The sequence below is a fragment of the Gobio gobio genome (genome assembly GCF_949357685.1).
Source record: "Gobio gobio genome assembly, chromosome: 7".
Taxonomy (NCBI): domain Eukaryota; kingdom Metazoa; phylum Chordata; class Actinopteri; order Cypriniformes; family Gobionidae; genus Gobio; species Gobio gobio.
Genome location: NC_137103.1, coordinates 14,790,360 through 14,934,538, shown reverse-complemented (window position 1 = coordinate 14,934,538; position 144,179 = coordinate 14,790,360). Strand labels below are relative to the sequence as shown.

Sequence of the window (144,179 nt, the reverse complement as noted above, 5' to 3'; positions counted from 1 at the left end):
ACAGCACACTATATATATATATATATATATATATTTTTTTTTTTTTTTTTTTACCATTGATGGTAATTAAAATCACTGGTTTGCCTGGTAACACAGTAAAGTTTGTGCCTCCACAGGAGCAGTCTGGCACCTTCACAGTTGGCAATATCCATCTTCCCCTTTAATGATGCATGTGGTCGGAGGAATGGCTTAAAAAAAAACACGAATCACGCATTCCCTGTTGTGGAGTGGCTGTTTTTTGTGATGCAATACATCACAGTCCCCACAGAACCACTCCTCAGGAAGACACTCTCTGCACCTAAGGAGAAAATAAAACAATATTATAATATAATACATTATTACAGGTTAATAACTCATATAAAGTACTGTACACTCTATTTAAGCTATTTCACTTTTACTAGGTTTGATTTTATTGTATAGGATTGCATAGTGGCTCAGTGTTTAGCACTGTCACCTCACAGCAAGAAGGTCCTAGATTTACTTTTCTCATTAATGTGTTTTTCATCTGGGTATCTAAGTCTTCTCCCATCCCAAAAGACATGCATCTTAGCCTATAAAGCAGGGCACTCAGCAAACCTACCCTGGGTAATTGAAGTTTGGTATTAATGAAAACCAACCTAATAACAGCAGGCACGTTGCAAAGGCAACACAGGGGATGACCAACAGCCTCTTTTGAAATAAGGCATTTTAGGTGGTATGGTCTTGCTTCTTTCCAGCGCTCAGAGGCTTTCTGCTGCCGAAAAGACCATGATGATGCATAGCTACTTTGAGGCTGAGCAGCAGAAGAACATGACGCCAAAATATCAGAGAGCCTCTCCATATTTTTTTCTGTAAAGAAAATCCAAAAATAAAGCGGTAAGGGATCATTTACTGTAGATAAGGAACAATTAAAAGTCAACTGATCAGTATTAGAATGAACATTTTTTTATACTGTACATGCATAAATTCATCACTGTGAATTACCAAATTCCTCTTGAGGATTTAGTTTTGTTGAGGTTGCAGCAAGTGGAACCTCCACACTGGATGACAGGGAGCAATCAACCGTGGGGTGTGTGGCTGTAAAACAGTAATAGAAGAATAAGAACAAGTTAGGCTATCACACTCTATTCTTGTTCTTCTTTTCAAACTATATACTAAACAATTTATGAAATCAGACATATGTTTGTTAAGTACTTGGTAGTGTCTTCTACAATAATGTCACTGAAAGGTGTATCTACTTTTTAATGTCTTTTTAGATATTTGAATATTTTAAACTCTCAATAAACAATTACATTGTTCTAATTTGAGTTGGTCCAACATTGTCATAGTAAATTCCTACAAATGTCAAATAATCCAGATATAACCTGTAGCGGAGGCTTGGCGTCGCCCTCGGCTTACCACGTCCTACAGAGTCCCTTTTAGAGGTGTGTGGAGGGTCTCGTACACGTTTCCTCTCATCAGCTGCTCTCTGTGTATTGGAGTGAATATTTCTTGTACGACTGATGTTGATAAAAGTATGGTAACCAAAAGGCAGGTAACTTGTGAAAGGAAAACACAACATAGTGTGTTAGTAAGGTGTTGAACAGCTTAAATGAGCCTTGGAATAGATTCTCCAAGTCTCTGTAACTCAGAGGAATGGAACTGCATATACTATTATTATTATTATATTCCCTTATTAACACGTCACAGAGCATGGCAGGATGCATCATGCAATATACCTGTATTAAATCTTCTGCACTCATCATTCTTACATATTCCTCATCATGTTTTACTTTAATTTGTTATGTTTGTTATAAAATGATTGAGGTGTACAAAAACTCTAACCTTGGCTTCAGCTAGAATGTGTTCATGTTTCAGCTCCAGGGCCATGCGTCTCCCCTCTTGGTAGTGGGGATCCTTTGAATCAAGTTTATGCTTGGTGGCCATTGCAATGCAGTCAGATACACACAGACAGACAGATACAGACAGACAGACAGAGTGAGATACAGACAGACACAGTCAGATACAAACAGACAGGCTGACAAAAGATGGGTAAGACAGACAAGTAGACAAAGACAGACAGGGAGGAAAGAAAGAGCAATAGATAAAGACCGTGAGATAGATAAAGATTGAAGAGATGGACAGAAATATAGATAGTGAGAACAAAGAGGATGTAAGATATAGAAAATAATGAAGAGATGGCTCTTAAAAGTGCCTTTGGGTTTTAAAAAGCAGGTTCAGATATGTTCGACAGGTGATATGTTTGACAGGATCTGCAGGGAGAACAAAAGAAAATGTTAATTATGTAGTGTTATGTTGATATAAGATTTAAAAAGTGTACCCTAATAGTGAGTGATTCCCATTTTCTTATAAATGCTTAGGATAAATAAATACAGACCACGTTCTTATTTCCTGTGCTACTGTTAAAAGTCACGTAACATTTTTTTTAATTAATTTTTATTAATATATATAGGCCTACATATATATCTAGAACCTATATCTAGGCCTAGAACATGTTTTTTTTTATAAACTCGTAATTGTATTAATTTTGGACGTGTAAATAATGCTCATGAATTCATCTTGCTTATTAGACTGTTGTAAGCGACTTACCGTGGTGGAATCGCGCTGGGCAATGGTTTCTGCGATGGTCGCACACAGTGACGTGTTGCACAAAATTGCGCCAAAATATCAATCATAATTAAAAAGTACAGTCTTAATATTTTATATCCGTGCTCAATTTTAAAGGGGTCAGCATAAATGTCCAAGTGAAGGAAACACGAGTATGTAGCCATTACATTTAAACACATATCACTTCCCAGAATGCATCCATCTCTTTGCCAAAGGATATGTCCATATAAAGTAATATAAACATTTCTGCAGTAGGCTATATAATTCATTTTTTACAACTTCATAATCAGCATTGAGATGAAAGTTATATAAAAGTAGGCTATTCTTTTTGTCTTCTCTTTTTTTGGCGCAAAAAAAAAAGCAAAGTAGGCTCACTATTGCAAATTGAAATACCATCGACAATTATAAAATATCCCACAATAAATTAAGGCATGTTTTAAGCCTACAGCAGATGTGCAGTCCTGCAATTATGTCGTTTTAATGTATTCCGAAATTATATTGAAAAGAGAGGAAAAATCGTGATATTACCGAATGAGAAAAGGGTTTCAGCTAGCTACCCTCAACGTCGGCTTATGGACGTGAGGGGGAAATTACCACAATATGTGATCGAAAATTATCAAATATAATGATGAATGTTTTAAGCATATAGAAAATATACCGTCCTGAAATTATGTAATTATAATGTATACAATTAAATAAAAAAGAGAGGAAAAAGAGTTAGTGTTAGAAAAATAATCAAAGTTCAAAATTCAAAGATGAGGGATTTGCACTCAAATCTATCGGACGACCCTCTCCGTTGTCAAGTGACGAATAGGGGTGAGACCGTGTTGCAAAGAAAGACGTGGTGCAGGCACGAAAAATACGTCCCTTTGAAATACATTGAAAGTCGTGCTGAGTGACACGAAAAAAAAAGAAGGATATCTGTGCCCTTGGACACGAATAAATAGATTAATGTTGAGTATAGCCTACCGAATATAAAGCAATAAAAACGAGGATTAAAATCTCTTGATTAAATGTTGAGTAATGTAGCTCTTAAAGTTTGCAAAATGAACAACAATTGAGAAAAAAACAATAATGTGCTCTCGAAAGAAAAACGTGGTGCAGGCACGAAAAATACGTCCCATTGAAATACATTAGATTGAAAGTCGTGCTGAGTGACACGAAAAAAATTGGGAAATTCGTGTCAATGAACACGAATAAATAGATTAAATCTATCGAGGGGTGAATAAATTAAAATTAATAAACGAGCCCAAAACAAAACGAAAAAGCCCATTATATGATTTTACTAATGAAGGAACGGGTGATGACGTTCATGATGTATAATGATCATAAGCACCATCTCTCAGTGTTTATGAACACATATCATTTAAGTTTATTAAGAGTTAAATGTATCTGCGATGTCATGTGACGATTCGGACTTAAATATTACGGTTAGGAATAATGTATGGTAATAAAACAAAATCATACATCGAAATAAAATAGGCCTAAACTTTATGAATAAAATAAAACTTCAAAGCTTGACTTCAATGGACGGCAAACAAGTATGTAGTTTGCCCCGCTATTTTAAATACATACATTTCTAAATTTTAGGTAAATTAAACAGAGTCCCAATCAAAGAAATAGGCTACATTTAAATCAAATGTCTATATTTTGAATTGAAGGGGTGTCATTTGCAACTGTGAATTCATTAATTGTACTCAGTTTTCTTATGATGAACAATTAAGGCTTTGAAAATGATAAATTCCAGGAATTATAAAACAAGTACAAAACCGAGAGCGTAACTGCACTCACGCACGCGACGTTATTTGTGTTTTTCGCGTGCGTGCATATGAGCGTGCTCATATGAGTTGCTATAGCGACGCGTCCTGTGAATATGAACTTTAAATATAAACAGTGGAATCCGTCGCTGTTTGTTGGTTGAGCGGAGGCGAGACACCGACACGGTTGCAGATTGTTTCCTGTGCAAATCTCGAGATTTTGAGGCTGTTTGAAAGAGTTTTGAGGAGGCTTTTATTCTAGAAGGAGATCGGAAGATATTTTCTTTCCATCGACTTTTATTTTTTGAAAGAGTTCATATTATTTCTGATTACAATTTTATTTTATTGTAATTTTCGACGGAGTTTGGAGTTTTATTTCGTTTTTTTATTTGATTTGATTATTTTTGGGGGGGAGGGGTATTTCTGAAGAAGGTTGTATTATATTCTCTTTTTTTGTATTGTATTTTGTATTGTTTCTATTACAGGTTGGAGGACGATGTCGATGGCTCTCATGGGTGAAAGAAGAAGTGAGTGTTTATTTTTGTTTCTGTATTTGTTGATTGGTATGGGTTATGGTATGATCGAAGAGTCGAGAAGCCCAAGAGGCGAAACTCTGTTGTGTTATGGGTAACAGTCTGTAGATGGCGCTGCTGAGGCGCGGCCGCCATTATTGACTGAAAGCTGCTGAAATCGTTAGCGCGCCAGTCACAACTGTGAAGATGAATATAAGTTTTGTCAAAACGCAAGCAGTGTTCTGCAATAAATTGCAAAAATTATACACAAATGCACACACAATAGATGGTGGTGTCTGATTAATTACTGAGATCTTATGACACCACTTCCATTTTAGTCCTGTTTATAGTTCATGTGTGCACTTGCTAGATTGCACATCTTTTTTGTACCTTTCCGCCTGTAATAGGACATTCACAGATTGATTTTGTTTTTGTTCTTGCCATTGAAACGTTCACTGTGTGCACTTTCACTGAAGATGTTGAAAAACAAGTTGTTAATATTTTTGGGATATTCTATGTAAAAGAAATTTCTTTAGAAATGTTCATTTATTATTTTATGAATTAATTTATTTTTCCAAATCATATATATGGTGATGTTCACTATTATCAAAATCAACATTTGAATAAATATCTTATTACTGTGTGTCTGCCTATATATTATTTCATGAATTTCTGTTATTCATAAAACAAGGAAAATGCATAATAGAACATAAATATTGATAGATTAAAGGTTTGCAGTAATTTTATAATTGTATCTTTGCAAACCGTAAGTGGTAGGCTAATGAAGCCGAATCGGTGGGGCATACCCTTACGAAAAAGTACTACAGGAATCTTATAGTATTTTGGGACAAAATATTATAGTAATCTTATAGGAATACTGTAGTAATTTGGGACATACTATAGAAGTACGATAAGACTACTATAGCAGCTTTAAAATATTATAGAGGTATTACAGAACATCACAGAAGTATGTTATGTTCTGTAATGCCTCTAATATCCTAGAGCCGCTATAGTATTTCTATAGTAGTCTTATAGTACTATAGTAATATTTTGTCCCAAAATACTATTTTCCTAAGGATAATTAGGCCATTCATAACCAGCACATAGACGTAACATTTTCTGTCATTTAACGTCGGTCATCCTCATTAATGTATTTGAAATTGTTTTCATATTTAGATATGACGGCCAGAAAAAATTAAGTTATGTTAAGTTTTTATGTTAAGTTGGTTCAGTGCCATTGACTTCCATTATTTTTCGGCGTTTTCCTTCAGTTTTCAGTCCGTCATGGGGCAACGGTTGCTATGGAGCGTTCTATTGAGTTTCGCCTCTTGGGCTTCTGTACTCTTTGGTGTGATGTTGTACAATAATTGACTAAATTAATGTGAAGAAACTTGTGCGAGGTAACCACATGTGATCCCTAAATTTCCCGGGCTAAGTGATCACATGTATTTGATTCCTTGCATATGAAATAAACTTGAGTTACTCTAAGAACAATTTGTAATTGATTATTATTAAAATATGACTAATTATTTGATGTGAAATATTCCAGCTCCAGGCCGCTGCAGATCCAGCAGAGCTGCTTCCAGTCAGTCGGCTGGTCAGGAGGTTTGGATCCTCAGTTCGGATGACCACGAGGATCCGCTGCTACACCCGATACTGAGCCAGGAACTAGTAGGATATTTTGCCCCCCTGCCTTCTGATTTGGCTGTGTCTGTGTCCACAGGTCCGGCTGACAGGAAGAGGAAGTGGCAGAGCGGGAGCCGGGAGGAACCAGACGATGGAAGTCCATCCACTTCATTTAAAACACCTGCGAAACGTTCTCGCAAAGGTCAGAATAGACTTATATTAAAAAGTTATGGCTCAATTATTAAATGATTTGTCATTAAAAAATATTCCTCAGCTGTTTGATGTAAGGACTGCATTAAAGTTATGTCTTTGTACAGCTTTAGAGACTGCAACATGTTTTCTCTTAAGACGTTTCTTTGATCGTATGTTTTGCAGAAGCATATGCGAAGGGCCGTTTGCTGGGAAAGGGCGGATTCGGCGCCGTGTATGCTGGGATCCGCAGGTCTGACGGACTGCCAGTAAGACATTTTCTTCCCTCCTTTGTTCAGACAGCCTTTATAAATGTTGATATCAGTAAATTCAGGTGTGATTTACTGTGGCTTATCGTCTACAGGTGGCCATCAAGTACGTCTCTAAGGACAGGGCCCTAAAGATGCTGAAAGATGTAAGTTCCAGCGTGAATCTGTTGTTCTGTTTCCTCCGTTTCGCTCAGCGCTGGATATAATGGAGCATTTGTCCCTGCAGGAAGGTCAGGGTCTGCTGCCTCTGGAGGTGGCATTGATGGCCCGGGTCAATTCGGCTCCCGCCTGCCCCAACGTCCTGCAGCTCGTGGAGTGGTTTGAGCGGGACACCCGCTACAGCCTGATCCTGGAACGGCCAGTTCCCTGCCAAGATCTGCAGAGTTTCTGCGAGGAGAACGGCTGTCTGGATGAGAGCTTGGCCAAGAAAGTGCTGGTGCAGCTGATCTCCGCTCTGAAGCACTGCGAGAGCCGCGGAGTCCTGCACCGGGACGTCAAGCCAGAGAACCTGCTCATCTCCACAGCTTCACACCACATCAAGCTGCTGGACTTCGGTTGTGGAGCGCTGATGAAGGACTCGGCCTACACGTCTTTTGCAGGTGGGTTTGCGTTACAGGAGGAAACGCTCTGTGGATGTTTGTGAACTTTTGGTGAGAGAATTAGTTTGGACCGGAGTTTATTCAGTGGATGTTTCTGGTCTTCTTGTGTCTCTCAGGTACTCTCGAATACGCCCCTCCTGAGTGGTTTAATCAGCGCCGCTATCATGCAGGACCGGCTACTGTTTGGTCTGTGGGGGTGACGCTCTATAACATCCTGTGCTTCCCCTTCATAGCCGCAGACAGGATCTCCTTTAGAAGCAGACTGATCTTCCCTAGAGAGCTGTCTACAGGCAAGAGATAGCAAACATTCAGAGGTAGAAACCCAGGATGAGTTTGTTGGTTTGTGTTTCTGAAGACTGTGTTGTGTGTAACAGAGTGCCATCAGTTGATCAGCTGGTGTCTCAGGGACGCGGCGGCAGACCGTCCCACTTTAGACGACATTGAGGTCCATCCCTGGTTGCAGTGAACAGGTGACCAGTGACATTACACTTATCTGAATCACAGCATTCATGGCTTGGATTGTATTGTTAGGATAGTGTAGATAAACGGTTTTGATTATGTGTTTAGGGTGAGCAGGAGTGACACCGGAACTGCAGAGAGCTTCCTGATCACCTACAGAAGTGGACCATCAACTACAGTTTACATCCTCTGCTCCCACTGATCTACACAAATATAGACACACTGTATTTGTCATAAATATAGATCAGTGTCTGCTGCGCTCTGTGAAGCTGTGTAGACGCTGGAGGAGCTGAACACGCAGCGCCAGCTGAAACCAGAGCCCAATGGGCCAGAGATCTGCTATTCCAGAGTAGCAAAACACGTAGTTTGTACCTCAATAGACCAAAAGGGAAAAAACACTGGGACAGAGCGCAGGGCTGCATTTCCCGATAACGTTGTCTCTTAGCGCGCTACGAAGACTCTAAAGGTATAACTTAACTAAAGGTATCCCATTTCTAGGCGTGCCCCGAACTATATCTTAGGAGGTTGCTTAAGGTTTACCTTCTTAAGTGCGGCGTCAGCAGGTGCTGAATTAGTTTATCAATGACTCAAAAATAGATGAATCACTCTATGCAGGGGCTGTTTAACTGCGTTATGTGAGACAGCGGTGTTCTTTATAATAGAAGCACTTCAGAAATTGTTGAAATTGCATTTATCAGGACTCGTGAGATCTTATAAATATAATCCAAATTGCAAACTAAATTCAAAACCGTGGATAATTTATATAATTTTGAAATGATTGTGCGAACCTGCAACCTCTTATGCCCAAAGGTATCATGCATCAACCCACTAACGGGCAGTATGCCATTTATATTATCATAATATATTTTACCATAGTCTTCATTTACTCCACAAGCAGAGTTGATTGCCCGCATAACATTATTGGTGTAAATCACTAATTTCGGTTATTGGATGACCTACTCAATAAAGGCGCCACACGCGAAACATAATCAACAGCTATAGCGGAAAAAAAAGAAAGAAAGAGAAGAGTGGCGGCAGCTGAATTTCGGGGCTGCTCCGTTGAGTTTGTCTTGAAAAAGTCCGACCAACAAGATCTAAAAGCTGCTGAATTTGCTGTCGTGGCAGGCAAAATTAATTTTGAATTGCAGCTTTGGACAGGGTAGCCAGGGGACTAAAGTTTTCACGGATTAAATAGTGCACATAGAAATGGCTCCGCGGACGGCGCCGTCTTTGATTTAGCACAAATATTCGCTGTATCGCTGCCATAGTTTGACCAAACTCCCCTCCACAATCATTCCCTTTAAATAGACTCCATAATGGTTTGCCAGCTGATGAACCTTTGGATAATATAATTAAAAAGCTTACAACCATTAGTGTAATGACAATTTTAATCCTTGCATAAAAAAAAACAATTCAATTAACCCTAATTGAACGCTGGGTGTACAGTATATTACAACTTCAGAATTATATTCATATGGACTGACATGTAAAGAAGCTTTTTGCACAGTGGTGGCCACCAGTGGAATGAACTGTCAATAATGATAAGGTATAGCTAAGAGTGATTCAGACCAACCTTACGAAAGTAGGACTTACAGAAGGTATTCTTAACTAAGATCGTTTCAGGAAACACGTATTAACGTTAAGGTGCACCTTAAGGTATAACTTAAGAACGACGAGAAATCCAGCCCAGAACAGTCTGAGGCAGTGTTAACTTGCATAATGTGCTTGTTTTTCTCTTTTTGAAACTAGGACAGTAAAAATACAAACAGTCCAGTAGGCGGAGACAGACACACAGAAGCATCTATAAACTAAATACATTTATTATGCTCAGAACAATAACTAACATATTGTACGATGAGGTAGAGGGTGTGTGTGAAAGTCATTGAACTGAAGAGTGTAAACTAGCATAATGAGGTTTATTTATCATTACAAGGACAAGGAACAGAAATAAAATTAAGAAATAGAAAATACAAGAAATTAAACCCAGAGCTTAAATTAAATTAAACCCTTCCTGGAAAACAAGAGACCCAGGATCAACGAATTAATATTTTTATTTATATATCTATTGTATTTTTTAAATTATTTATAAAAATCATGACAGGGATTAAAACAATGTGTAAATAAAAGCCTAACACATATAGTGAGTGTGTCTATAGTCAGTGCTGAACATTAAATGCAAAACGGTTCAAATATAAACACTTTCTAAAACTTGCCCACCGTAACACAGAAAAACAAAAGCACGGACTAAACACACACACATTTACTGATCTAAAAATAGTCATTCTATTAATCTTATTTTTATATTACCATTACAACAATCCCTTTACATTAACTGCTCTCATAAATATACAAATTTTGTATTTTATACCTTACAGTCAATAAAAGGCATATTTAATGTAGCAGAATGTGTCACGTGTGTTTGGTTTTGTTTCCTGTTCATGTTTCATGTCTTTTATTCTGAAGTTGATCACAGTCATGGTTCCTGTTAGTCATGTGATCCTCTTGCCCTCATGTGATCTTATCATGTGCCTCTCTAGTCTCTTGTGTCATATTAGGCTTGTTTGAGATGAGCGAAATCTGCGCAGAACCGATCACCGGTGATCAGCGCGAGATGCATTCCGGTTAGAAAAGTGTCCGAGGGCGGTCCGCCTTGCTCTGATGTCATGCCGACGTATGTCAAAAAACTCTCGCGAGCGAAAGGCGGATGTGTCGGATTTTGCAGTCGAGCGCAGCTGCTCTCCACAGACTGCGCGGAGCAAAAGCATGATGGGAAACGACTTGCTGACGAAACAGCTTAATGCTTATTGGTTTAAACAACCGTGATGTATGGTTCTTTTTCAAAATGTTTGATTTTAAAACTCTGATATCATGTTTTTATGTGTGAATATTCCCAAACTCTCTAACAAAGGCGATCTCTCTGTGGGTTATGTGATTGTTGTCATATTTATAAATATATATATATATATATATATATATATATATATATATATATATATATATATATATATATATATATATATATATATATATATATACAAACATGTATGTAGGCCTAATTAAAGTAAAAATGATTGATAAACACGTCTTTCGAATGGAAATAAATAACAAAAACTTTGGGTGTCTTGTTCATGATATTTATTTTCATATAAAAGTAACAGAACTTAAATTACATCCAGTTTATCAGCAACAAAGCGCACGAGTGTGAATCCCGCGATATCCGCCTTTGATCTCGCAGGTGTCGGATCCACTACGAGAAGAGAGAACTGTCCGGCTTGCCTGCACTTTTTTCACTCCTCCCCTCACTGCAGCCGCCTAGTCTCGGCTGAATTTCAGGCGAGGCGAGGCGCATCTCAAACAAGCCTGTTGTCATTAGGCTTGTTCGACTTCACCCAGCGATGCGCAGACCGATCGGCGGCTGACTTGAAGCAGTGCATGCCGGTTAGAAATTTTGTCCGACTTGAGGCAGCGCCGACGCCACGTGACAGTGACGTATGTCAACAAAGTGCCGCGAGAGCGATTCGAGAGCAGCCGGTGCAGTTTCTCCAAAGCAGCTTTTTTTTTTTTTTTTTTTTTTTTTTTTTTATTGAACAGATATAAGAACAAATAGTCACAATTCAAAAAAGAATTTAACAACAATAACAAAAATTATGAATATTAGACAGGTTGTAAAAAGTAACAAAACAAAACAAAAAAAACACAAAACAGATATTGAGCCAGGGGTGACATACAATTTAAAATAAATTAGGATTTATTTAAATTTTTTTTTCATTTATAAAAAGGCATAAATATTATATTTTGTACATAGCATAGAGGACTTCAAAGCTTTGACATTGCTGGAAGAAGAGATGGTATCTAAATAACATTTCAGATCTTTACAAAAAATAGTAAAAAAAGGTTTAACAGACAAAAATTTGCACTTGTGTATAAAAAACTTGGCTAGAAAAATAAATAGATTAATCAAAAAATAATAGTCTTTAAGATTCATGTCAGAGTTATAAAATCCAAATAGGACATCCTTAAACTCCAAAGAAAAATTGTCTAAGAGAGAAACACGTACAAACAAACAAAATTTCTTCCAAAAAGTAGCTACATGAATACAATCCCAAAAGAGGTGAGGGACAGACTCATCTTCCACTCCACAAAAGGAGCAAAGGGGATCCATCTCAGGAAACATTTTTTTGATATAAAGATTGACAGGATAAAATCGATGTAACAACTTAAAGGATACCTCTTTAACCTTATTAGTGATTAAATATTTATTGGGTAAAGACCACACTTTCTTCCAAAGAATATCATTGAAGCAATTACTCCAATAAGATATTATGGAAGGGACGGTAATAATATCGCTCTGAAAAAGTTGTCTAATTTTTTTATTCCTGAGAGAGGGACTAGACAAAAAGCAAATCTTCCCTATCACTGTCTCACAAGGATGTGCCCACAATGTAAAATAAGGTAAAGAATCAACACAATTTTTTAACAGAGCAATCGCTCCACTGGGGATGGCATCCATCACTATGGCAAAATCTCGAGGGGTAACAGGAATACAATATTTAGTTAAGAATTCAGAATAAGAAAATAGATGACCATTAGAGTTTACAAGTTGAGAAACCAAAACAATATTATTATTAAACCAATCAGAAAAAAAAAGTGTTTTATTTTTATATCGGATGTCATGGTTATTCCAAATAAAATACCTGTGGGGACTAAAATTATGTTTGTAAATTAAGTGCCAAGCCAAAAGAACCTGCTTATGGAAATTTGAGAGTTTGATGGGCAATTTAGAGATATTATAATTACATACTAAGAGAAATGGGAGACCGCCAACTTTGGAGAAAATATACTTGGGAATTATGTTCCATATGGATTCAGAATCATTCAAAAATTGCCTCAGCCAATTGATCTTAAAAGTATTGTTTAAAGAAGAAAAGTCAAGAAAATTAAGGCCACCATGTTCAAAGCGATTGATGACAACAGATTTTTTAATGTAATGTCTCTTGTGTTTCCATAAAAAGTCAAAGAGCATCCTATCCACTTCTACACATATGGACTTGTTCACATGTAAAGAAAGAGCAGGATAGGTTAATCTAGAGATACCTTCCGCCTTGGCAAGAAGAGCCCTACCTCGTAACGACAGGTCTCTCTGGAGCCAGGAATTTAGTTTTTTCTTTGCTTTAGTGATTACTGGATCAAAGTTTAATTTAGCTCTCGCATTAATATCTTTACAAATGATGACACCCAAATAGTTAACTTGGGACTTAACGGGAATATTATGCAGAAAAGGAGCAGAGCAAGACTTTAAAGGTAAGAGTTCACATTTATTTAAATTCAAGGATAGACCAGAAGCTTTAGAGAACCTTCCAATAAGATCAAGAGCGACAGAGATTTGCAAGTCGTTTTTTAAAAAGAGAGTGGTATCGTCAGCTAATTGGGTTATAAGAATATGTTTATCCGTTATATTAATTCCTTGTAATTGACTATTCAGCAAGAAAGAAGTAAGGAGTTGAGAAGCAATCAAGAACAAATAAGGCGATACTGGGCAACCCTGGCGAACTCCTCTAAAAACATTAAACCTTGGAGAAGTGCCAGATTTAAGATTAATTGAGCAGTTGCCGTTTTTGTATAAAGTTCGGACAGTTTTGCAGAAGAAATCGCCAAAACCAAATCTATAAAGGGATTGAAAAATAAATTCATGTTCAAGGGAATCAAAAGCTTTATAGAAATCTAAAAAAAGAATAAAACTTTCATCACTGATCAGTTCGTCATAATCTAACAAATCTAAAACAAGGCGTATATTGTTAGCAATATGCCTCTTAGGGATGAAGCCTGACTGAGTTTCATCTATTATTGTGTTTAATACACGTTTAAGTCTTTTGGCCACTAACAAAGCTAATATCTTATAATCACAGTTCAACAAACAGATTGGACGCCAGTTGTCAATCATAAGAATATCTTTCTTTGGTTTGGGTATTAAAGTAATCAATCCCTGTGATAAAGTAGGTGGAAGTGTTTCAAGAGCAATACTCTCCAAATAAGTTTTAAATAAGAAGGGCGCTAACTCTAGAGCAAAATCTTTGTAGAACTCGGCTGTCAGTCCGTCTGTGCCCGGGGACTTATTGTTTTTGAGAGATTCGATAGCCTCAATTATTTCGTCAATAGATATATCACTATCGCAGGTGATCTTATCTTCATCAGATAAAGTTTTAACATCTCTCAAAGACTGGAAAAAAGACAAAGCAGAGTCCTTGCAATATTTAGACATGTAAAGATTAGAAAAAAAGTTTGCACAAAATGTGCTGATTTCCTTAGGCTCAGAAATAAGATTACCATTGATTTTTAAAGAGTTAACAGATAAATTTCTAGAATTGTTTTTTTCCATCCTGAAGAAATATGCAGTACTCTGTTCTCCTTGCTCTAGCCATCTTCTTCTGGAGCGAATAAAGGAGCCCTCTGCCTTATATTTATACATAGAGTCTAACTGATTTTGTAGATCTGTAAATTCTACTAACTCAGCTTCTGACAACCCATCCTGCATTTTCCCAGAGAGTGTCATTATTTTGGAAATTACAGTCTCCTCTTTGCGTCTTTTAAATTTAGTTAAACAACTGCCGAAATTCCTAGCACATTTACTAATTTTGTGTTTAAGAAGCTCCCAATTTAGGCCGTATTTATTTTCCTTTTGTGCTTTTCTCCAGTAATATTCAATTAGAAGTAAAATGTTTTTTCTCAATAGGTCATGCTTCAGTAAAGAAGAGTTAAGCTTCCAATATGAGGCTCTAGGTCTTAAAGAAGAAAGAACTAAAGATAGAGGGGATTGGATAAGAATTGCTTTATGATCAGTCATAGGGGAAGGTAGAATCCTGACATCAACTTTAAAATCTTTGACAGATTGTGAAACAAGCCAATAGTCTATACGAGACTGTCTAGAACAACTTTTGTTACTCCAAGTATAGCATTTAATATTCGGAAATTTCTCCCTCCATATATCAATAATATCAAATGTATCCATTAATATGTTTAATTTCGAATTAGTAGAAGCAGATTGTTTAGGTGGCAGTCTATCTAGATTATTATTGGGCACAATATTAAAGTCCCCACCAATAAAAATTAAGGCATTTGGGTATGCATTAAGCCACAGCAGAATTTTCTCTTCTATTGCTTCAAGCAGCAAGTCATTCTCATGCGAACCATTATAACCATAGATATTTATTAATATTACCACAGTATTGTTTATATCGATGACCAAAAGCAGGAAGTGTCCACTCGGATCGCTAAAATTATGCAAAACGTCTCCAGCAAAAAGATTTTTCAAAGTCAGAACTCCAGCTGAACGCTCCGAACCGTGAGACATCCAGACATCATTGTTCCACTGATTTCTCCAAAAAGCAGCATCACTGGCAACGGAGTGAGACTCTTGAAAAAAACAAAAATCAGTCTTGAACGATTTGGCATACAGGAACAAAGCCTTCCGTTTAGTAATGTCTCTTAGACCCCTGGCATTTAGTGAAATAACAGAAATAGACATACAGAATGAACTCTTAACGATGAACAGCAAATAACACTCGAGTTTACTGAGGTAGAAAACACAGCAGCAGCTGACGACAAGGCCAAGTCAAATGAGTTTACAGCCATCAGTAGTGTCCTGCTCCATAACAAAAAGGTAGATCTCAAAAAAACCCTCTTAGAATGAAGTAAGCAGTTTGAACAAGCTTACGTAGGGTTATCATCAATCATCATCAAAGCTTTTATTCAGGACACACATGGTCCAAAAAACACATACATGAAATATACCAATACAAACACAAAAACAAACAAACAATACATATCACATATTTGCATATAAACTAAAACGCCAGTGGTTCCACAATCTGGAGAAAAATCTGACTGAACTTAGTGTTGGGTTCGTCAGTGTTAAAATTATACTGTTTGCAGAGTCAGTTAGCCTACACATACATCTGTACATGATATTCCGCAACACTGCAGAGCAGGTGGGTACACCAGCACTAACAAACATCTGACTCGCACTGCTCCAACGTGGCACCTTAAGCAGCAGCCGCATTCCATCATTATATGCTACATTCAGTTTCTGCATGCTGCTCTTTTTGTAACAGCGCCACAAATGGGCAGTATACATAGGGGTACAAAATGTTCTAAAAAGTGTAGTCTTCACAGATCCTGAGCACATACTAAATTTGCGGATCAACATATTAGCTTGTGCATACAACATACGACACTGTCTAAAAATGTCCCTATTAATTTCGGTTAATTTCGGAGCCATCGATAAAAGCACGGTGGCCCACAAAATGCGCTCTCTTCCCCTCCTTGCGGGCCTTTTCAACAGCAGGCCACAGCTGCATCCTTCTATCCCGGTCAAAAGCAGTGAGATCCTCCGTAAACCGAAGACCGTTCGCACGTAGGAACTCTGACGACTTCGCCGCTCTCCACACACCATCTCTCGTAACACGTGAGGAAAACTGGATAATGATCGCGCGCGGCCTTGGAGTATTCAGAAGTTTCTTCCCAATGCGGTGGACGGTGTCTATCTTGTCAGTTAGAGTTTTGCCCTCCTCTGGAAAAATGGCCATACAGATGCGGATAGATTCGGCTCTAATATTTTCATTTTCTTTTTCAGGAACTCCATGCAAACGCAGGTTCCATCGGCGAGAATATCTTTCCAAGTCTGCTATTCTATTTTCGCAATGCACCATCTTCTTTTCCTCAGAATTAAGTCTGGCTTCGACGTGGCCGACCTTCCCCTTTATATCATTCAACTCGGCGCAAACAAAGTCCACAGTTTTTTTAAGCCCTTCAATTTTAAGAGCGTTGTCCCCCACCATTTTTTCCAGGGCATCCGAGCGATTATTGATAAGTTGAGAGAGAGTAGAAATCACGCTGTCGTCTTCTGCTTTGCCCTTCTTTAAGGGGGGCTTACCTGGGCTCTCAGGAAGGGGTGTAGATAAGAGGATCTCACCGGGAGACGCATAACTATGGCAGCTCACATTGTCAGATACACGTGTTGCACGCGACATCTCTTTTTCTTTTCTTTTGTCTGAAGCAGATTTCATCTTTAAAGTATCGAGGGGCACTGTGATGTAATTATAGAAGTTAAAACACGTCACAGGATCATAAGTAATGTTGTTTGGCTGTTAAAGTAGATTTGTCAGCGGAGCACGAAAAATGCAAACTCAGCAGGACGCCATCTTGGCTCCCCCCTCCAAAGCAGCTGCTCGAGGCTGCACGGGCTCTGATGACGACACAGCCGTTCCACGATTGGCCAGATTCACCGCATGACAGCGATCACGTGTGTTTCGTGTTTATTCTAAAACCTTCAGTTCCACTAATGCTCACAAATCTGTTTTTTATAACAGTAAAACCTACTTTCATGTAGGCGCAGTGTAATATTGTCATGTTTATCAAAATAAAACTGATAAAAAACGTAGACCCCACTTCATTGATAGTGTTGGCTTATATGTTGAACTTTATTCTTGTACAAACACACGCTGTATTAAGCAGTGCATAAAGTATAACATGACAATAATGTCTCTGAAACATCTGTGTATTGCCAAATATTGCATTTATTTCACTTCAGCTGATAAAGTATGCAAACACAGCGCGAGCGTCACTGCGGGAAGCAGAAAGTGTCCGACTTCACGTCTGTGTTTGCAGCTCCTCCCCGCCTGCACGCGGCTACTCTCGCCGGTCAGTTGCATCCAGCCACAGCCGATGTCGAACACACCTATTGGTTCATTGTCTTGATTGTTCACAGGTGTGTCTTGTTTAGTCATTAGTCCTTGTGTATTTAATGGGTCACTTCAGTGATGTAGCATTAAGCTTTGTATGTGTGTGTCTATATGTGCGTAGTGTTTCTTTGCGAAGTGACATCGACTGACCTGACATGAATAATACAGCGTTTTTAATAGTTTTCGCAGATCTGTGTGAACAAGGATTGTTTTGACAACGTTGTTGTCTGTACGCGGAAAGTGCATAGGAAAAACGCTTCCATTTTAACATTGTTGTCGTGTACACAGGTCAAACCGAAACCTCATGCTACAACATATTTGTTTTTTATTTCTTATTTCTGTTAAAATACATAGAGAGAGCATTTGATTGGGCAGAAAAGCTGAATTGAAATGCTTATCTTTCAAATGTGAATTTTGTCATTGTTTTGGAGCAGACTATATAGATAAAAATAGGACTAACATTTACTAAAAGCCAAAAAACTTTTAAACAAAAAACATTTTATTTCATGGGGACTTTAAATTTTCCAATGAGCCTTAGCTCTCCCTGCGGCCGCTTGGGTCTCAACAGGTCCCGGTTTGAAAACCCCTGCCTTTATGGATTCTCTGCAATCCTAATGTCCTGTAAAATGTCTCCATTGCTGTGAGTTGTGCTTGTGTTCTATGGATAAACAGACTCTTATGTGTGTTTCTTACACGGCTTTCTGGAATACTTGGTTCTGATTGGTCACTCACAACATTCAGCAGTCAGATATTTCTGAATAATAACCATTGTCCATAACACAGAATAACTTACTGCTTGTCCTGGAAATCCATGTTTCCTACATAGCTGTGCTCATGCTCTGTCTCTCTGGAGTAAAATAATTAAATAACTTCAACTCAAATCAACATTTTCTGTATTTATTTTTGGGGCAAAGAGCCGTGTAATAAGCAGGATAATATCAGGTTGTGTTTTATGCTGCTATACATTTTTTGTTCCTCAGGAGTTGCTGTTATTGTTCCAGCTCTCACAATTTTCTTTTCACCCAGGCAAATGGCCTTCTCTTCTTCTCTGTCCTCACCAACTGTTCCTTTTATTCAACTAACAATGATGATGATGATTAGTGTTACTCTAACGTTTAGTATTTTGTGATTTTTGAAGCTTTAAATCACTGTACGCTGCTGGCAAACAAACATACCTGAAAACTGATTCTTTGCCTAAATCTTCCTTTTCTTCTAAGAGTGTGAATAGGGGCTTTCGCACCGGGTAGGAACTCAGTTATAGGAACTAGCCATCAGGTGGTTCTAGGAACATTTTCCTGGTTGCATTCGCGCCGCCAGGAGGAACTCTGAAGTGACGCAAGCCGTTCTTGTTGTTGTGACTTTTATTTTGATGGCGTTGAGAACGCCAGAGCCTGAGCACACAGATCTTGCTTCCTCAGTCTTCATTGGTTTACGATCTGTTTAACAGTCCTGTCTAATACATTATTACATTTAACTATTATACAAAGAAAGTATTAGCGTTTGCCGTGTGGTTGATGTCCAATGTCGCCAGCTGAGCAGAAATACCTAATCATGTTTCGCTTGGTCCGCTCAAATTGCGTTGGATTTTCTCTTTAGCGTAAAGGTTGAGCATCTTCCATCTATCACTGTTTTCCATGTTAGTAGACTTAGTTTGTGGAGTAATAGGCTATAATCTGTGTTTCCACAGCTTTTTAAAAATGGCGGGTAGTTCCTATAGAGTGGTGCAGGTATGACGTCACTTTGTAGGCCAGCTGGCAGTTAGCATCACACTGGTTCCCTCGTGAAAAACCCAATAGGATTTTCCCATAGGCTTTTGGATTATCGCAAAAAGGTCCCAGACAGCCTCTGTAGTCCCATTTAGCTATATGTTAGCAACCGCCTTTTACAAGACACGTAACAGCTTCAAAAAACCCTGAGTGGAGTAATACTGATGTATTTGATGTCATAGAATAAAACATGAAAGTGTCTTGAGCTCATGTTCACCACAGTCCTTATTTCAGTCATTTTACCAAAATCCCATTAAAAAAAAACACTGACTTCGGGACGAGGGAACTGGAAGTGCTAAAATGCTAACCCGTTTCCACGTTTTGGCCTACAAAGTGAAGTCATACCTGCACCACTCTATTGTGTTGGGTTAGACTCTACTCTGAAGCAGGAGCTAATTTAGTTCCCCCAAAAGGTGTTCCTAGACCTAAAATCATTCCTAGTACTTCTGCCAATAGTTCTGTAGGAACACACCTACCTGCTCACCGGCTCACGCTACACCTCAGTCTCTGACCTGGTGACCGATGTCCTGCAGGCCGAGGAGGAGGAGAGGCAGACGCGGGAGCCCAGACCAGGTGTGGAGCACCCTCTGTTTCCAAACTCATCCCTCCATCAAAACAGAACAAACATATGTTTCATAACGTAAAAACGTTAACATGGTGTTTAAATTATGCAGTAGAAGAAATGATTTAAAGGCATAGTTCATCCCAAAATGAAAATTCAGTGATTATTTACTATTTACCCTGGTTTTGTTCTAATGCCACATGCCTTTCTTTCTTTTTTGGGCCACAAAAGGAGAAATAAAAAATGTTCTGCTTGTGCTTGTCCATATAAGGGCAGTGAACAGGGAATGTTCTCAGAACGTTCTGGCAAGTTCTCCAGTGATGTTAATAGAACATTGAGAACATCCTCAAAAATGTTATTTATACATCCTTCATGAAACACTTTTTTTCTGAAACATTCTAGGGCCAGATTTACTAACAGCTTGCGCCAGCGCAAACCCACTTTCAGGATTTACTAAAGACATGCAGTGAAAAATTAGTGTTGAAAAAGCGTGGACAGTTGCGACTGACCTTATTGCATATGCTTTTGTAGGAGTTTCCCTTTCAGACACAAAATTTAGTGGAGGAGAGTATTTCAATGAATCACGCAAAGTTAAATTTACTAAGGTTTGCGCTCGTCAATCAGCTTGTGATCTACATGTTTGCGCCATTAGGCCTATTTACCGCCCCAAAAAAGCACGTTTTAAACCCTCATCATCAAAATACTTAAAGGATTAGTTCACTTTTAAATAAACTTTTGCTGATAATTTACTCACCCCCATGACATCCAAGATGTCCATGTCTTTCTTTCTGCAGTCGAAAAGAAATTAAGGTTTTGGATGAAAACAGTCCAGGGTTTTTCTCCATATAATGGACTTCAATGGGCTACAAACGGTTCAAGGTCCAAATGACAGTTTCAGTGCAGCTTCAAAGGGCTTTAAACGATACCAGACGATGAATAAGGGTCTTATCTAGCGAAACGATCAGTTTCTGCGAGAAACCGAGCAGTATTTATGCTATTATTTTACCTCTTATCATTCCTGCAAAATTTCCCAAAAACGCCTAAAAAACCATACCCAAAGTAAATTGCATGCTGTTCTTGAAACATTTGGAGTATATGCATATTTTTGGTCTCTTTTAAAAGGTGACAATCTAAGGTTTGTTCCTAAACAGTCAGAATCACTGCAAGTCATACTGGTATTGAGTAATTGAACTTTTAAAACACTGAAAAAAGAAAATATGTAATTCCGCTAAAAAAAAGTTGTAAAAAGATGCCTGCATATGACTATAGCTGGGAGCTATTAGCTGGAAAACACAATGGGATCACAGCATGAAGCCTTACCAAGTCCAACTTCTTATTTGATAACTATACCTTTAGAAAATAAGTGTTTTGCACATGCTTATCTAAGTTCATGTCTAGGCGCTTTCCAAAAAAAGCCACTTGGAGACTCCAAATGACCCTTTGTAACCATTGACACATACAATGCTGCTATTCTTGAATGCTTTTATGTACAGACATACTTTTGGGATCTAATGAAAGGTTACACTTAGAGCTGTTCTATTCCTTATCCAGATTTAAAATAATTTTGTGAATAATTGCTGAGACATGAACAGTATAGTGTTTTTTATAGTGTATATAGTGTTTTTGCAATTCATGAAACTAAACTTTGTGCAAATAAAGACAAAACAAGTGTTATAGTATTTATAAAGCTCTTTAATATTACAACTCACACTCATATATAATAAGAATATCTAATCAAACCATTAGCACACTTTACATGTCTCTCTTTCCTCCTCTTCTGCCTCTCTGGGAGTGTGGCATCTCTGCAGGCGTGCTCCCCTCCCTGTCCAAAATGCTCTCACGGTCTCAAAGATGATAATCTGTGACATAAAAAAACAAAGAATAAATAAATACATTTAAAAAACACTAACACGCAGTCGCAGACATGCACGCACGCAAGAACACAAACAAACAAACACACGCACGCACGCACGAACACAAACAAACAAACACACACGCACGCCTGCTGTATCCAAACAAAAACGGCAGAGGTTAGCCGAGAAGAACACACCAAACGCAGTACAATACAATAAAACATGCAGTTATAATATAATAAAACACTAACACGCAGACATGCAAGCACACAAACAAACACAAACACACACACACACACACGCACACACTCCACACGCCTGCTGTATCCAAACAAACACGGCGAGAAGAACACATCAAACGCAGTACAATACAATAAAACATGCAGTTATAATATAATAAAACACTACCTTGTTGTTTTGGAAGTCCACCTCGAACAATGCATCCTCTTCTGACGAGTCAATATAATTTTACGGCGGATCGCAAACAAATACGTGCATTACCGCCACCTATATCAGAAATGTATGGGGCGCCGTTTGTAAAGCGACTCACGCTGAAAATAACAGCAACATTTTGACACATTTAGCTTCAAACAATGTTTAAAAAACTGGTATGAATTTTTGGCGGTCACTTTTTTAGCACATTTACAACAATATTTATCAACTTAGAGATATTTTAAATAGTTAAATCTAAATGTTAAATCTAAATCTAAATGTTAAATCTAAATCTAAATGTTAAATCTAAATGTTAAATCTAAATCTAAATGCTAAATCTAAATGTTAAATCTAAATCTAAATGTTGAATCTAAATCTAAATGCTAAATCTAAATGTTAAATCTAAACGTTAAATCTAAATGTTAAATCTAAATGCTAAATCTAAATGTTAAATCTAAACGTTAAATCTAAATGTTACATCTAAATCTAAATGTAAAATCTAAATGTTAAATCTAAATGTTAAATCTAAATACAAAATCTAAATCTAAATCTAAATGTTAAATCTAAATGTTAAATCTAAATATAAATGTTGAATCTAAATGTTTCGGGTGAAACTAAATATTTAACTAATATGCAAATTCAGAATGCAGATAACCGGTTTTAACATTTAGATTTAACATTTAGATTTTACATTTAGATTTAGATGTAACATTTAGATTTAACGTTTAGATTTAACATTTAGATTTAGATTTAACATTTAGATTTAGATTTAACATTTAGATTTAGATTTAGATTTAGATTTAACATTTAGATTTAACATTTAGATTTAGATTTAACATTTAGATATAACATTTAGATTTAGATTTAACATTTAGATTTAGATTTAACATTTAGATTTAGATTTAGATTTAGATTTAACATTTAGATTTAACATTTAGATTTAGATTTAACATTTAGATATAACATTTAGATTTAGATTTAACATTTAGATTTAACAATTAACATTTAGATTTAACTATTTAAAATATCTCTAAGTTGACAAATATTGTTGTAAATGTGCTAAAAAAGTGACCGCCAAAAATTCATACCAGTTTTTTAAACATTGTTTGAAGCTAAATGTGTCAAAATGTTGCTGTTATTTTCAGCGTGAGCCGCTTTACAAACGGCGCCCCATAGAAATGGACCATTGACACTTCCTATATTTCTCTACCCAACATAAATTCCCTTTATTTACCCGCATAGAGACATCATCGAATTTCATCCGGCGCTGCGTGTTCAGCTCCTCCGTCCACTCTCAGCCCCCAATGACAGGAAAAAAAAACAACACAAAAAAAACCCTATTTTAAATACGCTTATTTAACCCAGTACTTCCCAAATAATCTACCAATAAATGTATTATACTCCTATCTGATTTTAATACATTTTGAATAGTCAACTTAACTCCTATATTATTTAATTCCTCCTTCAACTCTTTCCTTTCAACCTTATATCTCCTACAGTGCATTATTACATGTTCAACTGTTTCACTAACTTCACATACCTCACATAAACCCGTTGGATGCTTACTTATTAGGTACAATGTACTATTCAATCTTGTATGCCCCAATCTTAGTCTTGTAATCATATTCTCTTCATTCCTACTCCTACCTGATATTCTTCCCTTACCCACTGTTGACTGTATTTGATGCATATGTCTACCTTTTAGTTCATTGTCCAAATACTGCTGCCATAATTTCAGAATATTCTTTTTAATAATTGATTTAATTTCTGACCTACTAAATAAAATCTGTATATCTACTATTTCTCGTTCTATTGCCTTTTTTGCTAATGCATCCGCCTCCTCATTACCTCTCAAGCAATGTGAGCTGGAACCCACAAAAACTGTACCTCTAAATTAGCTTTTTTATTGAATATAATCCTAGAACTATCTCTATTACCATATCCTGTCTTGTTTCTGACTTCATCTCCTTCAAATTTATTAGAGCTGAACTACAATCTGAACATATTACTGCCTTGGATATTTTAACTTCCCTAATCCACCTTATTGCCATAATTATTGCAAACATCTCTCCAGTATACACCGATAAACAATCTGATATTCTTTTATTCTTATACACTTTAACCTTTGGAATAATGAATGCAGAACCCACATGACCAGTTATTGAATCTTCTGAAGCATCTGTAAAAATGTGCATATATTCCCCATATCTTGACCCAATATACTCCCTTACATTATATACTTCTGTTTCATATGAACCTTCCTTTTGCCTTTTTTCTAATAAACTTAAATCTACTTCTGGTTGGGGCATGATCCATAATGGTACTCGAGATAAAGGAATTATTGGAGCATATCCAACCTCCTCCAATCTCATATCTCTAACCAATTTCCTCACACTCCATCCAAAACTATTACACTCTCTCTTCTCATATTCCCAACTAGGACTCATTACTTTCCTTGTTGGGTGTTCCTCACTCTGACCTTTTAAATTTGCCCAATAAGATGCCATTAATTGCTGTCTTCTTATCTGCAAAGGCATTTCACCCATCTCTACCTGAAGAGCCGAAACTGGAGAAGTTGGATATGCTCCGCAGCAAATTCTTAATGCTTGAGACTGAATTCTCTCTAATTTAATTAAGTGAGATTTATTTGCAGAACCATATACAATACAACCATAATCAATTATAGATCTTATCATAGATATATATAGTTTTTAAAGCCAATCTATCTGCTCCCCATTCCTGACCTGAAATACATCTCATTACATTCACTACACGCTTACATCTTCCCACCATTTTTTCAATATGCTCTCTCCAAGTTAATCTACTGTCAAACCAAACTCCTAGAAATCTTACTATACTTACACGCTCTATTCTTTTTTGTATAATTTTAACTTAACATCCACATTCCTCCTCATTTTAGTAAAAAGTATTATTTTTGTCTTTTCCACTGAAAACTTAAAACCATTTTCCCCTGACCACTTTTCAACTTCATTTATCGCACTTTGCAATTTCTTTATGTTATAATCTATATTCTTTCCTCTAAACCAGATAGCCCCATCATCAGCAAACAATGATTTCCCCATACTTCTATCAATCCTTGAGAAAACATCGTTAATCATGATAATAAATAAAAGTGGACTTATTACACTGCCCTGAGGTGTACCATTATCAATTGCTCCACTTAAAGATATAGCTCTACCCACCTTTACTCGAATACTTCTTCCAATTAAAAACTCTTTTATCCAATTATACATTCTTCCTTTTATACTCATTTTCTGTAACTTTATTAATAACCCCTCTTTCCACAACATATCATAAGCCTTTTCTATATCAAAGAAAACAGCAAAGACACTTTCCTTATTTATAAATGCCTTTCTTATTTCATCTTCTAAAGATACTATTGGATCCATAGTCCCTCTACCACACCTAAACGCACTTTGATAAGAGAAAAACCACTTCATTTTTTCCAAATGATAATTCAATCTATCAGCTATCATTCTCTCCATTACCTTACATAAATGAGAAGTTAAAGCTATTGGACGATAATTTATAGGATTACTTAGATCTTTCCCAGGCTTTTTAATAGGTATAATTAATGCTTCCTTCCAACTTTGAGGAATTATACCTTCTATCCATATTCTATTATAAAATGTTAAAATCACTTCCATTGATGTTTCACTAAAATGCTTCATACAGTAACTAATCCCATCCACTTCATGGAGTAGATTGTTTCATTCTTCTTACTGCATTCTTTAACTCACTCATAGAAAATGGTACATCTAACAAATTATCTTCAGCCTCTTTTTTCTTCTTTATATCAGGATATTCCTTCATCACACCCTCCCTCATTTCCTTACTCTGTTCATTCAAATTTTCTGAACTATTTACTTTTATAAATGCCTTTAAAGCCGCACTAGGTAACTTTTGCTCTCGGGCTCCCCCTACAGTTGTGAAACAGTATTGTCCTCTACTACTGTCGTAAAAGGTCACTCTACATCAGGGGATGCATCGCACGTGCATTTGTTGACATGACAACTATGATAGCCCTGAACTCTGCAGGAGTTCACATGCAGGTGTTCTGCTTGCGTCGTGTGTGAATGTCTTCATCCCAGGTACAGTGGCATATGTTTCAGCATGTCATATGAATACAATTTCATGGGTTTTATTTTTTTCAAACGCCAAATGATCGCGATGCTCACGTTTACAAGCCAGCGTCATTATAGTAGCCTAGTCTATTGGTTCCCGTTTTACAGAATCTATATGATACTTCAATTCAATGTTTGAGTGGTAGGTAATAACCATACATCGTCAATATTATAATATCAAGCTAGCATAGATGAATCTGCAAATTCGAAAAATCGATTTGCATTAAAGCTTGAGGAAAGACAAATAAACCAATATCACAGACATGTTAGGTATCCTAAAATATGATTTTGTATGTATTACGTATTTACTTGCAAGAATGTAGCCCCTCCTCCTTCAGCTCATGCCAACGAGCAAACGCTGGCCCAATGTTGATCCTTGTCCTGCCTTTAATCCGATCACTTTCTCGTTTTCTCTTTTTGCTTTCCTCAGACAAAACCTTTGCTTTCTTATTTTTCTGTGCTGCTTCGGCCATGACTATAACATTCGGCAAACAAATGATTTGCGAGCGATTTTTTCGCACGTCCGAATTGAAGGAAGTGGGGATGGTGGTGGAAGTGACGTATATGCCGTAAAGCAGTCTAATTTTGTAGTTCTTTTTGTTCTCGGGTTACTACCCGAAACCCGAAGTTTAAAAGTACGATTAAAAACGATACAGACCCCGTCAGGCTATGGCAGACGTGTCATTCAACCTATTGTAAGTCGATGTATCATCACAAGAGTTTTGAAAATATATTATGAAGGTTGAAAAGTTACCTAGTGCTGCTTTAAAAACATTTCCACTTTATCTCCATCCTCCACAGCTATTTCTCCCTCCATACTTAAAACTGGATACTGACAGCATAGACTCTATGGGACTGACAGGAAGAACGAAAGACTCAAACCCGAACTCGAGACTCGAAAGATGAACTAATCATTCTGTTCCCGGACCTGTGTCACATGGCCCGGCCCGGCCCAGCCCCAGCCAGATCAGAGTCAGACACAGACGAGTCGACAACTAACGTCTCGAGGAGTTTGAAGACACGAGAGGCGGAGAACAAACGTGATAAATATGCAAAAGTTGCAAAAGAAAGAATGTCTCGGATCAGGAGGTGAGGTGAACTAACAGAGTTAGACGGCAATAGCCTGACCCAACAACTAATCAATTAATTAAACCTTTCTGTTTCTTATCATTTGGCTTTGGTTGCAGTACTCTATAGTTTATTTTTATTTAGTTTTACAAATGTAATCAACATTTTCATAAGTACTAGATGGGTTGGACTATTTAACATGTCATTTTAATTATATTTTTCTGAAATGAACGAAATGACTCGAAAAAAGATTAGTTCATTTTGCTGAACGAGAATCAAAGATCCGAGTCAGTAAAATGATCCGAACTTCCCACTACTACAGTCGCTGAGGGAAGAGTGAAAAGCCACTCAATCTTTGTTCTTCCATTGTAAATGCTCTCCTATGTGAGGAAAAAAAGGTAACTTGTGTTATACAGTATTTTTGAGAAGGAAGTGGTTTAAAATATACACTTTTATAATATATATAAATTATAAAATGTATAAGAATTATAATAATATTATATAATAAAATTATAAAATTGAGTACGACCAATTCTAAGTCATATTGCCTCTATAAAAATGAATATTGATGTGTATAAAATGTCTATGGAGTATTCAGGTGTCAACGAAAGATAAATTGAAGACATGAGACAAGAAACAGGGTAAAAAGAAATCTATTGTGACACTAAAGTGATGGAAAGAGAGAACAGAATGTGAAACAAAGCTTTAAAAGTGATTGTATGTACTTATAATAAATACATTAACAGAGGAGCTGTGAAAAGAGCAGATGCGACTCTCCCGTCCTTTTCATTTCATCCTGTTTTTTACAGTAATCTGTCTGACGCAGGGCTGTTTGAAGAAATTTGGGGGCCCCAAGCAAAATGGACATGGAGGCCCCCCCAATACCCCCCCACTCCTCTCGCACGCACGGAAAAGCCTACAGGAACCACAGCATAGCCATACAGTTTAAGTTCACCCACACTTTATATAAATAAAAAGGTTTACAGTGCAAATACTGTTGTTGCATATACTGTGCATAAAATTTGAAAACATTTGCAAAAAACACCACTATATCATTAAAACATTTTTGTAAACCTTTAAGAAACCATTTTTTAAACATCTATAAACATTACATAGATAGACGGACCAGCTATTCTTAACACTTTGGGAATACTTAAGGGTTACTAGTTGGTTTGTAAACTGTCTATAAACATTATCTGGATGGTTATTATAAAGTTGCAACAGATGACTATAATACCTTGTTAAATAGTTAATAAACAGTATCAGTAAAACGTGGGTTGTCCTGATACTGTACTTCAAAATGTAACAGTGTAAAAATTGCCACAGAATAAAGTAATTGTTCAAGATCCATTGGTAACTTATAAAAATAATGTCATATTTGCAAACTGTCACTACCGTATATCCCGACACTAGCACATTAAGATAAGCTATGAAAAAAATCATGTTCCTCTGCCTCTTTCTGGTTAAATAATGTTTATAATAATAGTTAATATAGCATGCTATATTAACTATTCCAGGTTATGTATGCATAGCATAAATAATAGTTAGTATAGCATGCTATGCCACTTTCATCAAAACCTATTACAAAGCTATAGCAATGTCATGTCATTAAATACGATAAACAGTGATTCTGGAACAGATCTGCATCTTCCTTATCCCGTTAAAAAACATATTACAGTATGTAACCATATTCCGTCCGTTCGAAAAAAAAGTTGCACTAACTGTTCGTTACAAGCAGCATTTGCCGTCAGGCAGGTAAGTTAGCTAACATAAACATATTTTTGCTAGCCTACCTGCTGCAAACTTACACTATTTTTGTACAAGACAAGTAGAGTTATTTTATCCAGTGTAATTTATCACTTACCACCATCTTGTTTTTTCTTATCCTCCTCTTCCTTTCTCTTTTTTCTTTTCTGGCTTCCTGAAGCATAAAATTCCGCTTCATGATGACTGCCGAGGAGGTTTTGTATTTTGCCGGCAGCAGAGATCGCGTAGTTGGCTGGCTGCTGTCAGCGAATACTGAGAGGGGCCCCTTAAGGGGGATCCCGATAACAGTGTCATTGCACTTTTGTTCTGCATTGACTATCAAAGGGGGGCTCACACAGTTTGTCGTTCCATTTTATTCTTAACCTGTCGTTGTCTTGGGGGCCCAGGCCAGCTCGGGGCCCCAAGCAATTGCTTGGTTGGCCTGGTCTGACGGGTCTCCGGAGGCGCCGGGGCCTGCAACATTTGCTCAGGGTTGGAGCTAAACTCTGCAGGACAGCGGGATGAAAATAATCTGTTATTTAAACTGTGATTAAATTGTGACTGTAATTGGATATAGAAAGTGATCAAAGAACGTTCCCTTTTCAATCATGGAGCTGTCAATCACACAGGCCGAGTTTATCAGTGACTAAGTTCTGGACCGTCCCCAAAACTCCCATTATAATCAACAAATCTTTTTTTGCACTGTTGGTTATAGAGTGCCGAAGTTATGACGTCACTTTGTAGGCCAACCCGGAAGTTAGCGGCGCATGGGTTCCCTCGATCGAAAAGCCATGCATTTTCCCCATAGACTTTTGGAAAAACGCAAAAAATAAGATCTTTGTTCAACAAAGAGTTATGACCCTTACACGTTTTGTCTATCAAGATAATCTTTACAAATTAATCCAAAATGTATAAATTTTGAAGCCTAAATAAAGCCGTCATAAAATGCTAACGGTAGGCTATAAACGGACTACAGCACACCATGGTCGCGGATCAACGTCATCATCAAGCTTCCTCAAACTTTATTTAAAAGCACGCTCGCTCATTATGATCTGCACTGTGTATGAACACTTATCCACTTTTTCATGAGAAATATTGCCCATTCGTTTTTTCCAAAAATGTTAGAAACTAATTTTGTTTATGCGTGCCTCTCTGAGATTTATCTTTTGTTAATGTTTTTTCAGACAATATGATTATCACTGTGATAACATTAAATGACATGAAACACAACCCAGTCTCTTTTTGTTAGATGCAAGTTTATGTATGATCAATAATACAAAAGATATAATAAGCTATACATGAAATAAAGCAAACAATTCAGTCAAATATTCAAAGTCAGTGCTAGTCGGCTAACTTACAACGGTAACGTACAGTTATAGCCTAAAAATAAACAAGTAATGAAACTTCACTTTGCCTCAGCCTAAACGATTTGCCTGGGAACAAATTATAGATCCATGAGAGCAAATATGGGCCGTTAAATCTCCACAAGACGAATTATAGCTGGAGACGGCACAGAGACATCAGAGCCAGCGGCAGACGTCAGAAGGACTAGCTGAGGAAAGTCTACTCTCGCCGGCTAAACAAGCGCGGAGCGCCGCTGACTCACTGGAGCTCACAACTCCGAAAACACCAGATAAAATTTTAAAATAGGCACTCTTCTTATTAATAAACCACAGATTTGAGCTTTAAACAACTACATTATTGACTGAAAAAGCCTTAAAACTACGTTTTGTCACACATTAACAGTAGATTTTAACACAAAAAGATGTGAAAACACAGCCCATGTCAGCCATTTCTCAACGAGACGAACATGTGAAGAGAGTAAACTCCAAATGTACAAGCATCCAACTTTTATTCACGCCACATAAGTTCTTCATAAGGCTGAAACGCGGGCTAGTGAGAGATTGCCTGTTTGTCACAATGACGTCTAAAGTCCCCGCCAAAGGATGTAGTCCCTTTTAGCAACTTGTTAGCAACCATCGTTTTTAAGACACAATAAAGTTTTTAAAAAATCACAAAAAGGTTTTAACTAATGTGTTTTATGTCATAGATCAAAACGTGAAAATATTTAGAGGCTTTGTTAACCACAGACCTTATTTCAGGCGATTTAGCAAAAACCCATAGACTTTAGGGTGAGGGAACCGGTAGGGCTAAAATGCTAACTCACTTCCGTGTTTTGGCCTACAAAGTGACGTCATTACTTCGGCACTCTATAATGAAAGCATTCATTCTAAATATAACGCTATAAACACTTTTCACAATTAGTTAACCATGCAATCACAGCAGTGGGCGTTTACACTAAAGTATCACAACAGCCAATCACAGCAGTGGGCGTTTACACTAAAGTATCACAACAGCCAATCACAGCAGTGGGCGTTTAAATGAAAGTATCACAGCAGCCAATCACAGCAGTGTGCGTTTAAATAAAAGTATCACAGCAGTGGGCGTTTATACTAAAGTATCACAGCAGCCAATCACAGCAGTGGGCGTTTAAATGAAAGTATCACAGCAGCCAATCACAGCAGTGGGCGTTTAAACTAAAGTATCACAGCAGTGGGCATTTTATTTGCATATGCACTGCATTAACCATGCTTGCATTTTTATGGGCTGAAAGTCAACATGGTTGTATATTGAAGATGTGAATATTTCAATTGAAAACATTTCACGCACATTTTCATTATTAAAAATTCAATAATCCAAATTCACCTCAGATTTCACTTCAAAATATTCATTCTGTTTAAAGCTGCTGTCCGTAACTTTTTTGTGTTCAAGATTTACAAAAATTATATAATGAGAATGTACAAAATGAATCTATTTTCCAAACTGTGTTTTTGTCTTACCCTGAATCATTATGGTAAACTTATAATAAGTGTTTATATTGGGACTATTTCAGACCGGTGTGGTAGGAACTGCTGCGGAGGAGCACAGTCTCTGCGTGATTCGCCATATACATAAACAGAGAGAAGTAGCTCCGGCTGCAATGTTCTTCCGCAAGACGCATGCAGTTCTGTTTATTAACCGCTAGAGCGCAAACAGTTACAGACTGCAGCTTTAAAAATACAACCTATTATATTCGACAGGCAATTTCCGGTCCATTTTATTTTGCTTTACAAATTCGCTTCCACAAATTCAGTGGCTCAAATTCGACAGAAAATTCAACACTTCAGATCCGGGAACTGCAGGAATAGCAGTGGATTACCGGAGATGCCCCTCACTGCAGACTGTAGTGCGATGATGTCGCGTATTTGGACGTCTGGGATGTTACGTATTGCATGTCTTTAAAACCATTCGCCATAATGTGGTGACAGCGCATGTGTGTCCTATTTGAGTTACGCGGTGCACAAGGAGCGTGCCTTGTAATAATGGAGACATTTGTGAGAGACGATTCAGAAGATGTTTACTGTGGTGCAGATCCTGAACCGTATTTGAACCGGAATACACTGAAGATTAGGTTGTCACGTTGGTTATGTTGAAGTTAGCCTATTTTCAGGCGCTGCGTAATATCATTGCGCACTCATGGTACGACACAAAGTTCCTTGATTATTACGCAGGAATGAGAGTATAGATCCGAGCCATATCGGCCTAGAAAATCACAACTTTTAATTTTACGTCAGCCTTAGTACACAATGTAACTACAGAAGAGTCAAGTTTTAAAGAGGAAAAATATCAAAACTCTTGGGTCATTTTTTGAAATGACGGTCTAATCAGATTCAATGATCTATGCTAAAAGTGCTACCGCCAGACCCGGAGATCGGCTGAATGGATTCGAAAATGGTAAAACTCAAATGTTTAACTCTAGGGGAGTTGGAAAAAGTGTTGAGTTCAAAAAAGTGTTGTGTTCCTTTAATGACTCTCAGTAGTTTATATAAGATACCTTGTGTCACTTTGATTGATTGCGACCTTTGACCTACCACGCCCCCTTTGACCTGGACCACCCACATCGTTCCCCTCCCCCGCGTTTGACCTTGCCCACCCACGTTGCAGTCACCTTTGACCTTGTGTATCCTCCGGGTGGTGATATGACCTTTGAGGTCTCATAGCGATGTCAGGGTCTGACCTCTAGGCCACCAATGTGAAGAATGATTGTTTTGAACTTTGCCACGACTATTTGAAGGGTGATTTCCGGGGGACATCTGCCGGACACGTGAGGGGTTGGTGCATTCCATAGACGGGGGATTTTTTCACAGAGGAACCGAGAATTGTCATTATGGTACATCACAATATGTACACACACACACACACACACACACACACACACACACACACACACACACACACACACACACACACACACACACACACACACACACACACACACACACACACACACACACACACACACACACACACACACACACACACACACACACACACACACACACACACACACACACACACACTGTCTCACATACTCACTCACTGCCTCACACATACACATTGTGAAATGTGCAATTGGTTTTATAAAATAATGTATTTCTATTTAAATGTGATGAATATAAACAAAATATATAATATTACAATATATAATAACAATTATCATACTAAAATGTACTGAAACTGGCCAGATAAAATATTACAGTTTATTATAGCTTATGTTATATATTTATAACTTTCATTTTCAGGGAGTCGGGAAAAGTAGGGGTTTTACAATCATGTATATACATGGGATGTTTTACAAAAGAAAAATACCCTTTAAAGCAATATAAAATCACTCTCTCTGGTCTCTCTCTGTTTCTCCAAGAATGTCACTTGCACCGGTAGGGGTGTGAAATTTGACACAGTCACAGCAGTGGCAGGGCAGGAATCAGGGGGACACAATCTGCAGTTTGTAATTCTTTAACTTATAGACCCCAGAGAAAATGTTTTAGAGACAAAATAAAATCTTTAAAAGTTTTTAATACATTTATTAAGTCTCTATCTTCCTATAAGAGTGTTGTATCCAACATCCGACGTCCTATGATTTTTAAATCCATCATAAAGTATAATTTACTAAACAGAGAATGTCCCATTACTTTATAATGTTTTAGAGCTTATTTCTACAAATATCATTTTTAAATTGTATTATTTTTAATAAAGGACTAGTTGTTTGGCATCGACTCAAACATTGTAGGAGGACATATATATTACACAACCAATAATGTAAATACATTGAATGACTAATTTACAAAAGGAAATGCACGGACCAACTTTATATTAGGTGGCCTTAACTACTATGTACTAACATTGTAATTAATCATTTGATACAATGCACTTATTGTGTACATACATGTTTTTACATTGTACTTACATTTAAAAAAAAATACCTGCATGTAATTACATCTGTAATTAATTTCTGTAGTTACACAGTTGACACTTCCCTTACACCTAACCCTACCCTTAAACTTGCCCATACCACCACACCTGTCCCTAACTCTACCCGTATCCCACCTCAATATCAGAAATGCACTATATAAAATCTCTCTCACTGTCTCTCTTTCTCACGCATCCAGGGGTGTAAAACCCTGCTGAAATGTGAGACAGTCAGCATTGGGGCAGCAAACGTGGACATGTTGGGTTTCCATGTTTTATGAAGACTTTCCATAGGCATAATGATTCCCGTATCTATCCCAAATGCACCTAAACACAGCCCCTCACAGAAAACTTTTTGCATTTTTACATTTTCAATAAATAAATCAATAAAAAATATATATATATATAATTTATAAGCTGATTTGCACATGGGGTTAATTTTGTTCAGTCGGGGGAAAATGTGATGTATTACTACCATTAATGCCCCATTTAGTCCCAACAACGTTAGGGGATACCTGAACCACACACACACACACACACACAGGTTCTATAAAAGGACCTTTTCTCTATTTTAAATGAATTGATTAAAAATAAAATATAATACACAATGACTATTAACAAATATCTTACTAAAATATTTTTTTATACTTTATAATCATAACCACTTTTAGATATAGTTTTAGCTAAATATAATAATACATATATAAATAATAATAAATAAATATGAAAATACCTTCCATTTTTTCAGAGAGATGAAGTAGTAGTTCTTTATGAAATGATAAAAAGCAAATATTTTTACCTGTATCAAACTAAACAACAAGCACAAAGTTAGCAAACACCTTTCCAGAGGCAATGTTGTTCGTACTCATTTTATTTCAAAGTCTAATCTTAAAAGTTTAAATTAGATCTAAATTAAATATTTAAAGTTTTAATAAAATCGTATCTTCTTAATCTTCCCAGAAGACTGATGTATAAAGATAGCATCTGATGCCCAATGATTTTTGCTTAAATCCATCATAAACCATCATTTTTTTTTACTAAACAGAACCCAGTACATAATGTTAAATATTATTTCTACAAAGATTCAAGCAGGTCTTGATTAATAACCCTTAACCATGTATGAAGCCCATGCAATTAAACATGTTGACAAAGTTTATCACAAATAAACAAACTTTGTTTCAATAAATTTCATTTGTTTTAAAAGATTATTAGTAAAAGAAGTTTAGACGTATCTTTAAGAAAATGTCCTCAGCAATCATTAGTGATAGCTTCAGGGTAGGGTGATGGGGTGATTTGAAGACCAGCTGGTCCTCTGTGGTCAATGACACAGCAGAAGTAAAGTCTTGAGTGAATATTTAATTTTACTCGTTTTATGTCTAAGCATGATCTTACTTTAAATATTAACTGGTCATATTTTACACTACTATAATATTTGACATTTTGTGGAAGCCATGGTCTAGGATTGCATGTACAAGTTGTATATGATTTTACTTTTCTTGTGTCTTCCAAACTGGCCTTTATCATTGCGGAAACATACCCTTTACTGAAAATATACTATCGGTTATCTACTCAAAAATACGGTGAATTTTACAAATGTAACCTTACGTTGATGAGACAGTTTGTCTGGTGACCAGAACAGACTTTGGAGAGAGCTGATGATTTGGAGAGAGCCCCAACGATTTTGCAGGGTGTTAAAGACCCTACAATGTTGTTGTTGTTGTTGTTGTTGTTTTTTGTCAACCTGGTGAATTTACACATGCGAGGTCTTCGGAAGTCGTGACTTCCAGGGTCAGTGGGTCTCTTGAGAATATTTGTTTTACCTTAAAACCAAAGATTTAGCTGTTGGTTTAATATTTTCATAGTTTCAGGTGTGTTACAATCATGCAGTACAAGGATTCAGATGAAACCAAACAGAGTATGTTTCAACATGAGTTATACAATATTTGTACTCTAGTATCACACTTGCTATTTTTAATAGTCTTTACTAGTGCCTAATGCATTAGAATCCAGATAATATCAAGCTAAGTTGATTCAGCTGTTTATTACCACTGTCTTTATTATCTTTGGCACAAATAAATAGATGTTTATTAAAGCTTACATCATTGCCCATTTCCCTACAGATAAAATCCAAACATGTTCTTTATAGGAATTATGTGTGCACAAAAACTCTCTGTAAATTCAAGAGGCCTAGAGTAAGAAAACAGTGACATTGTTTAAGAAAAGATGTCATAGTGCATAAAGAAAATCCAATTTATTGTGATAGTTATTTTTTCCCCTTCCATAGTCTTAGTCATATTATCAATATCACTGATCGCATTTTATTTGTCGGACTGTATATGGTTTTAGGTGAAGATTCCGATCTTGTTGTTGTCAGTGCAAGTTCATGCAAATCATCACTTGTGTGATGAATTCACTTTAAGCATATTTTTAATTGTATGGCTAAACTTTTTTTGTTTTCTTTTGACAAACCTACATTTAAAAACGATTTACCTCCTGTGTTTCACAATCACGGGGAAAACATATTGTTTTGTAATACTCATTAAACCTAATCTTGGTGAATTTTTCTCACCTAGAACACAAAACTTGTACTGTTTTACATATTTTGACTATTTAACTATTTTTGTAGGTATCGTGTCATTTTAGAGGATTTACTAAAAGATTAAATGCACCAAAATCACAATGTTAGTAAATTATGTTTTTACTACTCTGCTAGATTGATCATATTTAGTCAGATTTCAAATGACGATTTTTTCCAAGCATAATCTTTATGCAACAATTATCCGTGCACAATTTAATACAAATCTGTACGGCGGGTAAGAAAAGAGACATTTAGACATATAATTAAAACATAATACAGAAATCATCTCTTCTGCTCTATTGTAAAAGTTTGCAAAGTTGATTTTTTTCCCCGCCAGTAGATGACAGTTTTACATTTTGCTTCTTTGTACAGTCTTTAGAGGAAGACTACTCTTTGAGCACGGTCAAACAAAATACAACATAAGAAAATTAAACTATGATGTTCTTTCAGATCGTCTTTCTGGTCTATCTAAGAAGTGGTCACAAGCCAAGACACATTTCTGTTACATTTACAACTTTTTGCGCTTAAAACACACCCGTCTATTACAGTTAGTTACAACATTTTACATTTGAGAATGATCATGTGGTGGTACCACTTTTTTTATAATATGCGAACTTCAATAAAATAACCTTGATAACCTTGATAAGTAGTCATTCTAAGTAAAAAGTTAGATGATTCAGGCTGTTTTATTTTCCCCACGCTCCAATACTATCTTTTAGGCATCTACCTTTTAGGTTTGATCCATGAAACGAGAACAAAAACAACATTACAATGTGTCGTCATGGTTGTCTCAATAATTATTCAATAACCGGTAGAATTGTTTAACATCTCTTAATTTTTTACAATATTCAACTTAAATATTAGTTTTTAGTCATTTACAAAGGTGTCACGCATGATATCTTGTATATAATTATGATATTGTTACATGTTCTGGGTTGTTGGTACCTGTATGCGGTAAAACTTAGCAGTAAATGAGAGACGTGATTAGGTTGTTACTCAAGCGGTCCTCTGTGACGTCTTTTAATAAAACATTTCAGCGTCATCAAGGCAAACTCATTAACGGTATGCAGTGAAATAAATATAAACATACAAAACTTTATGGTAATGATTAGGCCATAGTGTATATCTTGACGTTATCAACATTTAGGGGTGCTGTACTCGTCCTCATGCGCTTATTATTTTTTGCTTAAAAAGTTTAATTGATTTTGTTCCATTTTTTCTGAAACAGTGTTTTACCACTTTATTTTTTTAAACATCACCATTCTTCTTTGTGTGTAATTGTAATTATGTGCATGTTTGTTATCCCCTTTCCACTAAATTCCAACATTTAGCTGTAATGCTAGCGACCAATTGATGTTCTACACATCTCTTGGTTCGTATACAGCATTTGGTTGATTTAATCAGATGATGCATTAAACCACCGTATTCATCATTTACATAGTATTTATACTACCTTAAATGTATGTTTGGGTGTATAGAATGGTCAGACACAATCATGACATCAAATTAAGTGATTCAGCATTTTATTTCAACAGTGTATTGTTGAATATATGAACATTAATTGACGTATTGAAGAAAATGATAGAATGGCATTACATACATAAAGTAAAACATTAATAATGACATTACAGATGATCTAGCCAGAAAAGAAAATCTCTGCAGACTATCATGTTTTTCTCTAGTATGTAGTTGACCAGCGTTTCAACCATTTCAGTAATGTCAGTTTTCTCATTTTTTGACACCAGTGATACACATAGATCTGATACATATGTACACATACAGAGTACTTCGGTAACTCCTAACTCATCGCTACAATCGCATCACATCCAGAACCTTTCTGAGGATTACACAGATAGGTTGTTTGCTCTTAAACAAGCTTGTCACATCAGGCAATGAATTTGTCAGGTCTCTTATGCCGTCCATTTCATTTTTGAGATTTGTTACACGTTTGGTACCCCCCGCACAATCATTATTTGAACCACATGCATCATCGATGATTTTACGCATCAAGCCAACCATCTGACCCCTAAAATTATCTTTAAACATGCCGCCTAACATGGCTTTAACATGGCACTCCTTCCCCACGGTGCATTTGCATGCCGGAGGGTGCTTGTGCACAGCATCGCTAGAACCCAACAGGCAGTCGCTCCCCATCAGCTTTTGCATAGCCATTCCAGAAATCCACAGTGTTGAAGACGTCTTCTTCAGAACTGTATACGGTGCAGTTGATGCTGAAAGATTCTAATAGTTCCTGGAATCTCCGGTGACTGAGTCCTTTGTCCACAATTGTCCAGGCCTTGTGGGTTAGCGTTCTGAAGTTTGGGTCTGATCCCTCAAAATGTGGGTAGAAGAAGCGAGCTATTTGTCAGGCTCAGACAAACAGGAATGTTGACTTTGGAGGTCAATATAACAGCCAGACAATCTTCCTTCAACTTCTGACGTTGCAGTAGCACAGAAATCTGTACTGATGTAATCGTCAAACCTATAGGCTAGTAGAGCTAGATCCCTTCGGTTAGGAACCCAGATTGTTTGCGATAACTGAGCACTGTGTGTAGAGTTTATCAGGACTGCCGTTGTGAGGTGTATGGGGGTTGTCGTCAGGAAGTCATAAAAGCTAAGTAAAACTGCTAACAAGTATTTACCAATACTTAAAGTACTTTTTCTAAACTCTTAACGCTGCAACACACCTACATCATAGTTAAACTTCTGTCCCAAAACCATATTTTGTTAAATACAAAATCTACCTTTCAAAATATAACTAATGTAATCAAAACAGAGCAAACCCAATTCAAAATTGAATCATTCTGTCAAACTCTAGAACTAATTTCTATCCAACATGAACATAACTCAACACAACACAACACAACACAATTGAATGTATTATTATGAAACCTGCATTACTGTCAAGTTTCAGTTCTACCTGCAGACAATATGCATTCCTTCTCTCCTCTACCTCTCCTTCCACCCATTGTCCTGATCCTACTACTCCTCTCCTCCATCTACTCCTCTCCCTCCACTCCACTGTACACTGTAAAACTTATATGATCAATAAGTTATGAAAGCATATGTTTTTACATTGCTTTAACTAATCAGAATAAGTTAAGCAATTTTCAACTTTTTATAAATTACACTAGATTCAACAATTTTATTTTAGAGTACTTGAATATTTAAAGCAATAGAGTCCTATTTTACGGTAAGTTCAAGTAATGGAAATAACTTCAACAATGATTTTTAACACTATAGATGTTTTACAAGATAAAATATTTCAAAGATTGCTACTTAAAATAAGTTGTTTCAGTCTTTGTTTTATATATTTTCAAAACAATGAAAAAATGGTTTAGATTAGATTTTCTCCAAAAATATTTGTGCATAAACTTGCAAAAAAAATGCACATTTTACACATGTGGATTTACTTAATATCCATTTAACTATGTGAGGTAAAATTAAAAAAGTGGACAAGTAAATATAACTTGGCCTGTTCAATTATATAGAGTAATTTTTACTTACAAATCTGATGTAATTAATATAATTACACAAAATCATTTACTCTCTAAATACATTTTACTTACAGTGCTGGTAATTATGTTAAATTGAATTAAATGTTACTCTTATAATGTGACAAAATAATACTGTGACAATGTGCAGTTAATTCTCATTAAGAAGAAATAACAAGCATTTACAGAAACCTATAATGCTTATAATCACTTTAAAGGTTTAAGCAATTTGAGCAATGATAAACATCCACGTTCATTGACATATTAAACACATATTACAACTCTAAAATTAGCAGCTCTATGCTTAGATAGCTTAATCTCAGTATCAAAACATTTGAAAAACCTTTTAATCTAACAAAAATAAATTTGAAAGAAATTTGTGAATGTAAACATATTTTTCAAAACAGTTATAAAATGATGGCATCCATCATGTTCAACTATGTTGTTTTAATACAGCATAAGAAATGCGCAAATGTATACGTAAAAGTTGCACACAATGAACCTTTTGGATGTCACAGGGTACAAGTTTTCTCCAGTCGCAAAAAAAAAAAAAAGCAGGTCAACAAGGCAGATACATGCCTATGAACATCCGCAGTACACAAAAGCAGCTTGTTTTTCAAAGAACGTACTTTAGGAGAACGATATTTTGGAAAACAGTGCCTTGAAATGGCAAAGAAGTGACATCAGGTTAGATTTTGATGTCTAATGTTGAGTGTTTAGGGTTTTGCAAAACACTGTGTGTAGTGTTATGCAAAAACTGTGAGGCTGAGAATGTGATTATAGTTGTGCAGATCAGGGGTGAGGTTTTGCTCATTGAGGTCAGTTTAAATATGTGTGCCGTGCATGTCATTTTAGTGTGTTAACAATTGAAAAAACTGTAATAATAATAAAATAATCATCTTAAATGAGATCTGCTACTTAAAATGCTTATCAGTTGTTTCAGTCTTTGTTTTATATATTTTTCAATATGTTTGAGCTGCTGCTGTTGTTTCAAAAGTAGAGGCTTTATACTATATTTAAAGATTGGAGCATTAGGTCTTCATTTGTGACTTACTGTGTTTAACCATTTATAAATACGACCAGAAGAATCTTTGATTTTGGTATTGGGTAAGCTCGAATGAAAAAATGTAAGCAATTTTAGAATCATGTTAACTGACTGTATATTGTGTCAAAACAACCTGGATTGTGTTGTATTGGTAACAACAGAACGATGTTGTGCTAATTGTAATTAGAGTTTTGGAAAATGTGACTATAGAATGGATGAAATGGAAAAAAAAACATGCAATTGTGGATTCGAATTCTTAACATATTTAAAAAGTAAATGGATGGAATTTTATTTTTTGTTCAGATTTTAAGGTCACGTGCAGTGTTGGGGAAAGTTACTTTGAAAAGTAATGCATTACAATATTGCGTTACTCCCTTAAAAAGTAACTAATTGAGTTACTTAGTTACTTTTTAAGAAAAGTAATGCGTTACGTTACTTTTGCATTACTTTTTCTTACCTGGGCTGGGCTTGTTTTTGTTTTTGTTTATAACAAAGAAGATACATTTTTGTGCAACGGTAAAGACCTCTTCATAGTAAAATTGAAATAATAAGCCCCAGGCTGAGGTAAAAATGCAAATTCACGCATGAACAGTAGAGACGCAGCTCTGCTGTGCTGCCATTCTGGATAATGGAAGAATAGGACGCAGGAGAAAAAAGTTTTACCAATAAAAACAATCAATTTTTCAAAAACAATTTTAATCATCAAAGGTCAGCAGCAAGACATTGGTAAATTAAATATAAAGGTAGATTATGCATAAAAATAGTTGTTTTATTTAACATTTAATTATTTGAGGTTTGCATTGTACTCTGATTTTGCATTTGACTGATTTTAATCATTTTGAGGAGTACAGAATCTTTATTGTGCAAGTGAGATAAATAAATGCTCACATTTAGTCTAGAACTACAATAACCATCATGTTTACACACACACCTCTAGTTACTTGCATTACTTTTTTTGAAAAAGTAACTCAGATATTTTGTTGTAAATTTGAAAAGTAATGCGTTACTTTACTAGTTACTTCGAAAAAGTAATATTATTACGTAACTCAAGTTACTTGTAATGCGTTACCCTCAACACTGGTCACGTGTATGTACTAAAGATAATGATAAGATGTTCAGTTAAATACTTTTATTGACGTTGTCATATTAATTTGGCTTAAGTAATATTAAAATGCAATGTACATATGGTATCTAACACATCGATAATAATTTAAATGTTTTTCCAAATTATACAAACACTTTTAAACAATATTCTACAATCTGTATAAGCCATTATGTTGCCTGGTAACAGATTTTTAGAGGCGAGTGAAATTGTATCCAATCACAGTTAAACAAATTCATAGTTGTAATGGTTGGTGCGGTGCAGCAGGGATGACTCAGAATCGGACTTCTAAAAATAGACAGGTTTATTCAGCGAGGGGATAACATAGCAACCAAACACACAATACCAACCATAGTAAACATATCAATAAGAATAGACAAGGAGTACAGGGAAGTGAGTCCAATATAATGGGAGTGCAGGGAATCCGGGGAGTGCGGGAGAGAGGATGACGAAGTGAGTTCAGTTGTAGGACAGGGAGGATCATGGGAAACTGAGTCCAGGACAATTGTAGTTTGTAACAATTGTATATTACAATATAAGTGTTTTTACCAGAACGCATGTTCCTATTCAATACTTATTAAGGCATATCACCATGACTTAAAATTAATTAAACTCAACTCCGCTTAAAAAGCATGTCAATTGCTGAAAAGACGGTGTGTAACATAGGCATGTCACTCCACAAGAGGACAAGACTCTTTGTACAATATTCGAAAGGGTAGTCCTCTTGAATTTGGGGAGTCATTATCAGAGTCTGAGTCGCTGCTGCTTTGAAGCCAATATTTCGAATTTCGAATTTCGGCCTCCTCATAGCATTTACGCCGCTTAAGTCGGTTTTGTTCATGTAGCGTCTTGTTCCTGCAGGTTGATATGAGTACACAATCATCAGGCTTTGGGTCCTCACTGTCCTTGGTCACCTCGAACCTCACATTGGCGTCACTCCATCCCATTCGTTGATGTAAATGGTTTTACTAGCAAGCCCATTAAGATCGCTCCAAACACGATTGTAGAAAAATTACCAGTCTTTAGTGGGGAAAACCACACAAGGTGTCTCCGATGTTTCCAATTCTTCAAAGAATTACACAGCGTAGAGTTTGACCATCTGTGCTGCCTTGTCAAAAACAAATCCACCAATATAAACACCCCCTAGCAGAAATTCCTGCTTCACAAAATCTTCATCTTCATGAAGAAACTTGGTCAAATGGATCCTCTGTTTTTTCTGTCGTGTGTAAGGAAGGTTTTCTTCCGTTTCAACAGAACTTCTTGTCAGTGTTACACCCATCACAGATGTTTCAGAAGTTTCAGGAGTAGCCATTGTAACACTAGAGTTGTAGACCATTTCCTAACTTCTTTAAATACCAAATTGAGTGGGTAGGACCTGTAGCTTCAAGGTGGTTAGAGAGAATATGACACCTTAAATAGTTATAAAACACCAGCCTTAACACACTCAGAGCAATTAATCATGTCACAGCATCTAACCCCTGTTCTTTGAATGGTATTACACAATCAAAATAAAATGTTTTCTTCCCCCTCCAAAAACATTTAAGGTAGTATAAATACTATGTAAATGATGAATACGGTGGTTTAATGCATCATCTGATTAAATCAACCAAATGCTGTATACGAACCAAGAGATGTGTAGAACATCAATTGGTCGCTAGCATTACAGCTAAATGTTGGAATTTAGTGGAAAGGGGATAACAAACATGCACATAATTACAATTACACACAAAGAAGAATGGTGATGTTTAAAAAAATAAAGTGGTAAAACACTGTTTCAGAAAAAATGGAACAAAATCAATTAAACTTTTTAAGCAAAAAATAATAAGCGCATGAGGACGAGTACAGCACCCCTAAATGTTGATAACGTCAAGATATACACTATGGCCTAATCATTACCATAAAGTTTTGTATGTTTATATTTATTTCACTGCATACCGTTAATGAGTTTGCCTTGATGACGCTGAAATGTTTTATTAAAAGACGTCACAGAGGACCGCTTGAGTAACAACCTAATCACGTCTCTCATTTACTGCTAAGTTTTACCGCATACAGGTACCAACAACCCAGAACATGTAACAATATCATAATTATATACAAGATATCATGCGTGACACCTTTGTAAATGACTAAAAACTAATATTTAAGTTGAATATTGTAAAAAATTAAGAGATGTTAAACAATTCTACCGGTTATTGAATAATTATTGAGACAACCATGACGACACATTGTAATGTTGTTTTTGTTCTCGTTTCATGGATCAAACCTAAAAGGTAGATGCCTAAAAGATAGTATTGGAGCGTGGGGAAAATAAAACAGCCTGAATCATCTAACTTTTTACTTAGAATGACTACTTATCAAGGTTATCAAGGTTATTTTATTGAAGTTCGCATATTATAAAAAAAGTGGTACCACCACATGATCATTCTCAAATGTAAAATGTTGTAACTAACTGTAATAGACGGGTGTGTTTTAAGCGCAAAAAGTTGTAAATGTAACAGAAATGTGTCTTGGCTTGTGACCACTTCTTAGATAGACCAGAAAGACGATCTGAAAGAACATCATAGTTTAATTTTCTTATGTTGTATTTTGTTTGACCGTGCTCAAAGAGTAGTCTTCCTCTAAAGACTGTACAAAGAAGCAAAATGTAAAACTGTCATCTACTGGCGGGGAAAAAAATCAACTTTGCAAACTTTTACAATAGAGCAGAAGAGATGATTTCTGTATTATGTTTTAATTATATGTCTAAATGTCTCTTTTCTTACCCGCCGTACAGATTTGTATTAAATTGTGCACGGATAATTGTTGCATAAAGATTATGCTTGGAAAAAATCGTCATTTGAAATCTGACTAAATATGATCAATCTAGCAGAGTAGTAAAAACATAATTTACTAACATTGTGATTTTGGTGCATTTAATCTTTTAGTAAATCCTCTAAAATGACACGATACCTACAAAAATAGTTAAATAGTCAAAATATGTAAAACAGTACAAGTTTTGTGTTCTAGGTGAGAAAAATTCACCAAGATTAGGTTTAATGAGTATTACAAAACAATATGTTTTCCCCGTGATTGTGAAACACAGGAGGTAAATCGTTTTTAAATGTAGGTTTGTCAAAAGAAAACAAAAAAAGTTTAGCCATACAATTAAAAATATGCTTAAAGTGAATTCATCACACAAGTGATGATTTGCATGAACTTGCACTGACAACAACAAGATCGGAATCTTCACCTAAAACCATATACAGTCCGACAAATAAAATGCGATCAGTGATATTGATAATATGACTAAGACTATGGAAGGGGAAAAAATAACTATCACAATAAATTGGATTTTCTTTATGCACTATGACATCTTTTCTTAAACAATGTCACTGTTTTCTTACTCTAGGCCTCTTGAATTTACAGAGAGTTTTTGTGCACACATAATTCCTATAAAGAACATGTTTGGATTTTATCTGTAGGGAAATGGGCAATGATGTAAGCTTTAATAAACATCTATTTATTTGTGCCAAAGATAATAAAGACAGTGGTAATAAACAGCTGAATCAACTTAGCTTGATATTATCTGGATTCTAATGCATTAGGCACTAGTAAAGACTATTAAAAATAGCAAGTGTGATACTAGAGTACAAATATTGTATAACTCATGTTGAAACATACTCTGTTTGGTTTCATCTGAATCCTTGTACTGCATGATTGTAACACACCTGAAACTATGAAAATATTAAACCAACAGCTAAATCTTTGGTTTTAAGGTAAAACAAATATTCTCAAGAGACCCACTGACCCTGGAAGTCACGACTTCCGAAGACCTCGCATGTGTAAATTCACCAGGTTGACAAAAAACAACAACAACAACAACAACAACATTGTAGGGTCTTTAACACCCTGCAAAATCGTTGGGGCTCTCTCCAAATCATCAGCTCTCTCCAAAGTCTGTTCTGGTCACCAGACAAACTGTCTCATCAACGTAAGGTTACATTTGTAAAATTCACCGTATTTTTGAGTAGATAACCGATAGTATATTTTCAGTAAAGGGTATGTTTCCGCAATGATAAAGGCCAGTTTGGAAGACACAAGAAAAGTAAAATCATATACAACTTGTACATGCAATCCTAGACCATGGCTTCCACAAAATGTCAAATATTATAGTAGTGTAAAATATGACCAGTTAATATTTAAAGTAAGATCATGCTTAGACATAAAACGAGTAAAATTAAATATTCACTCAAGACTTTACTTCTGCTGTGTCATTGACCACAGAGGACCAGCTGGTCTTCAAATCACCCCATCACCCTACCCTGAAGCTATCACTAATGATTGCTGAGGACATTTTCTTAAAGATACGTCTAAACTTCTTTTACTAATAATCTTTTAAAACAAATGAAATTTATTGAAACAAAGTTTGTTTATTTGTGATAAACTTTGTCAACATGTTTAATTGCATGGGCTTCATACATGGTTAAGGGTTATTAATCAAGACCTGCTTGAATCTTTGTAGAAATAATATTTAACATTATGTACTGGGTTCTGTTTAGTAAAAAAAAATGATGGTTTATGATGGATTTAAGCAAAAATCATTGGGCATCAGATGCTATCTTTATACATCAGTCTTCTGGGAAGATTAAGAAGATACGATTTTATTAAAACTTTAAATATTTAATTTAGATCTAATTTAAACTTTTAAGATTAGACTTTGAAATAAAATGAGTACGAACAACATTGCCTCTGGAAAGGTGTTTGCTAACTTTGTGCTTGTTGTTTAGTTTGATACAGGTAAAAATATTTGCTTTTTATCATTTCATAAAGAACTACTACTTCATCTCTCTGAAAAAATGGAAGGTATTTTCATATTTATTTATTATTATTTATATATGTATTATTATATTTAGCTAAAACTATATCTAAAAGTGGTTATGATTATAAAGTATAAAAAAATATTTTAGTAAGATATTTGTTAATAGTCATTGTGTATTATATTTTATTTTTAATCAATTCATTTAAAATAGAGAAAAGGTCCTTTTATAGAACCTGTGTGTGTGTGTGTGTGTGTGGTTCAGGTATCCCCTAACGTTGTTGGGACTAAATGGGGCATTAATGGTAGTAATACATCACATTTTCCCCCGACTGAACAAAATTAACCCCATGTGCAAATCAGCTTATAAATTATATATATATATATTTTTTATTGATTTATTTATTGAAAATGTAAAAATGCAAAAAGTTTTCTGTGAGGGGCTGTGTTTAGGTGCATTTGGGATAGATACGGGAATCATTATGCCTATGGAAAGTCTTCATAAAACATGGAAACCCAACATGTCCACGTTTGCTGCCCCAATGCTGACTGTCTCACATTTCAGCAGGGTTTTACACCCCTGGATGCGTGAGAAAGAGAGACAGTGAGAGAGATTTTATATAGTGCATTTCTGATATTGAGGTGGGATACGGGTAGAGTTAGGGACAGGTGTGGTGGTATGGGCAAGTTTAAGGGTAGGGTTAGGTGTAAGGGAAGTGTCAACTGTGTAACTACAGAAATTAATTACAGATGTAATTACATGCAGGTATTTTTTTTTAAATGTAAGTACAATGTAAAAACATGTATGTACACAATAAGTGCATTGTATCAAATGATTAATTACAATGTTAGTACATAGTAGTTAAGGCCACCTAATATAAAGTTGGTCCGTGCATTTCCTTTTGTAAATTAGTCATTCAATGTATTTACATTATTGGTTGTGTAATATATATGTCCTCCTACAATGTTTGAGTCGATGCCAAACAACTAGTCCTTTATTAAAAATCATACAATTTAAAAATGATATTTGTAGAAATAAGCTCTAAAACATTATAAAGTAATGGGACATTCTCTGTTTAGTAAATTATACTTTATGATGGATTTAAAAATCATAGGACGTCGGATGTTGGATACAACACTCTTATAGGAAGATAGAGACTTAATAAATGTATTAAAAACTTTTAAAGATTTTATTTTGTCTCTAAAACATTTTCTCTGGGGTCTATAAGTTAAAGAATTACAAACTGTAGATTGTGTCCCCCTGATTCCTGCCCTGCCACTGCTGTGACTGTGTCAAATTTCACACCCCTACCGGTGCAAGTGACATTCTTGGAGAAACAGAGAGAGACCAGAGAGAGTGATTTTATATTGCTTTAAAGGGTATTTTTCTTTTGTAAAACATCCCATGTATATACATGATTGTAAAACCCCTACTTTTCCCGACTCCCTGAAAATGAAAGTTATAAATATATAACATAAGGTATAATAAACTGTAATATTTTATCTGGCCAGTTTCAGTACATTTTAGTATGATAATTGTTATTATATATTGTAATATTATATATTTTGTTTATATTCATCACATTTAAATAGAAATACATTATTTTATAAAACCAATTGCACATTTCACAATGTGTATGTGTGAGGCAGTGAGTGAGTATGTGAGACAGTGTGTGTGTGTGTGTGTGTGTGTGTGTGTGTGTGTGTGTGTGTGTGTGTGTGTGTGTGTGTGTGTGTGTGTGTGTGTGTGTGTGTGTGTACATATTGTGATGTACCATAATGACAATTCTCGGTTCCTCTGTGAAAAAATCCCCCGTCTATGGAATGCACCAACCCCTCACGTGTCCGGCAGATGTCCCCCGGAAATCACCCTTCAAATAGTCGTGGCAAAGTTCAAAACAATCATTCTTCACATTGGTGGCCTAGAGGTCAGACCCTGACATCGCTATGAGACCTCAAAGGTCATATCACCACCCGGAGGATACACAAGGTCAAAGGTGACTGCAACGTGGGTGGGCAAGGTCAAACGCGGGGGAGGGGAACGATGTGGGTGGTCCAGGTCAAAGGGGGCGTGGTAGGTCAAAGGTCGCAATCAATCAAAGTGACACAAGGTATCTTATATAAACTACTACTCTCTCCTGGTTTCACAGACGGCTTTTTTTCCCAGTTAAAACAGCTCAAACATGCATTTTAGTCTGGGACTAGGCTTAAGATTTGTCTGTGAAACCAGGGGAAAGTCTCTTAAAATAGTGTGTATTGTAAGTGGCGGATGAATGGATGAATCCATAACCAGATCTTTCCTTATGTTATTTTTCATCTAAAGCTGCGAGATGTGGCATTGCTGATAAAAATATATCTGAGTAAAGCAACATATGCAACAACACACTTTAACATCAAATAAATAAATGTTTCATTGAAGCCAAATGCATTACACTAACAAATTCACGTTTGTGCTGTTGCAATTGTGTCCTATCAGTTTATTTGTACAAGATGTTTGATATTTTGCATTCAAATCTCAAACTGACTTTCTCAAAATTACACCTGAAAACTAGTGATCAAAAAAAATAATCGTATTGTAATTCCAAGTGTATATTTTGCAAATGCAACAATTCAAGTGACTAATAAAAAAATGATGGTAACTATACAGTAATATTTCATTTATTAACATTTAGTTAATCTCAACATTTACTTGTACATTTCTAAGATCAAATGTCGTATCTGTTAACATTAGCTAATGCACTGTGAACTAACATGAACAATTGAGGTTAACCTCTTAACCGGATTGAGGGCGCATTCGTCCTTAAGCTTTATTTGTTTAAATTAGCTCAAATGACTAAATGCTGTAAAATATATCACTAATTGTTAGTTAATGCAATTGTTAACAAATGAGACCTTATTGTAAAGTGTTACCAAAATGATATAGATCTGCAGTGTAAGTGTGAAAACTGTCTAAACAACAAGAAATTACAAACACTATAAATAAATCACTGTCAAAGTCACAATTAGCCTACAATAATAATAAAAGAGTGATGCTTTTAATACATTGACACAGTGAAAAAAAAAACAGTGATGACGACAATGATGACTGATGATATTTTATTAACAAAGAGGAGGTCAACTATAATTATAATGAGAACAGTATTGTAATAAACGGTAGTTATTTCAGTGCATTTTTGTGGGAAGAGCGCGTCTACGGCTTACACATTCTGATTAGTTCAAGCAGATATAAATCATATTGTCGTAATATTAAGTTATTTAGTATAAATATCTGATAATCTCATATAGATGCGTTTCGTTGAGGTAAATAACCCGCAGAACTTCATTGTACCATTGATCATCTTGAGCTTCAGCGCGCGCTCAAACAGTGACGCAAAACATAATAACTAGGATTAGGGCTGTCATATTCATAACATTATAATTGTGTAAACTGTGGCGAGGTTGACGAAGGACATGGGAGGAGCGAGCGGGCTCCCTCATGAGAGAACTCGAGACCGGTGTGACTCGCAGGTGGTGCTCATTCTCAATCACCCACCGGTCCCGCTCGCTCCTCCCATGTCCCTCGCCAACCTCGCCACATACACTATTGTAATAAAACGTTGTGAATTCTTTGGGCTTAGTTGCCATGTTTCAGTGTGTTGTTGGGAAGAACAAGCTCTTCAGTTTACCAGTGTTCATTTTCTTCAGCTCAGTAATATTAAAGATGTTTACTAGGGATGCAACAATACAGTTAGTCCACGGTTCAATACAGGTTTGGAACAATATTAGAGTGAGGAAATAATGACAGTTAGAGGTGAACTATCCCTTTAACTAGCGTCAGCATGTTCACTACTGCACTGCTGTCAATTTAAGACCTGCACGCATCTAATATACAGACACACATTGATTTTACTTTCACTTAAGACATAACCAACTGTGTTTATGTTAACCTTGTGTGTATTTGACAGTATTAGTCCCGTAATCACGTGTTTGACAGTCTTTTAGTACACATGTTAAAACGAATGAAATGTCTAACCGGCAAGGCTTTAAAACGCAAGCAAAAATTAACTTTTGTGATTCCTCACTTCCCCGCTCTGTTAAAGTGTGAACAGCATTGCAAGCGTGGCTAAACACCTCTAACTTTAGAGTATAGTGATTGGATATTTGCTCATATCAACGCGTAGACTCACAGGCACACTCAAACGGAGCCAATTCGGAGAGAAATAAAAAACCGCAATTCACAAGCGCGTATTGAACCGTGAATGCCGTACCAAACGGTTCAATATTATATTGAGAATTGTGGCATCCCTAATGTTGACTATTACTGTAATATTAGAAATGTTTAATGTTTTTTATTCTATTTATCCATGGCACATGCATTTTGTTTCTTTATATGCAGCCTAAGTAATGTTGTCCAATGACTTGTTTGCATTTAGGTAGTTTATTGTATTGTAGGGTAGAGTGGGGGAAAACGCCCCGCTTAAGGACTGTGTAACTTTTTTATAAATTTAGTGTCCCCAACTGAGCAAGCCAAGCCAAAGGCGACAGTGGCAAGGAACCAAAACTCCATCAGGTGACCTAATGGAGAAAAATAAACCTTGGGAGAAACCAGGCTCAGTCGGGGTGCCAGTTCTCCTCTGGCCAATTAACAAACAGTGTATGATTATTATTCTGGCAACTTTACAGGTCAGAAGTCATATCAGATCGGAATATTCGAAAGATCGGAGTCATCACGCTGGAGACGTCTTGGATACCCATAAATAAATATGTAGCCGACTCACCTATGTTCATCAGGAGCCTTTAAAATATCATAATAGGGGCACTTTAAGAAATATTGTGCATTTTTCAAAAGGCTCTTTTTATACATGTACAGAAAAAGGAAAACAAATATTTGCTTAATTATAATTTTTGTCTTGTTTTTCAGTATACAAATACCTAAACATTTTTAATTAAGATACATTTACTTAAGAAGCACAGTTACTCACTGTTCCTGTTTAAAAGACTTTCATAGCTTTAATAAGGATTAATCTATATTTAATTGAATACATTGACTACTGTGCAGTTTTATTTGATATAGTTGTATTTTTACCCTAATATTACTCATCTCATCAATATTCAGTATTTAAGAATTCTTAAATGTCTGACTCTCTGGAAAATACAAATTAAGCGGATATCTGTTACCATGGGCAGTTGTCACTTCCTGGTTTATCGTTCAATAAAAATCTTTCAGTCTAGATTTATTTTGGCCACTGCACAGGTCACAACTCCAAGCAGCTCCTCATAAGAGAGTGAGAAAGGCTGCTGCTCTTCTGAAACCCTGGATAAAGTTAACAATAGGTCCTCATTTAGATCGTAAGAGATCGCCAAGCGAGCTTGGAGCTGGATCCAAAACGGGGATATCAGAGTCAGGGAACAGAGCGAGAGAAATGGGAACACCCATCTCAAGCTCTGTCAACTCAACCTCCAACCCACATGATTAAAACTGTTGTGCTGCCTCAGCAGATGCGCAACCCGAACCATGACGGGGTGAAGATGCCTGATTTCCATCCCTCGAGAAGAGCCAGGCGGGAGTGGAGCTTCCTCAGCGTTAAGCGCTCACAATGAGGACAGCCAACTAGGGCTGGACCAGAATATTTGTTTGAGGGGTTGGTAATGATTTTCAAATTTTGGTTTGTTTTTTTCGCGCACACCTAGCCTAGAAATCTAGACGCACCCTAGCGGCAGCAAATGTAATATGCAGCCAGGGTCGTATAGTAACTCTCTGTTGGCTTGCGAGCTGGAAAAACCAAACTCTGGTCAGGCCAATCACATCGTGTATAGAGTCGGTGGGCGGGCTTCACATAATGACGGCAGAGTTGACGCAGTTCCGCGTGCTACTTGTAAACAAAGAAGCTAACGAACAGCAGCCTTTCGAATCGGCTTTGGTCGCGACTCTGGAAGACTTGGAGTTAAGCTTTTCTTTGAGAAAAGAACAAAGAACGCCACTGAAGTCATTCTTAAGAAAGAAGATGTGTTCGGAGTTTTGCCGTCCAAACACGACGAAAGTTTAATCTATCAACTAGCTCCGCTTCACCTTCTTCGTTGCTCTGGTTGGTTGTAGCGCTATCCTATTGCGTGCAGAGGGAATCTGAAAGACAACCGTTTATCCCGCCCCTCGGATTGAGCCCTGCCAATGGTGAGTTCCCAGACCCAACATCATGATGTGGGTCTGGCTTGTCAGGCTAGCGCACACCTGGCATCCCCTCGAAACGGTTCTCATTCGTGCTTGAATATGTTCACACTATAAAATCTGGCGAAATACAATACTCTTTTTTTTTAAGAATTATTTTATAGCCTAGCAGTTTTTAATAAACAGTTGAACAGAAACCCAACCTTGTTATACTTAATAAATATATTTGCTTCTTAGCGTTCCCTGCAACAGAGTATTCTTTGTCTAGAGTGCACAACTGCATGAGCTTAAATGGAAGAAGCGAATGCCTGAGCTTGCATTTTGGGTTAAGCTGCATTGGTTTGACATTGTGGAAAATAGAATAATAGAATCAAAATGTATTAGCCTTTTTACCCGTTAGGGATGTGACGTGAGGACATTTTCCCTCTCCGTCACATTGCAGTGCTTGTGCACTGAGCGGCTGTGAATGAATGCAGTCGTGCGCAGTTTACTTTCGGTTTGCCAATTCGGGGGCGGGTTGCTTGAATGGTGGGTTCATTAGCCTATTATTCTTAATGAAAAACACAACAACAAAACAAACAAACTCCCTTGAATAGGCGCTTTTACATTCCGCTTTGAAACCAAATCTTCGGCGATCATCTTGTCATTCGGCTCCTCGCTCTCTGATGAATGAAATCTCGTTTGGCTCACACTGCACGTTCAGTTTTTAATTGTAGTTAATCTGTTCTCTAACTGAAAAAAAATATTTTTACTTCTATAATATATCAAAACTGGGATGTAACAGATCTGTGTTTTGTATCACTAATGCAGTGTCCGTTCTCGGAGCATATAAGCCCTGCCCGCATGAGGCGCGCGCCGCTTCTCCAGATTCCTGCTTTTATTCGAGAGAAAAAAAAATGTTAAGCCCCTTCCCTCCAAAGCTTCAAATATTGGATGTTGATTACTACCAAAGCTTCGAAGCTCAAAAAATGGTATTCGGACCAGCCCTACAGCCAACTCCCTCGGGACCTGACCAAGCCTCTTCCGCTCCCAGACAGATCAAACATAGATCATGCGTGTCGTCCCTGGTTAAAAACAAGGGCATGGCAATGCACAACTTTGCCATCTTTACTGTTCTAATTTGACACAAAATAGATTAACAATAGGACAAACACTCAGATATGCGGCAAATATTAGACAAAGAAGCTGAAGACTGTTGCCGTTTTAGTCTTGAAGACACACTACTCTACGTCACCTGACCTGACGACAGCCAATAAAATTGGCGTGTTATTGCTTTGGCCCATTTAGCATTCAGCACAATTTTTTTTAATTTCTAACTTTTGTCCTTCTCTGAAAAAGATATACCTATGCAAAAAATCTTGGTGAATTTTTTTACTTTGAGCTTAACTATATATAAACAACATACCAAAAACATTAAACAGCCCCTGCAGATCATTATGAATAAGCATGAGGTACAGTATAAGAACTTACCATGAAGGAGAAGGAGCTGTAGTTCCTCGTGTTCACCCCTAAAGAAAGGGGTAGAAATAATTTGTTTAAAAATAGCCTGTACTGTGACATGTCCTGCATTTCCATAATTAATTTGTTAACAAGTGAGTTTTAATACTATCACACAAGGAAAGGTCAATAAGTCTCTCAAAATATCAGATAAATTGTAGAGAATATCATTTAAATTCATGCATCTTTATAAAAAAAAATATATATATATAAAATATATATAAATATATATAAAAAATGTATATGTAATATATATATTAAATAAATAATAAAAAATATATTAAAACTTTTTTTTTTAATAAATGGGATGCTGGTTTGCTGGTCAAGTATGGGATGCTGGTCAAGTATGGGATGCTGGTTTGCTGGTCAAGTATGGGGTTCTGGTTTGCTGGTCAAGTATGGGATGCTGGTTTGCTGGTCAAGTATGGGGTTCTGGTTTGCTGGTCAAGTATGGGATGCTGGTTTGCTGGTCAAGTATGGGGTTCTGGTTTGCTGGTCAAGTATGGGGTTCTGGTTTGCTGGTCAAGTATGGGATGCTGGTCAAGTATGGGATGCTGGTTTGCTGGTCAAGTATGGGGTTCTGGTTTGCTGGTCAAGTATGGGATGCTGGTTTGCCAGTATGGGATGCTGGTTTGATGGTCCAGTATGGGATGCTGGTTTGCTGGTCAAGTATGGGGTTCTGGTTTGCTGGTCAAGTATGGGATGCTGGTTTGCTGGTCAAGTATGGGATGCTGGTTTGCTGGTCAAGTATGGGATGCTGGTTTGCTGGTCCAGTATGGGATGCTGGTTTGCTTTTTTCCCCCTCCTCATTATACATCTGCAATTTGAAACAATAAATGAAATCCGGAAATTGTTTAAATACATTACACAAACAACATATATATATATATATATACACACACACACAAATAAAAAGGGGCAACATATCAAAATATATATATATATAAAAAATATAAAGTAAATATAACTTTTTAAAAAAAGCAAGAGTAAAAACATAATTCCGAAGATACATACAGCACTGAAATTTGCCATCTGACTATATGACATATTCAGCACATATCGAAAGGTAGCGTAATTAAAGCCAGTGTCAAAATCTTCTAAATGTAATTAATACCTTAAACCAGTTGTGGAGGCTGACATTCTCCAGTTCAATTCGCTTTGTTGGGTTGTTCTGCAGACAACTGCAAATAAAATCGCAGCATTCTGTGGAGAAAGATCGGAGAGACGTCTGATTATTACCTTACACTTCACAAAAGCCACTAGGCTCACATGTTCCTTTTCCTGCATTGTTGCTTTGTTCTATCTAGTAAGATTCAGGATTAAAATGGTCCTTTTCTGAAGTTAAGATCTCACCTTGCGACAAGTCATCACTGCTCCAGGTGTTTTGGATGATCTTTAAATGGTCTTCTCTTTTTGGAAAATCCCCCCCGCTCAAAATTACAAACAAAGTTATTCCCAGCGACCATACTGTCGCTGGTTCCCCGTGATATCTTTCACTCATCCAATATTCCGGGGGGCTGTACTCGTCTGTGCCTGGAGGGAAAAGATGTTGTCTTATATTTACACATCCATTTTGACTAGATATCCATTATTATGCAAGAATAATTATACATACCAATAAAGGATGTGTAACCCTCGGATGTAAGCATTTCGCCGCATCCAAAGTCAATTAATTTGACTTCAAGTGTGGTCGGGTTAATCAGCAGGTTTTCTAATTTGATGTCTCTGTGGAACACTCCGTTCCTGCAGCACACCTGAGCAGCGAGAGTGGCCTGCCACATGATAACACGGGCCAAATCCTCCTCATCCATGGTGCCCGTGTAGCCCACTAAAAAATCATCCAAGGACTGGCAGGGCATGGGCCGCTCCAGCACCATAATGTAGCGGTCAGCTTCGTCCTGCCAGTCCAGAAGCTGGACTATTTGAGGAACCCTGGGCTCATTTGCTTGAACATGTAGAGCAACCTCGAGCGGAACTGGTGTGGAATAACGGTCCTAGGAAAACACAGATGTTATGAGGAGGAGAAGGATTTAGACTAGTCCTGGACAAACTGTTGACAGTGGTAGTTTGTCTATTGAAAAACCATTTATATAGTCTGTGATTAATATTAATATGAGATGTATGAATTTAAAAAGCAGTGACTGCAGAGGAAAAACAGAGAGAGCAAAGACTACTTACAACGCTGACATATTTTACACCCTTTTTAGATGCAAATTTCACCGCCACCTGATGGACAAAAACAGAAAATGGATTTGCGTTAGAATTAATTTATTCCAAGTTCACATATTTCAATCATTAAACCTGAACAGACATGTACAGTTTCATAAATTATATTTTAAACAAGAAGAGCATATCTGACAATTTAGGGCGTTTTCACACTTGACGTCTCTTTTGAAGCTGCCAGCGTCTGTTTTAAATTATAATCCTATGGAGTATGTTTTCAAAAAAGTTGTGAGCTCTTCTTTAAACGCCAACGCTGACGTCTTTTTCTGCAGCTCAGCGCGTCTTTTCAAGTTGAAAAAAGTTCAACTTTTCTGATAAAAATGCCCTACGTCAAGCGCCTTTTTGACAGCTGACCATTATGACAAGCGAGTAGCAACACCTGAAAGTGGAGAAGGTGCCCGTTATCTCTGTATATTTTAGTCTACAATAAAACGAAATATGTCATAAAACACAACCCTGCCTCTTTTCGTTTTCATTTAAAACAATATTAAACATATTAATATGTGGCTCAGACAATTGTGCATATATGATTATCACTGTAATAAAATTAAATTACATAAAACACAACATCAATTATAGCCATTATAAAAGTATAAGTAAAAGGTATAAGAAGCTATTCAAGAAATAAAGCAAACAATTCAGTCAAACATACAAATTCAGTGCTAGTAACGTTAGGCTACAACGGTAACGTTAAGTTAAATAGCCTAAAAATATAAAGTAATGAAACTTCACTTTGCCCTCAGCCAAAACGATTTGCCAGGGAACAAATTCTAGATCCATGAGACCAAAGATCGCCCGTTAGATCTACATAAAACATATCTTGTGTTTAACCACCACAGGACATCAGAGCCAGTGGCAAATGTCAGAAGGACTAGCCGAGGAAAGGCAGCTCTCGGCGGGTTAACGAGCTGAGCGCCGCTGATCGACTGGATCTCACAACTCCGAAAACACCAGATAAAATATTCAAAAAGGCGCTCTCTTTATAAATAAACCACAGATTTGAGCTTTAAACAAGTAAATTATCACCTGAAAAAGTCTTAAAACTACATTTCACTGCTATTTTGAACCAAACGCTGCCAGCTTTTTTTTTTAGCCTAGCCTACTAAAAGAGCGCTCTTGTCAACTTTTTCTTGTCAAAAAATACGTCAAGTGTGAACACAGCCTCAGACGATTAAACAACATTATCTAGATACAACATTAATACAACATTATCTAGATACAACATTAGTACAACATTATCTAGATACAACATTATCTAGATACAACATTAATACAACATTATCTAGATACAACATTAATACAACATTATCTAGATACAACATTAATACAACATTATCTAGATACAACATTAATACAACATTATCTAGATACAACATTAATACAACATTATCTAGATACAACATTAATACAACATTATCTAGATACAACATTAATACAACATTATCTAGATAAAACATTAGTACAACATTATCTAGATACAACATTAGTACAACATTATCTAGATACAACATTAATACAACATTATCTAGATAAAACATTAATACAACATTATCTAGATACAACATTAATACAACATTATCTAGATAAAACATTAGTACAACATTATCTAGATACAACATTAATACAACATTATCTAGATACAACATTAATACAACATTATCTAGATACAACATTAGTACAACATTATCTAGATACAACATTAATACAACATTATCTAGATACAACATTAATACAACATTATCTAGATACAACATTAATACAACATTATCTAGATACAACATTAATACAACATTATCTAGATACAACATTAATACAACATTATCTAGATACAACATTAATACAACATTATCTAGATACAACATTAGTACAACATTATCTAGATACAACATTAATACAACATTATCTAGATACAACATTAATACAACATTATCTAGATACAACATTAATACAACATTATCTAGATACAACATTAATACAACATTATCTAGATACAACATTATCTAGATACAACATTAATACAACATTATCTAGATACAACATTAATACAACATTATCTTGATACAACATTAATACAACATTATCTAGATAAAACATTAGTACAACATTAGATAGATATTGTAAGTAATGAAAATTGATACCTGAAGGTTATCTTTCAAACGAGTTGCTGCATGAACAGTTCCAAAGCCTCCTTGACCGAGTTGAAAGCCGATTTTGTAGCGGCAGGAATTGATGTCTGTTAAAAGAAAAATAAGAGGTGTTGACACGAAATGTCAAGCAGTGACAGCAGCTACTTTACCTAAAACTATTTAAAGGGGTGGTAAAACACATTCTTTTGAAGGCTTGGCTGTGTTTGTGGGGTGCACTGTAACATGTGTTCATGCTTCGTTTAAAAAAAAATTGCCTTATTTGTCATATATTTGACCTTTATTCTACACTGCTCTGTCCCCCCTTGTAAAACGGTCTGATGCTTTCCGGGTTGTATGAAGCCAGTCCCTCAAAAATACGCAGTGGGCTCAGATTGGTTAGCTGGCCTAGTGTGTTCTGATTCGCTAACCGCTGTGCACGTCGGAAACGTCACGCCCCTTACCGGAGGCTGTTCAGTATTAGAAACAACGGCGTCAATAAAACCATATGAGCCCGAATCAGACCCAGAACATTTGAGTGAAGATGATCGAGCAGAACCTGTTCAGTCCTCGAGAGTAAAGACTGCGGATCTATAATGATTGCTACTGAATGGCACTTTAACTTTTGTATTTTTAGAACGATTATAGCCAAATATCTGTTGCAAGAACTAACGTTAACCCAAAACGAACACTAAGCACTGACTTTAGTAAGTTAGCCAAATCACACACAGAACCATGTTTAGCATGCCTGAAGATAAACAATACATAAAAGCTCTAATCAAAGAATCATTTACACTAATGCCAGGTTCGCTGTTGAGATTTTAACGTTAATGTTTGTAACGTTAGATGTTCGTCGGATATCGTTAAGTATGAATGAGCATTTAACAGACTGGTTTGCAGAACAGTGTTGTCATCTGTTTACTTCCTTGCTACAACCTATTACAGGAAAACACATCGATGAAAAATAAATCAGACTTACAGGTTGTGGCCCGTGAACAGCTTCTGTTTGTAAATCCAGCTTTCAGGACAAGCCGTTGTGCATATCCTGTGTTGAACTCGCGAAGTTTGTGGAAGTTTGTGTTGTTCTCCGTGAAATGTGCAGCGCGCGCGTCGTGCATCCACGCACCGGCAGTGTTTTTTTCACGCAGCTGACGTTGTGCAAATCTGGCATTGAAATCGCGAAGACGGTGGATGTTTTCCTCTGTTAGATGTGCTTAGATGTTAGATCTCCTCTGCAGGGAGCCCTGCGCGCGCCTGATTCCCCGCTGACTCAAACACACGTGCATATAACATGCTGTATGTTAAACGCTCTGCAACGCACCCCTGTCCCTATGAAGGCTGAACAGAGCAAGTACCCCAGACCTGCAATCCGGATGAAAATAACAGCGTTTCCTCGGCATCGCGGCAACAACACTCCAGCCTACTAACCACAACAGCGCCGCGATACAAAATGGCCTCACCCCCCCTTATTTAATATTCTCGGAGGAGGGGTTTATGTAAATATTGAGCCTGGTGATGTCAGCAAGCCCTGGAGGAATGTGTGTAGTCGCCTACTGGCCGTTTGCTGTAGTTCTTAGAAACTGATTTCTTTAAAAGCAAATATCTCCCTTTGCTTTAAACTTTGAACGTTGTAACTTTGCAGATGTTGTTTATGCTCAAGCAGCAACATTACACGCTAGCTAAAGTTAGAATAGTGAAATCGTGGTTTACCACCCCTTTAAACAAGATTTTTCTGATTAATTGAGTTACTAAATTGAATATTTGTGCCTTTAAATATTCATTAATTCATTAAATTCATCACTACAGGACTATTTAAGAAAACTGTAGGCATTAAAAACAAAAATCAGTGTCAAATATACAACTTCACCCATACATACACACATTTAAATGAAATCTGTGTTATTTTTCAACTACCCTTAAACAAAGCATGTTTTAAAGTAAATTTGAAGTATAAACCATTAAACAGCTGATTAAAGTGTGTGTGTGTGTGTGTGTGTGTGTGTGTGTGTGTGTGTGTGTGTGTGTGTGTGTGTGTGTGTGTGTGTGTGTGTGTGTGTGTGTGTGTGTGTGTGTGTGTGTGTGTGTGTGTGTGTGTGTGTGTGTGTGTGTGTGTGTGTGTGTGTGTGTGTGTGTGTGTGTGTGTGTTGGGTTATGTTAGGGTTTTGTTAACAAACTGACCCTTGATTGCGTTCTGTTCATCCGGGCTCAACTGAGAAGGAGTAAGGAAGTTGTAATAGGCTTCGTCGTTACTCGAGTTCGTATCGTCTTCACTCCAGTCATCGCTGACTTCAGGGTCGCTGGGGATATCCTGATATGAAGGCTCATCTAAAGATGGTAATGACATACATATTACAGTATTAATAAAATTACTTTAACTGTGCTTCTAAATTTTTGACTTTCCTCCAAAAAAACGTAAAGCAAAAATAAGCGTAGAGCCAGTGCAGACTCCAATAAGCAGTTACATATTCTCATAACATGAACATCTCACTTACCATCATCACTCTGTGAGTGGGTGTTGTGGACTTTCCATTTACGCTGGAAAAAGGCGTACAATCCTAGCAAAGTAAACAGCATTTTGATGCCTTTACTAGGCGAACCTGCAGTGTGAAGCGAGGTCAACGTTTGTTATTTATCGCTGCTGAATTTACGTTGTGTACAGATAAAAATGGTGTAATATCCAGTGCGCAATAAATCAATGTAGTTAAAATGCAAGCAAGTTGTTTTGGTTTAAGCAGAAATCGAGTGAAAGACACGAGAAGCAGTAAATCGATCATCAACGAACAGTGAGTGGTGCAGATTGAGCAAAGTAAGATTCTTTATACCGAGCTACTGTGACGTCACATTCTAAATGACATTCCAGAGCCGCAGAGAATTCCGTTCTGCGCTGTGGGCGGGGCTTCGGCGTAGCACCTGAACTTGTACTTGAGTCCATTATTGTACTTAGGAAAAGTAGAATAAAACAGATTTATTTAAGAAATCATCACACACAATGCTTGTTATTTAAGTCGTGCACAGGCAGGGCCATAGGAAGGGTTTTATAATCACCAAGGTCATAAATTTGAGCTAGTTAGGCTGGTTCGGCCTAAATAAGTTTATTAATTCATTCACAATATGTACACATTAATTATTAATCTGATTCCTAATGAACACAGCTTTGTTTTAATGTTTCTTGTCTTTTCACATCGAAAGTTAGTTATTACATGAATCACATAAATTATAAAGGCCTGTTTTCGAAATTAGACAAAAGTGTATTCGTTTGTCTGATTAACATTTCTGACCTAAAACAGCTGTCAAATATGAATTGTTTAATTTAGCTGTACTTACATCTGTCTCGCACTTTATGGCCGTTTACTGAAGCTTCTTCATCCCAAATATTTTGATGGACCCTTCTGACAGACCGCGTTGGTGATGATTACGCGTTTTAATGGTCACCAGCATCGTAAATCCTGCAAGGTTTCGGTTTCAAAATCATTTATTCATTGTTTTTAGAAGAGAGGTCGGACAGTGCATCCAAAATATAACCTCTTAAGGCAGGGGTGTCAAAAGTCCGGCCCGCGAGCCAAATGCGGGCCGGGGATGAATTTCAAACGGCCCGCAGTGTGTCTATTAAAATATATTATTTATGATTTACTAATCGTGCAGTTTCACAATGTCAACACAAGGTGGCAGTACGAGATTTTAGGCCAGCGAAACATTAACGCGCCAAAAGCGGAATGAAAGAGCAACTCGCGAGTGTTTCGATCACGTGACCACTAAACAACCCGCGAGAAGCGTTCGAGGTTGGCGTAGAGGTCTCTGGTACCATAATACTTATCTATGTCTGGTACAAGCTGCAAATCTCTCAGTGATTTAATTTAGTTTAAAGCCAATTGAAACTGCGCTGACTTACAACACTAACATGCAAATCAGGAGAAACACTGAGCCAATCCAGTTAAAATACTTTTCAACCAACACTTCACCAACATTTATCATGGTTTATACTGTGGTAACACTAACACAAACTTACCTGTAACCGTGGTAATTTGTCAGAAATGTAGGTTAATTTTATTGAATTTTTAATGTAGACATGTATTAAATGAGCAATAAAGGCCAAATTACAGACTATTTTAGTCCTAAACTTGCAGTTTTGTGCATTTGTATTTAAATGTGTGCGCTGCAAAAAAAGCTCTTATTTAGTATTTTTGTCTTGTTTCTAGTCTAAATATATCTAAAAATTCTTAAATCAAGATGCATTAACTAGATAAGTAAAATGACAAGATATTTTTCTTGTTTTCTGGAAAATAAAATGAAATTGAAGTGAGTTTTTGCTTAAAACAAGCGAAATTATCTGCCAATGGGTTAAGAAAAATAATATTGTTTCTGTTTGTAATCTTGTTTCTGTCCCAAACATTGTTTGTTTTAAGATAAAAACTCAATTAATTTAGTAATTGAATAATAATTAGTAATTGTTCTAATTATTGGAGAATTACTGGAGAAGCGGCCCGATATTGTTAAATATCTCACAAGCTACTCTACTGTCAGCTCAAGGTTGTCAAATCTGTCATGTTTCCAAGAAACAAAACATGTGGGTGTGTCCACAACATTGAATCTGGCCCCCTTTAAAAAAAGTTTGGACACCCCTGTCTTAAGGCAATAAACTTGTTTCAAGTTAAAAAAAACAACAACAACATTCTTTTCTGTTTTTCTTTTTCTGTGTATTCTGTGTTTTCTGTTTATGTAGCCTATATGCTTATAAATGATGCTTTGCTTTTATTATCTTTTCATTGTATGTAACTTTTTACTAATTTTCACTATAGGCTACTTGTATTTCTGATACCTTGGCATTAATAAAAACATTTTTTACAAATTTTGCAAAGTTTTTTAATATGTTCATAAAAAAAAGATATATGTACATTTATAACACTATATACTTTGCATTATATTACCTTTTGCATCAAATCACAATTTTTGTGATTTTGTGAAAGTAATGTACATTTTTAAGAGAGGATAACTGTTATATTTGGTTTAATCACCAAAACACAACATGTTCTTCTTTCAATTTAGTACTTTTAACAATCAGTTAATGTAGATGTAAACGTTCTTTCAGTAAATGTTCTCACTGTACCATACGTAACTGAATCTATAGTTGACCTTTACAGATGAGCTACAGTAATATGGCAGTCTCTACCATAGTAATGCCTCTCTCTCTCTCTCTCTCTCTCTCTCTCTCTCTCTCTCTCTCTCTCTGTGTGCGCGCATGTGCGAGTGTGGTGAGTAAAGTGGAGCATGTTGGTTGGAGTGAGCGTGTATAGAAGTATTCTGTCTTTTAAGCCGCTCGTGGTGTTTTTCCGTGGCGTTGGTATGGCGTCTGAGCCTGTACAGGTAAACCCACACCTGTCGATGTGAAATGGTTGCAGGTGTGTGGCTGAGGCTGAGCCTGGCGTTAGCATGGAGGATGTACTCGGGTCATTCTATAATTAGGGGTGCATTTGGAAGTTGACAATGTAAATAAATCAAGTTTTCTTTTTCCCCAAAACACAAACAGGACCTTACATAAAACCCTTAAAATCAATATGTTAGCCAAACTCAGGGTTTACTGGTTTTGGATTCCTGCCCCCCAGTCAACTATGTTACTGACAAAATAAGTATTTGTTCATTGCTTGGAAACAATTACTGTCCGAATAGGGCTTATGTGCAGTAAATCAAACCGGTTTAGTGACTAAATCAGAGTTCCTCAAACTCGGTCCTGGAGGGCCGCAGAGTTTATTTAGCTCCAACCCTGATCAAACACACCTTCATGTGATTTTCTAGTGATCCTGAATACCTTGATTAGTTTGTGTGATACCATAGACCGTAAAAAAATATGGACGACGCGACTTCATTGACTTCCGCTGACCAAAGTTGAAGCTTTCATAGGCCCGCTCACGGCGCTGACATCTTGGGGCCGAGTCTGCGCAGTGGTCATCTCGGGACCGGAGTTGCGCAGTAGAGAACAGCAAGTAGAGGCGCGATTATCAAAAGCCCGCCCACACTCTCGCAGATGCAGAACAATTCATTATGTTGGTGTGAAATAAACAGTTATGGAAGTGTATAAATTAAAGCTAAAGCTCCAATCTCCTCCCAAAAATCCAGAAAAAAGTCCGTTAGTGCCTCAGTGACAAGTTCATTCAGAGAAGCCGTCAATCACAGCTGTCAATCATGACGTCACACCCCTCGTTTTTATAGCATCAAATAACTCACTAAAACTAAACTTATTTAAAAAACGAACACTTGAAATGAAATTATTGTAATAAAAACTGCATAAAATGACAGAAACCATCTTTAGGAAACAATTATTTGAAGTGTAATTAAATTGTTTAGTGTGTCTCGTGCCCATTCTAATACATGGAGAGGCGGGGTTTAGGAGCTATACTGGGACCGGCCACCGGGGGGCGATCGAGGCCCGAAAGCTTCAATTTCTGACTGAAGCACTACAGGCTTGTGTGATACACACAAAGTATGTATACAATTGTGTATTTTTTTATTTTCTCACAACTCTGTATATTGTTATAAGTTTAATAATTACATTATTTTCCTATGCAGTGTGCAAATTAACCAGATATTGAATTATATGGACAAAAAAAGGGGACTCTTATTTTGACATTCTGACCCGGGAGTCGCGAACGGACTGGTGAACTGCGCATGCTCCCTCACATTAACAGAGGAGCCGTGAAAAGAGCAGACGCGAATCTCCCGTCCTTTTCATTTCATCCTATTTTTTACAGGTAAAAACACGGACATTATAGGAGAAACCGTTAAATATATAACAGTGATTGCACTATTTTGATGTCTGAGGAATGTACAGTGTTGAATGTGATTTAGCTGATGACGTTTTGTTTTGTAATGTATGTTCTCTCTCTAACTTGAGGAAAATTATCTAAACATGCTCCAGTGATCATTATATCTAACTATAGAGTTTTATCAATCGTTTTTGGGTTGTAAAATGTTTAATTGTTTGAGTTAAATGTCTCTGGGAAGCTCGTTCTGTGATCGCGTTTGGTGCGCTTGGTGGTCACGTGACCAGTCGCTGAGTAACGCTGAGTTTTACTTTTAACTTGTAAAAGTAACTTGTGTTATACAGTTTTTTTTAGAGAAGGAAGTGGTTTAAAATATACACTTTTATAATATATATAAATATACGTATATTGAGTAAGACCAATTCTAAGTCATATTGTCTCTAAAAATTAATATTGATGTGTATAAATGTCTATGGAGTATTCAGGTGTCAACGAAAGATAAATTGAAGACATGAGACAAGAAAAAGGGTAAAAAGAAATCTATTGTGACACTAAAGTGATGGAAAGAGAGAACAGAATGTGAAACAAAGCTTTAAAAGTGATTGTATGTACTTGAAATGGATTTTGCTCTAAATAAATACATTAACAGAGGAGCTGTGGAAAGAGCAGACGCGACTCTCCCGTCCTTTTCATTTCATCCTGTTTTTTACAGTAATCTGTCTGACGGGTCTCCGGAGGCGCCGGGGCCTGCAACATTTGCTCAGGGTTGGAGCTAAACTCTGCAGGACAGCGGCCCTCCAGGACCGAGTTTGAGGAACACTGGACTAAACGGTCACATTGTTTCTAGGATGAAAATAATCTGTTATTTAAACTGTGATTAAATTGTGACTAATTGGTCAACAAAACTTTTTTTGCACTGTTGGTTATAATGAAAGCATTCATTCTATAACACTATAAACACTTTTCACAATTAGTTAACCATGCAATCACAGCAGTGGGCGTTTACACTAAAGTATCACAGCAGCCAATCACAGCAGTGGGCGTTTACACTAAAGTATCACAACAGCCAATCACAGCAGTGGGCGTTTAAATGAAAGTATCACAGCAGCCAATCACAGCAGTGGGCGTTTAAATGAAAGTATCACAGCAGCCAATCACAGCAGTGGGCGTTTAAACTAAAGTATCACAGCAGTGGGCGTTTAAATGAAAGTATCACAGCAGCCAATCACAGCAGTGGGCGTTTACACTAAAGTATCACAGCAGTGGGCGTTTACACTAAAGTATCACAGCAGTGGGCGTTTAAACTAAAGTATCACAGCAGTGGGCGTTTAAACTAAAGTATCACAGCAGTGGGCGTTTACACTAAAGTATCACAGCAGTGGGCGTTTACACTAAAGTATCACAGCAGTGGGCGTTTAAACTAAAGTATCACAGCAGTGGGCGTTTAAATGAAAGTATCACAGCAGCCAATCACAGCAGTGTGCGTTTACACTAAAGTATCACAGCAGTGGGCGTTTAAATGAAAGTATCACAGCAGCCAATCACAGCAGTGGGCGTTTACACTAAAGTATCACAGCAGTGGGCGTTTAAATGAAAGTATCACAGCAGCCAATCACAGCAGTGGGCGTTTAAATGAAAGTATCACAGCAGCCAATCACAGCAGTGGGCGTTTACACTAAAGTATCACAGCTGTGGGCATTTTATTTGCATATGCACTGCATTAACCATGCTTGCATTTTTATGGGCTGATAGTCAACATGGTTGTATATTTAAGATGTGAATATTTCAATTGAAAACATTTCACGCACATTTTCATTATTAAAAATTCAATAATCCAAATTCACCTCAGATTTCACTTGAAAATATTCATTCTGTTTAAAGCTGCTGTCCGTAACTTTTTTGTGTTCAAGATTTACAAAAATTATATACTGAGAATGTACAAAATTAATCTATTTTCCAAACTGTGTTTTTGTCTTACCCTGAATCATTATGGTAAACTTATAATAAGTGTTTATATTGGGATTATTTCAGACTGGTCTGGTAGGAACTGCTGTGGAGGAGCACAGTCTCTGCGTGACTCGCCATAGAGATAGACATTTATAGACATAAACAGAGAGAAGTAGCTCCGGCTGCAATGTTCTTCCGCAAGACACATGCTGTTCTGTTCATTAAAGAGCACCTATCATGGAATTTTGAAATTTACCTTTCATGTAGTGTGTAACATAGATCTAAGTGAACAAAAACATCCTGCAAAGTTTGAAATATGACAGTGCACCGTATATATAGTTATTTTCTTTCAAAAGTAAGAGTCAAATCTGAGTCATTTTTAAGAATTGTTAGAAGGCAGAAGCTTTTTCTCTGACTAGATGACGTCAACTTGTCAAGTTATTTGAATACGATACGCCCACTTATTGCGCTCTAGGGATGAAACGATTACCGGTTTCACGATAAACCACGATAAAATTTAGTGACGGTTAGTAATATCGTATAAAATTGTATTATCATTAAAACCGCGTGTGATTATCACGGTTGTGAAAACTCGCGGTAAGTCTTGTCCAGTCAGCTTCAGTCTGACGCAGCACCACTGTTTTTGAATGAGAAGAAATGGCAGAAGGCAGTGACAGCGCTGGGAGATTGTTCTGCCTTCTAAAAGGACCAAATCTGAGGCGTGGTCATATTTTGGCTTTTACAAAAGTCCTGAGGGAAACTTAATCTAAGATGGTCACCTTCTGCAGAACATGCCAGAAGAAAGTCACTGTAATGGGGAAAACACTTCAAAACTACGAACGCAAGGCAAGTGGACTTTGACCTCAATACCAAAACTACGTCTGGCAAATTATAATGTGAAGCGAACGAACAAATTCAGTCAAGACTAAGGTGACATTTAAGGGATAATAATCAGGGCTTGACATTAACAACAACCGCCATTTGCGGGTATAACGTTATTTCGGCTGCACACTAGCCACTCTGGCTGTTGAACTTATTATAGTCTTCTCAAAAGCCATCTGTTATAATCGCGTTGCGCATTATAACCACTCACACGTGTTTCTATTGAGTTTATGAATGCAATGTCTCATAATCAGAGGCGTTCAGAGCGCGCGCCACGCTCAATCACTGAAATCTGCACTCAAAGCAGAGAAAAACGTGCGATGTACACAAGAGATTCACTCAGCATACAGAGGTTGACTGTTTTTGTTCTATTTCAGCAGCGAAAATGGTTTAAAAAAACTCAGCAGAACCACAGCGCATCTGATATGACTGGCATAACGCTGGTGAATTTAGGGACCGTCTCTAAAGTTACATACAACATTGAAACGTGTATAACGTTACCAAACTTCACTAGCATTTAAAGAGAATGACAGTCATAAAACTGACTGTAAAGTGTTCATCTAGGTGTCAGGTATGATGCACACATTTTGATATTTAATAAAATAAACTGTCAAATCATATGGAAATATGGATATGCATTATTTCACTTGGATACTGTTTGGGCTCTAACACAAAATATGCTAGATTTAAATGCATCATAGCTGAACACTGATGAGAATATTTCTTGAGAATATATTTACAGAGATAATATTAGAGATTATATTTACGACAAATTATTATTATTTATGCGTTATGCGTTGCTATTGACGACGGCCATTAAGTAAAGAAATCCCACAGAATCTAGCTTAAAAAAGTGCTTAGAGCTGCTTTAGTTATTTGTTGTTTGTTGAATTTCAAATATAAAACTTGTTGAAATGTTTTAAGTGTGTGCATCTGTTCTTTTTGAACACTTTCATCTCGTTTGAACAAAACCGTGATAATATTGATAACCGTGATAATTTGGGTCACTATAATCGTGATGTTTAATTTCCATACCGTTTCATCCCTATTGCGCTCCAAGACGCCAGTGAAAACTAGAAAACGTCATGGCAACGAGACGCTGTGTTCTGAAGTGCGACTCAAAAGCAAACTTTTTTCATCTGCCCAAGGATGAGCATTTGAAGAGTAAGTGGCTTGAAGACAAACCATTCATCGTCGCGATTGTGTGTTTATTAGTCTTCAAATGTCTGCATGTTTCGCGATCTCAGGAAGCTTTTATTATGGACTTCTATTATGGCACATGGTATCTTCTTCGTCTGTCTGTACCATATATGGACTACATGTGCACAGAGCGCCCTCCGGCTGCCAGAATTGAAAACAACACATAAGAGACTCAGTCGCTCAATTAGGCTACATCTGCGCATTTTGAGGAAGTATTGAATAAAAAATACTCCTCTGTTTAGAAATTTGACACAGACATATGAGAATCTATCAATATTTCTCCTCATCTGCACACTTTTGAACTAAAAGCCCTGAGGGATGTTGATTTGTCGCGAGTCTTCGTGAGGAGAATGGAGGAGTTTTTTTATGAATGAGATCAGCTGAGGCTCATATTACAATCAAACGGTACCGACGCGGTTTTCATATTCATAACTCCTGACACATATTAACAAATTACTGTCACTATAAGACTTTGATGGGCGTTCCGTTTTCGAAAATATCTGCACAGACTATACCAATCACAACTGACTTGGTCATCGGACCAATCACCGCAGATTAGCGTCACGTAAAGGCGAGTTTTGAAAAGTGAATCACTAAAGGAATCATTTGAGAATCGCTGTCAAAACAGGTAAAAATAAATGCATATTATAAGAAAACTAAAGTCTTTTTTGTCATTTCATGCATGCAAAACTGTTGTTGGGGACTTCTAAAACAATATTTGGAACATTTTAAATGCCATAATAGGTGCTCTTTAACCGCTAGAGCGCAAACAGTTATGGACTGCAGCTTTAAAAATACAACCTATAATATTCGACAGCCAATTTCCGGTCCATTTTATTTTGCTTTACAAATTCGCTTCCACAAATTCAGTGGCTCAAATTCGACAGAAAATTCAACACTTCAGATCCGGGAACTGCAGGAATAGCAGTGGATTACCGGAGATGCCCCTCACTGCAGACTGTAGCGCGATGATGTCACGTATTTGGACGTCTCGGATGTTACGTATTGCATGTCTTTAAAACCATTCGCCATAATGTGTGTCCTATTTGAGTTACGCGGTGCACAAGGAGCGTGCCTTGTAATAATGGAGACATTTGTGAGAGACGATTCAGAAGATGTTTACTGTGGTGCAGATCCTGAACCGTATTTGAACCGAAATACACTGAAGATTAGGTTGTCACATTGGTTATGTTGAAGTTAGCCTATTTTCAGGTACTGTGTAATATCATTGCGCACTCATGGTACGACACAAAGTTCCTTGATTATTACGCAGGAATGAGAGTATAGTTCCGAGCCATATCGGCCTATAATAACTTTTTATTTTCCGTCAGCCTTAGTACACGATGTAACTACAGAAGAGTCAAGTTTTAAATGGGAAAAATATCAAAACTCTTTGGTCATTTTTTGAGCGAGATGCTAACGGTCTAATCAGATTCAATGATCTATGCTAAGCTAAGCTATGCTAAAAGTGCTACCGCCAGACCCGGAGATCGGCTGAATGGATCCGAAAACAGTAAAACTCAACTTTTTAATCCTAGGGGAGCTGGAAAATTAGCCTATTTAACAAAAAAAGAGTGTTGTGTTCCTTTTGGGGACAAATGTGGGCAAAATAATTGTTAATTTTTTTTTTTAAATACTTTCCTTAATCTGAGCGGTACAAGACTTGGCTACTTTTTCTAAGTTTGCCACCTGAACACACACAAAACAAATTGACTCGATTATACAATGTTAAGTGCTTGAAAAAAAACCTCCTTAATCCCCCCTTCATGGACAAAAATGGTCACCCATAGGAATGAATGGAAAAAACTTTAATTCAGAGCATTTTTTTATTTATTTGTCCAATAAAAATCAATAAATCCAACACAATGCAGATCATACATACACACAAATGAAGGAGTGAGCCTATACAACATTCTCAAAGTGGCAAAAACACACACACACACACACACACACACACACACACACATATCCACAAAAGCATAGCATTGAAAGCCATTGAATGAGCCTATAACAGAAGGTTTTTTTTGTCAAATAAAAAACAGTCACTCACATATACACAAACAAAGGAATTAAATGAGCCAATAACTATGTAAGCAATAAAAAATAAAAAAAGGTTGTAAAACATTGGTTTACAGAGTTCAGCCCATATGCAGCCATTGAGTTCTATTGCCATCTACTGGCTATTGATATTGTAGCTTTAAAAAATAATTAATACCATCATATGTCACCAAAGTCACCACATTTTTAGGTTTTGGATCTCTGGACTTGCTGATATGTTTTTTTACTGAAGTTAAAGAAATATTAAATATAACATAAAAATAAGCATATTTTACATTTAAAAAAATATGGTACTTTTAGAGGTAAATCAATTCATTAATACCCCAAAAATCATAAAAAAGGCACAAATTAATAGAATTTATTTTATCGTAGGTGGTGATATAACATTTTTTTTTTTTAAGGGGGATCACACCTGAGACCTTCGTGCCCAAATTTGTCCACGAAGGCGGGATTAAGGGCTGTTATGCGCTTGGGGATTAATGACTCTCTCCTGGATTCACAGACAGGGCTTTTTTTCCCAGTTAAAACAGCTCAAACATGCATTTTAGTCTGGGACTAGGCTTAAGATTTGTCTGTGAAACCAGGGGAAAGTCTCTTAAAATAGTGTGTATTGTAAGTGGCGGATGAATGGATGAATTCATAACCAGATCTTTCGACTGTCAAATATCAAGTTTTGGTCATGGGACTGAAAACCTCTTACATTCTCCAAGGTCACAAATTGCACACATGTAAATTTCTTCTTGATTGCACTCTTAATTATTATTATCATTTTCTTTCTCTGATCTGTAGATGGAGGTGGAGGAGAGGAATATCTCTTGTTCCCATTCCCTCAGGGCAGCAGACACAGCAGCATGGAGCTCTTCTGAGATCTTTCCACAAGTAATCCTTCTCGAAGTGCTGTTTATTGGACCTTCTTGATGTCAAGTCACAAAATCACACACACACACACACACACACACACACACACACACACACACACACACACACACACACACACACACACACACACACACACACACACACATATTCACACAGTGTGAATGTTATTTTTCATCTAAAGCTGCGAGATGTGGCATTGCTGAAAAATATATCTGAGTGAAGCAACATATACAACAGCACACTTTAACATCAAATAAATAAATGTTTCATTGAAGCCAATTGCATTACACACTAACAAATTCACATGTTTGTGCTGTTGCAATTGTGTCCTATCAGTTTATTTGTACAAGATGTTTGATATTTTGCATTCAAATCTCAAACTGACTTTCTCAAAATTACACCTGAAAACTAGTGATCAAAAAAAAAAAAAATCTTATTGTAATTCCAAGTTTATATTTTTCAAATGCAACAATTCAAGTGACTAATAAAAAAATGATGGTAACTATAAAATAATATTCAATTCATTAACATTAGTTAATCTCAACATTTACTTATACATTTTTATGATCAAAAGTCGTATCTGTTAACATTAGCTAATGCACTGTGAACTAACATGAACAATTGAGGTTAATAAATGCTGTAAAAATATATCACTAATTGTTAGTTAATGCAATTGTTAACAAATGAGACCTTATTGTAAAGTGTTACCAAAATGATATAGATCTGCAGTGTAAGTGTGAAAACTGTCTTAAAAAACAAGAAATTACAAACACAAGAAATAAATCACTGTAAAAGTCACAATTAGCCTACTATAATAATGAAAGAGTGATGCTTTTAATACATTGACACAGTGAAAAAAACCACAGTGATGACGACAATGATGACTTATGATATTTTATTAACAAAGAGGAGGTCAACTATAATTATAATGAGAACAGTATTGTAATAAACGGTAGTTGTTTCAGTGCATTTTTGTGAGAAGAGCGCGTCTACGGCTTACACATTCTGATTAGTTCAAGCAGATATAAATCGTATTATCGTAATATTAAGGTATTTACGAGGCAGTGGTGCTGGAACGAGTGAAGAGAGATCCGGTGGGACGGAGAGCTCGCTGCTGTGCCCCTGGGTCGAGGTGGGGTGGCTGCCGTCCTGGAGGGAGCGGAGGAGTCGCCGGCGTTCGCCAAGCGCTCTATAGTTTGGTGAAAAAGGCATAGCCAAAAAAGGAAACCCATTTACACAACATAAAATTCCAGGCCTGGCCCTCTCTCGTCCTCCACTTGTATGTCTCCGGGCTCCCTCATGAGAGGACTCGAGACCGGTGTGACTCGCAGGTGGTGCTCATTCTCAATCACCCACCGGTCCCGCTCGCTCCTCCCATGTCCCTCGCCACATACACTATTGTAATAAAATGTTGTGAATTCTTTGGGCTTAGTTGCCATGTTTCAGCGTGTTGTTGGGAAGAACAAGCTCTTCAGTTTACCAGTATTAATTTTCTTCAGCGCAGTTAGTCCACGGTTCAATACAGGTTTGGAACAATATTAGAGTGAGGAAATAATGACAGTTAGAGGTGAACTATAGCCGCGTTTCCACCGAAATTACCCGGAACTATTTGTACCAGGAACTTTTTTCCCAGGAACTTTTTCTCCCCCAGATCTGCTACAATCTGCGTTTCCACCGCGGTCTAAAGTACTGGGGAGATTAGGCAAATTAGTCCGGTGACGTGGGAATGCGCGAGACTGCTCCTCCCAGTCACCGACGGACATGAATCACTTTTGCGCGATTTTCTGTCTGCAACAATAACAAGTGTAGGTGATGCAAGCAGCGCTGCTTTTGCTGATTATGTACACACATTACCAACACTGCTTATTTAAACGTGCACTTTCACCTGGTTTGACCATTTTAATGCAAAATGGGATGATGGGCAATCCAAAATCTGAATGTGTTGTAATAGCTCAATTCCAAAACAAAACATTTTCTATAAAAGGATAATGAGGTTTCAGTCATTCATGACAGATGTGTGAAAAGTTAATTGAATGAAAACAATAGACTGAATTAAGCAGTTGAAAGATTAGGTACTAGACTGCAAGTATTTTATTTTTTTATCACAATAACATCTCTTAACATTCACAAAAAAAAAAAAAAATCACATGACTAGTATTACAATATGCTTCATTAAATGCATAATTTTAGAGACTTCTTCCTCAAATTTGAAATGAAGCAGGACCACACTTATGGCTTCACTTAAGTTGTGGTTATAAGTTATTATACTACATTCACATAGTTATACATTTAAAAATATAATATTTGGGTTTTCTAGATATGTTTATGTGCATATTCAGAAAGACTTGCGAGCAGCAGCCCTTTTATTTGCTTCCGACACTATATGAATACAATTAGAATGTGGTTATATAGTTAGAATGTGGAAATTAAAGACACAGTGACATTTTACACATTTGACTTTATTTTAGACAGATTAGTTCTTACAAAATTAAAATAAAAGTGTGCAAAGACAAATAAATTACTAGAACAATAAAATGAAAATATAAAATGTGAAAACAACAATATAAAAAAAGTGTATTTTTCAGTAACCTGTCCAAGAGCTGTGCCAACACGTACAATATATAAAGTACAAATGTGGTAGTGCAAATGCTTCATTCAAGCGGCTGGTCATTGTGGCTACTTCTTGAACAACTGGACAAACTGTCCAAGAACAGACAGAAACCCGGTCTGAAAGTCCCTCTGCTTTCTTCCGCTTCTGACTGGTGGAATGCCAACTCTTGCCTCCTCATCTCTCCTCGGCCTGGCTCTCCAGTAACAGCTGAATATATTGGTCTGTTCTTGTCCATGCTGCAGGACGGCCCGGTTTGCGTCCGATCCATGTCCCTCAGTGCATCAAGAAAGTCACAGTCCCTTTTCCTTTTCCCTAAGTAGAAAAATTGCACAGAAACACATGGAAATTAATACACAAGGCAACCATGAAACAATAGAAACCATCAATTAATTATTTAAAGTGTTTTCACTACAAATATTGAACAATTGTTTGCCCAGCTTGAACAATGCCCAGTGTGCAATTTTTATCATGGGCAATTTAAGTTTACAATTAAAAACAACAAAACCATTAAGGATTACACATCAGTTTTAAAATATATACACATTTTTGTCAGCTTTATAACGTACTGGTGACCGCGGGGGAAAACACGCTGGTCTCCGTTGCCTGCGATTCATCAGGGCCACTCGTTACGTCTGGAAAAGCACGTTGAAAAAAGTTACTGCAACGTGTTTAAACACTGCAACGAGTTTAATAGATGATACCAAGATGATATATTTACCTTCAACCCACTCGGATTCCTGGATGGTTTCCAACAACGCACTAGCCGAGTCTTTCGTTACCGCTGCGCCAGAAAAGGACGGTCTGTGTCCCAGCAACGCGTCCAGGCGGTCATGCCACTTGTTGGTACGCCGGTCGGAACCGCTCCGGTTGTTATGATCCTTTAATTTCTTGTAATCTTGTCTAATTTCTTCAACTTCTCTCTGCACTGTTTTCCAGTGTGACTGGAACCGAGTCGATATCTTCAGGTAACGTTATACCTTTTCATTGCGGGTCGCCGTTTCCAGTTCCCGCTGGATGTCCTCCTCCGCATATATGCTCAATAAAGCCTGAACCTCGTCGTCGGTCCATCGGTCGAATTTTTTGTTGAACTCCATTGTTGCAAAAATAATATTTACTGAACGCAAAACCCACGGAGCCCACCTCGCAAAAGACTTGTAAATATGGCGGTGGAAAAAAAAAAATAGCTGCGAGAGCTCAACCAATCAGCATGTTCAGCGCCCAAGTCCCACCCCCGAAAGTTCGCGAACCTTTTCAAAAGTCCCACCTCGCAAGCAGGGCCGTTTGGAGGGGGAAATATTTACCCGGAACTTCATTTAGACCCTGGTTCCTGCGGTCGAAACACACCGAGTTCCCCCCCAAAGTTCCTGGTTCCGGGGTAAAGTTCCTGCGGTGGAAACGCGGCTTATCCCTTTAAGGACTAGCGTCAGCGTGTTCATTACTGCACTGCTGTCAATTTAAGACCTGCACGCATCTAATATACAGACACACATTCCTCACCTCCCCGCTCTGTTAAAGTGTGAACAGCATTGCAAGCGTGGCTAAACACCTCTAACTTTAGTGCATAGTGATTGGATATTTGCTCATATCAGCGCGTAGACTCACAGGCACACTCAAACAGAGCCATTTCGGAGAGAGAAAAAAAACGCAATTCACAAGCTCATATTGAACGTGAATGCCGTATCGAACGGTTTAATATTATATTGAGAATTGTGGCATCCCTAATGTTTACTATTACTGTAATATTAGAAATGTTAATTTTTTTTAATTCTATTTATCCATGGCACATGCATTTTGGTTCTTTATATGCAGCCTAAGTAATGTTGTCCAATGACTTGTATTTAGGTAGTTTATTGTATTGTAGGGTAGAGTATTATAGAAAACGCCGCGCTTAAGGACTGTGTAACTTTTTTATAAATTTAGTGTCCCCAACTGAGCAAGCCAAGCCAAAGGCAACAGTGGCAAGGAACCAAAACTCCATCAGGTGACCTAATGGAGAAAAATAAACCTTGGGAGAAACCAGGCTCAGTCGGGGTGCCAGTTCTCCTCTGGCCAATTAACAAACAGTGTATGATTATTATTCTGGCAACTTTACAGGTCAGAGGTCATATCAGATCGGAATATTCGAAAGATCGGAGTCATCACGCCAGAGACTGGTTTATTGAGGATGACATGTCGTTTAAAAAATGATAAAATAGGAATATTCGAAAGATCGGAGTCATCACGCCGGAGACGTCTTGGGTACCCATAAATAAATATGTAGCCGACTCACCTATGTTCATCAGGAGCCTTTAAAATACCATAATAGGGGCACTTTAAGAAATATTGTGCATTTTTCAAAAGGCTCTTTTTATACATTTACAGAAAAAGGAAAAAAAATATTTGCTTAATTATTATTTTTGTCTTGTTTTTCAGTATACAAATACCTAAACATTTTTAATTAAGATACATTTACTTAAGAAGCACAGTTACTCACTGTTCCTGTTTAAAAGACTTTCATAGCTTTAATCAAGGATTAATCTATATTTAATTGAATACATACCCATTTAGCACTATTTTTTTTTTTATTTCTAACTTTTGTCCTTCTCTGAAAAAGATATACCTATGCAAAAAATCTTGGTGTATTTTTGACTTCGAGCTTAACTATATATAAACAACATACCAAAAACATTAAACAGCCCCTGCAGATCATTATGAATAAGCATGAGGTACAGTATAAGAACTTACCATGAAGGAGATGGAGCTGTAGTTCCTCGTGTTCACCCCTAAAGAAAGGGGTAGAAATAATTTGTGAAAAAACAGCCTGTACTGTGACATGTCCTGCATTATTTTCCATAATTAATTTATTAACAAGTGAGTCTTTATACTATCACACAAGGAAAGGTCAATAAGTCTCTTAAAATATCTTAAATATACTTTAAATTCATGCATCTTTACAAAAAAAAATGTATATATATTAAAATTGTATATGTAATATATATATTAAATAAATAATAAAAAATATATTAAAACTTATAAAATGGGATATATTTTTTATATAAATGGGATTTATTTTTAATAAATGGGATGCTGGTTTGCTCTTTTCCCCCTCCTCATTATACGTCTGCAATTTGAAACAATAAAAGAAATCCGGTAATTGTTTAAATACATTACACAAACAACATATATATATATATATATATATATATATATATATATATATATATATATATACACACACACAAACAAAAAGAGGCAACATTTAAAAAAATATATATAAAAAATATAAAGTAAATATAACTTTAAAAAAAAAGACTGACTTTCTCCAGTTCAATTCGCTTCTTTCTCCGCTGGGATCAAACCAGCATCTGTATATCAGTTCAGTGGTTTAACCCACTGGACCACCATCTCCAAAGCCTCTTTGGCCGAGTTGAAAGCCGATTTCGTAATTGATGTCTGTTAAAAGAAAAATAAGAGGTGTTGACATGAAATGTCAAGCAGTGACAGCAGCTACTGTACCTAAAACTATTTCAACAAGATTTGTCTGATTAATTGAGTTACTAAATTGAATATTTGTGCCTTTAAATATTCATTCATTCATAACATTCATCATATTATTCTTTAAATTCATCACTACAGGACTATTTAAGAAAACTGTAGGCATAAAAAAAAAAAAAACAGAAATCAGTGTCAAATATACAACTTCACCCATACATACACACATTTAAATGAAATCTGTGTTATTTTTCAACTACCCTTAAACAAAGCATGTTTTAAAGTAAATTTGAAGTATAAACCATTAAACAGCTGATTAAAGTGAGTGAGTGTGTGTGTGTGTGTGTGTGTGTGTGTGTGTGTGTGTGTGTGTGTGTGTGTGTGTGTGTGTGTGTGTGTGTGTGTGTGTGTGTGTGTGTGTGTGTGTGTGTGTGTGTGTTGGGTTATGTTAGGGTTTTGTTAACAAACTGACCCCCCATTGCGTTCTGTTCATCCAGGCTCAACTGAGAAGGAGTAAGGAAGTTGTAATAGGCTTCGTCGTTACTCGAGTCCGTATTGTCTTCACTCCAGTCATCGCTGACTTCAGGGTCGCTGGGGATATCCTGATATGAAGGCTCATCTAAAGATGATAATGACATACATATTACAGTATTAATAAAATTACAGTGCTTCTACATTTTTTACTTTCCTCCAAAAAACCGTAAAGCAAAAATAAGCGTAGAGCCAGTGCAGACTCCAATAAGCAGTTACATATTCTCATAACATGAACATCTCACTTACCATCATCACTCTGTGAGTGGGTGTTGTGGACTTTCCATTCACGCTGGAAAAAGGCGTACAATCCTAGCAAAGTAAACAGCATTTTGATGCCTTTACTAGGCGAACCTGCAGTGTGAAGCGAGGTCAACGTTTGTTATTTATCGCTGCTGAATTTACGTTGTGTACAGATAAAAATGGTGTAATATCCAGTGCGCAATAAATCAATGTAGTTAAAATGCAAGCAAGTTGTTGTGGTTTAAGCAGGAATCGAGTGAAAGACACGAGAAGCAGTAAATCGATCATCAACGAACAGCAAGTGGTGCAGATTGAGCAAAGTAAGATTCTTTATACCGAGCTACTGTGACGTCACATTCTAAATGACATTCCAGAGCCGCCGAGAATTCCGTTCTGCGCTGTGGCTTGGGCGTAGCCGCTGAACTCGTACTCCAGTCCATTATTGTACTTAGGAAAAGCAGAATAAAACAGATTTATTTAAGAAATCATCACACACAATGCTTGTTATTTAAGTCGTGCAGGGGCAGAGCCATAGGAAGGGTTTTATAATCACCAAGGTCATAAATTTGAACTAGTTAGGCTGGTTTGGCCTAAATAAGTTTTTTTTAATATATATATATATAAAATTGAGTGGTCCAAGACCTTGGGACTTTTGTCACACTTGAACCCACGAATACACACAAACATAATGACTGGATTCGAGGAGTTTTGTGGTTGAAATTTAAATAAGTAAAAAATCCTTTCCTCACGGGTCAATTTGACCCCCTGAGGAATGAATGGAATGCGAGGAATGCTTCAGCTTATATAGAAAAACCTAAAAAATTATTCACCCAAAATGATTTTATAATGTCTACATGTGGATCTGAATGCATACTGAAGTGATAAACTCGAGAACTGCTATAAGGCCATATGAAATATCATGTTATATAAATATATATTTATTTTTCCACAAGAGGTCGGCAAAGACAAAAATTGGCCCAATGTGAGATTTGAGCTGAGTTTTAAAGAATTACTTTGAATTTAAGTTAAAATAATGCGAAGAATGTGCTTAAATTATATTATTTCTTGATAAAAATCTAGTAATTTAATGGTAAAAAAAAAATTATATATATATATATATATATATATTTATAATGCATTAAAGACTAGAACAAATATTACAAAAATTAAATAATATAAGCTTTCTGATGGAAAAAAATAAATAAAAGAAGGATTATTTTAGGGCCCTGATTTGATAAACAATTTTGTGTGAATGAGAATTATGTATTTTTGTATGATTTCTGAATTAAAAAGCAAGTAAATCACACCACCAAACTGCTTTTATTTTAGTTTATTTTAACGACCATTGCCACTTTTAGACTTTGTAACTTGCACAACTCAAAATTCAATGAGGAAATGTTGATTTATATTTTTTAAGTAACAAATCAGAAGCAGGCATGCAACGTATTTTAATAAACAATGTTTTATGAATCAGGCTCATATATGGCTCAGATCAGTCAAAGGTGTTGCAAAAGTCCTTCTGGCAGCACTTGATGTTGATGTAGGAGTTCTGTTTCTGCATCTCACAGTCTGACATGGACATGCACTTTTGGAAATGGCCATCTGTTTCAAACAAAACCAGAATTTTTATTTTTTTATATTATATGGAATCTTGTTTCCACCATGGAATAAAACATTTAAAAAGATAATTGCGACGTTTTATCTCACAATTGCAAGTTTACAGCTCACAATTTAAAAAAAAATTCAGATTTGCGTGATATACAATACCAATTGCGAGTTAAAATGTCAGAATTGCGAGAATTAAACATTCACAGGTTCTCACAATTCTGACTTTGTAACTCACAAACAATTCTGACTATATCTCGCAATTCTGACTTTATGACTCACAATTCCGACTTTATGACTCGCAATTCCGACTTTATATCACGCAATTCTGACTTTATATCACGCAATTCTGACTTTATGACTCACAATTCCGACTTTATAACTCACAATTCCGACTTTATATCTCGCAATTCCGACTTTGTATCATGTTATTCTGACTTTGTAACTCGCAATTCTGACTTTGTAACTCGCAATTCTGACTTTATATCTCGCAATTCTGACTTTGTAACTCGCAATTCTGACTTTGTAACTCGCAATTCTGACTTTGTAACTTGCAATTCTGACTTTGTAACTCGCAATTCTGACTTTATATCACGCAATTCTGACTTTGTAACTCACAATTCTGACTTTGTAACTTGCAATTCTGACTTTATAACTAGCAATTCTGACTTTGTAACTCACAATTCTGACTTTATAACTCACAATTCCGACTTTGTAACTCGCAATTCTGACTTTGTAACTCGCAATTCTGACTTTATATCACGCAATTCTGACTTTATATCACGCAATTCTGACTTTGTAACTCACAATTCTGACTTTATATCTCGCAATTCCGACTTTGTAACTCGCAATTCTGACTTTGTAACTCGCAATTCTGACTTTATATCACGCAATTCTGACTTTATAACTAGCAATTCTGACTTTGTAACTCACAATTCTGACTTTGTAACTCGCAATTCTGACTTTGTAACTCACAATTCTGACTTTGTAACTTGCAATTCTGACTTTGTAACTCGCAATTCTGACTTTATATCACGCAATTCCGACTTTATATCTCGCAATTCTGACTTTATATCACGCAATTCTGACTTTATATCACGCAATTCTGACTTTATAACTCACAATTCTGACTTTGTAACTCACAATTCTGACTTTGTAACTCACAATTCTGACTTTATATCACGCAATTCTGACTTTATATCACGCAATTCTGACTTTATAACTCACAATTCTGACTTTATAACTCACAATTCTGACTTTGTAACTCACAATTCTGACTTTATATCACGCAATTCCGACTTTATAACTCGCAATTCTGACTTTGTAACTCGCAATTCTGACTTTATAACTCGCAATTCTGACTTTATAACTCGCAATTCTGACTTTATATCTCGCAATTCTGACTTTATATCACGCAATTCTGACTTTATGACTCACAATTCTGACTATATCTCGCAATTCTGACTTTATGACTCACAATTCCGACTTTATGACTCGCAATTCCGACTTTATATCACGCAATTCTGACTTTATATCACGCAATTCTGACTTTATAACTCACAATTCCGACTTTATATCTCGCAATTCCGACTTTGTATCATGTTATTCTGACTTTGTAACTCGCAATTCTGACTTTGTAACTCGCAATTCTGACTTTATATCTCGCAATTCTGACTTTGTAACTCGCAATTCTGACTTTGTAACTCGCAATTCTGACTTTGTAACTTGCAATTCTGACTTTGTAACTCGCAATTCTGACTTTATATCACGCAATTCTGACTTTGTAACTCACAATTCTGACTTTGTAACTTGCAATTCTGACTTTATAACTAGCAATTCTGACTTTGTAACTCACAATTCTGACTTTATAACTCACAATTCAGACTTTGTAACTCGCAATTCTGACTTTGTAACTCGCAATTCTGACTTTATATCACGCAATTCTGACTTTATATCACGCAATTCTGACTTTGTAACTCACAATTCTGACTTTATATCTCGCAATTCCGACTTTGTAACTCGCAATTCTGACTTTGTAACTCGCAATTCTGACTTTATATCACGCAATTCTGACTTTATAACTAGCAATTCTGACTTTGTAACTCACAATTCTGACTTTGTAACTCGCAATTCTGACTTTGTAACTCACAATTCTGACTTTGTAACTTGCAATTCTGACTTTGTAACTCGCAATTCTGACTTTATATCACGCAATTCCGACTTTATATCTCGCAATTCTGACTTTATATCACGCAATTCTGACTTTATATCACGCAATTCTGACTTTGTAACTCACAATTCTGACTTTATATCACGCAATTCCGACTTTATAACTCGCAATTCTGACTTTGTAACTCGCAATTCTGACTTTATAACTCGCAATTCTGACTTTATAACTCGCAATTCTGACTTTATATCTCGCAATTCTGACTTTATATCACGCAATTCTGACTTTATGACTCGCAATTCCGACTTTATATCTCGCAATTCCGACTTTATGACTCACAATTCCGACTTTATGACTCGCAATTCCGACTTTATAACTCGCAATTCTGACTTTGTAACTCGCAATTCTGACTTTATATCACGCAATTCTGACTTTATATCACGCAATTCTGACTTTATAACTCGCAATCCTGACTTTACATCTCGCAATTCTGACTTAATATCTCGCAGTTCTTTTTTTTCTCGCAATTGCGACTTTATATCACACAATTCTGACTCAATTGCGACTTTAAATCTTGTTCCTTTTTTATTTTTTATTCCGTGCCGAAAACAAGCTTCCATAATATTACATGCATTGCCCAAAAACAGCCAATTCCAAGATACAGTTTACCTAGGCTAGGCGGCATTACTTTGCGAGACAAGAACTCCCGCGACTGTACACTACGGAGAGAGAGAGCGGCTTGCTTGCTGGAGAAGGTTACTTACTATGCCCTTGATATGAGTTGTTTTATTTTTGAATGAGAATTCATTATTTGCATGCGTTTTAAAGCCTTGCGCGTAGAATACACACACAAACACATATATATATTATTATTATTATGTTCCGCGGGGCGCGTCCGACTCTGTGGATGGGCAGCTCTTGAGTCAACTGCAGCGGCTGACCGTGGACGAGCAGGTGCCGCCCGGGCAGCCGGTGAACCTGGAGATGGAGTCCGAGGACAGCCGGTTGTCCACCTACCACAACTGGCCCACAGGAGCATCAGTTCAGCCCGACACGCTGGCACAAGCTGGCTTCTTCTATACAGGTCCATCTCATACTAGGGTGTTTTTTGTGTGAGATGAAACTGAGATGAAATTGTGATTGTATGTGGTTTCGATTCGGACCAGGACCAAAACTTAGTTAGCTTCTGTTCGTCTGTTAAGAGGTAAAATAATACCACTCAAAAAGTAAATAAATGGATTATAACTACTGCATAAATATAATTTAGTACCATAAAACCCTTAGTACCATAGGACCCTTAAAACACAAAATATGTATTAAAAAACATTATCAAACTAAAATATAGCCTAGTACAATCATTTTATAAAAAAATAAATAAAAAAAAACAGTACACGTGAACAGTACCCGAGTGTTAAAACATTTTTTTTTGTTGGTGAAAATACTAACGTGCCTAAGACTTTTGCACAGTACTGTATATTAATAATAATAATTTAATAAAATATGTGCCGTTTTCCCTCCTCTAATGTGTGAATGTTTTTTTCCCTCAGAGACTGTGGAGAGTCTGAGAACGTCAAGAACGCAGGTCTCAGTCAGGGAGAAAGGTTTATATTAACCCGCTCTCATTGCACTTATAATGTGTGTGTGTGTGTATCATCTTCTTCTCTCTATCTAGTAGCCTCTGGGATGGAACAGATCATAATCATCTTAATTGACCCAGGTTGAGTTGAAATGTCAGTGTATTTGTGTTTTTCAGTGCGATCAGATCTGAGTCCAGAGGAACAGTTGAGACAGCTTCAGGAAGAGAGGACCTGTAAGGTCTGCATGGACAAGCTGGTCTCCATGGTCTTCATCCCCTGTGGCCATCTGGTCGTCTGCACAGTCTGCGCCACTGCCCCATATGCAGGGCGGTCATTCGTGGGAGTGTGCGTGCATTCATGTCCTGAAGAAACACACACACATACACAGCAACACAGTCTGCTGCACCACTGTCTTTTAAAAGTGATTCAGGATATATAATGCTGAAAAATACTATACAAATGGTGTAATCAGCTTCTAAATCAGCATCAGTGTTCTTTACAAAAGACTTATTGCTTAATATATGGCTATACATTAAAGCTACAGGGCTCCAAAAGTCCACTTTACATCCAAAGTTGCAATATGAAATATTCATGAATTTCAGAATCTCTTCGTTTTTTCCCTTTGATTGAATAGAATAGAATATACTTTATTGTCCCATTCCTAGGAAATTTGTCTTAGACATCATGACACAGCCAGTATACAATACTGAATGAACACACTGAGTGACAACATCCGTTCATCTGTGAGAACATCTGACCGTCTGCACAAAAATGTATTTATTTGATTTGTGATCTTAAAAAAAAGACAGGATCTAAATCAGAAATCCTAAAACCATTATTCATTTTCAGGTTTAAATCCCAGATTGTGGACTTTTGGATCCCACAGAACATTAAAATGTTTTCCATGCTTGTAAGTTCTGGACAACACGTTGATTTTGTGTCATGCCAAAGTAAACCACTTTTTGAGAATTTAAAGGGTTAGTTCACCCAAAAATGAAAATTCTGTCATTAATTACTCACCCTCATGTCGTTGGACACCCGTAAGACCTCCGTTCATATTCGGAACACAAATGAAGATATTTTAGTTGAAAGCTGATGGCTGAGAAAGGCTTCACACAGGCCTCCATTGGCATTCAGTACATTGACACTTCCAAGATCCATGAAAGGCACTTAAAACGTCGTTACAAAGTCTATCTCACCACAGTGGCTCTACAATAATCATACAATGCGACGACAATAGTTTTTGTGCGCAAAAAAAAATCAAAATAACACCTTTATCCAACTTGTTCTCAACTTCCGTGTGTGCCTCCACGACGCATGCGCGAGAATATGACGCAGATCCGGCGTTCGGACATATGACCCAGAAGCGATTTGTTTACGAGCAGAGGAAGACGCGCGTGTCTAAGCTGTTGGATTCTACATTGATCGTGCTTTAGGTCTCGGCGTAGTGCTCAAAATGGGGCTTAAGTGTGTATTTCATCGATTCCCGAACACCGGCGCTACGTCATATTCTCATCATTAAACGGTTACACTGCCTAAGAAGTCTGTCCGAAATCAGTTTCGTGAGGTGCCTTCATGCCCAAACGCTGACTTACAAGCGTCTGAAGTGAGCAGGGCCGGATTGGGACTCATTTTCAGCCCTGGAGTTTCATGCCTTAGACCGGCCCACTTTAGTTCACGACTGACTATATTAAAATAATGTAATTAAAACCTCGGATTAAAACCTAATTCTTTGTGTTTTTGAAAAACATCATCATTTCCAATTCAGTGCAAAAACAGTAGCCTAAGTTTTGCTTCACAGTTGAAGATTTATTAGAACAGTAAATAACAGGACAGTATCAGAATCTATTTTCCTTAAGAATTAGTATTCATATCCAATCCATTTTTTTTAACAAAAATAATTATATAAAAAATAAAGATTAAAATAAAATGTATTGCACTTTCTAATGACAGTAGCATCTTTTTCAAGGAAACAGCTGCTTTACAACTTCAAATATTTTTCACAAATATGAGAACATTAGTTAAAGAATTAAACAAGTATTGCACTTATCTAAAAAATAATTGTTTTAGATTTAGCTTGTTTTAAGCAAAATAATAATTTTAGGGTGTTTTTTTTCTCTCCAGAAAACAAGACATCATTTCTTATGCCATTTCACTTGTCTAGTAAATGTATCTTGAATTAAGAATAATTTATATATTTGAACTGGAAACAAGTAAGATACTAAGTAAGAAAAGCATTTTTTCAGTGATAATGTTTGCTTATTCACACACTATGGTACAATAGCAGCTTACCTGTGTATTTCACAGTGAGAGCATAAGTCTCTTCACAACTGGGTCCTGGCTCTCTTTCTGACACTAAATTAAATTTGTTACATTTATTTCTCACCACAAATATTACAAAGCTTTTAAATCAAGTCAAGTCAGTTTAATTAATGTATTGCTGAATCCTCAGGTATCATTAATTATCTCAGGGCATTTTTCATTGAGTAGGGCTCTTCGTTACTATTACTAGTTCTTCTGAATGACAATCTGGTGTGTTGGGCTCATGACTGGTGCTTAGTAACGTTACTGGGCCTTGCTCTTCACTGTTAGCAGCAAACCGGACTAGAGGCGGCTGCTGCTGAAGAGCTACAAGAAAAAGTTTGATACATGAACGTGGATTGCAGACAACGTTGTTTTGCACGGTCGCTAGCATCTCGCACTGCTCCTAACTACCTTAACGTTAGCTTATTACCGGCCTCGTCGTCTTCATTTATTTAAAATGTGCTCAGCTTAGAACATTTGGCCGCGTCAGTTTCCAAAGCTTTCTTCTTTTTTATCCTGGCCTTTTCAGCGCCGCCTTTGCGCTTCCTATTATCCAAAATCGGACTTTTTTTATTTTGAGCAATTTGCAAGGTGCTGTGTCGGGGGCGGGGCCAGGGAGTGAAAAGATAATCACGTCATCATTAACCTGCAGGCTGCACTCTGCGTGATAATATTAAATAAAAAAGAGTGGGACTGCGGTAAAATAATAAATAAAAGAGTGGGGCTGCTGTGAGTGCAGGCAGCCTAGGGACAGCATCCATATTTCAACCCAGTGCCATGACAACAACGGCCCTCGTGGCCAAAAAAACAGACCGGCCCAGCGGGAATTTTCCCGGTGCTACCGATTAGCCAATCCGGGCCTGGAAGTGAGTGAGTGAGATCTCCCCACTGTGGGCGGGTTGAAAACATCTACTGGCTGTAGTCTCCAGCCTCTGGCCAAAAAATCCTCAGATTACGCGTCATTGGAGGATTTTTTCCAGAAATAAAATGCATAATTCTCTCGTCTCAGGGGGATATGAGGGGGGGGGGGTAGTACCATAATTCAAATCTACTACGGGGTTTCTACTGATACAAAGCTTAATGCTAAATCACTGAAGTGACCCTTTAAATACACAAGGACTAATGACTAAACAAGACACACCTGTGAACAATCAAGACAATGAACCAATGACAACATGACACAAGAGAAGCACATGATAAGATCACATGAGGGCAAGAGGATCACATGACTAACAGGAACCATGACTGTGATCAACTTCAGAATAAAAGACATGAAACATGAACAGGAAACAAAACCAAACACGTGACACATTCTGCTACATTAAATATGCCTTTTATTGACTGTAAGGTATAAAATACAAAATGTGTATATTTATGAGAGCAGTTAATGTAAAGGGATTGTTGTAATGGTAATATAAAAATAAGATTAATAGAATGACTATTTTTAGATCAGTAAATGTGTGTGTGTTTAGTCCGTGCTTTTGTTTTTCTGTGTTACGGTGGGCAAGTTTTAGAAAGTGTTTATATTTGAACCGTTTTGCATTTAATGTTCAGCACTGACTATAGACACATTCACTATATGTGTTAGGCTTTTATTTACACATTGTTTTAATCCCTGTCATGATTTTTATAAATAATTTAAAAAATACAATAGATATATAAATATAAATATTAATTAGTTGATCCTGGGTCTCTTGTTTTGCAGGAAGGGTTTAATTTCATTTAAGCTCTGGGTTTAATTTCTTGTATTTTCTATTTCTTAATTTTATTTCTGTTCCTTGTCCTTGTAATAATAAATAAACCTCATTATGCTAGTTTACACTCTGCAGTTCAATGACTTTCACACACACCCTCTACCTCATCGTACAATATGTTAGTTATTGTTCTGAGCATAATAAATGTATTTAGTTTATAGATGCTTCTGTGTGTCTGTCTCCGCCTACTGGACTGTTTGTATTTTTACTGTCCTAGTTTCAAAAAGAGAAAAACAAGCACATTATGCAAGTTAACACTGCCTCAGACTGTTCTGGGCTGGATTTCTCGTCGTTCTTAAGTTATACCTTAAGGTGCACCTTAACGTTAATACGTGTTTCCTGAAACGATCTTAGTTAAGAATACCTTCTGTAAGTCCTACTTTCGTAAGGTTGGTCTGAATCACTCTTAGCTATACCTTATCATTATTGACAGTTCATTCCACTGGTGGCCACCACTGTGCAAAAAGCTTCTTTACATGTCAGTCCATATGAATATAATTCTGAAGTTGTAATATACTGTACACCCAGAGTTCAATTAGGCTAATTTAATTGTTTGTTTTTTTATGTAAGGATTAAAATTGTCATTACACTAATGGTTGTAAGCTTTTTAATTATATTATCCAAAGGTTCATCAGCTGGCAAACCATTATGGAGTCTATTTAAAGGGAATGATTGTGGAGGGGAGTTTGGTCAAACTATGGCAGCGATACAGCGAATATTTGTGCTAAATCAAAGACGGCGCCGTCCGCGGAGCCATTTCTATGTGCACTATTTCATCCGTGAAAACTTTAGTCCCCTGGCTACCCTGTCCAAAGCTGCAATTCAAAATTAATTTTGCCTGCCACGACAGCAAATTCAGCAGCTCTTAGATCTTGTTGGTCCGACTTTTTCAAGACAAACTCAACGGAGCAGCCCCGAAATTCAGCTGCCGCCACTCTTCTCTTTCGTTCTTTTTTTTCCGCTATAGCTGTTGATTATGTTTCGCGTGTGGCGCCTTTATTGAGTAGGTCATCCAATAACCGAAATTAGTGATTTACACCAATAATGTTATGCGGGCAATCAACTCTGCTTGTGGAGTAAATGAAGACTATGGTAAAATATATTATGATAATATAAATGGCATACTGCCCGTTAGTGGGTTGATGCATGATACCTTTGGGCATAAGAGGTTGCAGGTTCGCACAATCATTTCAAAATTATATAAATTATCCACGGTTTTGAATTTAGTTTGCAATTTGGATTATATGTATAAGATCTCACGAGTCCTGATAAATGCAATTGCAACAATTTCTGAAGTGCTTCTATTATAAAGAACACCGCTGTCTCACATAACGCAGTTAAACAGCCCCTGCATAGAGTGATTCATCTATTTTTGAGTCATTGATAAACTAATTCAGCACCTGCTGACGCCGCACTTAAGAAGGTAAACCTTAAGCAACCTCCTAAGATATAGTTCGGGGCACGCCTAGAAATGGGATACCTTTAGTTAAGTTATACCTTTAGAGTCTTCGTAGCGCGCTAAGAGACAACGTTATCGGGAAATGCAGCCCTGCGCTCTGTCCCAGTGTTTTTTCCCTTTTGGTCTATTGAGGTACAAACTACGTGTTTTGCTACTCTGGAATAGCAGATCTCTGGCCCATTGGGCTCTGGTTTCAGCTGGCGCTGCGTGTTCAGCTCCTCCAGCGTCTACACAGCTTCACAGAGCGCAGCAGACACTGATCTATATTTATGACAAATACAGTGTGTCTATATTTGTGTAGATCAGTGGGAGCAGAGGATGTAAACTGTAGTTGATGGTCCACTTCTGTAGGTGATCAGGAAGCTCTCTGCAGTTCCGGTGTCACTCCTGCTCACCCTAAACACATAATCAAAACCGTTTATCTACACTATCCTAACAATACAATCCAAGCCATGAATGCTGTGATTCAGATAAGTGTAATGTCACTGGTCACCTGTTCACTGCAACCAGGGATGGACCTCAATGTCGTCTAAAGTGGGACGGTCTGCCGCCGCGTCCCTGAGACACCAGCTGATCAACTGATGGCACTCTGTTACACACAACACAGTCTTCAGAAACACAAACCAACAAACTCATCCTGGGTTTCTACCTCTGAATGTTTGCTATCTCTTGCCTGTAGACAGCTCTCTAGGGAAGATCAGTCTGCTTCTAAAGGAGATCCTGTCTGCGGCTATGAAGGGGAAGCACAGGATGTTATAGAGCGTCACCCCCACAGACCAAACAGTAGCCGGTCCTGCATGATAGCGGCGCTGATTAAACCACTCAGGAGGGGCGTATTCGAGAGTACCTGAGAGACACAAGAAGACCAGAAACATCCACTGAATAAACTCCGGTCCAAACTAATTCTCTCACCAAAAGTTCACAAACATCCACAGAGCGTTTCCTCCTGTAACGCAAACCCACCTGCAAAAGACGTGTAGGCCGAGTCCTTCATCAGCGCTCCACAACCGAAGTCCAGCAGCTTGATGTGGTGTGAAGCTGTGGAGATGAGCAGGTTCTCTGGCTTGACGTCCCGGTGCAGGACTCCGCGGCTCTCGCAGTGCTTCAGAGCGGAGATCAGCTGCACCAGCACTTTCTTGGCCAAGCTCTCATCCAGACAGCCGTTCTCCTCGCAGAAACTCTGCAGATCTTGGCAGGGAACTGGCCGTTCCAGGATCAGGCTGTAGCGGGTGTCACGCTCAAACCACTCCACGAGCTGCAGGACGTTGGGGCAGGCGGGAGCCGAATTGACCCGGGCCATCAATGCCACCTCCAGAGGCAGCAGACCCTGACCTTCCTGCAGGGACAAATGCTCCATTATATCCAGCGCTGAGCGAAACGGAGGAAACAGAACAACAGATTCACGCTGGAACTTACATCTTTCAGCATCTTTAGGGCCCTGTCCTTAGAGACGTACTTGATGGCCACCTGTAGACGATAAGCCACAGTAAATCACACCTGAATTTACTGATATCAACATTTATAAAGGCTGTCTGAACAAAGGAGGGAAGAAAATGTCTTACTGGCAGTCCGTCAGACCTGCGGATCCCAGCATACACGGCGCCGAATCCGCCCTTTCCCAGCAAACGGCCCTTCGCATATGCTTCTGCAAAACATACGATCAAAGAAACGTCTTAAGAGAAAACATGTTGCAGTCTCTAAAGCTATACAAAGACATAACTTTAATGCAGTCCTTACATCAAACAGCTGAGGAATATTTTTTAATGACAAATCATTTAATAATTGAGCCATAACTTTTTAATATAAGTCTATTCTGACCTTTGCGAGAACGTTTCGCAGGTGTTTTAAATGAAGTGGATGGACTTCCATCGTCTGGTTCCTCCCGGCTCCCGCTCTGCCCCTTCCTCTTCCTGTCAGCCGGACCTGTGGACACAGACACAGCCAAATCAGAAGGCAGGGGGGCAAAATATCCTGGTAGTTCCTGGCTCAGTGTCGGGGTGGGGTCTGGCAGCGGCTCCTCGTGGTCATCCGAACTGATGATCCAAACCTCCTGACTGGAAGCAGCTCTGCTGGATCTGCAGCAGCCTGGAGCTGGAATATTTCAAACATTAGAAACTGTTTTTTAATATTATGAATAATTAATGTCAGTGGTTACAACAAATTGTTACTTTATTTTTTCAACTTTCTATGTTAATGACAAATAATTGATTAACTGAGCCATACATTTTTTAATATAAGTCTATTCTGACCTTTGCGAGAGCGTTTCGCAGGTGTTTTAAATGAAGTGGATGGACTTCCATCGTCTGGTTCCTCCCGGCTCCCGCTCTGCCACTTCCTCTTCCTGTCAGCCGGACCTGTGGACACAGACACAGCCAAATCAGAAGGCAGGGGGGCAAAATATCCTACTAGTTCCTGGCTCAGTATCGGGTGTAGCAGCGGATCCTCGTGGTCATCCGAACTGAGGATCCAAACCTCCTGACCAGCCGACTGACTGGAAGCAGCTCTGCTGGATCTGCAGCGGCCTGGAGCTGGAATATTTCACATCAAATAATTAGTCATATTTTAATAATAATCAATTACAAATTGTTCTTAGAGTAACTCAAGTTTATTTCATATGCAAGGAATCAAATACATGTGATCACTTAGCCCGGGAAATTTAGTTCTGCCAGAAAGACTCGGGAGAATAAATACTGTGACAATTATCCATTTATTAACAACCCAGCAAGCAATAAAGTATATTGGCATAGGCCCCGTCCGTAGCTCGCAATCTGAGGGTCCGGACTCTGCATATCCTGCCTGAAGACGAAGGCAGAGGCGCAGCCGACCCCCACGTGAGGTATGGAAGGGACCATCCTGGTGGTGGTGGGGTGGATGTAGGGAAGGATTTGACTTGGAGGTGGTGGGGAGGATGGCGGTGAATGGGAGCGTCAGCATCTGTGAACTCAGACATGAGTAAGTACCGATCTTTTATACCCAGGTATTTAGCATGTGATTGGATAGATAAAATTAAAGTGACATGACAATTAAGTCTTCCTGGCAGAACTTACGCTAAAGCTTCCATGGATCACATGTGGTTACCTCGCACAAGTTTCTTCACATTAATTTAGTCAATTATTGTACAACATCACACCAAAGAGTACAGAAGCCCAAGAGGCGAAACTCAATAGAACGCTCCATAGCAACCGTTGCCCCATGACGGCCGCCATTATGGACTGAAAACTGAAGGAAAACGCCGAAAAATAATGGAAGTCAATGGCACTGAACCAACTTAACATAAAAACTTAACATAACTTAATTTTTTCTGGCCGTCATATCTAAATATGAAAACAATTTCAAATACATTAATGAGGATGACCGACGTTAAATGGCAGAAAATGTTACGTCTATGTGCTGGTTATGAATGGCCTAATTATCCTTAGGAAAATAGTATTTTGGGACAAAATATTACTATAGTACTATAAGACTACTATAGAAATACTATAGCGGCTCTAGGATATTAGAGGCATTACAGAACATAACATACTTCTGTGATGTTCTGTAATACCTCTATAATATTTTAAAGCTGCTATAGTAGTCTTATCGTACTTCTATAGTATGTCCCAAATTACTACAGTATTCCTATAAGATTACTATAATATTTTGTCCCAAAATACTATAAGATTCCTGTAGTACTTTTTCGTAAGGGTATGCCCCACCGATTCGGCTTCATTAGCCTACCAATTACGGTTTGCAAAGATACAATTATAAAATTACTGCAAACCTTTAATCTATCAATATTTATGTTCTATTATGCATTTTCCTTGTTTTATGAATAACAGAAATTCATGAAATAATATATAGGCAGACACACAGTAATAAGATATTTATTCAAATGTTGATTTTGATAATAGTGAACATCACCATATATATGATTTGGAAAAATAAATTAATTCATAAAATAATAAATGAACATTTCTAAAGAAATTTCTTTTACATAGAATATCCCAAAAATATTAACAACTTGTTTTTCAACATCTTCAGTGAAAGTGCACACAGTGAACGTTTCAATGGCAAGAACAAAAACAAAATCAATCTGTGAATGTCCTATTACAGGCGGAAAGGTACAAAAAAGATGTGCAATCTAGCAAGTGCACACATGAACTATAAACAGGACTAAAATGGAAGTGGTGTCATAAGATCTCAGTAATTAATCAGACACCACCATCTATTGTGTGTGCATTTGTGTATAATTTTTGCAATTTATTGCAGAACACTGCTTGCGTTTTGACAAAACTTATATTCATCTTCACAGTTGTGACTGGCGCGCTAACGATTTCAGCAGCTTTCAGTCAATAATGGCGGCCGCGCCTCAGCAGCGCCATCTACAGACTGTTACCCATAACACAACAGAGTTTCGCCTCTTGGGCTTCTCGACTCTTCGATCATACCATAACCAGAGAATGTCTAATATGGCGAGAAGTTTCACTCTCACTGAACTTCCGGCTTCTGAACTGGTTGCAGTTCCTCTCTGATTCCATATGAGGGCGCTCACAGGACGAGTGCAGAATGAATGGAGGTCTATGGCGCTATACCAATAAAAATCCACTTTTCTCAGGATATAATTTTTTATCTAGTAATTTGAATGTTGTATTCGAAAGGAAATGCAAATAAATTACACATTGCTGGGTGTTAGATTTTTTAGAGTCACTTATTTGCTTTAAAAAGTCTTTTAAAGTGTCAATGACGTTATACACATGTACGTCCAGAGATACTGCTTAACGGCAATCCTTCAGTCGCTCTGGTGCTTTCGCGCTCTGCACTTTCTTTTCTCTCGAGGCATCGACAACACAGCTGACACAGGTAAATACACGTGCTAGAAGAGTTTTTGTTTTGTTTGTTTCTGGTCCCGCTTCAGATGACACGATGCCATCAAGCGGGATCTCTGGTCGTAATCAGTCCTTCACTGACCAATCAGCGTTCATTAGCAGAATGCTAGCGTGTTATGGACAACAACAACTCAACCTGTAAGAAATCAAAAGGACATAAGTACTCGTTCATTCAACTTTCGACCTAAGACCCATGTTGAACTTGCAAAATCTACAATCATTTCTGAGATTTCTCAACGGCAATCGGGTGAAAGAGACAAATTTAGCCGTCAAGCCCCATTGACTTCCATTCATTTTGCACTCATGGCGATCGCCCCCAGTGGAACTCTGGTGGTACTACAACCAAAATTCTGTACAACAGGGCTTAATAGGGAGTGGGCAGGCTCTCCGTAGACGGGCTCTGCCATAACCCATACCAATCAACAAATACAGAAACAAAAATAAACACTCACTTCTTCTTTCACCCATGAGAGCCATCGACATCGTCCTCCAACCTGTAATAGAAACAATACAAAATACAATACAAAAAAAGAGAATATAATACAACCTTCTTCAGAAATACCCCTCCCCCCAAAAAATAATCAAATCAAATAAAAAAACGAAATAAAACTCCAAACTCCGTCGAAAATTACAATAAAATAAAATTGTAATCAGAAATAATATGAACTCTTTCAAAAAATAAAAGTCGATGGAAAGAAAATATCTTCCGATCTCCTTCTAGAATAAAAGCCTCCTCAAAACTCTTTCAAACAGCCTCAAAATCTCGAGATTTGCACAGGAAACAATCTGCAACCGTGTCGGTGTCTCGCCTCCGCTCAACCAACAAACAGCGACGGATTCCACTGTTTATATTTAAAGTTCATATTCACAGGACGCGTCGCTATAGCAACTCATATGAGCACGCTCATATGCACGCACGCAAAAACACAAATAACGTCGCGTGCGTGAGTGCAGTTACGCTCTCGGTTTTGTACTTGTTTTATAATTCCTGGAATTTATCATTTTCAAAGCCTTAATTGTTCATCATAAGAAAACTGAGTACAATTAATGAATTCACAGTTGCAAATGACACCCCTTCAATTCAAAATATAGACATTTGATTTAAATGTAGCCTATTTCTTTGATTGGGACTCTGTTTAATTTACCTAAAATTTAGAAATGTATGTATTTAAAATAGCGGGGCAAACTACATACTTGTTTGCCGTCCATTGAAGTCAAGCTTTGAAGTTTTATTTTATTCATAAAGTTTAGGCCTATTTTATTTCGATGTATGATTTTGTTTTATTACCATACATTATTCCTAACCGTAATATTTAAGTCCGAATCGTCACATGACATCACAGATACATTTAACTCTTAATAAACTTAAATGATATGTGTTCATAAACACTGAGAGATGGTGCTTATGATCATTATACATCATGAACGTCATCACCCGTTCCTTCATTAGTAAAATCATATAATGGGCTTTTTCGTTTTGTTTTGGGCTCGTTTATTAATTTTAATTTATTCACCCCTCGACCAAAATGTCACTGATGTGTGAGAGCAATTCCAAAATAAATGTAAATCTAGAGTTTATATTAAGATGATGTCCGATTTATTCTCCCGTGAGCATTTTTGGACGCATTTTGGACAGAAGCAGTGACTATGGGTTAGACTGGAAGTGCCTTGCGAGGTTTTGCTCTATTAACGTTTATGAGCTATAATGATGAAGATTTTGGACACGAAGCATTCTCGGATAATAATAATAATATTTACGTTAACTGTTGTGTGTATAAATATTGTAACTGTTCAATAAATGTGTTGACATTGGATGTGCACGCTCACGCGACCTCATGTGTGTTTTTGCATATCAGTGACTTTAATCTGATAACCAACAAAATGAGATAAATTACTGTTAAATTAATTCATAGGTTTTATCCAGATAAGTGCTCTCTCAAAAGACTTAAAATGACATTAATACCCTCAGTTCTTTCTGTTTAGAGAAACTTTAATCTACATTTATTTTGGAATTGCTCTCACACATCAGTGACATTTTGGTTTGATATTTGTGATTTTATCAAAGATTGATCCTAATATTAATTGATTCATAAAAATGTAATTTTTGGTTTTGATTAAGGTGAAAAATTATATTTATTTTGTAAATCTTATTTTTCTGTTAGCCAAATACCACATTAATAAATGTAATTTTTTTTTTAAAGATTTAAACTTGAGATGTATTTTGTATCCATTGAGTTTTCTAAAAGCGTAAAAGCTACGAGAACAGTGTCTGTGTTTAAGGACTTGGAACTTAATCTTGACTGAAAGACTGAAGAAGGACATTTGTGTATTATTCCTTTATCGTGGTATGACAATGATGAAAATTAATGTTATTATTCACGGCAGTTCGTGACATAGTCACGAAATTTAATCTATTGATTCGTGTTCATTGACACGAATTTCCCCATTTTTTCGTGTCACTCAGCACGACTTTCAATCTAATGTATTTCAACGGGACGGATTTTTCGTGCCTGCACCACGTTTTTCTTTCGAGAGCACATTATTGTTTTTTTCTCAATTGTTGTTCATTTTGCAAACTTTAAGAGCTACATTACTCAACATTTAATCAAGAGATTTTAATCCTCGTTTTTATTGCTTTATATTCGGTAGGCTATACTCAACATTAATCTATTTATTCGTGTCCAAGGGCACAGATATCCTTCTTTTTTTTTCGTGTCACTCAGCACGACTTTCAATGTATTTCAATGGGACGTATTTTTCGTGCCTGCACCATGTCTTTCTTCCGAAAGCACACTATTTTTTTTTACAATTGTTATTCATTTTGTAAACTTTAAGGGCTACATTACTCAACATTTAATCAGGAGATTTTAATCCTTGTTGTATTGCTTTATATTCGGTAGGCTACTCAACACGAATTGGTTCGTGTCCTCTAGCACGAATTTTCTTCTTTTTTTCGTGTCACTCAGCACGACTTTCAATCTAATGTATTTCAAAGGGACGTATTTTTCGTGCCTGCACCATGTCTTTCTTTGCAACACGGTCTCACCCCTATTCGTCACTTGACAACGGAGAGGGTCGTCCGATAGATTTGAGTGCAAATCCCTCATCTTTGAATTTTGAACTTTGATTATTTTTCTAACACTAACTCTTTTTCCTCTCTTTTTTATTTAATTTTAAACATTAAAATTACATAATTAGCTACAGGACGGTATATTTTATATATGCTTAAAACATTCATCATTATATTTGATAATTTTCGATCACATATTGTGGTAATTTCCCCCTCACGTCCATAAGCCGACGTTGAGGGTAGCTAGCTGAAATTAACCCTTTTCTCATTCGGTAATATCACGATTTTTCCTCTCTTTTTAATATAATTTCGGAATACATTAAAACGACATAATTGCAGGACTGCACATCTGCTGTAGGCTTAAAACATGCCTTAATTTATTGTGGGATATTTTATAATTGTCGATGGTATTTCAATTTGCAAAAGAGCCTACTTTGTTTTTTTTGCGCCAAAAAAAGAAAAGAAAAAAATAATAGCCTACTTTTATATAACTTTCATCTCAATACTGATTATGAAGTTGTAATAAATTAACTACTGCAGAAATGTTTATTACTTTATATGAACATATCCTTTGGCAAAGAGATGGATGCATTCTGGGAAGTGATATGTGTTTAAATGTAATGGCTACATACTCGTGTTTCCTTCACTTGGACATTTATGCTGACCCCTTTAAAATTGAGCACGGATATAAAATATTAAGACTGTACTTTTTAATTATGATTGATATTTTGGCGCAATTTTGTGCAACACGTCACGCACGTGTGTGCGACCATCGCAGAAACCATTGCCCAGCGCGATTCCACCACGGTAAGTCGCTTACAACAGTCTAATAAGCAAGATGAATTCATGAGCATTATTTACACGTCCAAAATTAATACAATTACGAGTTTATAAAAAAAACATGTTCTAGGCCTAGATATAGGTTCTAGATATATATGTAGGCCTATATATATTAATACAAATTAATAAAAAAAAATGTTACGTGACTTTTAACAGTAGCACAGGAAATAAGAACGTGATCTGTATTTATTTATCCTAAGCATTTATAAGAAAATGGGAATCACTCACTATTAGGGTACACTTTTTAAATCTTATTTCAACATAACACTACATAATTAACATTTTCTGTTGTTCTCCCTGCAGATCCTGTCAAACATATCACCTGTCGAACATATCTGAACCTGCTTTTTAAAACCCAAAGGCACTTTTAAGAGCCATCTCTTCATTATTTTCTATATCTTACATCCTCTTTGTTCTCACTATCTATATTTCTGTCCATCTCTTCAATCTTTATCTATCTCACGGTCTTTATCTATTGCTCTTTCTTTCCTCCCTGTCTGTCTTTTGTCTACTTGTCTGTCTTACCCATCTTTTGTCAGCGTGTCTGTTTGTATCTGACTGTGTCTGTCTGTCTGTATCTGACTGTCTGTCTGTCTGTCTGTCTGTCTGTCTGTCTGTCTTTTGTTATAATGCCAGGGGGGTCTACAAAAAAGATCTGCCCCTTTTGTCAGGGGATAATATTTTGCGCTCAAAAAATCTGCTCGCATTGTAAAAAGGAGCAGCCCCTGAAGCAGCGCCTCAAGAAGAAGCTTCAGAGGTTTGATGAGAAGCGAGAGGAATGGGTGGCTGGTCGTAAGAAAAACACAACACTGCATCCATCAAGGATGAAGCCAATATCATGGTACGTACAATTTCATACATGACAGTAAACTGTCCAGATCATCTAGGAAGTACATTCAGTGGTACCATTTGTTATTGAGCATGCCAGTCGGAAGGTCAGAAAAGCATTATTTTTTGCCAATATAGATACATTTGATTTTTTTTTTTTTTCAATGATACTTTGTCCTCCCTGTGTCATCAGAATCTATTTAAAAGTATAATTTAACTATCAACTTTGAAGGCACACGTAATTGTGATTTGTAGTTTTTATTTTAGTGGTGGTAAGTAATACAACCATAAAGTTATCACATCTTCACCGTAATACATCACACACCTAAATTATCTACCAGAGCAAAATTTGAACACACAGCAAATATAATTGAAACTCAGGAATTCTTGAGTTCATAACAAATACAGGCATGCATTATGACGGAATTACAGATGCAATTTAATAATCAAACTTTCTTATCGAGTGGATGAGAAATAACACATGAACTGCATTCATATTGTACTACTCAAAGCACTTTAAAATGTGAATGCGTCAACTGTAAATATGTGCAGCATTCACCCATTTGGTCAAGTAATCACTAAGGTTCTGCCTTTATTTTTAATAAATCTTTAGATTGTCATTGTCCAGTTGCACAATGGTTACATAATCTTATCAATGTAGATGCAAAACCTGAGCTACTAATGTTACGAAAATAAATATTTATATAAAGTTATATAAAGGGTACCCTCATGGTGTCAGGTTCATCTTTTTACTGTTTTTCTATATAGAGTTGTTTTTTGCTTCTATTGTATGAGCCTTTCCTGTTTGCACATAAAGCTAAACTCACCATTAGGTTCAAAATCCTGAATGGCAGTAACCTGGATGCTGTCATTAATAATGTTATATATTTATTAATTAATATTCTTAGTTATTTTTTATGTTGTTTTTCTATTACTTTAAACAGCAAACACACAATTTTGTCATTGCAGCTTGAGAAACTCCATGCCATTGGCTACAAACCTGTTCTGCTACTAGGAAAGGAGAACAAAAATATGCGAAATTATAACGCCTCGCTGCACACTATCCACCTTTGCCCAGGACTACCTACAGAAGATAGGTTCATTTTATGAATACCTTTGTGAAGGTGAGATGCATGCACTGTATCTTAAAGTCACAGTTCACAACTTGTGTTGAGAATGCAAAATATTTTATTAATGTTTAAATCTTAAAGGAATGGCTCACCTCTAAAACTTAAATTCAGTCATTCTTTTTTTCTGCTGCTGAATGCTTGTATGATCATAGTCTACTCTATGTGACGTCTCTACCAACACATTTAATGTAGACGCAAATGGGTAGAAAAACAAAAATTCACACTTGGTAATTGATTATGGGAATTGAAGTAAACTGTTTTAAAACAACTGCAACTGCAGATGTAGACATGTAGATTCTAAGTGTATTGAGCCCTGTTTGTATTAATAGCATGCAGCACACTGGTCTACAATGGGATTTGGCACCCAGAGTTAAGTGCATTCAAGCATATGTGTGGTATGTTTTTGTAGGAGCCATATTTCATTTCTGTTTTCTGCCCACATACAACCATATTTTTAATGTTTAGGCACACTGAGTGACCACAGCATTTTTTGTAGTGACATACTAATTGAATACATTACATTTGCAAAGACCCGTTTTGGTCACTGGGTCAATGAATCAAATGATGATGAATCTATATATACTCATTGAAACAATATCGAGGACGGTGCTAAAATGTAGATCATTAACGGAAATTACACAGAGAAAAAGAAAACCATCAAATTTTTGCTGGATACACCACAAACTTACACTGCTACTAACTTTGAGGCATAAAGCCCAAAGTTTTTTAGCACACACAGTCTAGTCTTAACTGAATAGTTTGACCCAGACTGTAAACAAACATTATAGTTGTCATTTTTTCAAATGATATTATGAGCACTCTGGGTTTTATTTTCCTGACTTAAAGATATATTGTATTGGTTATCGTCATAGAAAATCAATCAAATATATTACAGATATCTAATACATCCAGTAGACTCTCAATAGTTCTCCTGCAATCAAAAGTGCCTTCAAATCTGGTTGGGGAAAATTTGGTATATATTATTCAAACACATTTACCTAACAGTTAAAACAGGTACAGATCAAGCTTATGGTTAACCTCTATGTTTTAAATAAGCAAAACACAACACTTGTTAACTTGCACAGGATGGACCCAGGATTCCAGTGGCAATGAGGATCAGCTGATTACTCTGCAGCTCACACCCTGCGAGGCGAGCCCCACAGAGGGGCAAGTGGAGCAGCCAGAATCCACAGGGGCGCAAGTGGAGCAGCCAGAATCCACGGAGGGGCAAGTGGAGCAGCCAGAATCCACGGAGGGGCAAGTGGAGCAGGCGGAATCCACAGAGGGGCAAGTGGAACAGCCAGAATCCACGGAGGGGCAATTGGAGCAGCCAGAATCCACGAAGGGGCAAGTGGAGCAGGCGGAATCCACGGAGGGGCAAGTGGAGCAGGCGGAATCCACGGAGGGGCAAGTGGAGCAGCCAGAATCCACGGAGGGGCAAGTGGAGCAGCCAGAATCCATGGAGGGGCAAGTGGAGCAGCCAGAATCCACGGAGGGGCAAGTGGAGCAGCCAGAATCCACGGAGGGGCAAGTGGAGCTGGCGGAATCCACAGAGGGGCAAGTGGAGCAGGCGGAATCCACAGAGGGGCAAGTGGAGCAGCCAGAATCCACGGAGGGGCAAGTGGAGCAGCCAGAATCCACGGAGGGGCAAGTGGAGCAGGCAGAATCCATGGAGGGACAAGTGGAGCAGGCAGAATCCACGGAGGGGCAAGTGGAGCAGGCGGAATCCACAGAGGGGCAAGTGGAACAGCCAGAATTCACGGAGGGGCAATTGGAGCAGCCAGAATCCACGAAGGGGCAATTGGAGCAGCCAGAATCCACGAAGGGGCAAGTGGAGCAGGCGGAATCCACGGAGGGGCAAGTGGAGCAGCCAGAATCCACGGAGGGGCAAGTGGAGCTGGCGGAATCCACAGAGGGGCAAGTGGAGCAGGCGGAATCCACAGAGGGGCAAGTGGAGCAGCCAGAATCCACGGAGGGGCAAGTGGAGCAGCCAGAATCCATGGAGGGGCAAGTGGAGCAGCCAGAATCCCCGGAGGGGCAAGTGGAGCAGCCAGAATCCACGGAGGGGCAAGTGGAGCAGCCAGAATCCACAGAGGGGCAAGTGGAGCAGGCGGAATCCACAGAGGGGCAAGTGGAGCAGGCGGAATCCACAGAGGGGCAAGTGGAGCAGCCGGAATCCACGGAGGGGCAAGTGGAGCAGCCGGAATCCACGGAGGGGCAAGTGGAGCAGCCAGAATCCACGGAGGGGCAAGTGGAGCAGCCAGAATCCACGGAGGGGCAAGTGGAGCAGGCAGAATCCATGGAGGGGCAAGTGGAGCAGCCAGAATCCACGGAGGGGCAAGTGGAGCAGCCAGAATCCACGGAGGGGCAAGTGGAGCAGGCAGAATCCATGGAGGGGCAAGTGGAGCAGGCGGAATCCACGGAGGGGCAAGTGGAGCAGGCAGAATCCACGGAGGGGCAAGTGGAGCAGGCGGAATCCACGGAGGGGCAAGTGGAGCAGCCGGAATCCACGGAGGGGCAAGTGGAGCAGCCAGAATCCACGGAGGGGCAAGTGGAGCAGCCAGAATCCATGGAGGGGCAAGTGGAGCAGCCAGAATCCACGGAGGGGCAAGTGGAGCTGGCGGAATCCACAGAGGGGCAAGTGGAGCAGGCGGAATCCACAGAGGGGCAAGTGGAGCAGGCGGAATCCACAGAGGGGCAAGTGGAGCAGTGGAGCAGCCGGAAACCACGGAGGGGCAAGTGGAGCAGCCAGAATCCACGGAGGGGCAAGTGGAGCAGCCAGAATCCATGGAGGGGCAAGTGGAGCAGCCAGAATCCACGGAGGGGCAAGTGGAGCTGGCGGAATCCACAGAGGGGCAAGTGGAGCAGCCGGAATCCACGGAGGGGCAAGTGGAGCAGCCAGAATCCACGGAGGGGCAAGTGGAGCAGCCAGAATCCATGGAGGGGCAAGTGGAACAGCCAGAATCCACGGAGGGGCAAGTGGAGCAGGCGGAATCCACAGAGGGGCAAGTGGAGCAGCCGGAATCCACGGAGGGGCAAGTGGAGCAGCCAGAATCCACGGAGGGGCAAGTGGAGCAGCCAGAATCCACGGAGGGGCAAGTGGAGCAGGCGGAATCCACAGAGGGGCAAGTGGAGCAGGCGGAATCCACGGAGGGGCAAGTGGAGCAGGCGGAATCCACAGAGGGGCAAGTGGAGCAGTCGGAATCCACAGAGGGGCAAGTGGAGCAGCCAGAATCCACGGAGGGGCAAGTGGAGCAGGCGGAATCCACAGAGGGGCAAGTGGAGCAGCCAGAATCCACGGAGGGGCAAGTGGAGCAGGCGGAATCCACGGAGGGGCAAGTGGAGCAGGCGGAATCCACAGAGGGGCAAGTGGAGCAGGCGGAATCCACGGAGGGGCAAGTGGAGCAGCCAGAATCCACGGAGGGGCAAGTGGAGCAGGCAGAATCCACGGAGGGGCAAGTGGAGCAGCCAGAATCCACGAAGGGGCAAGTGGAGCAGCCAGAATCCACGGAGGGGCAAGTGGAGCAGGCAGAATCCACGGAGGGGCAAGTGGAGCAGGCGGAATCCACAGAGGGGCAAGTGGAGCAGGCGGAATCCACAGAGGGGCAAGTGGAACAGCCAGAATCCACGGAGGGGCAATTGGAGCAGCCAGAATCCACGAAGGGGCAAGTGGAGCAGGCGGAATCCACGGAGGGGCAAGTGGAGCAGCCGGAATCCACGAAGGGGCAAGTGGAGCAGGCGGAATCCACGGAGGGGCAAGTGGAGCAGGCGGAATCCACGGAGGGGCAAGTGGAGCAGCCAGAATCCACGGAGGGGCAAGTGGAGCAGCCAGAATCCACGGAGGGGCAAGTGGAGCATGCGGAATCCACAGAGGGGCAAGTGGAGCAGGCGGAATCCACAGAGGGGCCAGTGGAGCAGCCAGAATCCACGGAGGGGCAAGTGGAGCAGGCGGAATCCACGGAGGGGCAAGTGGAGCAGGCGGAATCCACGGAGGGGCAAGTGGAGCAGCCAGAATCCCCGGAGGGGCAAGTGGAGCAGGCGGAATCCACAGAGGGGCAAGTGGAGCAGGCGGAATCCACGGAGGGGCAAGTGGAGCAGGCGAAATCCACGGAGGGGCAAGTGGAGCAGGTGGAATCCACGGAGGGGCAAGTGGAGTAGGCGGAATCCACGGAGGGGCAAGTGGAGCAGGCGGAATCCACAGAGGGGCAAGTGGAGCTGGCGGAATCCACGGAGGGGCAAGTGGAGCAGGCGGAATCCACGGAGGGGCAAGTGGTGCAGGCGGAATCCACGGAGGGGCAAGTGGAGCAGGCGGAATCCACAGAGGGGCAAGTGGAGCAGGCGGAATCCACGGAGGGGCAAGTGGAGCAGGCGGAATCCACGGAGGGGCAAGTGGAGCAGGCAGAATCCACAGAGGGGCAAGTGGAGCAGGCAGAATCCACAGAGGGGCAAGTGGAGCAGGCGGAATCCACGGAGGGGCAAGTGGAGCAGGCAGAATCCACATAGGGGCAAGTGGAGCAGGCGGAATCCACAGAGGGGCAAGTGGAGCAGGCGGAATCCACGGAGGGGCAAGTGGAGCAGGCGGAATCCACAGAGGGGCAAGTGGAGCAGGCGGAATCCACGGAGGGGCAAGTGGTGCAGGCGGAATCCACGGAGGGGCAAGTGGAGCAGGCGGAATCCACAGAGGGGCAAGTGGAGCAGGCGGAATCCACAGAGGGGCAAGTGGAGCAGGCGGAATCCACAGAGGGGCAAGTGGAGCAGGCGGAATCCACAGAGGGGCAAGTGGAGCAGGCGGAATCCACGGAGGGGCAAGTGGAGCAGGCGGAATCCACGGAGGGGCAAGTGGTGCAGGCGGAATCCACGGAGGGGCAAGTGGTGCAGGCGGAATCCACGGAGGGGCAAGTGGTGCAGGCGGAATCCACGGAGGGGCAAGTGGAGCAGGCGGAATCCACGGAGGGGCAAGTGGAGCAGGCGGAATCCACGGAGGGGCAAGTGGAGCTGGCGGAATCCACGGAGGGGCAAGGTAATAAGAACAAATTTAAAGAGTTACAGTTTATATTTGTAAAGGCCAAAAGTGTTTGACCCATGGGTTACTTTAACTTTACTTGACTTCCAGTGTTTTTCCCCCATAGAGCTTGATACAGGTTAGGGCTCTTTTCAATTAAATGAACTCAAACACACCATGCTATAACTTTTTTGCTGCTAGATAAAGTAAAACTCACTAGGTGATGATACACAGGGCAACTTTTTGAGCAATTTTGCTGGGCAATCTTGCTGAGCGATTGTTCCATGGGCACTTTCACATTGAAAATGGGCAACACATTTCTATCTGGATAATTTAGATGGGTTGTGGGCCCTGTGTCTCATCTGGTTGCCCGTTGACGGCAACATTGCCCAGCAACATTGCTCAAAAAGTTGCCCTGTGTATCATCACCTACAGGGTTCTCATTTTCAATGGATAATCAACAAAGTTGATCTGATATTACATAATTAGATAGATGATAGGTCTATCTGATTCTGTACTAGGGCTGTTGGAAGAAATTTTGTGAGTCTATTATAAATCTAAAAGTAAAATAAGTACTACTAATCAAATGCTGAAACTACAAGGCCAAATTTTATTATTAAAGATATTAGGATTATTCAAATATTCCAAATAATTGGCAATGTCAGTGTCCCATGAACACTTAACTTAACCATTCTCCCACCCCTTGCGTTCCCTGAACAAGTCAGCGCAGGATCGGCGCTTGTTGAAACAAATTAGGATAATCACAAACAGGATGGACATAAATGAGAAAATGAAACACGTAGAGTTAATGGAGCAACCTTAATTCAATCGCAATAAGAATGCATGTACTTTACACCTATTAATACATGTACTGCCACACTTGAGCGATGTTGTGATCTTCAAGAATTTTAAATAATAAGTTAAAGATTTATTTGGTATATGAGTAATTTTCCTTCTCCAAACCCGCAGCTGTCTTCACAGGGTCAGCATGGGGCACAGTCGCAAGTCGGAAAAAAAAGAAGTCAGGTATGTAAATAATGTTTGTCCGTCCTTCGGATGAGACGTTAAATTGAGGTCCTGACTCTCTGTGGTCATTAAAAATCCCAGGGTGTCCTTCGAAAAAGTGGGGTGTAGGGGTGTAACCCCAGCATCCTGGCCAAATTTGCCCATTGGCCCCTGTCCATCATGGCCTCCTAATCACCCCCATATACTGATTGGCTTCATCACTGTCTCCTCTTCACCAGTAAGCTGGTGTATGGTGGGCTTTCTGGCGCAATATGTCTGCCGTCACATCATCCAGGTGGATGCTGCACATTGTTGGGGGTTGAGGAGATCCCCCCCTTCAATGTAAAGCGCTTTGAGTACCCAGAAAAGCGCTATATAAATGTAATGAATTATTATTATTATTAGGGTAATTATTGGTGGTTCTGATAACTGTTACCATAGCTTGGTAACTATGAAACTCATTAGTCAAGCAGATTCTCTAATAAGTAAATTCATTACTTAAATAGAATTTAAAGGGGACCTATTATGCTAATTTCCAGTTCTATATTTTTATTCTGATACTCCACTAGAGTAGCTTTGCATGATCCTAAAAAAGTCCTTATTTATCTTAAACTGGTCCTTTATGCAGACCCTGTCTGAAACAGGTCATTTTAGATGGAGTATTCTAAAAGCCTACAATGATTACTATTTTCCAATGAGCCTGCATGTGATGTAAAATCTGGAGCCAAATTAAACAGCGTGTTTGCACACACATTAACTGAGAGGATGGTCTTTTCTCATATTTTAGGGTTGTCTAGACACACCAGGGACACATATTTATGTTGAAAAGACATTACAAAGTGCATTTTGTCTAATTATTGTAAATGTGTTTTGTTTTGTTTTGTTTTCTGAGTGGATATATGACTGGACTGTAATCTTATATCCCACAGGGGGACCAAGGCATATGCCTGAAAGGAAAAGGCCACAAAAGAGTAAGTGCATGTAAATGCAATGATTCATACTTTGCTAAACATTGCAACTTAACCCCTGTTAATTCGCTTTAGTTCAATTGCTTATTTTTTTTAACTACTACAACAGACAATTTCCGGTAGTCACAATTTTATTTATTTAAAGGGTTAGTTCACCCAAAAATGAAAATTCTGTCATTAATTACTCACCCTTATGTCGTTCGACACCCGTAAGACCTCCGTTCATATTCGGAACACAAATGAAGATATTTTTGTTGAAAGCTGATGGCTGAGAAAGGCTTCAGATAGGCCTCCATTGGCATTCAGTACATTTACACTCCCAAGACCCATAAAAGGCACTTAAAACGTCGTTACAAAGTCCATCTCACAACAGTGACTCTATAATAATTTTACGATGCGACGACAATAGTTTTTGTGCGCAAAAAAAATCAAAATAACACCTTTATCCAACTTGTTCTTGTCTTCCGTGTGTGCCTCCACGACGCATGCGCGAGAATATGACGTAGCGGCAGCGTTCGGGAATCAATGAAATGCACACTTAAGCCCCATTTTGAGAACTACGCCGAGACCTAAATCACGATCAATGTAGAATTCAACAGCTTAGACACGTGCGTCTTCCTCTGCTTGTCAACAAATCGCTTCTGGGTCATGTGTCCGAACGCCGGATCTGCGTCATATTTTCGCACATGCGTCGTGGAGGCACACACGGAAGACAAGAACAAGTTGGATAAAGGTGTTATTTTGATTTTTTTTTGCGCACAAAAACTATTGTCGTCGCATCGTAAAATTATTGTAGAGCCACTTTGGTGAGATGGACTTTGTAACGACGTTTTAAGTGCCTTTTATGCGTCTTGGGGGTGTAAATGTACTGAATGCCAATGGAGGCCTATCTGAAGCCTTTCTCAGCCATCAGCTTTCAACAAAAATATCTTCATTTGTGTTCCGAATATGAACGGAGGTCTTACGGGTGTCCAACGACATAAGGGTGAGTAATTAATGACAGAATTTTCATTTTTGGGTGAACTAACCTTTTAATGAATTATTTAGCAAACGCTTTTATCCAAAGTGACTTACAAATAAATACAATATTTACAATACATGCAGTCAAATCAACAACAGGGCAACAATACTGTATGTAAATGTCATGACCAGTCCATCTAGTCCAGCGTAGCACACGTAACCATGATTATTCATAATAGATAGCCTATAGAATAGGAATTAGTGTTATTGAGATTATTACAATTGACAAGCTATAAAATCCAACAGGCTTAATTTGTCAAATTTGACCAAAATGCATTGCCAAGTAGTAGAAGTAGCAGCAGTGTTCTTAGTTGTGAGCTGTGGCTTAGCAGTAGTATGGTTATTCAAGCAAGCATACCACATTGGAACCGAGAGTAATTTGGTTCCATGATACATGTTTTGATTAGTGATAAACATCACTTGTCATCCTTGCAAGTCTGGTCACTACTTAAGTATTCATAGTTGTGTTTATTTTGTTTCTAATCTAACTATCTAAAAAATATTTGAAATGTGTTTTTGATGTTCACAGATTGCTCCTACCACACTCGCCTAGAGGCTTTCCCTATCAGGAGGGTATTAAGAGAAAGAGTGAGAAAGGTTAGACAGTCATAAAGAAACTGCAGAGTGTAGGCAGTATGCAGAGTGTAATATAAGATTTAGAAACTTCCGTGTGTTTTGGCAAATACATATATTATACATGCCATAATTGTTAGGTAGATACTTTTTATGTATTTAGTCTTTTTGAATTACAGTTTATGAAGGAGTGTCTTCTGAAAATCAGTGAAACTCAATGCCTATAATCAGACATAATAGCCTTATGCTAAGAATGGATTTTATTTTTTGTCTTTTCTTACATTAGGGCAAAGCAGAAATGCTGGTTGACTGGGAGCCCTGTCCAGTATGGTATGTATTATTCTGTTCTTCTGCTTTATGAATTAATGCATTCATTATTTATTTAATTAAACTTTTTTATTTTGCTAACATTTTTTTATTAATCTGTTCTGTTTCAGCTTAAACAAGCCTTTTAAACAAGTGTAAAGCACACATCATTACCGAACATGTCTTTTATAAGTATAAGTTTCATTTTCCATCTATGAAGGACCACCACCATTAATGCATGCATGAAGGTGGTGGTCCTTCATAGACGGAAAATGAAACTTATACTTATAAAAGACATGTTCGGTAATATTTTAAGGTTATTGGAAACCCCAACCAGTAACATAAAAAAAATCCCTTCTGTTTTTAATGGTGAGCAGTGGGCCCATTCCTGGCAGCCAAAGGATTCACTCCAAAATAATGAAAATAAATAAAATGTATGTTTTGAACCCCATTTTGGTTTCAGCCTATTTATTAAATTGTTTCTGTGCTGCATTTGAAGTCATATCTCATCTTTCTGTAGTAATGAAAAGGGGAACATCTCCAAGAATATGACCTGGAGTTTAATCTCGAAAGGGAATGTACTAGAAATGTACTTAATCCAACTGAATTTTCTTTTTCAGATGTTATTCAAAAGCATGTTTCATATTTCATGATCATAAATTGCTCTGTTATTTTTTTTACAGTTGACGTGTAATTTGATTTCATGTTCTGTTTTCTGTGCTTTTCAAGTTCACTTAACCTCACAGTCCACTGTTAAGAAATACAACCTTATGGCTTGTTTGACATGAAGCTAAAATATGAAGTTCAAAAAAATAAGACTGTCCTTCTTTATACTCTCACATTATATCATATCTTTTACATTGTCTCTCTCACTCTCTTCTACTCCAAACTCATCAGCTGACTAGGTGTTTTATGTCTTAAACCAAATGTATTTTCATCTCAATCCTCTTGAGCCAATCGTGTCATACAGTAGGTCCCTCCACTGTGGTCATCAGGAGAAGAGCTCCACATTCATCTAGATCTCAGCATTGCTACTCACCCCTTCACCACCACCAGTGTCTCCATGTAGGGGATATCCCTTTTCATATCATGCATTTCTCTTAAAAGAATGAAGTCTTGATGTGGTCCAATTGCCTATGAAACTATATAGTTTCAATTTGTTATGCACCTTGTCAATAAATTTGTTTGATCATTCTTTAAGCCTCTAGTGAGTAATTAAGCAATAAATAAGCATTTGGAATATTTTCACTTATATTTTTGTGAAAGAACACAAATACACTACAATAACACTTGCAAAAGATGATCATTTTTGTTTTTACATTTCCATACATAAATTTAATTCAAAACAATATGAGGATGAAGTGGTTGAGACAAAAGGAACAGACTACATTGAGCATATTTATATGTGAAATTTGTTTAACTGTACAAGTGGATTCTTTTTTAATTAAAATTTAGATTTTCGAATTATCCATATATAATTTAATCAGGGCTCTCAAGTTTTTATAAAAAAAATTGGAGTGTGGTTACATTTGTTAAGGTGGATGATTCTGGATATATACTGGATGATTCAACAAGGTGCTGAAAGCATTCTTTTGAAATGTTGGCCCATATTGATAGGATAGCATCTTGCAGTTGATGGAGATTTGTGGGATACACATCCAGGGCACGAAGCTCCCGTTCCACCACATCCCAAAGATGCTCCATTGGGTTGAGATCTGGTGACTGTGGGGGCCATTTTAGTACAGTGAACTCATTGTCATGTTCAAGAAACCAATTTGAAATGATTCAAGCTTTGTGACGGTGCATTATCCTGCTGGAAGTAGCAATCAGAGGATGGGTACATGGTGGTCATAAAGGGATGGACATGGTCAGAAACAATGCTCAGGTAGGCCGTGGCATTTAAACGTTGCCCAATTGGCACTAAGGGGCCTAAAGTGTGCCAAGAAAACATCCCCCACACCATTACACCACCACTAGCCTGCACATTGGTAACAAGGCATGATGGATCCATGTTCTCATTCTGTTTACGCCAAATTCTGACTCTACCATCTGAATGTCTCAACAGAAATTGAGACTCATCAGACCAGGCAACATTTTTCCAGTCTTCAACTGTCCAATTTTGGTGAGCTTGTGCAAATTGTAGCCTCTTTTTCCTATTTGTAGTGGAGATGAGTGGTACCCGGTGGGGTCTTCTGCTGTTGTAGCCCATCCGCCTCAAGGTTACGGTGTTATGGCTTCACAAATGTTTTGCTGCATACCTCGGTTGTAACGAGTGGTTATTTCAGTCAAAGTTGCTCTTCTATCAGCTTCAATCAGTCGGCCCATTCTCCTCTGACCTCTAGCATCAACAAGGCATTTTCGCCCACTGGACTGCCGCATACTGGATGTTTTTCCCTTTTCACACCATTCTCTGTAAACCCTAGAAATGGTTGTGCGTGAAAATCCCAGTAACTGAGCAGATTGTGAAATACTCAGACCGGCCCAACAACCATGCCACACTCAAAATTGCTTAAATCACCTTTCTTTCCCATTCTGACATTCAGTTTGGAGTTCACGAGATTGTCTTGACCAGGACCACCCTTACGAAAATTAACCATGGTTTTATTGTAGTAAAAATGTAGTAACCATGGTTTTTTGGCTAATTGAATACCATTTATATAACTACAGTTTTACCACAAATACCATGGTTAAACTATGGTTAGAGAATCAAAACCATGGTTAATTTGCGGTTACCATGGTTTTACTACAATAACCATGGTTTTTTGGTTTTATTTGTAGTAAAACCATGGTTTATTTTCACAAGGGCACACCCCTGAATGCATTGAAGCAACTGCCATGTGATTGGTTGATTAGATAATTGCATTAATGAGAAATTGAACAGGTGTTCCTAATAATCCTTTAGGTGAGTGTATAGTAAAGCTACAATTTTATAACCCTAAAACCAACCCTACTCTGGAAACTGGAAGAACTTCAAGTATGGACGCTGATTTGTCCGCTTGGTAACAAGTTCAATGGCACGTCTCTACAGGGGGGAGCGTGCCTATGTTCCCACAGCCCTGTGTTACCACAGCCCTATGTTCCCAGAGCCCTAAGTGCCCACAGCTCTTCGTTCCCACAGAGGGTTAGGGTTACCCTAACCCTAACCCTAACCCTAACCCTAACTAGCTGTAGCATAACATGTAGCTGTAACATAGAGCTGTGGGAATAGAGAGATAACCCCAACTAGGGAGCTGGCACAAATCTCATCTGAGACTGCTTGTCTCTTTTCCCTTTCCCTTTCTCCTCCCCCTCTCATCTTATCCGTTTCATCGATCTGTTGAAGGTTCTGATTGCTGTGTGATCAGTTTTGACTCTTTGTGTAGTGCTTTCTAAATTACAACATTGTGTAGGCAATGATAAATGGATAATGTGTGTAAAGTTTTTTTTCATTGAAAGTTTAACAAATCTGACTCATGTGTCAAAACTGGGGCGTAGTGTTTATAGTTTGGGGGAAAGGGTGTGCTTTTTGATAAACAGTGTTGTGTTTTTGAAATTTGAGTTCAAATCCATAGTTATAGTGTTTCAGCAATCGAGAAAACTGTAACACCTAACAGATACACATTACTTATTATGATAGATCTTGTTTAATTACAAACAAGGTTGATTGTTTGAAAATAAGTAAAAAGACATGCATTAAAGTAATTAATAATGCAGTTTTATGTGACAGAGTTTAAACTGTTAAACAGTTTATCTGTAAACAAGATTCCACAGTGTGATGTTTTTTATCAACTATAAAAACATAAAATATTGTTTTTCAATAAAGTATGAAAAAGTAAAAACAAAATATTCATCTTTGGAAATACTTTATTTCTTGTCTTTCACAACAATACCAGTGAAAATACACCAAATGCATATTTGTCAAACAAGCCATAAGGCTATATTTTAAAACATTGGACTGTGAGGTTAAGTTCACTTGCAAAAAGCTCCAGCAGAACAAAGTCATCTGTCAACTGTAATAATATACAATATAAATTATAATCGTAAAATAAAAAACGGTGTATTTTTCTGTTACACACTATAATGCATCTTTGCAGTGATATAAAGTTACACAACAGTTATATACACTCAATCAAGTAGTGATCCATAGGCAGCCTCCTCTGGGGAAAAACAAAATATCATAGACTGACACAGACACTGCTGCTGCACCACAGAATAAGTGAATATTGAGAAATGCAATAAAGAATGAGTTTTTACATTAAGGCCTAAATGTGATGATAGAGGAATTGTCATCATGTGCTTACAAGATTTCATGGCAATCTGCCCAATTAGACAATATTCAATTTTACATTCTGGTCTAATGATTGTGCTACAGGGAATGTCATAAGGTCAACATGACATGATTCATTGCTGAGCAAATTACAGAAATCGGTTCATAACATTTGTTGTATGCAAGTCAAAAGTTTGGCCTAACGTTGGTGCAAAAGAAAAGGTCACAGGGTCACCACAATTAATGGGAGTCTCTCTTAAAAGAGTATACACTACCCTAATATCATTTGAGCCCAGTAATTACATCTGGTAATATCATACATGCAAAGTTGACATTTTTGGATAAGATTGGTGCACCTATACTGAGAGGTTTGTGCATTTTCAATGAACTGCAATGTGCTTACTAAATTGCTTGGAAAATCTAAAGATACAGTTTGAATTTTCAACAAGATTTTGATGTGGTTAATCAATCAGCATAATAATAATACACAGATTTAGGGCAAGTCCATTTCCTTCAACATAGTCCTTCCTGCAGCTTCCATCTGGGGAAATACAGAAAAACAAAAAAGCAAGAATTAGGATCAGAGGGTGATTTTCAGCTGTTTTAGAATAAGTAAGGTGTGTAATGCATTAATAAAAGGTATCTCAGAGCCCATGCTGCCTACAGAGACGCGTTTTTTTGACGGCTTGCTTATGGGGCGGGCAGCTAGCGGATCGTTAGGAAAGATTAGATGAATGTGATCATTTATGTTTGGGCCTGAAATCACTGATACAACCTTTAAGATTGTTTCATAAGGCCAAATAACTTAAATGGAGTAAAAAGATATCACCAATTCAAATCTACATAGCAGGATGATTGGCATTTTTATGTGTATCGCTGACATGGGACCAGGCTAGCTTCTGTATAAAACAACTTAAAGCAACATGGCTCACTGAGGTGACTTTATGGAGGGAGGCCCAAAGCAGCATATTTATGTCTGATAGCTGTTTTAAGTTAACAGTTTTCTTCTTCACTACAGTTTTGCTGAAGTAACACATTTTGTTACTTGCTGACCAGCAAGGTTTTCTATGTTGACTGGGGGAGATAATAATAAGATTAATCTAACACATCAGGACAAAAATTCTTTCGTTCATTTCCGCTTTCCAGTAACAGACATAGTACAACAAATCTGCACATCTTTCAAGCAAATGTGAATCTTTATAGCCTTACTGACTTGTTACCATAGCTACAGTAACAACTTTAATCCCCATTTTATGTATATCCCAAAGGACTACGGCAAAGAGAGCCATAACCGTTCTACTCCATCCAAGTTCTGTGACTGACGTGTTTTGTTGTATGTTTTTTTAAAACACATTATATGGACAGGGTTTTAATTAAACTTACCCTCCTCAGCCAACTTGTTCTTGAGAACCATTGCCAGGCTCTGCAACCACGTGCAGTGTTGTGCCATCTCCAAAACCAAAACTCTTGTTTCCTCATGTAGTCGCCTTGTTAACATCACTTGGTCGTGCACTCGTTTCTTGATTGAAATGTTTGCTAAGAATCAATAACAGTTATATGTATACATGAGACAATCTTGGATAATCACTACAAACATTGACTTTTTTTATCAAATTGATACATAAGAAAACTGAAAATACACCATTAAACTAAATTAATATTACAACACTCAGGGCCCTATTTTAACGATCTGAAACGCAAGTGTCAAAACGCGAAGCGCAAGTAACTTTGTGGGCGGGTCTCGGCGCTGTTGCTATTTTCCCGGCGGGATAAATGGCTCTTGCGCCCGGCGCAAATCTAAAATGGGTTGGTCTGAAGTAGCTTCATTATTCATAGGTGTGGTTTGGGCGTAACGTGAATAAACCAATCCGAGCGTCATCCAACATTCCCTTTAAAAGCAGGTGCGCAAGTTCCATTATGGATTGCTATTATTATGGCGTATTTACCAGGCGCACGCCAGGAGCGGTTCACAGCCGAGGAGACTGATGTTCTTGTAAGAGCAGTGAAAGACAGAGAAGTGAAGTTGTAATGTTGTACATTATGGTAAAGGTGATTTCACAGTCTTTTTTTTTTCAGTCGTTCAGTTTTTTCAGTTTTTCAGTCGATTTTTGTTCCTGGTTCTTGACGGACAAACCAATTTGTCAGATGTCCTTATATACATATATGTCTTGCCACTATGGGGCAAACAGGTCTAATCCTTAATTATTACAATTAGCCTGAATCATTTGTAAGCTAGATTTATGCCTATTTTTTCACATCTTCGTGGCACACCACAATGATTTCCGTCATCTCATGTGTTAATATTTTTTTAGTGTAACAATTTATGATTTGCAAAAATAACTGTTGCATCTGTGTAGATTACATGAGCAAAGTGTATGCGCGTTGTGCACGCTATACATTATGGTCAAGCATGCGCCCTTAAAATAGCATAATGAACAACGCGCAACGCGCCACTGACTTTAGACTAGGTTTTTTCTGGTCAGTGGCGCAATTGTTTAATGGAACAGCAAAATAGCACCAGGGATTGTTTGCGCCGGAACACGCCTCCTTTTTTGCGCTGAACCGCCCAGGTAGCGCAAGTTCATTCACTAGTTTAGCGACGTGCTTCTGTGGAGGGAAAAGCGCGCTTTGCGCGGGTGCAAAATAGGAATGACACATGCGTCGGTGTACAAAGTCAATTGCGCTGGGTGCAAGATAGGGCCCTCAATATGTAACATGCATGCCTTAGTTCAGTATACTCTATAAAGCAGAACTGTAAATAAATTCCTGTGAAGCATCTAAAAACAGACATACCACTGCCATGAACCTCCCACGGCCATATTTGAGACACAGTGCTATCTCCAGTAAGGGAATGCTCCACCACAGCTACATCAATGGTTGTTGCAGAGTCTAGTACAAGATCATTGTATTTCTGTATCTCCTGAAGAAGGAGTTTTTTGTCTTCTGCCAGCTTCCTTCGAAGGCGATGGCGAAACTTGCTGCTGTCTAGAAAGACATTAAGTAGCTACAGAGGCAGAGGTTTTTGACAGAACTCTTCAACAAGAAAAAAATTATAGCACCAAAAATTTTAAAAGTAAAGCTGCAGTTATTGAAGTATGTGAAAATTATAATGTAGACTGACATGGGAAACAAATTGTCCAGTGTGTAACATTTTGGGGGGAATCTATTTGCAGGAATAACCAACACACACACACTTTTCATTATTGCCTGAAAATAATAATTGTGCATTAATTAATTTAGAATGGGCAGTTTTTTATCTAAATACGTTCCCTTTCCACGGAGGCCGCTATGTTGCACCTCCATGTTCCTACAGTAGCCCACAACGGACACACAAACACTGGGTTTAGATTGTACCTCTCACATTTTCTCGTCGGCTACCGTAGCTTGGAAAGATAGAGGTGAGGGAAGCTAGTTGCAATCGTCAAACCTCACTGATAGATACGACTAAATCCTACAGACTGGTCATTTAAAGAACAGAATTCAATGATTGAGCTGAACTGTGCTACTACATTATTAGCTAATTCCATGTTGGTGGAGTAGGATGCATACAGTAGCCTGAATTTATCAAACTATTATATTATATAGTTATACCATTCTGACGGTAGAGGGTTCGCTTCCGGTGCCTCACACTAAGGTAGAGCCCCTCAGTTGATTGCTGCATTCCTCTGTGTGTTGTGCCTTGACTGGCACGAGATGTATCAGGTGTCTCTGTAGAAGATTTAGTGAAAGCAAATTCACTGTTAAAACAACACAGAACCGTTTCTCTGTTTGAATTTTATGTAAAACCTTTTAATCCAACTTATTTAAACTTTGTATGTGCACTTCCTGCAGGGAACTGGAATATACTAATAAACCTGAGAAAAATGTGGCATCACATTAGATGATGATCCGCCTACTATTTTCTGCTGCTCTTTAATATCAAACATAAAATTTAGATTGTAGAAAGGGATGTTTGTTGTTTCTTTTATCTGGTCATGCTTACCACCAGCTGCCCATTCCTTTACATCAGATAGCCACTGTGTCACCACTTCATCTGTGCAATCTAGCTCTGTTTTTAGGTCAGCTAGCCTTGCAGTCTCATCATTGAGTCTCTGACAAGTCTGATGAACAGTGTTATTCAATAATCAGGATTAAAACTTTGTATGATTAACAACAGGCCAAGTAAACACAACAAAAGGACACACAAAACAATTAATATGAGACTTACCTTCACATATCTCGTGGAAAGTGCCTGATGTAAAGAGAGATTTTTTTTCTCATTCCACCCTATTGCATGCAATGTAAGCATGTCCACCCGTGCTGTTGAAAGCAAATAATGAGGTTATGATGATCAATCTAAAAAAAAGTATACACGAATATTGCAAACTCTGATCACCTGCTTTGGACATATATTTGGTCGTCAGGGCACAACGTGAGAGGTAGCTGTTCACTTGCTCCACCTCCTCACCAGCGGTTGTCCCTGCTCCTTCCTGGTTCCTGCCACTCCAATTAATCTGTTAGTTAAGGGTGGAAGAAATTCAATTTAATTTTATTTATATAGCCCAATATCACAAACCAAAATTTGCATCAAAGGGCATTACATTCCATGCAAGAAATGGTTATGCAAAAAGACAAGATAATATAGTGTAGCTTAACTTATATTTCATATTATTAATGTGCTTGTAAATATTACAAATGTACATATGATGCCAAAATATTATACACACCTCACACTTAGTAGCATGGGCTCGAGCATGCATTACACTGAGAAAGGGTTTCATAGTGGTCACTGGTCAGTTCCTGAAGAGCAGGAAGGACACTAGCAACTTTCTCCAGTATTTGTATGCCACGTCCATTGCGAAGAATTGTGCCTTTGCTGACATGAGCTCCCTTTGAAGGTACAGAGGGTAGGCAAATATCTCCCCCCTGTACATATTAAGGGCTTTCAAAAGGAACCCATGGCGACACACAGCAACCTCCATCCCCTCTTCATCCAATTTTGAAGCCCTCCTTGAAGTTTCCCTCGCTGCTGTCCACTGGGAGTCCCCACATGTGCCTCTTCCCTGTGTCTATGACACACAAAACAAACACGACAAATCAAATTTCAATACAATGGCGTCATTCAATATATGGCATTTATTCTCTCAATTTGATTTTGTAATTGGTAGTCAACAGTAATTGAAGTGGGGGTTACGTTTATTATTGTAACAACTATTTTGTCAACTTGCATTTTTCACTGCTTTCTGTATGGTGTCGACAAATCTAGACACCGCACTGTCTTCAGCCACAAAGAGCCCCTCAAAAAAGCCAGGATCATCAGAGCTGAGGAAGAAAGAAAAATAGAAACTCCATTCATGAAATATATGAAGTAAGAAAATAAATCAATAAAAAGACTGGAAGAAAGATCACCTTCCGTTTCGGCGAAAGCGATATAGCTTTCTGTTTCCATCTGCTGAAACAGCCAACATTTCCGGCGTGCAGGCTGGGCAAGTGAAAGGAGCACTACAGCAGAGCTGGTCTTCCTCAAATGATGCATACGAAAGCTCTAAGAAGCTTTGCTGCAGTGTATCGCCGTTGATAGGTCCAGACTGGACAATATATAGAATGAAATTATATTTTGATATTGTCTGCTTATGGATTTTTTTTTAATATAAAAAATGGTAATAACATTTACACTTACTCTTCCTCCACACTTAGTGCGATGTTCCAGCAGCTTTGCGAAGGCTTGTCTGGAGAATCCCGGAGAGATGATCTTGAGTTCCTGAAGGGAGCTCAAGAGGTCCAATGTATAAAGTGTGGAATTGGTGACGGAGGCTGGCCAATATCCACTTCTTAGGAGGTCTTTAAAGTCAGGGGTCCACTGCTGCTGCCATGTTTGACATTCATACAGTGGCTGATGCAAGTCAAAACGCCCTTGGAACAAAAAAAAATAATTAAAAATATAATACACATTTACCACATACTTAATTTTACAACACTTAATTCATTATGCACATTGTGAATGGTTGAGAGACATTGCACAAGTTCCTATAATCCCACATTTATATGTTCTAATTCACTAAATTCCACACTGCTGTGTTGATTGGACATCATGCTGGAAAGATGCTAATAATTTTTTTCTTTGCGGAGGACAAAAAACAAACAAACAAACATCTGTCTTTGTTTCAGTTAATAACAATACCATGTGCTATTCCATATGTTCTGTCACTTCTGCAATTATAAGCACAATGCCACAGCACACTATATATATATATATATATATATATTTTTTTTTACCATTGATGGTAATTAAAATCACTGGTTTGCCTGGTAACACAGTAAAGTTTGTGCCTCCACAGGAGCAGTCTGGCACCTTCACAGTTGGCAAAATGCAAGCTGGCAAAAAGAAGGAAAACCAATTATTTAGATTATCTATAACTGTCTGCTAACACACATTGAACAGCAAAATTAAAGCTTTCGTGAGAACGTACCTTGCTCATGGGTGCAATATCCATCTTCCCCTTTAATGATGCATGTGGTCGGAGGAATGGCTTCAAAAAAAACACGAATCACGCATTCCCTGTTGTGGAGTGGCTGTTTTTTGTGATGCAATACATCACAGTCCCCACAGAACCACTCCTCAGGAAGACACTCTCTGCACCTAAGGAGAAAATAAAACAATATTATAATATAATACATTATTACAGGTTAATAACTCATATAAAGTACTGTACACTCTATTTAAGCTATTTCACTTTTACTAGGTTTGATTTTATTGTATAGGATTGCATAGTGGCTCAGTGTTTAGCACTGTCACCTCACAGCAAGAAGGTCCTAGATTTACTTTTCTCATTAATGTGTTTTTCATCTGGGTATTGTAATGGCAAAAATTAATTCATCGACATCACTAATAAGAGACAAACCATAATCCAATTGTCTTTATAAAGATTTATTTTCCTTGCAAGGAAGAGCCACGGTCAAACGCAGCCGCTCGATGCTACCTTGAGTGTGAACTGGAGACACAAAGAAGCCACAAGCTTCTTATACCCCCAATGTCTAAATAACCCCCTCAGTAATTTCCCATACATCTGGCGAAACCCACTGAAGGTTTCGCCTTGAGCAATTAAAAGCAAGAAACACAATGGTCCTTCATCTGTAACAACAGACAGAGTATCACCTACTCTTAATCAGCATATCTATTCAAACGCATAGATGCTAGTCAGGAATTCCAATTCCAGGAGCCATGAAAGATAAAAGGGACAATGTATGGCCTCCACAGGTGAGGCCTCTTTGATCTGACTTATTTAAAACACAATAGAGAAAACAGGTCTGGAAGATTAAATCTTCTGTGATTAAATTTTTCCCCAACAATTTCCCCCTTTTATCATTCTTTGATAACTTGCAAAAAAGAAAAATTTTAAATGTGTATATAATAAAAATAGAAGTAGTAATAATAGTCACTCATCACATTCATTAAAGCTGGATAACAGCAACCTGTCGAGTCTTTCTGTGGCATGAAATGGTTTCTGTCACCACAAACCCAAATTACAGCATGCGAAGTGTCACTTGGTTTTCTAAACGTACAGGTAAAACCTGTTGTGATACTGCCTATCACCGCTGTGCAGTTCCCTGTGGTCGAATTCTTGATGTCAATTCTGACTCTGCAGTCAGAACACCCTGCTTTCACGTTCAGCTTCAGTCTCGTGAGCACACGCACACATCTCCTTGAACATGCATCACTGTCAATGGTGTAATCAATGTGTCTGTGTGGTTATACCACTGCGTTCTCTTGCGAGCAGACGTTGGATGTTTTGTTGGAATCTTCCCTTGCTCGATGTCCGCTGCAGCTCTAAGCACCACCTACTGGATTCTGTAGGCTTGAAATAGGGTTTAACTTGAAAACTGGTTGGCTCAGCACCACGTTGTGCCAGTGTCTCTGCTCCTGAGATGATAACGGCAAATGATGTTTATATATCTGCCCGCACAGACGTTTTCCTCCTGCTTCTCTCTCCTCTTGGCTCCTCCTCCCCGATCACTGTTGGGACCTTTCTGCAATGGCTCGCATGCACCCACGTCGCTCTCTCCGCTTCTTTGACGGCAGTGTCGTCAGAAGCCTGACAAAAGGCCCTAGCCACCTTTCCGCCTTCCAGCTTTTCGTACTCAGGTCCTGTTTTACCACGTGATCTCCTGGCTTGATGTTGTGCAAGGGAGTCTCAGCCGGTTTTCCCCTGTAGCAGTTTTCGCCTGCACACATACACCAGACAACAGAGAAGACATTTCTTTGCAATAATTCACAATTCTATTGATGCAAGCTATTGTTTACCCCCTTCCATTCCCATGAATGGTTGTCTTCCAAAAAAAATGTCTCAAACGGGCTCAGATTTACTCAAGGCCTTTTCTCGTTTTCATGTATTTCAATATGCATCAAAATGCGAAATTTTCAGCAAATATTGTAACCCCCTTATAAACTTCATTCATTTGAGTACCATTACCATTACCATTCCCCCTTTGGCTGCAGGCTCGCCCATGCAGCCATTTATCATAATCATTGAAAATATTGTTGGGGTAAACAAGGCTTGCCATCACTTCTTGTCTAGACGCCATTTTGCACATTCACACATCATTCATAAGTTTCCAGCCACGTCTCCACAGGTGCTTCTCCGCTGCTGTGGCAAATGCCTGCATACTCTGAAAGGAAATCAAACCATTTTTGTTAGTTTCAGATAATAAAATACATTCTGGTTCCTTTGACTGCTGTGCTGCCGCGGCCTTCGCAGCCGCATCTGCTCTCATGGTTTTCTGTTGAAATAAACTCTTTGTTGTTAGTTACGCTGCGCATTTAAGTCTTAACTTGAAAGTTTCCCATAAACATACTGAAAATATCCAATAAAAATGGAAGACAAATCCGTATTTCATCTCTGTAAGCCGGGCTAAGTCAGTAATCAGTGTCACTGCTCTCCCATCATGTTAGGGGTGTGTGATACCTCCAAAATCCAAACATTCCAACTTTCTGCTATCAACCGTTTGACGACACACACATCCCTAGGTCAGACCCACAGTCACCCCTCAGAGACTAAACACTTTAGAAAACATATATGAAAAACAAACAATCAGTGGTTCTTTTGATTAATCAAAATCATAACAGACCTTTTTGGCATTCACTCAAACTCAAACTAAACAATACAAATAAGTAAGATAGATAATAATCCATCTTAGCGCTTTAAATCTCTACATAAAACATCCTTCAGTTTACATTTTGTGCTTTGCCCACAGTTTCTCACTGTGCATCACATTCTTATCAACCTTCCTTCAGTCAGTCATTTCAACACAATTCTTCACAAACTACCCTACTTACTATTTCCAACAGAACCATTTTCACTCATCATAGCCCACCTCATATTTAACCATTAACAAATATAAATCTAAATTTGTTAATGTTAAATATACTTCATCAAAATGACAAAATTATCAATTTGTATTACGTTCAATCAGCTCGTTCACTCATCTTTATCTCGTGACATCATACTTAATCATACTCAATACCCAATTCTTGATCAAAATCTTTTCAGCTCCTGTTATCAATAAACAAAATTAATTAATTAATCAATTAGGATTTCTTTTAAAGTACCCTTTTCTCCATGCCCTGTCCATTAAAACTCCTCTTATATCATGTAATTTGGCAGTGATTCTTATCATCAAACTTGCCACATCAATTTCTTTAACGCTGGTTAAAACCAGTCTCTATTTTAAAAAGCATTCGTATTTCAATATCCATTTTAGCCTAATTTGACTTTGATTGTTCACAATCCCTGTCAGAAATCCTAATTTTTATTTTTATTTTCTATTTATTTTTTTGTTTCCTGTATGAATCAAAATATGTCTAGAAGTTATCTAGATATTCTTTTAGAAGTTATCTTTTTGGTTCGCCCTCCGGCCTTTCATAAATATGAGTGAGTCTCTAGATCATTTGGATAGTGACTTCGGTTAAATTGTCACTTTGTCTCTTAATTAATCCAAAGATAAATTAAAATAGTCTTCATCCATGACAAATTTGGTCATAATTACTAGTGACAGACAGAGCTGGATGTCCAATCCACTTAAAGCTCGTCCCATGTTCTGATCATCTTTTCATCAGATTCACTCAGAATAATCAACTTCCTCTAAAGTTTTTTTTGTTTTGTTTAGCTTAACTCATCTGTAATGATAAAGACACTAATTCCAGAGGTTACTGACACACTACACTCAATCATGACACATAAATATGAACTGCTCATTCTCAAGATGTGCTTTTACATGGTCTCTTAACCAGTTTCAAATATGTTCGTTCATTAGTTGTTTATTTTTAGAAAAGTCAGCTGGGTTGTTTTGTTCTGATATCATTGTTTTTGTGTAGTCTCAGCTTTAACTGAGCAATAACAGATATAGTACAATCCCTGTTTCCAGCCTCTCTCTCTCTCTCTCTCACCCAGATAATCTTTTTAACAGTCTTCTAAGACTTTAACTATAATGTTAAATTCATTAACCCTTAAATCATTAATCCTTCACAAAGTTTAGAAATTTCATAGTGTAACTTATTGTTTCAAGTTATCTTTAGTTTAGATTTCTTTGTTATTCAGACCTTCTCTTTAAACTTCAAAAGCCATCCTCATCTTAAAGCCATCACCATGTCTCCAAATTATCCTCTGCCATCCTAATGACCTGCAGGATTAAGACTATGATAGAGACATATTAGTTCAATATCATACAGTTTTACTAATCCAAATAAATTTTGTTCTGCTCCACAAAGTTATCAATCACAATCACAGCATGGTCTCAGCTGGCTCTTGAATGCCGATCTCATTCATAGCTCTTTTCCTTCAGGGTGTTTCCTGGCTCTCAATTTATGCGGTATTTGGTGAGCGGTATAGAGGGGCCAATATTAGGGCAGGGGCTGCTGTGTCCAGTCTTGACCTTGGCCCTTACGAAACACAGCTTCCCCCCCCAACAGAGATGCTGCTGGCCTCACAGACATCTGCCTCACCTCTCATACACACCTCACATAAAACCCCCTCCTCCTTTTTTTTTTTTTTTTTTTTTTTTTTTTTTTTTGGTAGGGGGTCCAAGGCGACTTATCGTGATTCCCCTGGCTTGGGTTGCTATCCTGTCAGGCCGTAGGAAGTCTTACCCGTCATCGGGAACAACCACATCGTGCTCAACCTCGTCATCGCTTTGAGATCTTTGACCCTAAACAGGATCCGATATTTTCTAGAGCCTTTCGGAAAGTGCATTCAAGAGTCATCAGAGCCATCTGGTCTGCTTTCAAATTAGCAAAAACATGGAGACAGGTTAATTATAACACAACTTAATCACTAAAATCCATCATACTTCTTCAAAGACGCAACCTAACAGTGCGTGGATTACACTCAGTGAATTTAGCCAAAACAACTCTCCATTCCATTTAATGTTCTGCTACATCTGTGACTAAGGCCATCAGTTCTGTACATGGTGAAGGCTAAGAGTAGACAGAAGTTACTGGTCATATCATACATTAATCAAAATTTCAGTTCAATTTCCGTCTTATTGCCCTCTTGATGGCACCTTTTTTATATCTTAACAAATAACTGTCTATTGTGTTCACATAATGCCCTGTGCTTTTACTCATCAATATCTTCTATCATCTGTGGCACAGGCTCAGATATCAGCTTTGAGCTGGTCTGGGATGAGAGAGAGAGACTCTGAGGCCTTCAGGGCTGGTACACTACATTTTCATAAACCTTTCACTCCTCACACTAGCTCAGCGTAAGATCTGGCTTTGTTTTCAAATAAATGAGACATTTTCCTTTTAACTCTATCCTTAGACAGAAATCACATTTTCAAATGATCATAACTTTATATTTGTCTCTTGCCCCCAAAATGAATTCAGAAACTTTAATTTCCACTCAGATTGAGTCTCTGTTACTCAAATTAGGCCACGTGGTGGCCGGATTGAGATTACAAATGGTTTATTTCAGATCAGCACAATCTTATCTTTTGAAACCAAAACATCAATTTCTAGGGTTTTCAACATTTTAACACCTATAGTTATTTCAACAACCCAGTATTCAGTCAAATCATCATTATCAGAGTTTTGCAAAGGTGAGAAGAGCAAGAACATATTTATTATATCTTTTTCATTTAACTCGGTTAATCAGGATTTATATATTTTATATATCTTTTACAACATGTTTTATCATCTTTAACTTTAATTTTAACCTCATATTAAAATTATCTCAAATCCTTCCTTCAATTTATCAAGCTTATTATTTTCTCATTTTCTTAGTGTAAATCTCTGTTTTATTCTTTTTTTTTTTTTTTTTTTTTTTACTGATTTCATTTACAGAATTTAGTCTGGTGGCCTGATTTGCCACACTTTTTTACACCTTATGGGTGTTCAGACACAGTTACGCGCAAAATCAATGGCCCAGCTGAGCACAATTAAAACGCTCTCATCTTTAGCTTATGGAGCAACGTTCAGCAACCTGTGTGCTCCAAAAGTGGCAGTCTGTCTGAGAACAGAGCTCGCTCGAGGTCCAATAAAACAGACAATGGCTTGCAATTTATGGTGCTTTATCAAAGTTTATCTGCTTTTTTTTTCACCAACATTATTTTTAGTTACTCAAATTATATATCTCCCTTCGGGTATGGCACCTCCCCCATTTTATAAATTAATGAATACGCACAAACATCTACAAATTTGAATTCTCTTGTTCTCTCTTTGTTTGTAGCTAGTTAACTTCCAATTACAATAAAAACATTTCTGCCCATTATCTTCATCAGTCCAGCAAATTTCTTTGAAGTCAGGGTTTCAGAGCGGAGCTGCTTACAGCATTTGCTCTTGTTCATCTTACAATCTTTATACCGACTAATCAAATTACTGATCATATCACTCAAATTGTTAGCTAAAATTTAGTCAAAGTTCATACTCACCAGCGATCTTTAAACAGCTGTGGCATTTTAATTTCTCCGTTTCATTTCTCCACAGTCAAGGCCTCTCACACCCAGCATTTCGGTGTCTGCTCACAGTTCTCACACACGTTCTCACAACAGCCCATCGATTTATCCTTTTCCTTCAACTGACTCTTTCACAGTCCCAGTCCGGTCACTCAGCGGTGACACTCAAATCATGACATTTAATGAACTTCGTATACGTTGCATGCATTTCTGGCCATATAATTTTCTCATTTGATAAAATACCGGTGTCTCATATTCAGCTAGCTTGCTTTGGATTTCCCCATATTGGCAGTCTGATTCTGTGTCTTTTTCGCGCGCGCGCTATTAATCTGTTGGACGTCTCCGTACAGATCTGATCTCTTCACCCAAGATCAGCCGGGCGGACACTCGCAATAGTGCCCTTTTCGGGACTGCACACAACTCAGTCCCCGGACCGCACACAACTCAGTCCCCGGACCGCACACAACTCAGTCCCCGGACCGCACACAACTCAGTCCTCCAATTCGCCCACGTGATTTCAGTTTCTATCCCATAAACATATCAACCACGTTGCATTCGTCACAGAGTCAGACTCCCCCTATGGTTTATCCCTATCAATTCAATTTTCAATTTAACCAAATTCTAAAAAATAAAATAAAATTCCCCCTGAATTTTTTTTTTTTTTTTTTTTTTTTTTTTTTAAGTTTGTCTCTTACCAGAAGCGCCCCGTTGCCATCGGATTCGTTTTCTCTGATTCCAGTGGCTGGACCCTCCGGACACCCCAGAGCAGTCAGGCCCTTCTCCCTCAATCCTACGGGGTAAGGCTGTGACTCTAAGTCCAGGATGATCATTCACCGATCTGCTCTCGGGGTCCAGAAGGCACATCCAAGGAATCCCAAACTTCTGACACCAACTGTAATGGCAAAAATTAATTCATCGACATCACTAATAAGAGACAAACCATAATCCAATTGTCTTTATAAAGATTTATTTTCCTTGCAAGGAAGAGCCACGGTCAAACGCAGCCGCTCGAGGCTACCTTGAGTGTGAACTGGAGACACAAAGAAGCCACAAGCTTCTTATACCCCCAATGTCTAAATAACCCCCTCAGTAATTTCCCATACATCTGGCGAAACCCACTGAAGGTTTCGCCTTGAGCAATTAAAAGCAAGAAACACAATGGTCCTTCATCTGTAACAACAGACAGAGTATCACCTACTCTTAATCAGCATATCTATTCAAACGCATAGATGCTAGTCAGGAATTCCAATTCCAGGAGCCATGAAAGATAAAAGGGACAATGTATGGCCTCCACAGGTGAGGCCTCTTTGATCTGACTTATTTAAAACACAATAGAGAAAACAGGTCTGGAAGATTAAATCTTCTGTGATTAAATTTTTCCCCAACAGTATCTAAGTCTTCTCCCATCCCAAAAGACATGCATCTTAGCCTATAAAGCAGGGCACTCAGCAAACCTACCCTGGGTAATTGAAGTTTGGTATTAATGAAAGCCAACCTAATAACAGCAGGCACGTTGCAAAGGCAACACAGGGGAAGACCAACAGCCTCTTTTGAAATAAGGCATTTTAGGTGGTATGGTCTTGCTTCTTTCCAGCGCTCAGAGGCTTTCTGCTGCCGAAAAGACCATGATGATGCATAGCTACTTTGAGGCTGAGCAGCAGAAGAACATGACGCCAAAATATCAGAGAGCCTCTCCATATTTTTTTCTGTAAAGAAAATCCAAAAATAAAGCGGTAAGGGATCATTTACTGTAGATAAGGAACAATTAAAAGTCAACTGATCAGTATTAGAATGAACATTTTTTTATACTGTACATGCATAAATTCATCACTGTGAATTACCAAATTCCTCTTGAGGATTTAGTTTTGTTGAGGTTGCAGCAAGTGGAACAGGGAGCAATCAACCGTGGGGTGTGTGGCTGTAAAACAGTAATAGAAGAATAAGAACAAGTTAGGCTATCACACTCTATTCTTGTTCTTCTTTTCAAACTATATACTAAACAATTTATGAAATCAGACATATGTTTGTTAAGTACTTGGTAGTGTCTTCTACAATAATGTCACTGAAAGGTGTATCTACTTTTTAATGTCTTTTTAGATATTTGAATATTTTAAACTCTCAATAAACAATTACATTGTTCTAATTTGAGTTGGTCCAACATTGTCATAGTAAATTCCTACAAATGTCAAATAATCCAGATATAACCTGTAGCGGAGGCTTGGCGTCGCCCTCGGCTTACCACGTCCTACAGAGTCCCTTTTAGAGGTGTGTGGAGGGTCTCGTACACGTTTCCTCTCATCAGCTGCTCTCTGTGTATTGGAGTGAATATTTCTTGTACGACTGATGTTGATAAAAGTATGGTAACCAAAAGGCAGGTAACTTGTGAAAGGAAAACACAACATAGTGTGTTAGTAAGGTGTTGAACAGCTTAAATGAGCCTTGGAATAGATTCTCCAAGTCTCTGTAACTCAGAGGAATGGAACTGCATATACTATTATTATTATTATATTCCCTTATTAACACGTCACAGAGCATGGCAGGATGCATCATGCAATATACCTGTATTAAATCTTCTGCACTCATCATTCTTACATATTCCTCATCATGTTTTACTTTAATTTGTTATGTTTGTTATAAAATGATTGAGGTGTACAAAAACTCTAACCTTGGCTTCAGCTAGAATGTGTTCATGTTTCAGCTCCAGAGCCATGCGTCTCCCCTCTTGGTAGTGGGGATCCTTTGAATCAAGTTTATGCTTGGTGGCCATTGCAATGCAGTCAGATACACACAGACAGATACAGACAGACAGACACAGTCAGATACAAACAGACAGGCTGACAAAAGATGGGTAAGACAGACAAGTAGACAAAGACAGACAGGGAGGAAAGAAAGAGCAATAGATAAAGACCGTGAGATAGATAAAGATTGAAGAGATGGACAGAAATATAGATAGTGAGAACAAAGAGGATGTAAGATATAGAAAATAATGAAGAGATGGCTCTTAAAAGTGCCTTTGGGTTTTAAAAAGCAGGTTCAGATATGTTCGACAGGTGATATGTTTGACAGGATCTGCAGGGAGAACAAAAGAAAATGTTAATTATGTAGTGTTATGTTGATATAAGATTTAAAAAGTGTACCCTAATAGTGAGTGATTCCCATTTTCTTATAAATGCTTAGGATAAATAAATACAGACCACGTTCTTATTTCCTGTGCTACTGTTAAAAGTCACGTAACATTTTTTTTAATTAATTTTTATTAATATATATAGGCCTACATATATATCTAGAACCTATATCTAGGCCTAGAACATGTTTTTTTTTATAAACTCGTAATTGTATTAATTTTGGACGTGTAAATAATGCTTATGAATTCATCTTGCTTATTAGACTGTTGTAAGCGACTTACCGTGGTGGAATCGCGCTGGGCAATGGTTTCTGCGATGGTCGCACACAGTGACGTGTTGCACAAAATTGCGCCAAAATATCAATCATAATTAAAAAGTACAGTCTTAATATTTTATATCCGTGCTCAATTTTAAAGGGGTCAGCATAAATGTCCAAGTGAAGGAAACACGAGTATGTAGCCATTACATTTAAACACATATCACTTCCCAGAATGCATCCATCTCTTTGCCAAAGGATATGTCCATATAAAGTAATATAAACATTTCTGCAGTAGGCTATATAATTCATTTTTTACAACTTCATAATCAGTATTGAGATGAAAGTTATATAAAAGTAGGCTATTCTTTTTGTCTTTTCTTTTTTTGGCGCAAAAAAAAGCAAAGTAGGCTCACTATTGCAAATTGAAATACCATCGACAATTATAAAATATCCCACAATAAATTAAGGCATGTTTTAAGCCTACAGCAGATGTGCAGTCCTGCAATTATGTCGTTTTAATGTATTCCGAAATTATATTAAAAAGAGAGGAAAAATCGTGATATTACCGAATGAGAAAAGGGTTTCAGCTAGCTACCCTCAACGTCGGCTTATGGACGTGAGGGGGAAATTACCACAATATGTGATCGAAAATTATCAAATATAATGATGAATGTTTTAAGCATATAGAAAATATACCGTCCTGTAATTATTTAATTTTAATGTATAAAATTAAATAAAAAAGAGAGGAAAAAGAGTTAGTGTTAGAAAAATAATCAAAGTTCAAAATTCAAAGATGAGGGATTTGCACTCAAATCTATCGGACGACCCTCTCCGTTGTCAAGTGACGAATAGGGGTGAGACCGTGTTGCAAAGAAAGACGTGGTGCAGGCACGGAAAATACGTCCCTTTGAAATACATTAGATTGAAAGTCGTGCTGAGTGACACGAAAAAAAGAAGAAAATTCGTGCTAGAGGACACGAACCAATTCGTGTTGAGTAGCCTACCGAATATAAAGCAATACAACAAGGATTAAAATCTCCTGATTAAATGTTGAGTAATGTAGCCCTTAAAGTTTACAAAATGAATAACAATTGTAAAAAAAAAAATAGTGTGCTTTCGGAAGAAAGACATGGTGCAGGCACGAAAAATACGTCCCATTGAAATACATTAGATTGAAAGTCGTGCTGCATTTAATAATTTTTAAAAAAAATAAATAAATGAGTGATTTTAAATTTAGTCCTTTGAATTAAACCGGTTAGTAGTCGAGGGGTGAAGAAATTAAAATTAATAAACGAGCCCAAAACAAAACGAAAAAGCCCATTATATGATTTTACTAATGAAGGAACGATGACCTTCATGATGTAGCCTATAATGATCATATGCACCATCTCTCAGTGTTTATGAACACATATCATTTAAGTTTATTAAGAGTTAAATGTATCTGCGATGTCATGTGACGATTCGGACTTAAATATTACGGTTAGGAATAATGTATGGTAATAAAACAAAATCATACATCGAAATAAAATAGGCCTAAACTTTATGAATAAAATAAAACTTCAAAGCTTGACTTCAATGGACGGCAAACAAGTATGTAGTTTGCCCCGCTATTTTAAATACATACATTTCTAAATTTTAGGTAAATTAAACAGAGTCCCAATCAAAGAAATAGGCTACATTTAAATCAAATGTCTATATTTTGAATTGAAGGGGTGTCATTTGCAACTGTGAATTCATTAATTGTACTCAGTTTTCTTATGATGAACAATTAAGGCTTTGAAAATGATAAATTCCAGGAATTATAAAACAAGTACAAAACCGAGAGCGTAACTGCACTCACGCACGCGACGTTATTTGTGTTTTTGCGTGCGTGCATATGAGCGTGCTCATATGAGTTGCTATAGCGACGCGTCCTGTGAATATGAACTTTAAATATAAACAGTGGAATCCGTCGCTGTTTGTTGGTTGAGCGGAGGCGAGACACCGACACGGTTGCAGATTGTTTCCTGTGCAAATCTCGAGATTTTGAGGCTGTTTGAAAGAGTTTTGAGGAGGCTTTTATTCTAGAAGGAGATCGGAAGATATTTTCTTTCCATCGACTTTTATTTTTTGAAAGAGTTCATATTATTTCTGATTACAATTTTATTTTATTGTAATTTTCGACGGAGTTTGGAGTTTTATTTCGTTTTTTTATTTGATTTGATTATTTTTTGGGGGGAGGGGTATTTCTAGGTTGTATTATATTCTCTTTGGTCCGTGTAACGCTTCACAATTCAATTTTCAGACCATATAGTGCAAATGCAAAAAATAAAATATTGAAACAAACGTCCATTTTTTCTTTTTTCTCGGTTACTTCATCAGTGGATTTTTGCCATTTTCTCTCCATTTTTCAAATTTCCTTTTGCTAAATTATGACTTAAGAAATTATCTTTTGAATAAATTGAAATCTAACCGATTTTATTTTCCTTCTATTTTTTCCCCCAATTTACGTGGACTGTGCCATATGACGTTAGCGGGGGGAGGTCGCGGACTGTTTTACATCGTTTATGTAGGCTATAGCCTGTGTGCACGTTGAGAAGTAACTTATAGTTTAAAAGGCTAACACAGAGGACGCCATAGTTTTTATTGTTAATAACTGTGCTAAATGTAGAATTCAGGTCTGGCCATCGGGAGCAGCGGGCAAAACGGTGGCCTGGCTACTTATTTCGCCCGCTGCTTTGTATTTATCTATACTTATTTGTTATTAGTGCACGCGCACACACACACACACACACACACACACACACACACACACACACACACACACACACACACACACACACTCACTCACGTGCACGCATGCACAACACACACACACACACACACACACACACACACACACACACACACACACACACACACACACACACACACACACACACACACACACACACACACCTACTTTATTATATTGATGCATGCCTCGATGTACCCGAATGATTTAAGGACTTGCCATTTGATAATTAAACGTTACAAATTATGAATCCGCTACTCTTGACTTGCAGCATATCATTATATAGCCTACATATACATAGGCATATCAAAGCCTATCATTCTCGGCTAACGGCTTGTAATGAACTGAGTTAATGACTGCTAAATTTAAGGGCAAGAGAAGATGTGAGAAGCAGTATATTCAATGAAAAGTTCAATGTTGCCGTGGAAACGAAGAATGATGATCACTAAGTGAAAACATCGGCAAAGGAGTTTATTTAGGCCCAAATATTTTGTATGTTTGCATGTAGGCTAGGTTAAGATGTGAATAAAAGCTAACAAAAAATTGCTGAACTTTATAACTTTAACAAAATTATAAAGAAAGAAAAAGTGGAAAGACAGTCACAGACATAGGCTACCAATTCAGATAGATTTTAAACATTTTGCCTTATGTAAATATTACGGTGACGCATTGCTGCCACATACATATTATTTTTTTCACTCAATTATGTCATAATAACGAGATCTTATGGAAAAGAGACTACTGTCTCAATGTGACTACCCTGGTAAAACAAAGGACAAATAAAAAAAAAATCTTATGTCGTTAAAACAACATCTTTTCTCGTAATAACGAGATCTTATGTCGTAAAAACAACATAATTGTCTCGTAATAACGAGATCTTATGTCGTTAAAACGACATATTTTTCTCATTAAAACGACATGTATTTTCTCCTAATAGGGTGTTGTATAGTGATGTGTATATATATGTCTGTATCCACATTAGAGAATGTATTTAGCCCATGCCTTTGTCACACTTGTTTGAAAGCAGAAAAATATCATCCGCTGCCTGTATCAGTGGCAGTGCCCATAGCACGAAATTGTTGTAATTTATTGATTGAAGCCTGCAGTTCATAACAGCCATGGGTAACAGGTGCCATGGATCACTAATGATAAGCGTGTAACTTTAACCTAGTAATGATGGACCCCGGTGCAGCCACAAATATCATAACTGTCTATAATAGGCCTACTGTAATTAAGACATATATTCAAAAAATGTATTAAAAACAGAAAGACGCTATTTCAGCCTTAGGCTACTCAAAGGCAGCGGAAACATGGCCAGTGGGTTCGTTACGCATGCCAATCCATTCCCGGCATTCTTGGTTTGCTTCTTATGTATTAAATATACAGGCAATTAGATGAACCTTGATCAAAATTAAAATACAATTTATAGAAAACTAAATTCACTTCAAAGAAATTATTTCTGCAAAACAAAACTCAACAAAAATCATGTCTGACCCCACTCCATGTTTCCAGACATATTGCGCGTCTTATAGCCTATCTTACTCATGCCGACGAAAGCTCCCGCGAATTCTTTAATATTTTTCATTTTTGCAGGTTTTTTTACCACTTCGTTATTTTGGCTCGGAATTTCGTTTGTTGGAAATATGAACTGAATTTAGAAATTAAATTTGAAATTAAAAACTTTGCGTTAATAAACAAAATACATTTTTGAAGCGTTTGGAGTGGAGTAGGCTAAATGCAAAACGTAGCCTATTTAGATTCATAGTTAGGCTATATGTTTAAATATAAGCCTGTTGTATTATTGTTTTAATTTCATATGTTGATGATGAAAAGTGAGCAGCATGAGTAAGATATAGGCTATAAGACGCGCAATATGTCTGGAGACATGGAGTGGGGTCAGACATGATTTTTATTGAGTGTTTTGCAGAAATAATTTCTTTAAAGTGAATTTCTTTTTCTATAAATTGTATTTTAATTTTGATCAAGGTTTCATAAACTAATGGCCTGTATATTTAATACATAAAAGCAAAATAAGAATGCCGGGAATGGATTGTGTAAAGAACCCACTGGCCATGTTTCTGCGGCCTTTGAGTAAGGCTGAAAGCGTCTTTCTTTTTAATACATTTCTAGAATTCTACATTTCTACACAGTGAGGAAAATAAGTTTGAACACCCTGCTATTTTGCAAGTTCTCCCACTTAGAAATCATGGAGGGGTCAGAAATTGTCATCGTAGGTGCATGTCCACTGTGAGAGACATAATCTAAAACAAAATCCGGAAATCACAATATATGATTTTTTAACTATTTATTTTATATAACTATATACTATTATGTCTGTGACTGTCTTTTCTCTTTTTCTTTCTTTATAATTTTTTTTTAAGTTATAAAGTTCAGCAAATTTTTGTTAGCTTTTATTCACATCTTAGCCTAGCCTACATGCAAACATACAAAATATTTGGGCCTAAATAAACTCCTTTGTCGATGTTATTGTTTTCACTTAGTGATCATCATTCTTCGTTTCCATGGCAACATTGAACTTTTCATTGAATATACTGCTTCTCACATCTTCTCTTGCCCTTAAATTTAGCAGTCATTAACTCAGTTCATTACAAGCCGTTAATTATCAAATGGCGAGTCCTTAAATCATTCGGGTACATCGAGGCATGCATCAATATAATAAAGTAGGTGTGTGTGTGTGTGTGTGTGTGTGTGTGTGTGTGTGTGTGTGTGTGTGTGTGTGTGTGTGTGTGTGTTTGTGCATGTGTGCACGTGAGTGAGTGTGTGTGTGTGTGTATGTGTGTGTGTGTGTGTGTGTGTGTGTGTGTGTGTGTGTGTGTGTGTGTGTGTGTGTGTGTGTGTGTGTGTGTGTGTGTGTGTGTGTGTGTGTGTGTGTGTGTGTGTGTGTGTGTGTGTGTGTGTGTGTGCATGTGTGCACGTGAGTGAGTGTGTGTGTGTGTGTGTGTGTGTGTATGTATGTGTGTGTGCGTGCACTAATAACAAATAAGTATAGATAAATACAAAGCAGCGGGCGAAATAAGTAGCCAGGCCACCGTTTTGCCCGCTGCTCCCGATGGCCAGACCTGAATTCTACATTTAGCACAGTTATTAACAATAAAAATTAAAGCTGCGAGCAGCGATGACGGGCCCAAGCCGGTGGCACCGCCACGCCGGTGGCATCAGCTTAACTGTGCACGGCAGGCAATATGCATTTAAACAGGAGAATATTTTAGAATCGCTCGAATGTGCCACATTTACCGCAGCAACTGGTGCCACTATCACCACAAGCCACACCCATGATGTAATTTAAATTTAGATTAATTTTAAAATCATAGGATAAAATAGATAAAAGTGATATTTTCCTGCTCAAAATTTTGTAAGTCCAGAAGGCCAGTATTTAATTCAAGGTGTTTGTAGTTCTTTTTTACTTATTCACACTAAAGTAGGGATGAAACGGTATGGAAATTTAACATCACGATTATAGTGACCCAAATTATCACGGTTATCAATATTATCACGGTTTTGTTCAAACAAGATGAAAGTGTTCAAAAAGAACAGATGCACACACTTAAAACATTTCAACAAGTTTTATATTTGAAATTAAACAAACAACAAATAACTAAAGCAGCTCTAAGCACTTTTTTAAGCTAGATTCTGTGGGATTTCTTTACTTAATGGCCGTCGTCAATAGCAACGCATAACGCATAAATAATAATAATTTGTCGTAAATATAATCTCTAATATTATCTCTGTAAATATATTCTCAAGAAATATTCTCATCAGTGTTCAGCTATGATGCATTTAAATCTAGCATATTTTGTGTTAGAGCCCAAACAGTATCCAAGTGAAATAATGCATATCCATATTTCCATATGATTTGACAGTTTATTTTATTAAATATCAAAATGTGTGCATCATACCTGACACCTAGATGAACACTTTACAGTCAGTTTTATGACTGTCATTCTCTTTAAATGCTAGTGAAGTTTGGTAACGTTATACACGTTTCAATGTTGTATGTAACTTTGCAGACGGTCCCTAACTTCGCCAGCGTTATGCCAGTCATATCAGATGCGCTGTGGTTCTGCTGTGTTTTTTTAAACCATTTTACCTAAATCACCAAAATAATAAATGTTATATTTACCCATGGCCTTCCCTGTTATACAGAAATGTAATAGTTATCAAACCTTCCTTAACTGCATAAATAATAAATGAAATATAGATGAATCATCATTAAAGCTACAATTTTCTCTGTTCCCGTTGTTCTTTGATGAACATTAATGACAGGCATCATCAGTGCTCCTGTCACTTTAAGAACAGCCGCGGATCTCACGCGCTGTCCCGCGCATCTCATTTCCTCACAACTCTTTAAAGTTCATTTAAGACGTTATTTAACTAATTTAAGACTCGAATATGAGAATACTCACAATCCTCTGTGTTATTGTTTGTTCAAGAGCAAAAGAGAACTCGATGTGAGCAGGAAACTGACGCGAGTCTATCTATGCGTCGAGTGTGTGTGTGTGTGTGTGTGTGTGTGTGTGTGTCAGTGTCCCTTGATTAGCTGACATGAGACGCATCCACACAGATAGGACACTGACACACAGGGGCGCCGCTAGCAATTTTGGGCCCTATGAAAGAATTTGATGTTGGGCCCTCTACCACACCAATCTAGCTATCCAAGATCATCTCAGGGGGCCCCAAAAGTGTGTGGGCCCTTAGAATCGTCCTAACTTTCCCCCCCTTAGCTGCGCCCCTGCTGACACACACACACACACACACACACACACACACACACACACAGCATACCGCAGCATAGCCATACAGTTTAAGTTCACCCACACTTTATATTAATAAAAAGGTTTACAGTGCAAATACTGTTGTTGCATATACTGTGCATAAAATTTGAAAACATTTGCAAAAAACACCACTGTATCATTAAAATTTTTTTTTTAAACCTTTAAGTAACCATTTTTTAAACATCTATAAACATTACTTTTACATAGATAGACGGACCAGATATTCCTAACACTTTGGGAATACTTAAGGGTTACTAGTTGTTTTGTAAACTGTCTATAAACATTATCTGGATGGTTATTATAAAGTTGCAACCGATGACTATAATACCTTGTTAAATAGTTAATAAACAGTACCAGTAAAACGTGGGCAGTACCAGTAAAACATGTAAACAGTACCAGTCAAACATGTGGGTTGTCCTGATACTGTACTTCAAAATGTAATAGTGTAAAAATTGCCACAGAATAAAGTAATTGTTCAAGATCTATTGGTAACTCATAAAAATAATGTCATATTTGCATAAACTGTCACTACCGTATATATCCCGACACTAGCACATTAAGATAAGCTATGAAAAAAATCATGTTCCTCTGCCTCTTTCTGGTTAAATAATGTTTATAATAATTGTTAATATAGCATGCTATATTAACTATTCCAGGTTATTTATACATAGCATAAATAATAGTTAGTATAGCATGCTATGCCACTTTCATCAAAACCTATTACAAAGCTATAGCAATCTCATGTCATTCCGTCTGTTCGAAAAAAAAGTTGCACTAACTGTTCGTTACAAGCAGCATTTGCCGTCAGACAGGTAACGATAGCTAACATAAACATATTTTTGCTAGCCTACCTGCTGCAAACTTACACTTTTTTTGTACAAGACAAGAAGAGCTATTTTATCCAGTGTAATTTATCACATACCACTATCTTGTTTTTTCTTATCCTCCTCTTCCTTTCTCTTTTTTCTTTTCTGGCTTCCTGAAGCATAAAATTCCGCTTAAAATCCGAAGATTTTGTATTTTGCCGGCTGCAGAGATCGCGTGGTTGGCTGGCTGCTGTCAGCGACTTCTGAGAGGGGCCCCTTAAGGGGGATCCCGATAACAGTGTCATTGCACTTTACTGCATTGACTATCAATGGGGCGCTCACACAGTTTGTCGTTTCATTTTATTCTTAACCTGTCGCTGTCTTGGGGCCCCAGGCCAGCTCGGGGCCCCAAGCAATTGCTTGGTTTGCCTGCCTTGTCGCGACGGGCCTACACACACACACACACACACACACACACACACACACACACACACACACACACACACACACACACACACACACACACACACACACACACACCACACACACCACACACACACACACACACACACACACACACACACACATACAGGTTAGCATGACTTATAAGGACAATTTCTTCAAACCAGAAAAAAATGTGGTTTAGGGGGACTATGACTTCCTTTAATGCTAGAGCTTTCAAATAAAAATGGAAATGCTTTAAAAAAATCCTGGGTTCAAAACACAAACTTTATTATTTATTTAAACTTTATAAAACATGATACATGGCACCCTGATTTTTTGCTGACTTACAAGGACGTGTGTCCTAGAAGACAAAAACCAGGATTATGAGGACAAAGGGTTTACAAGGACTATGTGATGTCACAATGACCTCACAGTTCATTAGCATATACAACGAAACATGACTACACACTGCACTGCAAAGACAGATGGGTTTACTGGGACTGTGAGATGTCTTTGACATGAACGTTAATTATCACTACACAAAAACGAAGCCAGAAAGGTTTGTACTCTGATATCACCCATGAAACCAAAACAGACCTTTAGCTTTAAGGTTTATTGTTTGGATTATATTATAAAGTGCTGGTCATATAATTAGAATATCATCAAAAAGTTTATTTATTTCACTAATTCCATTCAAAATGTGAAACGTGTATATTTTATTCATTCATTACACACAGACTGATATATTTCAAATGTTTATTTCTTTTAATGTTGATGATTATAACTGACAACTAAGGGAAATCCCAAATTCAGAATCTCAGAAAATTAGAATATTGTGAAAAGGTTGAATATTGAAGACACACTCTAATCAGCTGATGAACTCAAAACACCTGCAAAGGCCTTTAAATGGTCTCTCAGTCTAGTTCTGTAGGCCACACAATCATGGGGAAGAAGCTGACCTGACAGCTGTCCAGAAGACAACCATTGACACACAAGGAGGGCCAGACACAAAAGGTCATTGCAAAAGAGGCTGGCTGTTCTCAGAGCTCTGTGTCCAAGCACATTAATAGAGAGGCGAAGGGAAGGAAAAGATGTGCTAGAAAAAAGTGTACAAGCAATAGGGATAACCGCACCCTGGAGAGGATTGTGAAACAAAACCCATTCAAAAATGTGGGGGAGATTCACAAAGAGTGGACTGCAGCTGGAGTCAGTGCTTCAAGAACCACTACGCACAGACGTATGCAAGACATGGGTTTCAGCTGTCGCACTCTTGACCAACAGACAGCGTCAGAAGCGTCTCGCCTGGGCTAAAGACAAAAAGGACTGGAGCTGCTGAGTGGCCAAAGTTATGTTCTCTGATGAAGTCAATCAGGGTCCCAGAGTCTGGAGGAAGAGAGGAGAGGCACACAAGCCACGTTGCTTGAGGTCCAGAGTAAAGTTTCCACAGTCAGTGATGTTTTGGGGTGCCATGTCATCTGCTGGTGTTGGTCCTCTGTGTTTTCTGAGGTCCAAGGTCAACGCAGCCGTATACCATGAAGTTTTAGAGCACTTCATGCTTCCTGCTGCTGACCAACTTTTATGGAGATGCGGATTTCATTTTCCAGCAGGACTGGGACCAGCACACAGTGCCAAAGCAACCAGTACCTGGTTTAAGAACCATGGTATCCCTGTTCTTAATTGGCCAGCAAACTCGCCTGACCTTAACCCCATAGAACATCTCTGGGGTATTGTGAAGAGGAAGATGTGATATGCCAGACCCAACAATGTAGAAGAGCTGAAGGCCACTATCAGAGCAACCTGGGCTCTCATAACACCTGAGCAGTGCCACAGACTGATCGACTTCATGCCACGCCGCATTGCTGCAGTAATTCAGGCAAAACCAGCCTCAGCTAAGGATTGAGTGCTGGACATGCTCATACTTTTCATGTTCATACTTTTCAGTTGGCCGAGATTTGTATTGGTCTTAAGTAATATTCAAATTTTCTGAGATACCGAATTTGGGATTTATTTGAAATATATCAGTCTGTGTGTAATTAATGAATATAATAGACAAGTTTCACTTTTTGAATGGAATTAGTGAAATAAATAAACTTTTTGATGATATTCTAATTATATATGACCAGCACCTGTATGCTGGGTTCAGTCCTTTTTGTTGGGTGGTTTTCACTATGACGACTAGGTTTTGGGTCACTCCCTGCCGAGTTAGCAGCTGGGTTACTCTCACTGACAGTAGTAATAGTGCTCCCCATCACAAACATGTCCAGCTAATGGGTCACATAACCAGCGCACTATCAAATCTTTACAGAGAGAAAAGAGAAGACTGCACCCATATCAACATCACAGAGTGTAGTGTCATGAAGCATGCCTTCTGCCGCTGCCACACGTGCAGTCTGGGAATCTTTGTTGATTACACTGGGAGTCATGTATAGTGATCATACCATGCTCGACTGAAAGTGAAGCCTTTAATGTCAGAATGAGGAGATGACACCAGCTACAGCTGCTTTAGCACAGAGCAGGGGTGTCCAAACTCGGTCCTGGAGGGCCACTGTCCTGCAGAGTTCAGCTCCATCTTGCCTCAACACTCCTGCCCGGAAGCTTCTGTATGCCTTGATGAGCTGATTTAGCTGTGTTTGATAGGGGTTGGAGCTGTACTCTGCAGGACAGGACAGTGGCCCTTCAGGACCGACTTTAGACACCCCTGGTGTCTCATCAGAAGACTGGATTAACCCCCTCCATTCATATGGATTTATTTGACCATCTCTTTATGAACGTTTTGAAGCCTCAGAGTTTTGGTTGAACAGACTTTCAATGGAAGGACAGAAATCTCTCAGATTTCATAAAACATATCTTCATTTGTGTGCTAAAGATGAATGAAAGTCTTATGGGTTTGGAACGACATGAGGGAGAGTAAATTATATTTTTGGGTGAATTAACCCTTTGAAATATTCAAACCATTAGAGTGATACTGTAGTAGTGCTACAGTGGTTGGATTAGAAGCATGACTGCCTCCGGATCGTCTTTGCAAGTTTTACTGAAACATCCTCGCGGGTTATAAAGAAACAATACCTCCCCTTCATTAAAGAGGCTTCTGAGAGGTGGCAAATAAGCAGTTGAGCAAGTTTTTAAAAAAAGTCACAAGTTTTAACCATGTTAATGTTTTGAATTTAATATTTTGAAGAGCTTTAAAACAGTCAATGTGAACAGCAATACATTTTGGTTATCTTGCCACAGATGCAGATATCTGAAACATCAACTACAGTTAATGCATGTCAGATGAAACAAAATGCCCAATCACAGCAGCCACTTCTGCTTTTTCTTCATATCAGTCGATGTTCCCACGATGTTCAGCACTTCCATCACTAAAAACAAGAAAGCATTGCAGTGTGAAATGTTTAATATTTAAAAAATGTTCAGACTTATAAAATCTAAAAAACTGCCATACTAGCGAGCTGACTTGTTCTCCTGTTTTATCAACAATTTCCTCGCTCGCCACGGCACTCATTTTCCACTTATCACTCCCCGCCGGTTCTGTTACTGAAGAGTCCAACACGAGACAACGATATGCCGCAACCAGACAGGATACTGTTACATGATTGGCTGTTAGCAGGGCACGCCCTACGTTGCTAGGTTACCAGAGAGCGAGTGCCTTTGTTCATGCAACCAAACTTGCTTCTCAACCTCGAACGCATTTTTATTGATATCGGTTACGTGTCTATCGTGATACATATCGTTATCGTTTTATCGGCCAGCCCTACGCAGCGCTGAGTTTATTTACACACGTGCAGCTCATGATACAGTGTCTCAGAACAGCTCATTTACTGTGAACGCAGCTGAAAACACAGGATCATGAGCTGCCCGATGTCAAACAACAGTACTCGAACCATCAGCACACATTTATTAGCTGACAGTCAGATAAAAATAAAAAGATTGATGTGTAACATTTAAATAAATTATTACATTTTATTAGTAATATTTGCAGCATAATTTCATTATTTCAGGAATCATAAGAATAGACAATTTTTTTCTACAGTATAATGTTATCCAATCACTGCATTCAAACTGGGTTTGACAATCATCTGTCATAGTCACACTGCAGTGACCTGTGATCGCACAGACCAGGGCCCTCATTTATCAACGGTGCGTACACACAGATCTGTGC

At 37.9% G+C, this 144,179-nt stretch overlaps 2 protein-coding genes across 2 annotated transcripts; one reads left to right on the top strand and one right to left on the bottom strand.

The window, feature by feature from the left end:
- Positions 1-2,006: 2,006 nt before the first annotated feature.
- On the top strand, positions 2,007-8,004 carry LOC307128706 (serine/threonine-protein kinase pim-3-like; the record flags this gene model as incomplete). The annotated part of the gene is made up of 8 exons (XM_079820648.1): positions 2,007-2,010; positions 4,829-4,870; positions 6,405-6,683; positions 6,857-6,939; positions 7,035-7,085; positions 7,166-7,538; positions 7,655-7,828; positions 7,913-8,004. 8 exons carry the CDS (start codon positions 2,007-2,009, stop codon positions 8,002-8,004), a joined length of 1,098 nt encoding a protein of 365 aa, XP_079676774.1.
- An 83,533-nt stretch (positions 8,005-91,537) lies between these two features.
- Positions 91,538-119,653, bottom strand: LOC307128705 (uncharacterized protein; the record flags this gene model as incomplete). The annotated part of the gene is made up of 15 exons (XM_079820647.1): positions 91,538-91,629; positions 91,714-91,887; positions 92,004-92,376; positions 92,457-92,507; positions 92,603-92,685; positions 92,859-93,131; positions 93,290-93,568; positions 96,358-96,399; positions 116,277-116,429; positions 117,687-117,878; positions 118,485-118,601; positions 118,876-118,993; positions 119,101-119,192; positions 119,269-119,386; positions 119,600-119,653. The coding sequence occupies 15 exons, from the start codon at positions 119,651-119,653 to the stop codon at positions 91,538-91,540; spliced, it is 2,211 nt and encodes a 736-aa protein (XP_079676773.1).
- Between the last annotated feature and the right edge of the window lie 24,526 nt (positions 119,654-144,179).